Source organism: Salvelinus alpinus, chromosome 2 (assembly GCF_045679555.1).
Source record: "Salvelinus alpinus chromosome 2, SLU_Salpinus.1, whole genome shotgun sequence".
Taxonomy (NCBI): domain Eukaryota; kingdom Metazoa; phylum Chordata; class Actinopteri; order Salmoniformes; family Salmonidae; genus Salvelinus; species Salvelinus alpinus.
Window position 1 is genome coordinate 125,596,564 of NC_092087.1, and position 105,484 is coordinate 125,702,047.

The 105,484-nt window shown below is 42.7% G+C and overlaps 10 protein-coding genes across 12 annotated transcripts; 5 read left to right on the forward strand and 5 right to left on the reverse strand.

Moving 5' to 3' along the window:
* The first annotated feature begins 588 nt into the window (after positions 1-588).
* LOC139568616 (protein AF-17-like) lies at positions 589-26,358 on the forward strand. Of its 2 annotated transcripts, XM_071390562.1 has the most exons (20): positions 590-1,022; positions 2,242-2,321; positions 2,511-2,565; positions 2,840-2,949; positions 4,421-4,524; positions 4,636-4,729; positions 5,080-5,199; positions 5,323-5,409; positions 5,761-5,911; positions 6,146-6,991; positions 7,572-7,738; positions 8,789-8,909; positions 10,617-10,683; positions 13,180-13,328; positions 13,888-14,100; positions 14,311-14,387; positions 15,661-16,016; positions 16,347-16,404; positions 22,893-23,081; positions 23,297-26,358. In XM_071390562.1, the coding sequence occupies exons 1-20, from the start codon at positions 914-916 to the stop codon at positions 23,330-23,332; spliced, it is 3,189 nt and encodes a 1,062-aa protein (XP_071246663.1). In that variant the 5' UTR covers positions 590-913; the 3' UTR covers positions 23,333-26,358. The 2 variants fall into 2 exon arrangements, with proteins under 2 accessions (XP_071246662.1, XP_071246663.1); XM_071390561.1 differs by lacking the exon at positions 23,297-26,358 and having other exon boundaries at positions 589-1,022; positions 22,893-23,290.
* Positions 26,359-28,784: 2,426 nt separating this feature from the next.
* On the forward strand, positions 28,785-30,702 carry LOC139568617 (CDGSH iron-sulfur domain-containing protein 3, mitochondrial-like). Its single transcript, XM_071390564.1, has 3 exons — positions 28,785-29,165; positions 29,844-29,960; positions 30,340-30,702. The coding sequence occupies exons 1-3, from the start codon at positions 29,079-29,081 to the stop codon at positions 30,550-30,552; spliced, it is 417 nt and encodes a 138-aa protein (XP_071246665.1). The 5' UTR covers positions 28,785-29,078; the 3' UTR covers positions 30,553-30,702.
* Positions 30,703-31,434: 732 nt separating this feature from the next.
* LOC139568620 (polycomb complex protein BMI-1-like) lies at positions 31,435-40,962 on the reverse strand. Of its 2 annotated transcripts, none has more exons than XM_071390567.1 (9): positions 39,150-39,262; positions 38,324-38,451; positions 37,614-37,710; positions 37,427-37,482; positions 35,471-35,609; positions 35,234-35,270; positions 34,890-34,988; positions 34,602-34,682; positions 31,435-34,431 (listed from the first exon to the last, which is right to left on the reverse strand). In XM_071390567.1, the coding sequence occupies exons 2-9, from the start codon at positions 38,439-38,441 to the stop codon at positions 34,066-34,068; spliced, it is 993 nt and encodes a 330-aa protein (XP_071246668.1). In that variant the 5' UTR covers positions 38,442-38,451; positions 39,150-39,262; the 3' UTR covers positions 31,435-34,065. The 2 variants fall into 2 exon arrangements, with proteins under 2 accessions (XP_071246668.1, XP_071246669.1); XM_071390568.1 differs by lacking the exon at positions 39,150-39,262 and adding an exon at positions 40,816-40,962 and having other exon boundaries at positions 33,661-34,431.
* On the forward strand, positions 39,841-50,615 carry LOC139568619 (phosphatidylinositol 5-phosphate 4-kinase type-2 beta-like). The gene is made up of 10 exons (XM_071390566.1): positions 39,841-40,500; positions 43,258-43,355; positions 44,558-44,654; positions 45,343-45,495; positions 45,798-45,944; positions 46,779-46,817; positions 47,554-47,667; positions 47,924-48,182; positions 49,271-49,374; positions 49,553-50,615. Exons 1-10 carry the CDS (start codon positions 40,357-40,359, stop codon positions 49,631-49,633), a joined length of 1,236 nt encoding a protein of 411 aa, XP_071246667.1. The 5' UTR covers positions 39,841-40,356; the 3' UTR covers positions 49,634-50,615.
* Positions 50,616-50,956: 341 nt separating this feature from the next.
* LOC139568621 (proteasome subunit beta type-3) lies at positions 50,957-52,982 on the reverse strand. The gene is made up of 6 exons (XM_071390569.1): positions 52,758-52,982; positions 52,022-52,206; positions 51,797-51,904; positions 51,515-51,692; positions 51,320-51,414; positions 50,957-51,145 (listed from the first exon to the last, which is right to left on the reverse strand). Exons 1-6 carry the CDS (start codon positions 52,758-52,760, stop codon positions 51,097-51,099), a joined length of 618 nt encoding a protein of 205 aa, XP_071246670.1. The 5' UTR covers positions 52,761-52,982; the 3' UTR covers positions 50,957-51,096.
* Positions 52,983-53,099: 117 nt separating this feature from the next.
* LOC139568618 (pre-mRNA-splicing factor CWC25 homolog) lies at positions 53,100-57,272 on the reverse strand. Its single transcript, XM_071390565.1, has 9 exons — positions 56,999-57,272; positions 56,366-56,538; positions 55,927-56,163; positions 55,734-55,803; positions 55,466-55,614; positions 54,503-54,584; positions 54,103-54,368; positions 53,797-53,970; positions 53,100-53,705 (listed from the first exon to the last, which is right to left on the reverse strand). Exons 1-9 carry the CDS (start codon positions 57,014-57,016, stop codon positions 53,591-53,593), a joined length of 1,284 nt encoding a protein of 427 aa, XP_071246666.1. The 5' UTR covers positions 57,017-57,272; the 3' UTR covers positions 53,100-53,590.
* A 1,807-nt stretch (positions 57,273-59,079) lies between these two features.
* Positions 59,080-73,835, reverse strand: LOC139568622 (transcription factor Sp6-like). The gene is made up of 2 exons (XM_071390570.1): positions 73,606-73,835; positions 59,080-64,750 (listed from the first exon to the last, which is right to left on the reverse strand). The coding sequence occupies exon 2, from the start codon at positions 64,578-64,580 to the stop codon at positions 63,663-63,665; it is 918 nt and encodes a 305-aa protein (XP_071246671.1). The 5' UTR covers positions 64,581-64,750; positions 73,606-73,835; the 3' UTR covers positions 59,080-63,662.
* A 6,532-nt stretch (positions 73,836-80,367) lies between these two features.
* LOC139568625 (gamma-crystallin M2-like) lies at positions 80,368-81,407 on the reverse strand. The gene is made up of 3 exons (XM_071390572.1): positions 81,320-81,407; positions 80,855-81,097; positions 80,368-80,714 (listed from the first exon to the last, which is right to left on the reverse strand). Exons 1-3 carry the CDS (start codon positions 81,347-81,349, stop codon positions 80,415-80,417), a joined length of 573 nt encoding a protein of 190 aa, XP_071246673.1. The 5' UTR covers positions 81,350-81,407; the 3' UTR covers positions 80,368-80,414.
* Positions 81,408-83,399: 1,992 nt separating this feature from the next.
* LOC139568623 (secernin-2-like) lies at positions 83,400-96,121 on the forward strand. The gene is made up of 9 exons (XM_071390571.1): positions 83,400-83,508; positions 89,178-89,346; positions 89,915-90,096; positions 91,324-91,523; positions 92,315-92,530; positions 92,838-93,003; positions 93,465-93,645; positions 93,947-94,106; positions 94,227-96,121. The coding sequence occupies exons 2-8, from the start codon at positions 89,179-89,181 to the stop codon at positions 94,100-94,102; spliced, it is 1,269 nt and encodes a 422-aa protein (XP_071246672.1). The 5' UTR covers positions 83,400-83,508; position 89,178; the 3' UTR covers positions 94,103-94,106; positions 94,227-96,121.
* Positions 96,122-97,024: 903 nt separating this feature from the next.
* On the forward strand, positions 97,025-103,805 carry LOC139568626 (uncharacterized). Its single transcript, XM_071390573.1, has 4 exons — positions 97,025-97,284; positions 100,021-102,807; positions 102,977-103,051; positions 103,265-103,805. Exons 1-3 carry the CDS (start codon positions 97,219-97,221, stop codon positions 103,031-103,033), a joined length of 2,910 nt encoding a protein of 969 aa, XP_071246674.1. The 5' UTR covers positions 97,025-97,218; the 3' UTR covers positions 103,034-103,051; positions 103,265-103,805.
* Positions 103,806-105,484: the final 1,679 nt, after the last annotated feature.

Below are 105,484 nucleotides of genomic sequence, written 5' to 3' on the forward strand. Positions count from 1 at the left end.
CAGACATTCTTATATTGTATTGTATTTTGCACATGTTTATGCATTCATCTCTAAAATAGTTCGCTTCACTTTCTGAGAAAGATCATGTAATAAGTAATGTAAGGCTTTGCAGTCTAAGGTTTTACAACAACGCTTTACATTACATATCACACAAGTGCCTAATAAAACGCATTATTATCCTACAATTGTATTTTGTTGACCTCTGATTAAGCAACCATCATTATGAGACTTTATAATGCCACTAGTACAACATACGTTACCTGATTCTGTTTTATGGACTATTGTTATGATAATACTTTTTAATATGCCTACATATTGGATATAGTTGTTATATAGTCTCTAAATACATCGGCAAAGTAGTTGACCTGGACTACATATTGTTGAATGATATTAACAGTTTCCCCAAACTATGTCTGGGTATTCAATTTAGGCTAGCAGGCCTAGACATTTCTGTTTTGTCTGATCCCTAAAGATGGCGCTATGCATTTAAAGTGCTTTTATCCACAGTTCAAAGAGAAGAGGCATGCTTTTGTCTACACTTGTCATTACTGCTTTTCGACAGCAGGAGATTGGGCTGTTTTGTCATTATAATGTAGAACGGGAGCATATATGTTGTCATTGAGCATGGACAACTGAGGACATACAACTTCAAGGGATGGAAATATTGTCATCGTCACACAGTGAGATTATTCTGCAGATGTGGGCATGCGCACTGCATCGGTTCTACGGGGGACGGGAAGACATCACGGAAAAAACTCGCTGTACCCGAACCCCACGCTGAAATTCATTCTTGGTTGCAGTGTAGCACGACTACCGACTACCATGTTTGATACACTGTTGAAGTCAGGGACTACTTGACACCCTGGCGATTTAAGTCGCCGCAAAACCGTATAAAATACCGTATGGGAACAGTATGCGGGAAATGGTTGGAGGTTGCTGCGTGTGTTCCGATGAGCGAGGCTGGGCTGAAAATCCTCTTGTATACTGTGATGGGCACGGGTGCAGCGTCGCTGTTCACCAGGGTAACTAGCTTGCTATACTACAATGTAATTACGGTATTGGGGCAAGGATGGGGTGGTGCGTACCTACGTGGGTGCGTGTCTGTCTGTGTTTATGTGGGAGGGGGTGTTTTCCTTTAACACGCGTTGCCGTGGTGCGAGAGGGGACATATAACATTACATCGAGCCCTTATGGCGCCGACTATTGCGGTTTTGGTAGAATGGCTATTATTCGATACAAAGTTACGCATCGTTAGGAAGCATTTGCTACTACTGGAGCAGCAGACTTGCTGGCCTATCGGGCCTTGCGGATGAATTGTTTCCTCAACGATGCATCCACATTCTTTGTTGACATCTTTGTATCTCAGCCATGCAGCAATGGATCCACTCAATGTGTCCATCAGTTTTGATTCGAATAAGAGCCATGAATTATGATTTAATGTGTACACCTTTACGGTTGTAAGGCTATAAGAGTTGTGCACACCGTCGCAGTATATCCCCCGTGGCTTTTATTTATTGTGCTACGTAGGAAACATCAATAACAATATCGTCTGTAGCCGACACACAATACAATCTGAGTTTACAAACTGTGATTCACCTCATGGTATTATAAATCAGCCTATGTCTTGCAAAGTAAAACCACTGTGGTTGCATCCAACCCATCACCACTTCTGAAAAAGGTGACCTACATCAATAGCCTATCAATATTGGGATCATCTCGGGAATATCTTTGACAAGAAATATATAAATCATTGTCACACTTAACTTTATGCCCTGGCTATGCCTTCTCTCAATTCAGTTGCCTTGTGGTAAGAGTGTCTGTCCTGAAAAGGTTGGGAGTTTGATTCCCGGCTGAGTCATACCAAAGACTGTAAAATGGGTCCTGCTGCATCTCTGCTTGGCACTCAGCATTAATGAGATAGATTGGGGGTAAAGCCCAGTGATAGACTAGCATCCTGTCCAGGGGGTGTACTTGTACATCAAGCTGCTTCACGCTACAGAAACAGGAGATTGGCTCTTGCTCCTATGAGTCGTTCTGGCTCGTACAAGGCTACTTACTCTATGCTTGCTCTCAACAGTAAAACTAAAATATTAATTAAAAGTTGAAGGTATACCAAGAAGTGAGTTAGTTACATAACTAATAAGTAATGGAACTTGTTTGTGTCTCAGTCATTTGAGTGGTAGACTAAAGATTTGTCTGTCTTTGTGTCTTTATTTATGTGTGTTTGTGTGTGTGTCACAGCGTGCTATGGTATTGTCCAGGTGCCCACTGGCCCGTGGTTCTGTCGAAAATGTGAGTCTCAGGAGAGAGCTGCCAGAGTGGTGAGTACATATATCCCATATATCAATATATTATCCGTACACTCCTTCAAATCAATGTAATGTACTGCATGTCTATCAATGTACAGCATATCCCCTGCCTGTTGTAGTAATAACACTGGTAGTAGAGTGTGCTATTGAAGCTACTGTGCGTAGTTGGTTATTGTGAGGTGTGCTCTCATTTCTCATCAGAGATGTGAGCTGTGCCCTCACAAAGATGGCGCCCTCAAGAGGACAGACAGTGGAGGTAATCTACTGGAGGCGGACTTTCTTTCCTTTTATTCTTCATCCTCCACTTTCCATCAATTCCGCCTCCCTCCACCTTTCCCTTGTCTTACAAATATATAATGTGTTTGTGTCAATGTGTGCGTATGCACGTCAGAGGGTGTGTGTGCGTGTGTGCGTGTGTGTGTGTGTGTGTGTGTGTGTGTGTGTGTGTGTGTGTGTGTGTGTGTGTGTGTGTGTGTGTGTGTGTGTGTGCGTGTGTGTGTGTGTACTAATGTGAGCTGTTCTCTCTCCAGGCTGGGCCCATGTGGTTTGTGCACTCTATATTCCCGAGGTGCAGTTCGCCAACGTTCTCACCATGGAGCCTATCGTACTACAGTACGTCCCTCACGACAGATACATCAAGGTATTCTTCACTGTTCCCTGTCAACTTTTGATAACCTTGTTTGTCTTTCGCGAAGGATGTTCTGCCCGTCATTTGAAATGCATTTTTATTGGCCTGTAAAGATTGAATGACATTGGAGATATTGTTTCTTTAGCCAGAGTAAATGGTTGTCCATCTATGTGCCTATCTTCAAAATTCCACACAAACTATATTTTTGCACAGGCAAAGCTTTCATGAGATCATCCAGAGTTTTTCCTAAGCCCTCTCTTTCAAGTCCTCTCTGCAAGTTAGCCTTTAGTGTTGGCATCTGGACGGTCATGTGCCATGTATCCCGCCACCGTCTGCATGCTTTTAGGCCTAATGGTCTTGAGTGATCGCTAGTGTGGAAAAATCTATATTCAGCATATGCCCACCAGACAGATTTTTTGAATGAAAGCTTTTATATGATTGGATTACAGTTCTATTCGAGTCAATGGGAAGCTAGTAAGACTCTTGCTGCTGAACGATAGTGAGTGCTTGTCTTGTAGTGGTCTCGTGTTACCATGTCAGGGGCAGCTACAGTAAATCGCTTGCACCTCTCTGGTCTGGGTTGTCAGAGCCATTCATCCGGATTTGCTGCCCTGCATTCTTAGAGAGCGTTTGAGTGGACAATGGGTCGTGTCCCAAATAGTACACTATCCCAAATGGGCCCTGGTCAAAAGTGACTTTGCTACACAGAGAATAGGGTGCCTTTTGGGACGCAGACAATGAGTGAAGGCTCAATAAGCCCACCACCTTCCCCCCTCCTTTACAGTAGCTCCAGATGCCGTTCCTCTGTTTCCCTTTGGCTCACAAGGGGAGAGGAGGGGTAGATGAAGGGAAGGAGGGTGTAGATGAAGGGAAGGAGGGTGTAGATGAGAAGAAAGGTAAGGAGCCCGCTGTTCTTTTGTCCAGCACCTGTTGCTAGGCAGACAGCCAGCCCCCTCTGTCTGGGTAATAGCCGTAGGGGAGCGAGGTGTGAAGAGGGGGGGGGGGGGGTAGAATGTTTCATAACAGGCTGCTATCAATGACAGGCTAGGGTTGGACTCTGGGCACTGGTGAGGCCCATACAGTTGAACAGTATCACACTGACAGTGTCCCAAATGGAACCCTATTCTCTATGTCGTGCACTACTTTTGACCAGAGCCCAGAGTACAGTGCACTACTTTTTAGCCATATGGGCCCTGGTCAAAGGTAGTGCGCTCTACAGGGAATGGGATGCCATTTGGCATAGATACACCTACAGACATCTAGATTTGGGTCGTTCCACCAATTAGGTACCCTTTGAGTAGTCTTCACTTTTTATTTAATGCAAAAAAAGCACTCATTTCATGGAACGACCCGATTTCCCTTCCATAGCTAAGTCTGCCCGTTAGATCTGTGAGTGATTTCAGGTGGACATGACATCTGATGTTGATAAGAGGAGATATGTTCTGGTTCCTTCTTGTTCATCTTTCTCCTCCCCTCTCTCTAGACGTGTTATATCTGTGAGGACCATGGGCGAGAGAGCAAGGCTGCTTGTGGCGCCTGCATGACGTGCAACCACCAGGGCTGTCGACAAGCCTTCCACGTCACCTGGTGAGTGGTCTGTGTGTGTGTGTGTGTGTGTGTGTGTGTGTGTGTGTGTGTGTGTGTGTGTGTGTGTGTGTGTGTCCTCTCCCATCTGTCTGACTGTCTGACCCTGTGCAGTGCTCAGATGGCTGGCCTGCTGTGTGAGGAGGAGGGCCCTGAGGCTGACAACGTCAAGTACTGTGGCTACTGCAAGCACCATTACATCAAGATGGTAAGAGACTGGCAAATCTATTCGAGTCTGTTTTCAGCTTTCTAGGAGAGCTCCAGTTCTTCTTCATTTAAATGGAATGAAATCTGTTGTGTTGGGTAATAAGAAGGCTTTGGAAAGGACGTACAACTTCCACTTGGTTGTGTAACTTCCATTCACATGCTGCGTTGAGGAAGGCTAAGGAGACATCGCTTTTCAAACCGGCGTGGAGGAATAGCTTCCGCCCCCTAGTTGCCCCTGTAGCTCTAGCTATTGCCCGTCTAGCTATTGCCCCTATAGCTGTACTTGCCCCCTGCGACCGTTGCGGTTGGCAGCGGTGTGACTCTCTGCCTCTCCTCTGTGGGGTCCTGTAGCAGAGGAAGATGCGCTCCAGTGGAGAGAACACAGAACGCAGCTCCTTCGGCCACTCCAGGGGGCGCTCCACGTCCCCCGCCCAGGACAAACACGGCTCCCACCACCACAGGCTCAGGAAGGTGAGTGTCTGTGTATTGTGTGTACGTACCGAACGTGCATTTGACTATTGCCTGGTGTGGCTTGTATTGGTGTATTTGCATGAATGCTCAAATCCTCAGCCTCTCCCTTTTGGTTTCATTCAGAGTCACAAGGACAAGGTGAGGCTAAAGGAGCGGCATAAAAAGTCCTCTGATGGTCTGGGGTCCTCACTGACCAGCAGCATGGACAAGGTGAAGCCAATCCCAATATTTACACCCCTAAATGCCCTCAGTCTCTAACCTCTCTTAACTCTCTCTTTCTCTCTCTATCTAGTCTTTCCCCACATCCACCAATCCTCTTCCTTCATTGTTCTAGTATAACCATTTGGTTTCCTAAATAGTTTGAACTATTGTGTATTTCTAAATGGACACATTTGAGAAAATGGTTTTATTCCGGTGAGGTCCTTGGTTGAACTCTCTAACAGGACCGTCTCACAATACTTTCTAACGAGCGTAAATGGCTTTAATCTATGACATCAAACCGCTTCTCAATCTAATGACACATTTCTTCCCCCCCGTGACCTCTCTGTGTTGTTGATTTAGTTGTCGTCGGGTCACCACAGCAACAGGGACAGCGAGGGGAATTCGAAGAGGTTGAGCTCTCACGGCCAGCTGGGACATCGCAGTAAGAAGACAGGAAGCATTGGCAAGAGCTGCTCCTCTTCCTCTTGCTCCTCCAGTCCCTTCAACACTGGTACAAAGCTAATCCTTTATGGGCCAAATAACCGGCCATTTTGTGTCCAAGCAACTTCTCAGTCAGTTCTGTTTGTGAATAACCAACTCTCTAGTGCAGAACTCTTTGTTTTGGTATAACTTCACTGTGTTTAGTCTGAACGTGTGTTTTATAATGGTTTAGGTATAACTGCACCGTATATTGTTGTCTGGTTATTGTGCTGTGTTTAGGAATAACTATGGTGTGTATTCCCAGGTGGCGGCTCCCAAGACTTCCTCCCGTTCTCCTCTACCTCTCGTTTGGAGCGCGACCCCGACCGAGGAGCAGACGAGCACGGCGCCGAGGAGCCCCGGGACGAGCGGACCAGACGGACAGCGCCTGAGGAAGATGACGAGGAAGAGGAGGAGGAAAAGGAAGAAGAGAAAGAAGAGGAGGAGGAATTAGACAATAGTAAATACCACAACAAGGCCTCTCTGCAGCCCCCGGCCCTGACCCCGGTTGACGGACCTCACGGAGGGTCGTCGCAGGGTCCCGAGAGGTCAGAGGGCGAGGCCAACTCTTTCGAGACCAAGGTCACCATCTCCACCTTCGGCTCCATCATGCGCATCACTTCCTCCTCGGGTGGGCTAGGCGGCGGCAGCAGCAAGCTCCGCAAAATCACTTCCTCCTCCTCGGGGGACTACAAGCTTTCCAAGTCGCTTCTCAAGTCCCCGCACCTAGCCACGCCCCCTATACTGGAGGAGGCCAACCTAGAGGAGGACAAGGCCACGCCCCCACCACCGCTGCCAACACACCGGGAGAGGAGGCACCGTGGCAACAAGAAGAGCCGGCACGGACCGGGGCGCCCGCGGGGGAGCAAGAACCGGGAGCGGACGGAGAGGCGAGAGGAGGAGTACCGTCAGCACCATCACCACACGGCTCCTGCTCCACCTCCTTCCCTAACCTCCTCGTCCTCCTCGCTCTTCCCCAGCTCCTCCTCCCTCCCCCACACAGCGTACTCCTCCACCCTGCCCACCTCCTCCCTCTCCTCCTCCTCCTTCCCCTCCACTTCCTCTAGCGTCAGTTTCTCCACAGGCCGCGGCAATACGCTGCTCGGCTCCGGTGAGTCTCTCACCAGATCCGTCTGAGTGGGCGTAGTCTCTGTGTGGTAGCCCTCTAGCTTCCTGTGTGCACTTGCATGTGAAAATAATACACAGCATTTCTATGTATTGTGGCTGTGGATGATGAACGTACACATTATAAGTATGTGTATTTAGAAGCAAGATACCTCGTTTAGAAAATGGCGGCCAGATTTAAGCTTGTACATATTTGCACGACAGAGAAAGAAAAGGATGAAGAAGTGTAACAGATTGAGTAAAAATAAGAGGAAAGAACCCTTGTATGTGTAAAGCTTTTTGCTTGTGACTTTTTGAGCAGAACTAGAAGTGCAGACTTTACCCGTACGTAGTAAATCTTAGGTAGTTAGTGATCTGTGCTTCGTAAAGAGATTTGTTAGATTGTGGTTTTGTGTGTAGTGTCAACAGAGAGAGCATGTGCGTCAATGGCAGGGTTGACTTCCTGCTTTTGCTCTACTCTGACAAGATATGACCTCAACAGTTTTAGGTGTGCGGTTGTGTGCATGTGTGTGTTCTATAAATTAATTGCATTTATGAATTAAGTCTGATATTATTCTCTTGGTTAGGAATCTACACCAGTCACGAGGGCCCTCTGTCTTTGAGTGGGGGTGTCTGTAACACCCCTCTGTCGTTGGGCGGAGGCATATGTAGCACCGCTCTCTCATCAGGACTCCTGCCATCTCACGTCTCCACACTGTCACTTCAACCAGTCAACTCTGCCCTCAACACACAGGTACTCCAGAAATCAACGTCATGTCTGCGTTAGAGCCTTACCCATACCGGCGACATTCAGGCCCTACCCTACCCAGGTCCGATTGCTTCTGCCAAATTTAAGGCCCGGCCCTGGCCAAAACCAGAAATAACTTCCTGCGTTAGTCAATCCATTAGCTGCTCCTCTCTGTCTGTCACGAGCGCCCTGCTCTTTGAGTCTGTGAGTATCCATGGCAACGGCTACGCTTGGGCTACTCTGCTCAATGAAGAGACATGAGAGAGCAGTTAGCTGTTGGATACTTTTCGTCACTCGAAACTCTGTGAAATAATCTCTCCTGTCTTATATTTGATGAGGTTGAAACACTTGTGACGTCATGTTGCGAGCTTAGCCAGATATGACTGTACTGTGCAGCAGAGCACGAGCAAATGGCTCAGCTTCAACATTTTTGTGATCAATTTAGTGATACCCGGGCCCTGCCCGTACCCTAGTTATTGATGACAAAACAGGCCCCACCCGGCCCTAACCCGATGTATAATGTCAGAGGCGGTCGAGCTCGGGTCAGGTAGCAGAGCTTTCGTCTTCTTTCCTAGTTGCACACTATTACCTATATACAGATGTATGATCTTCATTTGAGCCAGTTTGCTACAGCAGAAAAATTATCCTGCTTCTGCAGGAAATATGAATTATTATGTGGATTTTAATTCATGGACACTTTTGTAGGGGTTGATACATTTTTTCATAAAGGAGTCTGACATTTCAAGGTGGAAAATACAAACTTCGGGCGCCTTTTTAAACCTCAAATACACTACAAGTTAAAAATGTCCTGCATTGCAGGAAAGTTCTCCTGCAACAGGGTGATCAAATTAAGATCCTACATCTGTAGTGCACTACTTTTGAGGGCCCTGGTCAAAGTAGTGCACTATGCAGGGGATATATAGTTCCATTTGAAACGCAGCCCATGACTGAGCTTATCAACGATATCACGTTACAACTAAAATAGTCTCCCACATGTATTCAGTTGCCAGGTAAATGAGATCCTAACTTTGTTCTGTGTGTGTTAAACCCTCGTAGGTGGACCCATGTTCCAGCTCTTCCTACAGCCTCAGCTCCTCTCAGCCGTTTGGCAGGATCCCTTCTACTGCCCGTAGTACACTGCCCTCACTACTGAGCCAAGCCCAGACCTCACTTCAAGGTAACACACACACACTCGTTAGTGAGATACTTATGTTTGCTATGAAGTTACATAGGGGAGAGTGGGGTAAATTGAGACAAAGGGGTAAGTTGAGCCACCCTTGTTTCTAGGAAACCATACATAATAATCATTTGACCAAATATTTAGGAAGAGGTCTTCATTTCAGTCTGTGACGGAAGAAATCACGTGGGAAAAGTGGTTAGCAAGTTAGGTAGAAATACATTTAAGTCAAATGAATTGATTGTGTCAGAGGTTTCATGATGCTTGTATCTGAACCAAAGTAGATCATTTTAAGATTGTTCTTTACATCAGTTGGGGTCTCTATAAGCTACAATATGAGGTCCTAAACCAGCAGGAAAGTGCATCATTGTGTGTGTGGGATAATATAGTCCAAATGTTTCCATGGGGTAAGTTGAGCCAATGGTCATGGGGTAAGTTGAGCCAATGGTCATGGGGTAAGTTGAGCCAATGGTCATGGGGTAAGTTGAGCCAATGGTCATGGGGTAAGTTGAGCCAATGGTCATGGGGTAAGTTGAGCCAATGGTCATGGGGTAAGTTGAGCCAATGGTCATGGGGTAAGTTGAGCCAATGGTCATGGGGTAAGTTGAGCCAATGGTCATGGGGTAAGTTGAGCCAATGGTCATGGAGTAAGTTGAGCCAATGGTCATGGGGTAAGTTGAGCCAATGGTCATGGGGTAAGTTGAGCCAATGGTCATGGGGTAAGTTGAGCCAATGGTCATGGGGTAAGTTGAGCCAATGGTCATGGGGTAAGTTGAGCCAATGGTCATGGGGTAAGTTGAGCCAATGGTCATGGGGTAAGTTGAGCCAATGGTCATGGGGTAAGTTGAGCCAATGGTCATGGAGTAAGTTGAGCCAATGGTCATGGGGTAAGTTGAGCCAATGGTCATGGAGTAAGTTGAGCCAATGGTCATGGAGTAAGTTGAGCCAATGGTCATGGGGTAAGTTGAGCCAATGGTCATGGGGTAAGTTGAGCCAATGGTCATGGAGTAAGTTGAGCCAATGGTCATGGTGTAAGTTGAGCCAATGGTCATGGAGTAAGTTGAGCCAATGGTCATGGGGTAAGTTGAGCCAATGGTCATGGAGTAAGTTGAGCCAATGGTCATGGGGTAAGTTGAGCCAATGGTCATGGAGTAAGTTGAGCCAATGGTCATGGGGTAAGTTGAGCCAATGGTCATGGGGTAAGTTGAGCCAATGGTCATGGGGTAAGTTGAGCCAATGGTCATGGGGTAAGTTGAGCCAATGGTTGAGCCAATGGCAAGTTGAGCAAATTGAAGGGTTTTCTTCCCAGGCAGAAAAAATCAAGGTGTTATCTCAGGGATATGAGGTAACAACAGGGCCTTAGGTGTCAAGCCTCTGTTAAAAGATGCTTAAAATTATTAAAAGACAAAAAGCGATTGTTTTGAATTGTGTTTGGGAAATGAAGATAGACATGGTTTTAAAAAGGTAGTGGTAATATTTAATTTAGTACAGAAATGTGTATGCGGCTTAACTTACCCTGTCCCACAGCTCAGCTAAGTTGTGCCAAGAGACCACTTTTTTTTTGGACAAGCTATGTTTTCCAAACAGAAAGACATACTGTATTTCCCTTGACAGAGTGATGCTGAATGTAAAAACGGCTCAACTTACCCCAGTCTCCCCTACTGTAGCTACCTGCTAGTTTATCGGCATTGCTCTCTCTCCTCTCAGAGTCCGAGATGGACGACTGTCGCTTCCCATGTCACGACAACTCGCCACGAGAGAGCCTTTCCTCACAGTAAGTTTCTGTATGACTCTACTCTCACTGTTATCAACACTGTTCTCTCTCACTGTCACTATCAACACTGTTCCCTCACTGTCACTATCAACACTGTTCTCTCTCACTGTCACTATCAACACTGTTCTCTCTTACTGTCACTATCAACACTGTTCTCTCTCACTGTCACTATCAACACTGATCTCTCTCACTGTCACTATCAACACTGTTCACTCTCACAGTCACGATTAACACTGTATTCTCTCACTGTCACTATCAACACTGTTCTCTCTCACTGTCACTATCAACACTGTTCTCTCTCACTGTCACGATTAACACTGGTCTCTCTCACTGTCACTATCAACACTGATCTCTCTCACTGTCACTATCAACACTGTTCACTCTCACAGTCACGATTAACACTGTTCTCTCTCACTGTCACTATCAACACTGTTCACTCTCACAGTCGCGATTAACACTGTTCTCTCTCACTGTCACTATCAACACTGTTCACTCTCACAGTCACTATTAACACTGTTCTCTCTCACTGTCACTATCAACACTGTTCCCTCACTGTCACTATTAACACTGTTCTCTCTCACTGTCAATATCAACACTGTTCTCTCTCACTGTCACTATCAACGCTGTTTCTCTCTCACTGTCACTATCAACACTGTTCTCTCTCACTGTCACTATCAACACTGTTCTCTCTCACTGTCACTATCAACACTGTTCTCTCTCACTGTCACGATCAGTACTATTCTCTCTCACTGTCACTATCAATACTATTCTCTCTCACTGTCATGATCAGTACTATTCTCTCTCACTGTCACTATCAATACTATTCTCTCTCACTGTCACGATCAGTACTATTCTCTCTCACTGTCCGGATCAATACTATTATCTCTCACTGTCACGATCAGTACTATTCTCTCTCACTGTCACTATCAATACTATTCTCTCTCACTGTCCGGATCAATACTATTCTATCTCACTGTCATGATCAGTACTATTCTCTCTCACTGTCATGATCAGTACTATTCTCTCTTACTGTCACTATCAATACTATTCTCTCTCACTGTCATGATCAGTACTATTCTCTCTTACTGTCACTATCAATACTATTATCTCTCACTGTCACTATCAATACTATTCTCTCTCACTGTCATGATCAGTACTATTCTCTCTTACTGTCACTATCAATACTATTCTCTCTCACTGTCACTATCAACACTGTTCTCTCTCACTGTCACTATCAACACTGTTCTCTCTCACTGTCACTATCAACACTGTTCTCTCTCACTGTCACGATCAGTACTATTCTCTCTCACTGTCACTATCAATACTATTCTCTCTCACTGTCATGATCAGTACTATTCTCTCTCACTGTCACTATCAATACTATTCTCTCTCACTGTCACGATCAGTACTATTCTCTCTCACTGTCACGATCAATACTATTATCTCTCACTGTCACGATCAGTACTATTCTCTCTCACTGTCACTATCAATACTATTCTCTCTCACTGTCACTATCAATACTATTCTCTCTCACTGTCATGATCAGTACAATTCTCTCTCACTGTCATGATCAGTACTATTCTCTCTTACTGTCACTATCAATACTATTCTCTCTCACTGTCATGATCAGTACTATTCTCTCTTACTGTCACTATCAATACTATTCTCTCTCACTGTCACTATCAATACTATTCTCTCTCACTGTCACTATCAATACTATTCTCTCTCACTGTCATGATCAGTACTATTCTCTCTCACTGTCATGATCAGTACTATTCTCTCTCACTGTCACTATCAACACTGTTCTCTCTCACTGTCACTATCAACACTGTTCTCTCTCACTGTCACTATCAACACTGTTCTCTCTCACTGTCACGATCAGTACTATCCTCTCTCACTGTCACTATCAATACTATTCTCTCTCACTGTCATGATCAGTACTATTCTCTCTCACTGTCACTATCAATACTATTCTCTCTCACTGTCACGATCAGTACTATTCTCTCTCACTGTCACGATCAATACTATTATCTCTCACTGTCACGATCAGTACTATTCTCTCTCACTGTCACTATCAATACTATTCTCTCTCACTGTCACTATCAATACTATTCTCTCTCACTGTCATGATCAGTACAATTCTCTCTCACTGTCATGATCAGTACTATTCTCTCTTACTGTCACTATCAATACTATTATCTCTCACTGTCATGATCAGTACTATTCTCTCTTACTGTCACTATCAATACTATTCTCTCTCACTGTCACTATCAATACTATTCTCTCTCACTGTCACTATCAATACTATTCTCTCTCACTGTCATGATCAGTACTATTCTCTCTCACTGTCATGATCAGTACTATTCTCTCATACTGTCACTTTTACTTTTGTATACTTTATTATTCTGTCTCTTGTGTACCAATGTTATTCCATTTCAATCTGTCTCTGTTCTCTGTAGCCATATCCCCGGTCATTTACCACTGTTATTCTCTCAGGTCTCCTATGAGCTGTCTGCCTCTACTGTTTGACCAGAGGGAGGGTGTGGGCCCTGGGGTCAGAGGTCGTCCTGAAAACGTCCCTCCATCCAGCTCCCACATAGAGCTCCTCCTGGAGAAGCATGGCAACGGAGAGATGGGTGCCAACAGTAAGTACACGGGGATGCTTTGTGGCAGTCTATAATATATCTTCATTCACTGAGGATTTGTCTTTTTGGGGCGATGTGTCTGCCTTTATGACACAGTCTGTCATACGCACCCGGTGTCAAATGTATTTTTGGACTCTTTGAAGAGGAAGTGGATTCTTATCAACCCGTGTCAGTCTGATACACTTGCTTTCAGAGCCTTTAAAATGCGCTGTGCTGTTCAGCGATGATCATTAGTGTTTCACAGCCGGTAGCGGCAGGTAGCCTAGTGGTTAGAGCGTTGGGCCAGTAACTGAAAGGTTGCAAGTTCAAATCCCCGAGCTGACCAGGTAATCTGTCGTTCTGCCCCTGAACAAGGCAGTTAACCCACTGTTCCTAGGCTGTCATTGTAGATAAGAATTTGTTCTTAACTGACTTGCCTAGTTTAAAAAATATATTTTAAATAAAATGGCTTAGTATGGAAACTGTAACAAAAAACACATTTGACTCTAATATAGTGCTCTACTCTCACTTTCTTCCCCCCTCTCCCGTCTCCCTCCCCCTTTCCGTCTCTCTCCTCCAGTTGTAGAGATGCTCCAGTCCCTCCACTCGCTGCAGCAGGAGAACCAGCGTCTCCAGGACCAGATTCTCAGCCTGACGGCCAAGAAGGAGCGGCTGCAGCTGCTCAACGTGGAGCTGGCCTGTCCCTTCCCCCCGCAGGTCCACCACTCCCACCACTCCGCCCAGGGCCTAGTGCCCACCACCACCCACATCAGCTTCCTCTCCTCCGCACACGGTCAGATTCAGGAAACCCTCCTCTCAGAAGCTTCCCATCCTCCTTCCCTCATTCGTTGTTAGTTTGCTAGTCTGGAAAGAGTGTCACCATCCCCAAACACGAACCTTGTTTTTGTCATTATATTCTAGACAGTTGTGTGTTGTGTTTTTGTAGTTGGTTCCCTGTCCCTGTATCTATATCCCTGTGTGTGTACCTCTCTTGTCCCTATAGACCCCCTCAGCACCAATAAGAGTCACCTGTCTAAAAGCTGCTTCCTGAATGACACCTCCTTCATCATCTCATCCGAGGTGAGAACCCCTTTGTGCCCAACATACCTTACTTAGTACCGGCCAACACCTGAACCCACTGTGTAGTTAGTTATCCAATACTCTTGCCCTTTATCCCAAACTGTAGCGTTAAAGGTGACATCTGAGTTTCGTTTCCAATCAAAGGTGCTGCCTCTACTTGTTTGTGCATTGAGTAGCAACGGTCATCTAAAATTGTTAAAAATATAACAGAACGACAATGGATGAAGATACTCATCTTAATGGCACGGACGAATAATGAGTTTAGGGATTTTGGTAGGAATTCAGTTATTCGATTTATTGTAAAATTTCACCTTTTTTATTAGAATGCACTCATATATAAATGTTCTTATTGTATTGGGTATTTTTGGGGGTGTTTTGTGTTAAAATAAAGACAATTCTATATGTGTCGTTTGCATAAATACAGCAGGTTTTATTTGCATATACGAATAAATTAACATAAAGGGGTGGCACAGGGCTGCAACCCCCAAACACTACCTCTGTCCACCCTACCTGCACTCACCTGCGCTGACTTAACTGCCCCATTAATTACTGTTCTCACGTCCCCTTGCATAATTCAACAAGTGTGTCAATAGCAGGATACCCTCAGAGTAAAAATCAACACGCTTGGCTCTAGATTACACCTACAGTATCTAAACATACTTTACATTTGCGAGATCAGACATAATATCACTATAATCCGAGTCTTCATTTTCGGAAGATGCTTTCATTTCAGAGCCTCTAATTTGTAAACATTTCAACTGTATTAAATTATTACTTTTTCAAATTCCGCAAAAAAATGAACGCCCATTAAAATAAAGTTATCCTTCTTGTGATGGAAGTGTCAAGATGGTGCGTTAAATCCCTAACGAAGCTTTAGCGTTTTTTACAGAATCAATGTAAAGACGATGTATTCCATTGAGCCCATTTTAGCCATTACCAGAGTGTGCTTGACAGGTCATTACGAACGTTTCCACGGTCGTAACGTTAACGGGGGAAAATGACAGGCACAAGCAAGAGTATGAAAGAGTCACAGGAGTAAAATGAAAGCAATTAATCCACCGAAATTTAAGTGACAAGTGAATTTTCACCCCTCAAACACAGGAAATAGATGGGTGAAAAAGACAGATCCTCAGGTGGGCGGGGCATGCGTGTTATTACATTGAGGGAATGTTAATATATGAAATATGGGGAAATGAAACTCACAGATTTCACCTTTAAATGAACCATAACTGTCCTATTAGTTTTACCCTGTGTTTTTCTCTTCCGACTCTAGGAGCTCCACTCTGGTAGTCCCTCCCGCAGTAGCTCCTCCCTCTCCTTCCAGAGCACTCCGCCCCCACAGCAGAGTCCTGCCTCCTTCGGCCAGCCCTTGCTGAACGGGCTGGGTGGGCGGGGTTTGACTGACAGCCTGGGGGGCCTCAGTCAGGCCAGCAGTTCCATGGTGGGCGGGCTCATGGCCTCCCTAGCAGGAAGTCCCCAGCTGAACATGAACGGCGTGCTGGGCAGCCTGAACGGGGTGATCCAGTCACCTGTCCAGAACGGCCCCCTGCCGGCCCTGCGGCCCCAGCCTCCTCCTTTGGGCCCCCAGGCACTGGCACAGGGCCTGCAGCTCCCCAAGAGCATGAGTCCGTGAGTACCTCCTCTCTGTCTGATCACCAGAAAAGTATAATGGTTGGTGATAGTGTTGGTTGATTGTTTTGTGAGGATATTGTTTGTTGATTGCTGTTGATCAGTTGTTGTTGTTGTGATAGCCACAGCCATTCTTTTTGTGACCGTGATACATTTTTATATAGTCTGACACTGACAGACAGTTGATTTCTTGTTGTGACTGGCTGTGCTGACTGATTCTGGTCTAGACTGTTACTGTAAATGATTTGTGTTGTGACTAATGGGTTGGTAAGTGTTGTTTGGACTGGAAGTGTCCCATGATGAGTAATATTTAACATGGTTGTGTTTCAGGTCTTCCCTCCTGTCTGAACAGCAGAAGCAGCTCCTTCTCCAGCAGCACTTCACTCCAGTAATGACTCTACCAGGCCTTACAAACACACTCAGACATGCAAACACTTGCAGTACATGCTCTTGATGTTTGGTAACGCGATACAACACAACCATGATGATAAGATGGGGTCGTCATAAGAAGTTAAAATAAAACTGAAACCGTATTAATGGATGAATTTTCAGGACCGAAATAAGAGATACAGTTGAAGTCGGAAGTTTACATACACTTAGGTTGGAGTCATTAAAACTCGTTTTTTCAACCACTCCACAAAATTCTTGTTAACAAATTATAGTTTTGGCAAGTCGGTTAGGACATCTTCTTTGTGCATGACACAAGTAATTTTCCCAACAATTGTTTACAGGCAGATTATTTCACTTATAATTCACCGTATCACAATTCCAGTGGGTCAGAAGTTTACATACACTAAGTTGACTGTGCCTTTAAACAGCTTGGAAAATTCCAGAAAATTATGTCATGGCTTTAGAAGCTTCTGATAGGCTAACTGACATAATTTGAGTCAATTGGAGGTGTACCTGTGGATGTATTTCAAGGCCTACCTTCATACACAGTGTCTCTTTGCTTGACATCATGGGAAAATCAATCTGTTTCCTAGAGATGAACGTACTTTGGTGTGAAAAGTGCAAATCAATCCCAGAACAACAGCAAAGGACCTTGTGAAGATGCTGGAGGAAACAGGTACAAAAGTATCTGTATCCACAGTAAAACGAGTCCTATATCGGCATAACCTGAAAGGCCGCTCAGCAAGGAAGAAGCCACTGCTCCAAAACTGCCATAAAAAGCCAGACTACAGTTTGCAACTGCACATGGGGACAAAGATTGTACTTTTTGGAGAAATGTCCTCTGGTCTGATGTAACAAAAATAGAACTGTTTGGCCATAATGGCCATCGTTATGTTTGGAGGAAAAAGTGGGAAGCTTGCAAGCCGAAGAACACAATCCCAACCGTGAAGCACGGGGGGTGGCAGCATCATGTTGTGGGGGTGCTTTGCTGCGGGAGGGAGGGACTGGTGCACTTCACAAAATAGATGGCATCATGAGTGAGGAAGATAATGTGGATATATTGAAGCAACATCTCAAGACATCAGTCAGGAAGTTAAAGCTTGGTCGCAAATGGGTCTTCCAAATGGACAACGACACCAAACAAACTTCCAAAGTTGTGGCAAAATGGCTTAAGGACAACCAGGTCAAGGTATTGGAGTGGCCATCACAAAGCCCTGACCTCAATCCTATGGAAAATGTGTGGGCAGAACTGAAAAAAACATGTGCGAGCAAGGAGGCCTACAAACCTGACTCAGTTACACCAGCTCTGTCAGGAGGAATGGGCCAAAATTCATACATCTTATTGTGGGAACCTTGTGGAAGGCTACCTGAAACGTTTGACCCAAGTTAAACAATTTAAAGGCAATGCTATCAAATACTAATTGAGTGTATGTAAACTTCTGACCCAGTGGGAATGTGATGAAAGAAATAAAAGCTGAAATAAATCATTCTCTCTACTATTATTCTGACATTTCACACTCTTAAAATAAAGTGGTGATCCTAACTGACCTAAGACAGGGAATTTTTACTAGGATTAAATGTCAGGAATTGTGAAAAACTGAGTTTAAATGTATTTGGCTATGGTGTGTGTAAACTTCCGACTTCAACTGTACATGATTAAAATATAGCTGTAAGCAGCAATGAACGGGGTTCACAGGATGACAAAAAGGACACAAGATCACTCGATCATGTAGGAACTATCTTCCTTTATGTGCAATCATGATTCTAAATACAACATCTGTAGTGAATCTGACATGTGGTTCATGAGATGATTTTGAGCATTAGTGTTACATATGCAAAGAATTAGTTATTAATAGTTTCCTTGTTTTTTTAATATATTACCAAATTCAGTGTGGTTTGTCTTAGGGATGTCTATGATAGTGATGACAAGTTTCAAGTTGATAGGCCACTGTGGATTGGATTTACAGTGTTTTAAATGGACGTGTAATATCATATTTTTTATTTGGAGCTAGGCTTGTTAGGGGGCGCTACAGGCTGGAGCTGTATAGGTTGAGGTTGGATAGGATGAGTCTGGAGGTGAGGTGGCAGAGGTGATTGGTAGGGGGCGGCTGCAGCCCTGGAATGGCAGCCCACTGCTGGTGGTTCAGGTGTTGCATGAGCTTGATCAGGTGTAGCTAATGCCAACACTGGGAGCTGCGTTGGTGTATTGTTTTGGACTGGAATTTGTGCTAGAAGGTGCCATCTGAAACCTCAGCTTCTCCAAAATTACTCCATGATTTTCGACAGTTGTCTTTAAAGCTTGCATCATAGCCAGGAGCTGTTCGATTTGGATTGTCCTGACCTATGATGGACGAGGTCATGAGTTGTCCGGTTATGAGGGTTGGACCTGGATGAGGGTTGAACTTTGAAGTCTCCCTCTTGTTCCTCTTTAGATTCTTTGTACTTCTGTGCAGGGGTGAAAGTGGAATTATTTTCTTCCCGGTACAGGACGTCCTGTAGTGCATTTTTTTTTAAATAACATATAGAATCCCTATTAATTCAATAGGATCTCTGTGGGCCTAGTTGTAAAGAATTGTAATTGAACTTTTAAAATGTATGACCTTTAATTTGGTATTTTATTAGCATCCCCATTAGCTGTTGCTAAAGCAGTAGCTAGCCTTCCCGTTGTCCACGCCAAACATGAAGTAATACAGTAGATTAATAAACAAGGACAGAATGTCAATTTATTGTGGTATAAACACAACCAGTCATGATGTTTTCATCTGATTGTCAAATAATCACTTCAAAGGGCTCCGTTACTTGCCTACCCGCGCACGTTCATCCACTTGCAACATATTCCCAGCCTCCAAATAAATGGTGAATGGAAAGAGACATCTGTTACACAAAATACCAAAAAGTGTAATGACATTTGGCGATTGTCGTTAGGACAGAATTTATGCGTCCACTGCTGTCCGCGCACGTCTCGGTGTCAGCCGCTCATCTCTGCCTTGTCAAAATGTCAGGGTTTTCGTCAAACCACATCGCATTTGAAGCACATGCTATATGATCCGTTTTCAAGTCCATTTGCTACTTTTTCATGCCTCTGACTTGCGGTAATGATAAAAAAGTGATGTAATAGCCTACAGTTCTTTTGACATTTTGTTCAAATTATTTTTACAGGCTCATGTTTTACCAATAAGGCGTACCCCCCACCATTTCGTTTTCCCGGGACGCCGTATCTGTCACGTTCCTGACCTGTTTTCTGTTGTTTTGTATGTGTTAGTCGGTCAGGGCGTGAGTGTGGGTGGGCATTTCTATGTTATGTGTTTCTATGTTGGGTTTAATGTGCCTGATATGGTTCTCAATTAGAGGCAGGTGTTTGACGTTCCTCTGATTGAGAACCATATTTAAGGTAGGCTGTTCTCACTGTTTGTTTGTGGGTGATTGTCGCTGTGTCTGTGTTGATTGCACCACACGGTACTGTCTCGTCTAGTTCATTCATTCATTCATTTCGTTCGTTCTTTCCTTCCTGTTCGTGCGTTCATTGTTTTTTATGTTCACAAGTTCAGGTCTGTTTAACGTCGTTTGTTGTTTTGTAGTTTATGCAAGTGTTCTTCGTGTTCGTCTTCTTTAAATAAATCATTATTTCTACATACCTCGCTGCGTGTTGGTCCGACCCATGCTCCTCCTCGTCTGAGGAGGAGAACGAATATGACTGTCGTTACAGTATCTTTTCCGTACCACCTTACTTTCACTCCTGGCAGTGTGTTTTTGGGAATGGCTTCTGCGCCTCTGGTTGTTCCATATAGCAAAGGTGGACTGAAGGAGGTTTCGACTGGTTCAGGGTTCAAGATGCCCCTATGGCGCATCGATAAGGCGGCAGATGAAATAAGGAGCTGAAGCAGGTATCCAAATAGGGGGGGGGGGGGGGGGGGGGTTATTTGCACACACACGACACAGGAGCACATGGGGGAAGGTTGCAGGGTTAGGTTGTGGTTTACTAGGGAAATACAAGAGGGTGATATATACACGTTAAAATACAAGCATGACTGACAAGTGCAGAAGGGATAAATAAATAACTGAAATGCATCTCACATACCGGACTGACAGGAAATTGTATTAAGTCATTTGGCAGCAGTATATAAACTTTAACATCAACTAAAAAGGATCTTAATATTAACATTTATACATCCTCAATAATATAAAGTACTCACTTGTCAGTCATGCACAACATGGACAGGAAAACATAAGATGGCCACCCCATGCATTCACCAACAAGAATAAGAAAGACTGGAGGGAGAAACTGCTGCTTAAATAGTCAAGGGTGCTAATGAGCAGAGTGGAGCAGGTGAGGTGAGTGGCAAGCGAGGGGCGTGGCCAGAGTAGAGGGGAAACCTGGTTTCTGCCATGAGCCTTTGTAACAACTATAGTTTGACCATCTTTGAATGCATCAATGATATTTTCTCAAACTCTTTAGGGACTATTGTCCAAAACCAAATTTGGACTGAATCTGACTTTTAGTCCATGAGAATAAATGTTTTTATGACAATTTTAAGCATTAGCGTAGTCAAAAAGGGAATTGTTAATAGTTTCCATATTGTTTTAAGATATCAATGCCAAACTTATGGTTCTTCATGGTAATGTCTTTGATGACCTAAAACGTTTCAAGTTGATATGCCATTGAGAAGTGGATTTACAAGGGATTTCAATTGACATGTAAAATTGATTTCCTGATTTATCAAAAACTTAGCCATCTCTTAACCAATCCCTTAGCTTTTCTCAAATTAAGTTAAAAGATGGGTCTACATACCAAATTGATATTGGATTTATGGTTCATGAGAATAAGTTTTTCAAAAATTTCCAAGATTGATGAAAATCTGTCCTGACGGACATTATGGGTCTTTGAGGCAAATTTGTTCAGCATGAGGAAAGACACCTACATTGCCTTCAGAGAGTATTCATACCCCTTGATTTATTCCACATTTTGTTGTATTACAGCCTGAATTCAAAATGTATTAAATATTTGTTTTTTTCACTCATCTACACACAATACCCCATAATGATGAAGTGAAAACATGTTTTTGGACATGTTTGCAAATGTATTGAAAATGAAATACAGAAATATCTCATTTACATAAGTATTCACACCCCTGAGTCAATACATGTTAGAATCACCTTTGGCAGCGATTATAGCTGTGAGTCTTTCTGGGTAAGTTTCTAAGAGCTTTGCACACCTGGATTGTACAATAGTTGCACATTATTATTTTAAAGCCAATTTAAGTCAAAACTGTAACTAGGCAACTCAGGAACATTCAATGTCATCTTGGTAACCAACTCCAGTATATATTTGGCCTTGTGTTTTAGGTTATCCAGCTGAAAGGTCAATTTGTCTCACAGTTTCTGTTGGAAAGCAGACTGGTACTCAGTGATGTGTTGGATTTGCCAAAACATAATGCTTTGTATTCAAGACATAAAGTTAATTTCTTTTCAGTTTTACTTTAGTGTCTTAGTGCAAACAGGATGCATGTTTTGGAATATGTTTACTCTGTACAGGCTTTCTTCTTTTCCCTGTGCGGTTTCCTTTCTCTCCGGCAACTGAGTTAGGAAGGACGCCTGTATCTTTGTAGTGACAGGGTGTATTGATACACCATCCAAAGTGTAATTAATATCTTCACCATACTCAAAGGGATATTCAATGTCTGTTTTTTTGGGGGGGCTCATCTACCAATAGGTGGCACTTCTTTGCCAAGCATTGGAAAATCTCCCTAGTGTTTGTGGTGTTTGAAATTCACTGCTCAACTGAGGGACCTTACAAATAGTTGTATGTGTGGGGTACAGAGATGAGGTAGTCCTTCAAAAATCATCATAAACACTATTATTAGTCCATGTAATGTATTATGTGACTTGTTGAGCAACTTTTTACTACTGAACTTATATAGGCTTAACAAAGGGGGTTAAATACTTGACTCAAGACATTTCAGCGTTTCATTTTTAATTAATTTGTAAACATTTCTAAAAACATAATTCCACTTCCACATTGTGGGGTATTGTGTGACACAAAATTTAATAAATTGTAAATTTGGGCTGTAACACAACAAAATGTTGAAAAAGTCAAGGGGTGGGAATACTTACTGAAGGAACTGTACATACAAACTTTCAAGTCTCTAGGTCAAACAGGGCGGTGGATATGACAGTTTAAGTGAGACTGCTTATAACAGTGTCACCTATAGTCCAATCAGTGCCATTCTTTTTGCTCAAGTTATTCATGGCCTCTAGTTTCTCTGTTCCAAATGATTAAAAACGTTACCAATCTGATTGACTGTTAAACCCTGATTATTCAATGAGTGTGACCATGGCCAGGTTTATTTTGGTCCCAAAAAATAAATGGAGAAAAAAAACAGTATATGCTGCAGTCTTTTTTTGGCCCAGCACCGGTAGATTCATTTTGGATGAGCATATCACTACCCATTTTCAAGTCCCTTATCTCTTGGGCTGTGTGTGTCTCAGGAGCAGCAGTTGGTGGTCTATCAGATGCTGCAGCAGCAGCGGCAGAGGGAGCTACAGCGCCTCACACTGACCGGGGCCCTCACCTCCACCCCCACTGCCCAGTCCCCCAACCTGGGGGCCTCGCCCCTGCAGGGTGGCCAGGGAAACCCCCTCTTCAGCCTGCAGGAGAATGCACTTCACAAGTCCGGGGTGAGTGCCGATATGCAGTTGTTCGAGACTCCTTATTTGAATAGGCCATTGTATATGTCAATTCTTGATCAACTGAAGCTTTAAAGAATAAACTTCTTTCTAGGAGGTTGACTTGCTTTGTAATGCTGTCAAACCTGAGGATATAATGTGGATAAATGTATGTGTGGGCCAAACATCTAAACTCACAGGTCAGTTTTAAATGTGTTTAATTTCAGGGGGTGGGAGAGAAGGGCGGAGACAAGAATGGCTGATATGTTACCTTCGTGTCTGAACTGTTGCGGCTATAACAGCAGCTATAACAGGGGAAAGGAAAGTAATCAAGCTGTTCCATCAGAAACTAATGTCACCTTTAATCTCCATCTGAAAGACTCTTGAACTCTTTGTCTTCTATCATATCTATCTTTCCCCCTCTTTTATGAATGTATAATGGGATCGATTTAAACGGTTATGTTTTATTTTTTATGCATTGAATTACTTTTATTTGAGGATGTTCTTTTCTTCTAGGTCTGTATGTGTGTAGGCAGCTTTCAGAGAGCATGAATACAGTGGTCTGTAATTGAATTGCACTAATCTGTTAACTAGACCAATTGGGTTCGCTCTTGTAGCAAGAGCCAGAGATTCTGGTGTCCTGACGGTAAATGTGGAGAGTATTGGGGTCCAGCATAGAAATTGGACTCTGGTGATCAATTCCAAATCAACCCCTAGCCGCTACTCTCAAGGCACTTCCTGAGATCTGAAATGATTAGATGGGCGTAAACAATATGATGACTATTCCACCTAGCCAATCAGAAGACATGGTAAACTTTAAACCTATCCAATCCTTTTAGATTTCCTGGAGTGGCTATGGGTAGGGCTAAGTGTCGACTTGGAATTTGGGTGTGAGTGTTTTGGGCCAAAGTGTCCTTAGGCCATAACTTTACTGAAGCACTGACCCTCCACTTAAGCAATTATACCCCTGTGGAACCAATGTATCCCTCCAAACATCCTTGTTGAGGACAATCTGTCTGACACCTCTCTAAACATCAACTGTCTTCCTCAAGGTCTGTCTTCCTTTCATTGTCTTCCCTCCCATATATTGTACAACTATGATATTCCTATTTTATCCTATTAAATGTCACGGCTACAGGCTGGCATCAAATGATCTGGGGACTGGCATCGACTGTGTAGAGTGCAAACTATGCCTCAGTCCACCCGTGAGAATTTAGAGAGAATGTATGATGTTCAATATGTGTGCCGCTGCCAAGATTAATCAAACGAAACCAAACATTTGAAAATTGTCCCAAGTAAATATGTAAGAAATTCATATTTTTGTTTCCTCAACCCATGTGTACTCTGCTGATATAGAACCCAATAAGGGACATTTGGATACTTGGAACTGATAAGTTAGTGATTGATTATTTTGCACTCTATCCTGAAGTGTTAGTGTTTTCTTATTTGTTTCTGTTGTACATATTGTTCTGTTGATGCCCGGAAAACTAGTTGTTCTTTTAGCAATACTGTATAGTTGTCAATGCCTTAAAATAACGCTAGAATTACTGAGGAAAATTAACTGACACTTAACAGCCAAAAGGCAGCTTCTTTTGTCTTATTCATTTCTTAATCTAGTTTTTGTTCTGGTTACAATTACCGTTATTTCAGATTTAGGCGAAAGCACTCTTTTCAATCTTACCATTTATACTATTGATAGGCAACGGTGATCATGTCAACAATTGTAAAATGAAAATATGTTTATCGGTAGGTCTCAAATCATCTGTAATTGTGTCTTAAGATGCTGCTCGTTGTTCTGTTTCTTAGAAGAACTAACAAGCAACATCCCATGTTAGATGGTATCACTTTACTTGGTCGTAAGATCTATAAAAGGCTGTCATAGTAATGACATAGCAGTCATGGTATTTGTGACTATGTTCTTATACAATTGTGACTCAAACTCTTATTGGTTTCATCAGGTCAGTGTTGATTCAATTGTCATCAGGTGACTTCATCTGTTATGATACGACTGCCTATGACATGTGTTACGTCATTCTAATAACACTACTATGTACAGGATGTCTTACTACTGAGATCATGATGTCAAGTTAGAAATGTTAGCATTCAGAACACATAGGCAACTCGGGAACTCTGATATGTAATTTCTTTTTTTTTTACTGCCTGCTGCATCTACTTTCTTGTGTGGCACATAATAACAGGTCCTTCTGTGCTGGGATCAAGCTAATCTATTAACATTGCCCATTCTCCCAGGTCTTTTAACTCACTGTTCGACTGGAATAATATTTTTCCTTTGTGGTGTTCGTTACTCATCTTATTTGATCATTTCCTCATTTAGCTAAGGTCAAAGATCATTTCCAAATGTGTGTTAGTTTTTTGTTTGCAACCTCGATATTGACCTCCCGTACATGTGATATCGGTAAGTATTAGATCTGTTCTGTTTTTGTTGTTAGTTGTCAGTGAGGAACTTTCAAGCGACTATGTTAGTTGGCAAAATACTGTAGCAACAAGACTATAGGAGAATGTTAACGTTGATAACACATGAGCCTATTCCTCCATATTGACAGGACTTCCAAAGGAGGTCTGCGGTTGAACAAGTACGTCCTTATGAGTTGTTGTACGATTAAGGTAAAAATCTAGGAAAGAACATGTCGAAGAGGTTGTTTTGACTGAAAGAGTACCGCGAAGGAATCTTGAAAGGGAATCTTTCCCATTTTGCACTGGGGCGATTTGGCCCAATAAATGTACATCTTTTTTTTATATATATATACTTTTGTTGTTTTTTTATTGTTTGAGTGCAAATTGTATACTTAAATGTGTTTGTGTATAGACACATTCATTTTCTAAGCTTTGAAGTTTGGGTAACCAAGATAATCCATGGTATTATGTACGTATACTGTTATGTGTATCTGTTATGTATTACATCATATTTAAGCACCTCTCTCAATGAAGTTTGATGAAAATGGAACTAACTTCTTGGGACATAAAATGCATGAAATGCAGTTAAGTCTCGCAAATCAGTAGCTAAATACCAAGTTTGACTACGCATAGTTTTTAAATGCATTGTTCTCAAAAAATGTTTTATGAATTTTAAATTGAGCACTGCATTTAATAAAAGACAAGCATTGTTGTCAATGTACAGTGTATTTGTTAGAGAGAATTAATCAACAATGAATTTGCCAATATTCAGATTTAATGCCCTGTAAAGTATTTTGATATTTTTGTGTAAAAATTAAAAAGGCGACAATTAAGACGACTGAACTTTTACTGTCAATAAATGTATTTTACTGAGTTGATTTGCATGTTGTCTTGGTTTCAAAGCTTTATTAACAGACTGCAGCATTGTGTGCATCACTTACTTGAAGCAGCCTCTCATAATGCCTTCATGAACCAGTCATAACAGTGTTATGAACAGTCATAACAGTGAAAGAGAGCGGTTCTCCAGTTGGGCTGGTCTGTGACTCACTGCTACATTTTCCAGTCAGAGGAATAAGGCAACCTCACAGAGAGTTGCACACAATAGAAAACGTTATTTCTAGAGGACATACGTAGGAGATGGATATGGTTCTGAGTAATAGCAAAAGAGCAATTATAATATTGACTGTATAAGGCAGGGATCTCAAACATAAGGCCTGAGGGGGTCCAATCCGGGCCACAGGTGGTTTGAGTAATAAAACACCTGCGGCTGAATTCTTTGGGGAGGGGGGGGGTCTAACTCAATATACTTTAAAATGACTAAAACCAAATGGAAACTGTAGAAATGATAATAGACCTATATTTATACAGTTTCTTGACTGTCCAGCTCGCTAACAATCACTAGACAGTCAGGGAGCATCGGAAACACACAAAAAAAACAATGAATAGAGGACTATGTTTAGCAAATTTTGATGGCAAGGAAATACAGTATAACCAATTTTCAGTGTGGACCTCCGGACCTTGTTGAAAACAGAATGCGGCCTCCGGGGTAAAATGAGTTCGACACCCATGGTATAAGGAGATAGTGACATAAGCAAAGGACTGCATACCACATAGATGGCATCAACTACTATTAACAACTGGCAATCGTAACAACCAACTGTAAATGCATAAGTTTCAATAACAACATCGCTCACTTCCATCCACACACTCCATCACTCTTGTCCACCTGGAGAGAGACTGGAGAGGCTCTGACCTAAGCCGGCAGAAGGACTGTCGGGTCTTCTTCCCCCTGGCAACCTCCCTAGCCACCTATCTGTGGCTTGCCAGGCCTGGTAGCAGAAGACACCAGGAGTTTTGGGAGACAGTTTATGATCCCCCTAGTCCAGGGATGGGCCATTTTGATGGGAGTGGGAGACACAACAAAAGTCTGAATTCATCATTAGGGGCTCCACTTGCTCACGGGTCTGCGTACCCACATGTCCCTGCCCTAGTCTCTCTGGCGCCGTCAGGTGATGGGTGGAGTGAGCTGCATGAAGTTATAAAACTCAAAGGCGGGGGAATCCGTAACAATAACAGTGTCATGAATCAGTCAAAACACTGTAGAAGCAAAGGTGTTGTCTAGCTTGATCATGTTGGAATTCTATTGGATACCTGTTGATTTATAAGAACCCTGTGATTTGATTGCACAGAACATTTTATTCTGAGGAAGAAAAAACTGCAATGATGATTGATCTCTGAAAGTGAAACCTATCTGTGCTCACCCTGTAGGAGAACAAACTGCATTCTCGAGGTTATTTAAATGTTGTAGTACAATACATTTTATGGTCTGTAGAATTTGTTATAATGCAGCTCTTGCCAACATGGCCAGGTGGCTCAGGAGCACCTCTACAAGAAGACATGTAGGATTGGTGACATAGAGATAGATAGAGACAGAGGTGAAAGTTAAGGCGGTATGGTCCTGGCAAAATAAATAGTGGGGGTAGGCTATATCGGTAAAACATGAGCAAAAAAATATTAATCTATGCTAATACACCACTTTGTATAATTACCGCATGTCAGAGCCATGAAAAGTTAGTGAATGGACTTGAAAACAGGTGGTATAGCCTACGATCCGAAATGCGATGTGGTTAGATGAGAATACTGACATTTTTGCCAAGGCAGAGATGAGTGGCTGACACTGAGACACTCACGGACAGCAGTGGACGCACCAATTCTGGCCTAATGGAATCCAAAAACGTCATTAGACTTTATGGTGTTTTGTGTAACAGATGTCTCTTTCCATTCAACACTGTTGGAGGCTGGAAATATTTTGCAAGTGGATGAACGTGTGCAGGTAGTCTAGTTAAAGGAGCATTTTGAAGTGATTATTTGACAATCAGATGAAAATATCATGACTGCTTGTGTTTATGCCACAATAAAAGGTCATACTTTAAAAAAAATTCAATGACAAATCTTTACGACTAAGCCCACAGAGATCCTATTGAATTAATAAGGATTCTATATGTAATTATATGATTAGGCCCATAAACATGTTTGCACATATAGGAGGTCCCATACAGTGAATAAATGTATTCTACTTTCACCCCTAGATAGAGGATTCCTCTTTATATCTGTACATTATAGCGTCTGTGACAGCATAGGAAGCGCCATTGAGGCTACAACCCATAGGAAAACCCACCCAGTTGACTAATTTGACGACTTTAAAATGGCGTAAGTATGACGGAAACCCTCAATGGCGCAGCCCATGCCAAAACTGCCTTTTGGCCACTAGAGGCCTCTTTCATTCTCTATGATTGGTGATGACTTGTATGGTAGTGAACTTCGCCCTAGGGGCGTCTGTTGACATTTACATGCCAATAGCTTACCTGTCTGTGCTACAATCATTGTCATTGGCGGTATAAGCCCATTTGGAAGTTAATACTTGTTGTGCGTGGTCTAATTTGTCTTTTTAATGTTGTTTTTTGTGTGAAAAGGGTGGAGTGAAAGCTACTGGAGATTGTTTTCTCTGACTTTTCTTAGGAGGCAGCTTTACTAAAAAGGCTAAACCGTCTACAGGGAAATGTACTAAGACGTTCGCGTGCATTTTCAGGAAGAATGAACGTGATCTTAGGAACAATGCGTAATGGGACCACGGCAACTTTGAGGCAATCTCGGCTATTTGCGGCTGTTGCCAGTTCAAGGGTAAGTATAAAGTCAAGGAAAATCAATGTTTGTATATAGGTCGCTTGTGAGTATTGACTGCAAGTGCAATAGTTACAGAATAACACCTTTTGGCAGCTTTCTGTGGCGATCTGGATTCCAGCCTCTCTATAAAGCCTCACTAAAATAGTTCAAATAGACGATATGATTATCAAAGTATTACTGTTGACATGTGCATTTGAATAAAATATATATATAAATCTAGATTCTAGCGTTTAAAGACAAATTGTAAGGCATTGTATGAAATAGCAACATGTTGTTCATAGTAGATAAAGGAAGGGAAGTTGTTCAAAGAAAACCTGCATAGTCATTAGAGAACACCTTATTCACCTATGGCACAGATATGCCATTCGTAAGGCAGTGAAGCAGCATTGTGCCATTCAATCTCAATCTTTAATGAAATAATTGATCTAAAGCAAAGTTCAACAGTAATTTGGCAGGTCCACTGAATAGGCTACCAAATTCCAAGTTACATTCAGATAGTAAACTCTCCTATTGCTGGGTTGGAACAAAAAAATATTTTTAACTCAGGCCCCCCTTCCAGCATTGGGGAACCACTGCACCATGAGTTCTCAGTGCCAGGATCAACACTGCTGTCATATGACAAGACTAAGCAATGCACTATTATTGTGTGACTAATCTAAACTACTACTTCCTCAGATGCAGTGCTCCACTCAGACCAATAAGCCTGTTGTCGCTGCCAAGATGCCTTTCAGGGTGAAAGTGACTGGAGGCAAACGCTACGTCTGGTGTGCCTGTGGACATAGCAAGAAACAGGTGGGTGTTAGGTATTGAATGTTAAAATTCATGCCCATGCAGGGCTCTAGCCTGTACCCTAGATATCGAGGGAAAAAAACAGGCCCGACCCTAACCCGATGTATGTCGGGCTCGGGTCAGGTAGCAGAGTTCTAGTTCAAAGCATTGAATGTAAAAAAATAATAATAAAGGATTAGGACTGATGAGCCAAAATTTACGCAATATTAACCCTTTCCTTTTCCAGCAGTAGTGATGTAGAGTATGCTCTTTTTAGGTCTTCTACATGAGAATAATGTCTCAGATTGTAATCTGTGCTATAATTAACTCATTTAAATCAGTGAAACAATAGCACTGACAGTCTTTCTCTCGCTCTCTCTCGCTCTCGCCCTTTCTCTGGCAGCCCTTCTGTGACGGTGCTCACAAGACTAAAGCACCCAGCATCTCTCCACGACACTTCACTCCCGAGAAGGACAGCACCCTTATGCTGTGTGCCTGTAAGCAAACCAAAAATGCACCTTACTGCGATGGCACACATTTCAAGGTCATCTTCCGGCATCTAGTCAGCTCAGTGAAAAAAGTGTTTAAAATGAATAACTTTAAAAAAATGGCATGACGCAGCTAATTTCCTTATAACTGTACTGCCTATATTCATTGTTCATAAATCACTTGTTGACAAAAACATTTTTTTTGATAAATGGACAGAGGCATTTATGTTTTGTCACTGTCCATAAGGGAATAAATAATGGCATACTATTTCAATACACATTTTGTCATTCTTATTTTTTTTTCTTAAACCATGCATTCTTTTGAGAAACATGCTGGCGTCTGGCAAGTTCATATAGCTGATATATGATGATCGTTTTTAAACTAAGTTAATTAATGAGTAAAAAAATATAACCGCTTTCATCCCAACCCCTCCGAAAGACACACATACAGGTTTTGGAGAGTTGCTGGGCACTCGGGGAGCTGTTGTTGTGAGGGTTAAGTGCCTTTCTCAAGGGCACAACACCAGGCAAATGGCATCTAGGAATTTGATACCAGCAACCAATGGTTGCCAGCTCACTTCCCGCCAGATCTTTCCAGTATGACCCGATATTCAAACTCGCAACCCTCCGGCCACTGTCTCACCTCTCTAACCACCAGGCTACCTGCTGCTTGGTCATGTTGTCAACAAGGCAGTATGACATCCTCTGCCTTGAAGTCAGTACGACATCCTCTGCCTTAAAGTCATGAAAATCCACAGATTCTTTGGAGAGCATATAGTTGCCGTGGATCCCAACTTAAAATCAAGTTAAACATTCCTAAATAGCAGCATAATGATAATACATGATTTAAAGCTCTGCTACTCATGAATTGCTGTTGATAGCAATGTAACAGATTTATGTATTAAAGGTCCAAATGGAGACTTATCACAGGAGCACTGGCAAGTTCTGATATTTGAACTACTCAAGAATATAACTCAAAAATGTATCAGAATGGGACACCGTACTCAAAACCAAGCAAGTAAACATTTTAATGACCTAAACATGCACATATGGCTGATATTTTAGAATAATATCATTGAATGGTCAAAATATACATCGAGGGAATGTCAAAAGTGTATGAAAATACAACATGGTGTACATGGTCAGATATACAATTCCCTTTGAACTAATTTCTCTTCATGTGAGTAGAACAGGTACCGGTATGTAATGCTGACAAACGTACGGTAAGCTACGTTTTTCAGACGATTGTAGTGCTGCTTGAGGCTTGATAAATATAATGGCTTTTCTAATGTCAAAGCACAGGGAAGTTTAGTACTCGCATACTGTGATCTGCATTTCAAAGAAAGTGCATCAAACGTTTCGTACATACTGTATCTATTGTCCTTGGTGATTGGGGCCATTACCAGTTGAAAGTACTGCATCTATCTACATACACCAGAGTTATTATATACAGTATGACTGATGGCAAGAAGACAGATCTTGCCTTTATATTTCTAGTTATATATATACACACACACACATATATACAGTTGAAGTCGGAAGTTTACATACACTTAGGTTGGAGTCATTAAAACTCGTTTTTCAACCACTCCACAAATTTCTTGTTAACAAACTATCATTTTGGCAAGTCGGTTAGGACATCTACTTTGTGCATGACAAAAGTAATTTTCCCAACAATTGTTTACAGACAGATTATTTCACTTATAATTCACTGCATCACAATTCCAGTGGGTCATACACCAAGTTGACTGTGCCTTTAAACAGCTTGGGAAATTCCAGAAAATGATGTCATGGCTTTAGAAGCTTCCGATAGGCTAATTGACATCATTTGAGTCAATTGGAGGTGTACCTGTGGATGTACCTGTGGATGTATTTCAAGGCCTACCTTCAAACTCACTGCCTCTTTGCTTGACATCATTGGAAAATCAAAAGAAAATCAGCCAAGACCTCAGAAAAAAAATTGTAGACCTCCACAAGTCTGGTTCATCCTTGGGGACAGTTTCCAAACGCCTGAAGATACCACGTTCATCTATACAAACAATTGTACGCAAGTAGAAACACCATGGGATCATGCAGCCGTCATACCTCTCAGGAAGGAGACGCGTTCTGTCTCCTAGATATGAACAGACTTTGGTGCGAAAAGTGCAAATCAATCCCAGAACAACAGCAAAGAACCTTGTGAAGATGCTGGAGGAAACAGTTACAAAAGTATCTATATCCACAGTAAAACGAGTCCTATATCGGCATAACCGGAAAGGCCACTCAGCAAGGAAGAAGCCGCTGCTCCAAAACCGCCATAAAAAAGCAAGACTACGGTTTGCAACTGCACACTGGGACAAAGATTGTACTTTTTGGAGAAATGTCCTCTGGTCTGATGAAACAAAAATAGAACTGGTTGGCCATAATGACCATCGTTATGTTAGGAGAAAAAAAGGGGGGATGCTTGCAAGCCGAAGAACACCATCCCAACCGTGAAGCACGGGGGTTGCAGCATCATGTTGTGGGGGTGCTTTGCTGCAGGAGGGACTGGTGCACTTCACAAAATAGATGGCATCATGAGTGAGGGAAATTCTGTGGTAATATTGAAGCAACATCTCAAAACATCAGTCAGGAAGTTAAAAGCTTGGTCGCAAATGGGTCTTCCAAATGGACAATGACCCCAAGCATACTTCCAAAGTTGTGGCAAATAGCTTAAGGACAACAAAGTCAAGGTATTGGAGTGGCCATCATAAAGACCTGACCTCAATCCCATAGAATATCTGTGGGCAGAACTGAAAAAGTGTGTGCGAGCAAGGAGGCCTACAAAAATGACTCAGTTACACCAGCTCTGTTAGGAGGAATGGGCCAAAATTCACCCAACTTATTGTGGGAAGCTTGTGGAAGGCTACCTTGAAATGTTTGACCCAATTTAAACAATTTAAAGGCAATGCTACCAAATACTAATTGAGTGTATGTAAACTTCTGACCCACTGGGAATGTGATGAAAGAAATAAAAGCTGAAATAAATCATTCTCTCTACTATTATTCTGACATTTCACATTCTTAAAATAAAGTGGTGATCCTAACTGACCTAGGACAGGACATTTTTACTCGGATTAAATGTCAGGAATTGTGAAAAACTGAGTTTAAATATATTTGGCTAAGGTGTATGTAAACTTCTGACTTCAACTGTGTCGGAGTATTTGTGTATATGTGTATATATTACATACCCATACAGACAGACAATCGCATCGCAATGCCATTCAGCATTTTGTCAATTGATATTTTAAAGCCAAATTAATTGTGAAGACTTGGGGGAAGGAATAGTTGAACCGACTGCATATTATACAGTTACAAAACAATTACAATATCCTGTATAAAAGATACTCTATATACATGACCAGGTATGTACGAATGCTCACATTGGATACATATTGTACATTTTGTATGTATGTTTTACTCTAACACACAGACACACACACATTGAAATGAAATGTCTATTTGGCTGCACTTGACAGTCTTTTTACTGATCACAATCGCCCTCTCCCTCAGTACTCTCTTGGCAGATTTTCTCCTTGTCTGTCCATTGGTCCATTGAGGGGCTACTCTGACATTTTGGGGCAATTCCGTTCCACTCTCCATGTTTCTGGGATGTATCAGATTTAGGTTGGGGGTGATACCGCCCCTTTGTCCCCTCCCCTAGTCTCAGTCGCTGCTCCATTGCTTTTGCCGTTGACGTTCACCTTGCGGGCGTTGCTCCCTGACTTGGAGGCTAGAGGGAGCCGTTGAGTACCGTTGGGTCCTGTGGTACCGCTGGGGATCTGAAGGGTAGAGGGTTGGCCTCGGAGGGCAGGGCTGGGCAGGGTGGAGGCCTGACCAGCCGGGCTCAGGGCCTTGTCGCTGTGGGAGTCGCTCTCAGAGGTGGGGCTTGTGTTGACACCGTCGGAGTGGGCCTGGGCGGCACCTTGGGACAGCCTTCGACGCTTCCGGGTGGGCTTGACCCAGTACTGCAGGGGGAGGGGGCCATTCTGCAAAGAGTCACAGAGAGAAGATGAGAACTCTCCAGACACGTGAAAGACCACTCAGATCCTAGGACCTAGCAACGTAGATGTTTAGTGAAGTTGGGATTAGGGTTGGAAGTGACAACTGAAGCTTGGTCAGTGTTGTTGTTATAGCCAGTGTGTCAGTTGGCACTTACACGTCGCCAAGAATACATGTAGGCAATATCCATCAGCGTGTAGTAGTCCTTTAAGGGCTCATCAGCGTACAGCACTTCAATCTGTCAAGGTAGAGAGCATTATTACACATTAATAGCACACAGGTCCAAGAGAAGGGCGTGAAGTATGGGAATAGTAGGGCTAGTCCACCTAAGCGAAAGCATGCATAATCTACTGTATAGGAATGCAGCTTGTCACTAAAATACAGTATTGAGACAAAGTGGTTGTTAGTGTATACTATGGCTTTCTATGGAGCCTGTAGCAATTACCCGTAAGGTGTTTGGAATGTCCATCTTGCTACGCAGGAACTTGGCTAAGTGCAGGACTGTCATGGCTGCCGGGCATTGCAGGAAGCGTTTGCTGTTGGTCTGAAAATGAAGAGAACAGTACGTGTGGTTAAAACAGATTTATAACTAGAGGTTAAGGGCAGGACATAATATGAAAGGTCCTGTATGGCTCAGTTGGTAGAGCATGGCGCTTGCAATGTATGCGCGCATGACAGTCGCTTTTAAAAGCGTATGCTAAATGGCATTTATTATCATTTAGAGAGTGTGGATGACAAATTGACATTAGCATGTATATTGGGTTAGCATTTTATGGTTGAATCACTCACATTGTCTCCTTCTGTATCCACAGGTTGTGTGTCACTTCTATAAGCAAATTGAAAAACAGCATGGGTTAAGATGAGCATAGCTTTGTTTTGACCCAGCTTCATGTTAAAACGTATTAGCACATAGAGATACAGCCCTACTGTAACACATTTGGTCTGTTCTATACTATAGGAAACAGAAACATCCTATCTAATTGGTTGCATGAAAAAGATTAAGAGATCACACATTCTAGAACTTACTTGTTCTTCTCATGGAACTGAATGGAGAGACTGATGATTTCATCTTCTGCAATAATAGTCGGCTCCTCCACCACTTCTCCTGGCTCCAGGTGTTGGTTTTCCTGGTTTGTGTAGAAGTCCCGCCTTCGTTTCATCTCATCTGAAGTAAACAAAACAATAAAGTCATTAGAGTGAAAAAGACATTGGCACGTGTTCGCTTTTAATTAATTATTAAAGGGGGCAACTTTAATAAAACAGGCTTATTACACTGTAATTATCACTAAATATGCTTGTTGTAAAATACTGCAATGTACACTGAACACAAATATAAATGCAACATGTAAAGTGTTGGTCCCATTTTTCATGAGCTGAAATACAATATCTCAAATTTTCCATACGCACAAAAAACGTACTTCTCTCAAATTTTGTGCAAACATTTGTTTACATCCCTGTTAGTGAGCATTTCTCCTTTGCCAAGATACTCCATCCACCTAACAGGTGTGGCATATCAAGAAGCAGATTAAACAGCATGACCATTACACAGGTGCACTTTGTGCTTGGGGACAATAAAAGGCCACAACACAATTCCACATATGTCTCAAGTTTTGATGGAGCATACAATTGGCATGCTGACTGCAGGAATGTTGCCAAAGAATTGAATGTTAATTTCGCTACCATAAGCCACCTCATACGTTGTTTTAGAGAATTTGGCAGTACATCTAACAGATTACAACCTCTCACCTTCGGTTATTTGCTATTTTTTATTATAGTTATTTGCTATAGTCTTAAAGTTGGTTGCAATTTCAGTTTAATCCACCAGAAAAGACTGAACAAATATTACAAAAAATATTATGTTAAACTCAAATAAACATTTTTGGAGAGAAAAAAATAAAAACAGTATAATCTTTGTAAATTATATCATAAATAGGACTGGTGGAGTTACACTAGCAGCTAACAAAAATATATGGAAATGTCTGCTCTATCCAAAATTACAACCAACTAATTGCAGCATTACCACAAAAAAATGGAAGAGGCAAGTAGAAGGGGGAGAAAGGAACCTGTCTGTCGGCCCTGCATTGAAGACCAAAATTGGTTAAAGAAAATTGCGATAAAAAAGTATACCAGTTTCATTTAAGGACCAAAAAATGTACAGCTGTGCCATTCAGATTGCAAAATAGTTGGGAAGAGATTAGCGATGCACTGATTCCATTGCACATGGTTTATGAACTGATGCACAAAATGACAGCGAAAGTTTAATAAAAATTATTATACACAATTCTAGCAACCAATAGTATGAGATATATATATACACATACAGTACCAGTCAAAAGTTTGGACACACCTACTCATTCCAGGGTTTTTCTTTATTTGTACTATTTTCTACATTGTAGAACAATAGTGAAGACATCAAAACTATGAATTAACACATATGTAATCATGTAGTAACCAAAAAAGTGTTTAAAAAAATCTAAATATATTTTATATTTGAAATTCTTCAAAGTAGCCACCTTTTGCCTTGATGACAGCTATATATATATTTTTTTTAAATGGGGTATTGGAAATGATGCAGACAATTAGTGATAGAAGCCACAATCTATCTTCAATATTAAAACTGATCTACCCCATAAAAAAGGTCTTACAACCACAGACCATGAGTAACCACGCCAGCCCAAGACCTTCATATCCGACTTCTTCAACCTCTGAGGGGGAGGGGGTGCTGAGGAGTATTTCTGGCTTTAATAAAGTGCTTTTTGGGGGAAAAACTCATTCGGATTGGCTTGGCGTGGCTCCCCAGTGGCTGTGCCCCTGCCCAGTCATGTGAAATCCATAGATTAGGGCCTAATACATTTATTTAAATTGACCGACTTCCTTCTATGAACTGTAACTCAGTAAAATCTTTGATATAGTTGCGTTTTATATTTTTGTTCAGTATTTGTATAGAAAACCCACCCCCTTACTCAAGAGATATAGTCTTACCTTTGAATAATCCAGGCACCAACTTGTATACAATGTCCTGTAGAGTTTTGTCTGACCTGGGAAAGGATATGCAAATGATAAAGCCACTTACTAAAGATAAAAGCATGTTGGTTGCACTTATAGATGCATAATAACATAGGTACACCGAGAGAGAAGTGCGCACACACACACATGCAATGTGACTAACCTGATGCTGAGCTGTGGACACGTCTTGTGTACTTGCACATCACATCTGGGGCAGAACTTGTTTGTTTCCAGGAAGGCAACAATGCACGTCTTGCAGACTGGAGTAAGAAGACAGACTTAATGCAAGTGACTTACTGTATGACATTTTATGAAAAGAAAATGCATTGTAAATCTACATTCCTTTTCTACGTCAGTTTATAGGCCATATACTCTAGCCCATATACTAATAATGTTATTATTGGTTCATATTCATTAATTTATTTTATTTATCCGTTATTTTACCAGGTAAGTTGACTGAGAACACGTTCTCATTTACAGCAACGACCTGGGGAATAGTTACAGGGGAGAGGAGGGGGATGAATGAGCCAATTGTAAACTGGGGATTATTAGGTGACCGTGATGGTTTGAGGGCCAGATTGGGAATTTAGCCAGGACACCGGGGTTAACACCCCTACTCTTACGACAAGTGCCATGGGATCTTTAATGACCTCAGAGAGTCAGGACACCCGTTTAACGTCCCATCTGAAAGACGGCACCCTACACAGGGCAGTGTCCCCAATCACTGCCCTGGGGCATTGGGATATTTTTTAGACCAGAGGAAAGAGTGCCTCCTACTGGCCCTCCAACACCACTTCCAGCAGCACCTGGTCTCCCATCCAGGGACTGACCAGGACCAAATTTTGAATAATGCAGTGGACTTAGGAATCTTACATGAGTGCAAGCACTCCACGATGGTTGTGGCATCGATGAAGTAGCCCACACACAGTGGGCATACCAGGTTAGGATTCAGCTCTGTGATTTTTAGCCGACTGGGTTGCATTTTATCCATCTGGAAGGATCTGCAAAAAAAACAACCATCAGACAAAGAATTACTTAGATCATTTATTGGGTAGCAAGATTTGAACCACTAAAGTACATGACACATTTAGTGACCTTTTCTGCTGTTGTTGAATTGTTTTCCAACACAAGGCCTATACATACAAAATGTGTACTGACATATTGACGTGGTCCACTGACATTGTCTATAATAATATGGATCACTTGTTTTTGCTAGAAGCAGTTATGCTTCTTGTAGTGTACCAGTGTCATAGCTACTACACAGAATGGCTACTAGTATATGACCATTTATTTAGTAATTATTTCCAGCCTGGTTGTTTTTTAGATATTTCCCCATCCACCAATGTAACAAAATACGTTTGGAACTGCTCTAGTCTAGACCCGAATACCCCAGTGGGGCCTGTGCACGGGGAGGCACGTACCCCAAACCCCGAGAAGACCCACAATGAGCCCCCTCCTATACCAGTTGGTTCTTATGCATTATAGACATTCTTTATAAAAACTATGTAAAGACAGACGAAAAATAAGCTTAGATGGAGAGTGGAAAACAAAGCAGCCATCTTAAATTCTGTGACAGGACTGGATATGAGAAACGAACAAGAGAGAATCCAAACATAACACCGAGTACCTCAGTTTGTGTGTTGATGTACCTGTGCATCGCGATATGCGAATAAAAACAATTGATGCCTTTGCTTCCTACCTGATTTGACATGAAAAGCGCCCGTACCTCCCGACGTGGATACAGGTAAATTATTTTGAGTTGGTTAACGTTAGATCTTGCAGCAGCGCCAGAAAATGGCTTTTTTTCCCCCACATAGTCAGAGGACCGCCCATTATGGTCACGTGATATTATTTTCAGTCCCTGCCGCTTGCCATATACATTGTATTTGCAACATTTTATTTAAAAAAAATACAACTCTCGCGGATAAGTCACTAAAACACCCTCCTCTCTATACATTAACCACACTCATGAAGGAGTGTGTATTGCATACATTGCATACATTTTCTATTTTGACAACCAGTCCTAGACGGAAAACCACGCCCCCCTAGACAATGCTCCCCTAGAGACAATGCTGAAGTTTTTACTACAGACCATTGATAACTATATTATTGGATTTATTGTAGGATTTTGCGGGTCAACTTGACTGTAAAATGTGTAAGCTTTATAGCATAGGCCTACACATGAAATGTATGCCTTTTCTGCTTCATCACCATTCAGTATGAATGACACATTTACTCTATGAGAAATCCTGATATCTGATTCATTGTATTCATTTTGCCATCAGCAGCTTTTACAAATACAGAGATATACTGATTTTCTCACCAAAATGTCGCTGCCTCACACTTTCAAGGTACCAACTACAGTACGCGCGCTTCTACTCTCTGCCTCTTGGGGGCGCACTTCGCTTTGCGACGTTCAGTCTAGACGCCATCTTGAGGAGACCCCAAAACTGGTGACAACAATCTCAGGCGCATCATAATGGGATTACTAACCTCTAAATAAAATCACCTCAAATCGTTGTGGGTAGCAGACGACACCAGAAAGGAGAGGAGTCGTCCACCAAGAGTGTATTACTTCTCAAAGAAGACTGCGGCTTAGCTAAAGGCAACCTTGCCTGTAGCTAGATGGCTGGCTAGCTATCTATGCCAACAGCTGGTCTGTGTGCCGCTCCGGAGTGAACCGTGTGGCCTGCTCGGGAGGAAGGGTGGCGACCGCGCAACATGCAATCACGTTAATTTACTACAGAATCAAATTTGATTCAAAGACCCTGCAAATTGGATGCGACAATGCACTTATAGATATCACGCTCTTAATGTAAATTTCGTTGTCTGGAGTGATACGACCCAGCTAGCCTGCTTGATTACAGTGCTGTCTTGCGTTTCCTAAATTATTCCCAACAGGAGACATGTCATCCAACTGTACCAGCGTTGCGCCGGTGAGCGCTAGCAAAACGAAGACGAAAAAGAAACATTTTATAGGACAGAAAGTGAAATTATTCCGTGCAAGTGAGCCTATTCTCAGCGTTTTAATGTGGGGTGTCAACCATACGGTAAATGCATTTTTGTTCATGTTCACAAGCTAGCTTGTTTGTCTATGTGGTGTTTTGAATAGCTAACGGTAACGCGATAGCTAGCCAGCTGCTTGATTGACCAGAGTCAATTTTAGAGCTCATCCATCGTCTAGTAGTCTGTAGTCAGGTACTTAGTCTGATGCTTAGGTGAAAGCTGTTAACCCTTCATTCACCATTCTCCCTAGGCAGGAATATCAATGTAGTATCATTCTAGCTATTTGGTGTGCCAGTCGCGGACGCTTTAAAAATGTGCAGCAAATAGCTGCGACGTTGAACATAATCATTTGACATTACCCCGCGCACGATGCAGGAATTATTCGGCACAAGCTGCATAACGTCTTCTGTTCTGTAGAACGTGGGATGTGTGGTGGTCTGAAGTGAGCTAGTTGGTTGGTTTGGAGAGGAGGTCGTGAGCACTGCTCCAACCTTAAGCATTCATTCTGTCTAGAGCAGGCCAGAGAGGGGTGTGACTGTTGGAGAGCAGCAGGTTGCATTGAGCCCCAACCGCAGCCTGCCTGCCTATTGTTTTACAGGCATCAATGAATAAGAAAGCGGCAAATCTAACATTTGCAGATTCTAGCCTGATTTAATGTGGTTTAGTGTGAAGTACACATTTGAACACTCAACCATAAAAAGAATAGGTTCACAGTTAGTCTAATTTGAGTGGGAAAAGGATGGACAGTGTCTTCAACACATCCTAAAATATACTTTATTGAGACTGTTTTTCACCAAATGGATCAAGTTTCTCACTCACATGAATGCAGCGATCACCAAATGCATTGCAGAGAGCTTCAAGGCTCCATTTTTGTGGCCAGCAGTAGTAGGCGAACACACCCCCTTCCCTGCTTGACTGACACCTCCAGATCAATGTCTCTGGCATGAATATGATGCCCCAGTTTTGGATTCGCTTCACTCACAATTTGAATAACAGTGCTAATGCATAATTTCACTTCCAATGTTTGCATGCATTTCAATATGTTGCCTTCTCACTAACATGTACATTACATCTTGTATGTACGATTGTCTGTAATTATTCTTTCTCAATTGATTTCCCCCTCTCCTTGCTGTGTTTTTGTTGAGCCTATTTTATGTATATTTCAGTACCTTATGTAAGGATAAATATAGACCATAGTCAAATAGGCAGTTCTTGTAGACCAGGCAAAGAATACATGCTTCAAATGGAGAAAACAATGTCATTAATGAACCAATTAGCATATTTAGTGAAGCTGCAATAATCATCCTGTGATGCATTCTGCAATAATCATCATGGACAAGTTCAGTGTGTGGTGGATGCTGGGTGTAGATTCAAGGTGTAGGCGGCAGGCTAATTTAGGCTAATACAAGAAAGACGTCAAAGAGCCTTCTCCTCAAAGCTCTCATAACCAGAATATATTTCATCTTGGTAGTCAGTCGTAACATCGTTCTGCTAGTCACAAAGCGGGATGAATTCGGTTCCAAGCTAAGCTTTTGCTCTGAGAAGACCTTTGTCAGTTGGAGCATATAGCCAAACACAGATTTAATTGAAGCTCCCTTCAAAAACATAGATTCAGTCTTGATGGTAGATAATGCCAGCCTTACAGGCTTTCCAACACCGGGAATAACCTACATCTTCAAATCTGATACGAGCCTTCATCAAACTTATAATAAAATCTGCCATTTAGCAGACACTTTTATCTAACGCAACTTACAGTCATGCAGATGGGTGGTCCCGGGAATCGAACCCACTACTCTGGCTTTACAAACGCCATGCTCTACCAACTGAGCCACAAAGGACCACCTTCATCAAACTTTGTGTGTAAGTTGATTAGACATAATCCAACATATAGTCAGGATATCGATTGTGTCTGCCTGCTGAAGGCATTAAGCTATGCCTCTAATGACAAAATAAATATGATGATACTTTTGAAGGACACACTAATTTGGGCTCCCGGGTGGCACAGCGGTCTATGGCACTGCATCTCAGTGCTTGAGGCATCACTGCAGACACGCTGGTTCAAATCCAGGCTGTATCACAATCGGCTGTGATCGGGCGTCCCATAGGGTGGCGCACAATTGGCCCAGCGGTGTTTGGCCGGTGTAGGCCGTCATTGTAAATAATCATTTGTTCTTAACTGACTTCTCTAGTTAAATTAAAGGTTAAAATAAAAAAAATTGACCTGTTGGCATGCTAGATGGTGATTTTTCATAGCATGTCAGGCAGTTGAATGAGAGTCTATCCCTTGAAGTAGTCTCAGAGAGAGCCTGATATAACTCAAACCCCCAGCTCTAGGAGAGGCTACTTGGCTATGTCCTGCATATTCCATACAACTCAATGTGTTTGTGCTCCGTATGCTATTATTTTTCTACCTCAAGGTAACTTTCCCATTTCTCTCCTATTTTAGCAGCGTCTGTGTCTCCTGGATGCATTCTTGTCTCCTTTTTTTCTTTGAAGCATTTATTCACGTTCCCTCCCTGCCACTCCTCTTACTGTCTGGAGTTCATAAATCTATGGAGAGGGCTCTCTCTGGGAATCAGTCTGTTCCTTACAGTGAATCTGTCTCGGTAGATAAGATCAACAGTGTGACAAGGGACTCAGCCAGAGAGCACTGCTGTCAGTTCGCTTTGGTCCAAAGTGAATGATTGTCAGTAAATAGACACTGGTTCACTGCAGTTTGGTCTGGTGTGGGGATTAGTGTGTTGACCTGCTCTAGCGTTCTATTCTGATCTCCTGCTCTTTCTATCTCCCCACTATTTCAGATCAACGAGTTGAGTAACGTGCCTGTACCAGTAATGCTGATGCCTGATGATTTTAAAGCCTACAGTAAGATCAAAGTGGACAACCACCTATTTAACAAGTAGGTATCCCGTGTACTAACTTTGCAACCTGCCATACCATATTACTGCACACCATATTACTGCCCATATAAACTCAAACAAGAGGCCAATTTAGCTGCATTGTCTAAAATATACAGTACGGTACTACCTGAAATCTGCTGATACTATGTTATGCTACTGATTAGGAGAGAGAAGGTCTTGGCTTGGTTGGCCCAATTGTCTATGACGTGGTGTGCTTTTAAATCACTAGCAAGATCAAGTTCCTCTATCGCCTGTAATATAACTCACCATGGGTCTAGCGATCCCCACTACACTGGAGTTGTAGTCAAAACATTAACTGAACACTTCACTGAGCAGCTTTGCAATGGAAATTATCCTCATAGTGATGCACCTCTAGTATGCTGGTCAAGAGCTTCTCATATTTCCTTTATCTATTCCAGTGAGTTCCTCAGACACTCTGACTCTGCTCATGGACTAACTATAGAATTAGAATAATAGAATGGACATGAGCCTTCATATGATGGGATAACAGTCAGCCATTTTGGTCAGGGAGTTGGTCAACCATGATTTGCCAGTGCTGTGATAAGATATTGTGTAAAGTAATGCATTTGAAGAATTTAGCTAGCCAGACAGTTTAAGAGGAATGACTCCATACATTTGTCAAGTGAACTGCCAATATGCCAACATTCCATTCAAACAATGCAATCAATCCACAGCCATAAACTGGCTGAAATCAGTTGATAGGACTTAGACAAGTTGTAATGTAACAAGTACTGATATTGTGTCATGTAATAGCACTCACAGCTTTCCAAGAAAACTCAAATTGAGACAATAATGATCTGTTAATGAGTTTAAAACCCGGATAAACTGTATGATTATATGACTGTTTTAGGTTGGTAATAAGCCTATTACACATCTTCTGATATATCACATGCCTTTTATTTTCCTGCATCAGTCAAATCAGGATTATGCCTCTGGCGATCTCCACTACACTACACTAGAGTTCTAGTCAAAACATTCATTGAACACTTAACTGAGCATCTTTGCATTGCAAATCATCCTCATAGTGAAGCACCTCTAGTGTAGTATGCTGGTCAATTGCTTCTCACATTTCCGTGATCTGTTCCAATGATTCCTCAGATGACATCAACACTCTGACTGCTAATGGACTAACACACTCTTCATTTATATTAACACTCTTCAACACACTTGTATCTCTCAGAGAGAACCTGCCCAGCCGCTTTAAATTCAAAGAGTACTGCCCTATGGTGTTCCGCAACCTGAGGGAGAGGTTCTGCATCGATGACCAGGATTACCAGGTAAAACATGGTCTCCTGTGTGGAGATGTCTAAGGGGAAGAATGCAGGATGGGTTAACTGAAGAGAAAGACCAGTGAGGATGGGTTCACAGTAGTGAACTGAAAGACAGATTGAGGATAGACGTTTGCTTGGCACGGCTCGGTAATGTCAAAAGGGTAGAGGACAGTTAAGGAGAGAGCAGATCAGAGTACCAGAGGGAACCCCCTGTTGTTCCCTGCCCAGTTTGATTCATTGCAGATTCCAATTCTTCCCTCAACCCAATGTAGTAAGTCTTTCTCTGGATTTCATCCTTCAACCCAATGTAGTAAGTCTTTATCAGCATTTCATCCTTCAACCCAATGTAGTAAGTCTTTATCAGCATTTGTTGATAAAGTACTAAAATACTTTTTACTGAGTTATCACATGTAAACAATGGGTGTTTTTAGTGTTTAGAGAATCATACCAAGCATAGTTTGTTACATTAAGTTCAACTATCTTGGTAGCCTTGCTAAATGGATCCCTATGTGAAGGTTTTTTTGAGCTTGGAATAGCTCAATGTAAATGAAATCCATTGATCCATTACTAACTCGTGAAGTAATTATGAAGCATTTTCTTTATAGAGGGCTTTTCATTCATGTCAAAGCCTCAATTTTCTGCTCTGTATGTCTCTCCCTCCCCCGGGCTCCCTCCTGTGGTGGATCGTCATCAGAACTCTCTGACGAGGAGCGCCCCGCTCAACAGCGACTCCCAGGGGCGCTTTGGCAACCGCTTCCTGTCCAGCTACGACCACCGCTTCGTCATCAAGACGGTGTCCAGCGAAGACATCGCCGAGATGCACAACATCCTCAAGAAGTACCACCAGGTGGGAGAGTTACCACATGCACAAGTATAACACGTTAAAATAAAAATCTGTACAAACATACATGTAGTACATGTTGAAGGGAGCATGTTGGCTTCGAATATTGAGGACCTTTCAATGTGGTGCTGAAGAAATATCTGAATTGTCCGATTTGATGGGACTATCCTTTTGTAATAGCTAACAATTATGCCGACTTCATTACTGGAGCTCTCCCACTGTTTCCTTTGCATTACTCATTCCCCTTCCTCCTCTCTCTCTCCTTTCCTCTCCCTATATTTCCATCCTCCTCCTCTGGGTCTCCTCAGTTCATAGTGGAGTGTCATGGCAGCACTCTGCTCCCCCAGTTCCTGGGCATGTACCGGCTAACAGTGGACGGGGTTGAGACGTACATGGTGGTGACCCGTAATGTATTCAGCTACCGTCTGACCGTGCACCGCAAGTACGACCTGAAGGTAGGTGTCGATATGCACACTAGCTTGGAGGGAACTAACTGGGAGAACACTTACTGGTAGTACCCTAACTCCAGTAGGGCACTAGGAGCACACTTACAGCTGTAACACTGTTAGCGCTCATTGGGGTAAGGGCATTTATAATAAGCTCAATGCATAGGGTGCTTGCAGAGTATTCCGGTTCCCAGTAGAACTTGAGGCTCCAGAAACTTACTTAAGGCTAGATTTACAGACTATTTTCTGGTTATGTGATGTATTCTTTTTTATTATTCTTTTTTGAACCTTTATTTAACTAGGCAAGTCGGTTAAGAACAAATTCTTATTTACAATGACGGCCTACCCCCGGCCAAACCCGAACGACGTTGGGCCAATTGTGCTCCCCCTATGGGGCTCCCAATCACGGCTGGATGTGAGCCTGGAATCGAACCAGAGACTGTAGTGACGCATCTTGCACTGAGATGCAGTGCCTTAGACCGCTGAGCCACTCGGGAGCTCATTATTTAGAAGGGGAAATGGTTAAGAATTCTGCTCTTGTGGAAAAGCTCAATAAATCTGTCTCTTTGTGCATGGGCAACAACACTGAGAATAGAGGTGTGACGGCATACCTCTGTGCCTATTGGCTCTCAGAACATCGTTTCCCTTCACAACAAACACCTCTGTGGCTGACAGGCGTTCTCTGGGGGAAACAATTCTGCTTTCTGAAATATGACAATGTTATAACGATACTGTCAAGTCCAAGAGAAACAAAGGGGGAACAAAGATGCACAGAATGTCTGTCTCTAACTCTGAATTCCGTGACATCTCTGTGAATTATCTTCTTTTTTTTTTTTCATTCAGGGTTCCACGGTCTCAAGGGAAGCCAGTGACAAAGAGAAGGTGAGTTCATTTACGTTTATACGACGATGAGAGGAGTGTTGGGGTACAATGACAGGAATCCCAAAATAATTGTGTGGATCATGCTAATAAAAAAAAGAATCAAACTAACCAGCTAAAAACAAAACAAATTTACAGCCCAAAATACCTTTAGAAAAGTGCAGAAGTAATGATTTTTCCATCTAATGATAATGAAGCACAAATGAAATAACACATCCACAGTTGGGCCATGTCCGACTGCTGTCCATGCTGCGCAGAAGGGGAAGTCAAAAGGGGGTGAGTGTAGTCCATGTGGAATAGTTAGCTGTGTGCGCTAGTAGTATCCACCATGCGAGTTACATTACCCGCTCTGAAACCTAGAAGTAGTTATTTCCCTTCCTGGCTACGTCTTTTGTAGAGCAGTGCGTAATACTGCTTTGTGACTGCTGAGTTGTTGTTGGGAACAGAAGGTTGCTGGTTCACGCCCAGTGAGGGACGGACAGAACCTGGTGAGGCCAATGTCACTGGTCGGATTCGTACTGCGGACCTATCGCTCGAGAAACACACCGTCTTAACCATTACACCAAGAGGAAATAACTGAAATAGTTGTTCTCCCTAAAAAGTCAATCCGAGGACAATGAGTGGAAACTAAATCAAATGACCCTACTTGTCATGCATCAAAATTAACAGCAAGAAAGACCTCTGTCATTTTGTGGCAATCTCAGAATATTTTGATTCTAATTTCTATCACTCTGCTCAGGCCAAGGAACTCCCCACCTTTAAAGACAACGACTTTCTGAACGAGGGCCAGAAGCTGCAGATAGGAGATGACAACAAGAAGTACTTCTTGGAGAAACTAAAGCGCGACGTAGAGGTAGGAGACGTCTCACGGCTGCTCGATTTGATGTCGTTTTTATTATCATTACAGTCGTCATTGTTAAAATACCCGGGTAAATGGACATTGTGTTTTGTTTCTAGTCCTTTCAACCAGTTTCAACTAAGTACCTGTGAACAAAGACATGACTTTAGGTTGACAAATAGAAGAATAGTGAGTTTAATGTCCTCTAGGGAAATTTCCCAAAATAACATGTGTTGCAATATCTGACATCTCTCCCGTTTGTGTACATCAGTTCCTGGCCACTCTGAAGATCATGGACTACAGTCTGCTGGTGGGGATCCATGATGTGGACCGGGCAGAGCAGGAGGAGATGGAGGTGGAGGCAGGAGGAGAGGAGGAGGAGTACGAGAACGATGGGATGGGAGGAGCACTCACCGGCTCCTTCGGCACCCCTCCAGACAGCCCTGGGAACCCCCTCAATTTTGGCGGGTTCTTCAGCCCTGGCGAGTTTGACCCCTCCGTGGACGTCTACGCAATCAAGAGCAACGACAGTAAGAGACACTCTTTCTTGAGTTTTGTCAAGTGATTTTTCCATGCAATTTTGCTATATTTGTGCAACTCTCTATCTATAGTGATTCAGAAAGTATTGACACTTTAGCTTTTGCCACATTTTGTTGTGTTACAGCCTGAATTTAAAATTGATTAAATTTGAGATTTTTTGTCACTGGCCTAGACACAATAAATAGCCCATAATGTCGAAGTGGAATTATGTTTTATTTTTCGAAATGTTTACATATTAATAAAAAAAATAAAGCTGAAATGCCTCGCAAAGAAGGGCACCTATTGATAGATGGGTAAAACAAAATTCAGACATTGAATATCCCTTTGAGCAATGGTGAAGTTATTAATTGCACTTTGGATGCTGTATCAATACACCCAGTCACTACAAAGATACAGGAGTCCTTCCAAACTGGAGAGGAAGGAAACCACTCGGGGATTTCACCATGAGGCCAATGGTGACTTTAAAACAGTTACAGGGTTTAATGGCTGTGATAGAACACTGAGGATGGATCAACAACATTGTAGTTATTCCACAATACTAACCTAAATGACAGAGTGAAAAGGAAGCCTGTACAGAATAAAACATATTCCAAAACATGCATCCTTTTTGCAACAAGTCACTTAAATAATACTGCAAAAAAGGACCTGAAAACGGTTGTCTAGCAGTGATTAACAACCAATTTGACAGAGCTTGGAGAATTTTTTTAATAACAATGGGCAAGTGTACAAACCAGGTGTGGAAAGCTCTTAGAGACTTACCCAGAAAAGCTCACAGCTGTAATTGCTGCCAACGGTACTTCTACAAAGTATTGACTCAGGGGTGTGAATACTAATGTAAATGAGCTATTTCTGTATTTCATTTTCAATACATTTGCAAAAATGTCTAAACACGTTTTCACTTTGTCATTATGGGCTATTGTGTGTAGATGGGTAAGCAACCAGGAAATGTTGGAGCAATTTCTGTATAGTGCATCTTTAATTAACATTTGAAAATGAAACTAATTTTAGAACAGACATCATGGGACAGCCCAGTGAAAAGTAATACTTGCTATTTATACTCCTTTGCTCCTTGTGGTAGGTGCTGTGAAGAAAGAAGTGTACTTCATGGCTATCATCGACATCCTCACGCACTACGACGCTAAGAAAAAAGCTGCACATGCTGCCAAAACTGTGAAACATGGGGTGAGTAATGGACTAGATCTGACCAAACATGAAGCCAAGTGTTTAGGCCACAAAGATGCTAGATCATATAGTAGTTTCAAGTAGAAGATCATCTTGTGAGATGTGTTATGACAGAAATTGTAGTTGTATGTTTCTAATGTGCATATGTTTACACTGAACTCTGTTGTCCCTCCCTCAGGCCGGGGCAGAGATCTCCACCGTAAACCCAGAGCAGTACTCCAAAAGATTCTTTGAGTTTATGTCCAACATCCTGTCATAGAATCATCTCTCCTACCCCAGCCAATCACATCCTGTCATAGAGCCATCAGCCACACCCACCCCTCTCTCGCTCCTCCTGCCACTCCCACCTGACTTAGCCCCACCCCTTACCCTCCCACCCAGGGGACGACAGACTGAAAGGATGCACAGACGACAAGCCTGTTCCATTGACCCACAGAGAGGGGGCGCCGGACTCTTTCAAAAAAAAAAGCAACGCGTCTCTTCTCCTCCCACGTCCTACTCCCTCTGCCTCCTCAGTCTGAGTGCTCAACAAGGAAGGCTAGTGAAACAGAGTTCTATAGGATATTTGAGACCCTCCCCCCGCCACCTTATACTAGTCCTCACGCCAGCACGGGAACTGTCTCACTAATGCCTTGAGTCTGCTTCAGCAGTAGGAGTCTGTTTAGTACCGTCTGTTCTTTATTATTTTGACACACATACACACCTCTCACAGACACAGAAGCGGTCAGATCGCATTCATCTTTTGACCGAGTGGCCAACAGGCGTTTACAAACTCTGCCTCCTTGACTTGTCAGGAGATCCGCAGCCGACAGTAACAAAATTGGAAATGCAGGAGATGAATTAATATATAAGGGTTTTACGTAAATGAATGCAATACCAAAATGCATGGCTAAAATGTACATGACTTCGCCAGTTAGTTGAAACGGCAAACCACTGAACTTAGCATCTGAGCATTATGACTAAAAAAGAAAAAACATGTCTGAATGTTACGTTGCCATATTGTTCTGAAAACTTATGACATTTTTACCATGAACTTGGAGGTTGGTAAAAGAAAATCCACATAAAAAGGGGAGTACTAAAGCAAATGCTTTTTTATTACCATAAGAATCATTTTTTATATCTTGTTTACATTAATGTAGCATTTGTGTTTGTATAGTTGTTTTGTTACCGACATTAGATCAGAAAAGTTACTTGAAAAGGATTCATTACATATTAAAGGGAGTTTTTTCTTCTTTCCTGAATCTAGTTTAATTCATTTTCTCACCTTTGACTAACAAAAATCATTCCTTCGTGCCTTGTAGCGGTGGTTTTAAATTAGGTTATTATAATGACCTATTCTGTCTGTATCGAGAGCGCAGCAAAATTTCCGCGTGAGACAAGTGTCAACAGACAATAGCCGTTTAGCCGCTCAATTCATTCAGATTATTCCCTGGAGACTATTCTTCTCATGAGATTACTGAATTTGGCTGCAGACTATCCTGTCTATCTTTCCCTGTTTTATTAATCCACACAATTATCATAATCTGATAATGTTAAGCCCTCATCTTTCATTAATTGCTCTGAAATAACACACCAGGCAAACCAGAGTCATTAACACGAATAGTCATTAATTTTATTGAACAGTATTTTAAGAAAAACAGTACACGCAGTGTTTATCATTTTCATACAAAATAGTGGGAGTTGGTAGAGATGAGGGGTTGAAGCAGCAGAGGGAGAGGAGCTTTAATCCATTCGGGCCTTCAGGGTACGTGTGGTGATCTTGTCCTTCTCACTGTCAAAATAAGTCAAATCAAGGTACTGTCACTACAACATTGACCAGAGCGTTACTAAAGACCACCATCTAAATGTCATGTCATTTGTATGAATCCTCAGATTAATTACAAATTTAGCAAGTATTTAATTCAAAATGTAGGCAGTGGAAAAGGAAACGTATGACTGTGCTTACATGACTTGCACAATGACACCCATGCCTGAAACGGCATCCCTGTCCACTGCATTCAGCATGGCTTGGGAGATGGTCTCAAACAGGTCCTCTGGTTCCTGCAGGTGTCAAAAATAACCATTGTAAATAAAGACAGTCAGACATAGTCAACTATCGCACTCAATGTATTATCTTACAATACAGTACACAATAACCTACCATGTCTGGCTCCCAGAGAGATTCACACATGCCGTACATCTGCTCTGAGCAAGTGCCGCTCACAACAAAGTCCTCTGTCACCATGGGGCAGCCAATCAGGTCCAGGGAGCAGATGAATGGCTCAAAGGTCTTGGGGTCCAGACCAGCGATCACAGGCTCAATGTAGTATGGCCCAAATCTGAGACAAAGGGATTCACGTTTGATCAATCACAGACTTGCCACCAAGGAGGAAGTGTAGACTTGTATATGAAATACCGTGCTTCTTCACATCAGTAAACTCACCTCCTCTCATAGAGCAGGTTGGAGACCATGCTCATGAATGTCTTGGGTTTGATCTGACGCCCCTCCTTCAGCTCATAGAGGTTCAATCTGAATTTGAGCCTCTGGGAACTGTTAAATAGAGTGGATAATTAATATCACCTGCAAAGTCAATCTGTTGCACTGACCATCCAAATATTCGAAAACTTGGGAGAGAAGAGGTGCACTGATGGACCAAGGCACACTTACACTGTCTGTACGTCAGTAGCCAGACCAGCCAGGCCAATGTAGAGTCTGTCTCCCATGGGAAAGATCTTCTGGAAGTCTGTGGTCACCATCTGAGCCTGTACACCGAATCTCCGATCTGCTGCAATGGCTACACATTGCTTACCCTTCATCGCCATGACGGCGCCACCATTATAGGACATAATAGACTGGAGATGGAAGACAAGGAAGGAGACGAGGGATAGAAGTTAAGTAGCAATCGTGACTGGGACAATTTCAAAACCCAAACATTGTTTCCATCACAAACTATTGAGTTAATAACTTTGACGGGTGACCTTCATTACTTGAAACATTGGCATAACTATTAGCTAGGAACGTCAAGATTATAAACTTCCATCAACAGACTCAAGTTGCATGATGTTGTTGCATCCCTCTTCACACAGCTAGTACTAACATTAGCTAGTCAGCTCATTCATAGACTAGCGTTAGCGACAATAATCCAGTTTATAGCTAACTAGGTTGCGAGTTAATGTGGTAGTTACGTTTGGAAAATGCCTAACGCTAGTTATATTTTCGTTGAACAAGTTAGTTACCATTGCAGGTGACTTTTGGCATGGCTAGCTAACGTTAGCAAGCTAAATGCTAGCTACCAAACTGATTAGGCAGCCGGTTGCTAACGTTAGCTGAGCTAGTTTTACAAACCAATCTACGGAACCACAAGTACTAGCTACATGAATACATTATTTATTGACAATCTTACCATTGTGAATACGTTGAGGTGTCTTCCCTAGCCCTTGAAATATCTTGTAAATGTTCACTATTTTTAATGACTGCGGATAATAATCCCACAGTGACTACACGATTTGGAACAGCCGGAAATCAGTCAACCTTGCTGTTTGATACGTCATTCGGTACTACACGATGATTGGGTCTGTAAAAAGTTCCGGGTGGCCACCGTTGTTATCATTGACGGTTGGGTTAGGGGAGTGTGCAAATGTTCCTAGTTTGTTTGAAGCGTGCGAAAGTGAAACAATAATGGAAATAAAGATTAATTACAATACTGTAAGCTATGAGCCTGTGACTAAAACACCAAACCACTGGAGATGGGCTACCCTTAGTCCCCAACTCAAAGAGCTTTCGGGAACTATTTTTTATTAAGATACACAATTCTTCTCCTTTACAGCAATACACTAAAGATATCCAAGGAACATCGTTTACAAAAGGGTTGTGTGTGTGATAAAAGTTGTAATAATTCTAACCATTGTAGAGAACACAATATACAATTTCCACTTAAAATAAATCCAAGGTTGCTCATTCTATGAAGGTGAGTATGGCTTGTTGTTGCTGGTGAATGGCACAGGTGAGTTTTGCCATTACAGAGGAAGTCAAATTCTTTGCATTGCTTTAGTCAGGGCAATGGCTAAGGGGCAGTTTCACAGGGCCTGAGTGCAAATGCATGGTGCCTCTGCAGTTTTTGTTTATTAAAATAAATGAGTTGGCTGTCCTGGCAAACCGGTGCACATATTTCAGTGTGGTAGCTGGTGCATATTTTTACTCTCTCCTCCATCAACCCATTCCTGCTTCTTCTAGTTCTCATCTCCTCATGAAATTCTTCTCCAGGGATGCGGGGGTCCTCTGTATGGAGTTGATGTTTCTCTTGACTCGGTCCTCCAAGGATGAGGTGGAGGCACTCTCCAGCTTCATGTTACTGCAGGGAAGGACGCAAGAGTTTTAGAGGACCAGACAACAGCCATAGGAAGTATGCAATACGTGCACATGTCAGTCAGCAAGATACTTACTGGATAAAGCCAGCGTTGCGGTCATGCTTGCCGCCTTTCTCTTTCTCCCGCTCCTTCTCCTGTTCATCCCGTCGTTTGTAACTTCTAACGTTGATTTCACGCTCTTTATCTCTCTGTTTGGCAAAGTCCATCATCTCTCTCCTCTTCTTCTCCAGCTCATCAGCAGAGAGACATCTAAGAGAATATCACACAGATAAATATAGGGATAAGAAAACACTTTAGGATGGGGTTGTGGGATTACCATTAATTCACCGATGATTGAACACAAGTGTGATAATTGTATAAACAGGTGCTGTGGACTCTTACTTGGTGGTACTGCTCTGACGCCTTTGGTAGCGATCTTTCTGGGGGCTGGGGGCTTTGGGACGCTGGAACTGTGGAACTTTGAACTGGTCTGTCCTGTGGGATGAGTGGTTCTCTGATTTGTGAGAGGAGTGGTTGTCTGTCCTGTGAGAGGAATGATGGCCGTTCCCGTCTGTCCTTTGAGGCGATCGAGAGCAGCTCCTCTCCTGAGAACGGTGCCTCGAGTGGTTGGGGGGCTTTGAGGACTGATGATGCCTCCCAGCTGGAAACTGAGGAGAGAAATTAGGCGATGAGCGGTACACATCTCTCTCAGGAGGATTGAAGTAACTTTGGATTGATTGGACTAAGATATAACAACGTTCGTGGTGTCACTGTCAATGTATAAAGATTGAGCCGTACTGACCTGTAGGCCATAGCCAGCTGGGACATTGCGGTGGTGGGAATGTGAGTGGGTTGTTTCTTTGGATTCCTCTTTAGAATGGTGCCTAAGTAAAGATACATCACTCAGTTAACCCAATGAGTCCCAGCGCAACGCTGGAACGTTTTGTCCTTCCAACCCCTTTTAAACATTGTGTGTTTGAGTTACATACTTATGGGTTGTACCATTGGATTCATCCATTTCCTCTGCATCCGTAGGTACTAACCATTAGTCTGTGTGATTATTAACGGCGGCTGAGCTAGAGCGGTGTTTGTGCGACAAGGGCGAATGTCTGTAGAGTCCGAATGGTTTCAGCTACCCATCTATGAAAAGCTCATGAACACGCACATGTAATATGTTTTGTTCTATGACGCTCACAAGCTGCAAAGGAGTCATTAGAAGGTAAGAGGTTCTTCTACATGTCCTAGGAAATCCCAGGACATAGTGTCTATAATACTGTAATAAGCTCACAGTTGTCACGGACTAGTTGGATATCCATTTCCCAGTGAGCAAACAATTTCTGTACTTACAGCATTAATATAAATTCATTTTTCTCAGGTTTTTGCTTTGGCAAACCTTATTTCTTTATGGACATTTGTCAATTAAAGCAACTACTTATGACAAATTGTTTTGTGTTCTACTTGTAGCCCTGGTTGTCCTGAAAATAAAATAGTAAAACACTTCACTGAGGCGCTAAATATAAGGGCTAGACATGCAGATAAATGAAATTCAGATAAATCCTAATTAAAAGCTGAATTTTGCTGGGGTCTAAGGACTGATAGGATTAAACAAACAATCTACCCCATCCAGAAGTTGCCGTCAACAATAGAAGCTAGATTTGTAAACTATCACAAAATGCTCATAAGATCCAAACAGTTAAACTGAACATCTGATCATATTGGCATCTGTTTACTGCTCCTGAGAAACCTCTATTGAAGTTAGGTGCACCTGTGTTTTTTGTTTTCATCCTCAGAGCTTGAGCTCAAGCTCCTTCTCTTATGCTTCTTCTCCTTTCTCCTCTCTTTCTCTTCCCTTTTCTCCTTCTTGTCCTTCTTCCTCTTCTTTTTCTTGTCTTTCTTTTCAAGATTCTGACGCAGCTGAAAGAAAATAAAAAGTGAAAAACTGTTGCTGCTTTAGAACCCAGTTCAACTGAAACTATTACTACAACAGGCTGAAACTGATTTCATTCCAGTTTTATTGGAGCCATCCAACTTACCATTTCTTTGATCTTCTTCATTTTCACTGGGTTTGTCAAGACCTCCCTCCTCTTCTCCTCCTCTCGTTTCCTTGAAAAATAAGACATGTGTCATTATAATCAGCTCTTGGCTAACAGCAGAACATCAATGTATGGCATAACAGTTGCTAGCTGGACACATTAAATGGTAAAGAAAGAGACAAGAGTGACTGACTTGATATCAAACAACGGGTCCTCTCTGATCTTGGCGGCCATGTCGAGGTTGGATGCAGGGGTGGAGGGTTTGAAGATTGAGCCAGGCAGGAGTCCGGTTTGTTCGGATGGACCGCTCTCTGGCTCCTCAAACTGCTGGGTAATCTGCTTGTCGATAGGGCGGCCCAGCAGGTACTCATCACGGGACACCTGACCACCTGGCCCCTGGTACATCCAGTCCAACCGGTCATCTTTTTTCCTGGAGTACAACAACAACAACAAAAAGCAGTTGAGTGTTAATGACTGCATCCAAGGAGAGTATCTCTGTCCATTTGTCTGTGGTGAGAGGGCACATTTAAATTGCTCTCATTTGATTTTTAAACCTAGACAGGACAGTGGTTTCTCTATCAAGGTGAGACCTATTACTTCCTCATCACAAGGGTCGGTGAGGTGAGCATTACTTTAGAGCCCCAGTCTGCTGAGCGAATCTGGTTATATCTTCTCGAGCTCGTTCCTCTTTCAGCTCCTTCTGAAGCTCCTCGATCTTCTTCGCCTCAGCCTCGTGCTTCTGTTCAGCCTTCCATACCCGCTCTATGTTTTTCATAGTCTGGGGATGCCAGCTCTTCTTCAAGTTCTGACAGAGATAAGGGAAAGTGATATTCGATATAATTAAATAAAACAGGGAAAGATAGCTACAATTGATTAATACAACCATAATTTCTGAATTCCAATTGTTCTTCTGGGAAGGTAAGGAATTACTACGTCTGAGTAACGTTAACTAGCTAAGTAGTTGTGTAACAACATAACATAACTGGGAAAATATAAAATAAACACACCGTCAAAACTTAAATGTAGTTAGGGGGTCAACTTAGTTAACTAGGTACGCCAACTAGCCATCGTTGGCTAGTGGCAGTGATGGCGTTTCGCTTCACTAAACACTAGTTCAGAAGTTGGCAGTAGTTGAATTAAGTGGTTTTGTGATTAGTTAGTTAGCTTGCTAGACATAAACAAAACAAACATGCGAAGCTAGCTAAATTAGTTAGCAAGTTAAGCGCTAACGTTAGCGTTGTAAGCTAATATTTGCTCATACTTACGAGGTCACCTCCTCCCATCTTGACTTAGATCGTCCACTCGGTCCGATTGAGAAATAAGATGTGAATAAACGTGTCCTCTACCTATGTGGTTATCGTACCTGACAAAACAAATGTATGTTATTATCTATATGACATTTGCATGCTAGGCTAGCGTGTTGTGTTTTTCATAGTACTTCCGGCCTTTCTGATTCCCCCCCCCCCGGTTGTTTAAGAGTGCGTTATTCTTCTTCTTCGGCTTCTTCTTCTTCTTGGCGGATCGCATCCAACTTTCAAGGAGCATACACCGCCACTTACTGTACTGAAGTGTAAGGCCAGTCACGGCCTAACTATATTAAATTCCCTACGTTAGTCCTGTTCCTCTAAGAAAGTGAAATAGACCCCTAGACATCCCTTTCCTCCCCCACTACACCACCCAAACCCCAACCCCGTCCAACCTCTCTGACCCTTTCACACAATCTCTCCCTATCTACATCATACAATTCTCAAAATATCAACACAGGCTCCACCGTTTCTTCAACTAAACACTCATCACACAGACCTATTATCCACAAAATGGCATTCAAACCTGTGTTCCCAAATCTTAGTCTACTCCACACAACTTACTCTGTCCTACATCCCATACTCCCCACCTCTTCCTTTACTGACCGATACACGCAACAAAATGGCCTCCCCTTACTACTAGCATCCCATTCCCTTTGCCAAAAATGGAGCCCTTTTGCACGGATCAAGGACTTGACTTCCCAGCGGCCCAGTGGGACCTGAATATCTACCCCCTCTCTCCTCACAGCACTCTTAGTCACCACATCGGCCTTCTCTTTACCCTCCACACCCACATGGGCAGGACAAAAGCTTGCCACCACTCCCATCCTTTCCAGTCTCATTAACAGCACCAAGTCTCCCCTATCCGACCTGCCCATCTTCCTTCCTTCCGTCTTTCTTCTCCCTGTCCCACCTCCTTAAATCTGTCATCTATCATCAGGGTGAACAACATCGGACTAACCACACTTCCCTGAGGAGTACCATTGTCCACTTCAAACCGCATTGACAATTCTAACTCCACCCTCACCCGTATGACTCGATCAAACAGGAAATCCATGATCCAGTTTTACAGACATCCCAAAATTCCCAATGAACTCAACTGGATCAACAACCCTTCCCTCCACATGATATTGTAAGCCTTTTCAATGTCAAAATACACAACACTCATCATCTCTTTTATTTTCAGGGCCTTGGTTATCTGTGTACTAACTGTCACCAGGGCATCCATGGCAGACCTCCCTCTCCTGAATGAGAGGAGGCTGGTGGGAGGAGCTATAGGAGGACAGGCTCATTGTAATGGCTGATATGGAATTAATGGAACGGTATCAAACACATGGTAACCATGTTTGACTCCGTTCCATTTATCCAATTCCATTCATTACAATGAACCTGTGCTCCTATATCTCCTCCCACCAGCCTCCACTGTCCTGAACCCACTCTGTGCTAAGCTCATCAAACCCATAAATCCCAAGAAATACATTATCCTACTTACTATCATCTTTTCCATCAATTTACACATGTTGGTTGTCAGTGTGGTAGGCCTATAACTGCCCGCCCTAGTGGGATCTTTACCTGGTTATACAAACGGCAATATCACCGCACATATCCACCCAGCAGGTAGCACCCCAGTCTTCCACACCTTATTATACCACCCTAACACTGTTTCCAACACACTGTCCAGTGCATGCTTAAACATCATATAACACACTTTATCTTCTCCACAGCCCTCCAACGCCCTTGTCATCTCAAACATAGAAAACTCTGCATCCATTGCTTCTCCTGACTCCCCTTTTCTCTTTAAGACATCTCCATGTCTCTTACTCCCAGAATGCGTCCAACAGTGCAGCATTGTGGAACTTTTTTGAAAAAAGTTGCCATGAAAATGCTCTCTGATCTGTTTAACTCTCTCTCTCTCTCTCTCTCTCTCTCACACTCACACTCACACTCACACTCACACTCTCACACTCACAAGCTGGTTCTAGCAGTGCATCTTATAATAAATGATGATGAAGTACTGAATAAATAAACAACATACTACTTAGTGATATGTCTCTTTTTATTTCCATAAAGAACATTTCTCTATTAAAATTACAAGCAAGTCTTAAAACCAGGCAATAGTACAGCAGTACTTAAATTATTACAAAATATTGTTTCAATTCATATCTACTGCAACAACATACTACTGTAATCAATAAAATAAGATCATTTTAATAATCTTGAATCTGCTCCTATCTAACACATACAACTCTATTATCATCATAAATGCTATTATTGAGATAACCAGTAGGCCTATTTAATACATGTATCAAGTGTTCCTAGGTAGGCCTATTGGAAACACAAAGCTACAAGGGGGAAATTCCGACCCGATTTAAACGCGTGTAGAAGGGAATTTAATTCCCTTTTTATGCACTTTTCTCTCTACACGTATTCTGACCTTGAACTTAGGCATGAGAATCACTTGCTATTTGTTTAGGTAGACATTTAAAAAATGAAGGTGTAGTGGCCCCATACCCCATATTCTTTTTATTTTTGTATTCTTTTTTGTATTTTTTTTCTCCCCAATTTCAATCTTGTCTCATCGCTGAAACTCACCAACGGGCTCAGGAGGCAAAGGTCGAGTCATGCGTCCTCCGAAACATGACCCGCCAAACCGCACTTCTTAACCCGGAAGCCAGCCACACCAATGTGTCAGAGAAAACACTGTTCAACTGACAACCGAGGGCAGCCTGCGCGATGAGCCCACCAATATATTTATTGAGTGGAGGCTCTCCAAACCTATTTTTTTATTATTATCCACAGTGGTGTAAAGTACATAAGTAAAAATACTTTACTTCTTTACTTTACTATTTATATTTTTGACTACTTTTACTTTTACTTCCATACACTTTCCCTGACACCCAAAAGTACTCATTACATTTTGAATGAAAGAAAACGAATATGGTCCAATTTACGCACCTATCAAGAGAACATCCCTGCTCATCTCTACTGGCTCTGACCTGGCGGACTCAAATTCTTCATATGTGTGATGTTGGAGTGTGTCCCTAGCTATCTTTAAATAAAAAAAACATGAAAATTGTGCCACCTGGTTTGCTTAATATTAGGAATTTGAAATTATTTACACTTTAACTTTAACTTTTGATACTTAAGTATATTTTAATAATTAAATTGACTTTTAATTCTTAAGTAAATTTCAAACCCAATACTTTTAGAATTTTACTCAAGTAGTATTTTACTGGGTGACTTTTACCTGAGTCATTTTCTATTAAGGTATCTTTACTTTTACTCAAGTATGACAACTGGATATTATTTCCACCACTGATTATTCATAAATACTTTCCTAACCCTAAATATTATACAAGCTCCACCAATTGGTGCTGAAAAGGAGATGAATACATGGCTTTCTTTCGTTGGTCCCTAATATTCTGAACTGTTCTATCCATTTATTCTAATGATTCTGTCGAGAAAATTCTAATTTAAAGGTACACCAAATTTAAATGGGAGCTTTAGATAAATGTACTGGAAAACCTATTGAAAACTCCATAACAAAATGTATTGGCCAGCAAGTGGCAGGGTTTTCAGCGGTTTAATTAAATGTATTCAGCACGCGCAAGGGAACAGCACCTGCATAAGGTAAGACTGAATACCAACTACTGTGAAGTGCGTAGTAAAGGTGTGTGTAGGAAAGGCGTACATTTCCTAAGTCTGAATCGGGCCCCAAGTGATTTGCAATAGATGAGTCTCAAGGTGATGTCCTTTCATCACATTTGATTAAGCTGTATGTCGTACTAAAGTTATTTAAAAAAATCTAACACAGCGGTTGCATTAAGAACTAGTGTATCTTTCATTTGCTGTACAAAATGTATTTTTTAGTAAAGTTTATGATGAGTTATTTGATTAGATTAGGTGACTGTCCAAGATATCTCCGGAGAATTTTGTGCATTTTGACTACGTATTCACATTGTAAAACCACGATTTGTACTGCTAAATATGCACATTTTCGAACAAAACATATATGTATTGTGTAACATGATGTTATAGGACTGTCATCTGATGAAGTTTGTCAAGGTTAGTGAATAATTTTATATCTTTTGCTGTTTTTTTGCGATCGCTACCTTTGCGGTGAATGAATGCGGTTGTGTGTTTGGCTGTTGTAGTAAGCTAATATAATGCTATATTGTGTTTTCGCTGTAAAACACTTAAAAAATCTGAAATATTGGCTGGATTCACAAGATGTTTATCTTTCATTTGCTGTACACCATGTATTTTTCATAAATGTTTTATGATGAGTATTTAGGTATTACACGTTGCTCTCTGTAATTATTCCGGCTGCTTTGGTGATATTTTTTATGGTAGCTGCAATGTAAAACTATGATTTATACCTCAAATATGCACATTTTCGAACAAAACATAGATTTATTGTATAACATGCTAGAAGACTGTCATCTGATGAAGTTGTTTCTTGGTTAGTGACTAATTATATCTCTATTTGGTCGGTTTTGTGATAGCTACCTATGCGGTAAAAAAATGGTGAAAATATGCTGTTGAGTCTTTTGCTATTGTGGTTAGCTAATAGAAATACATATTGTGTTTTCGCTGTAAAATGGAAATGATGGCTGGATTCACAAGATGTGTATCTTTCATTTGGTGTCTTGGACTTGTGATTTCATGATATTTATATGCTAGTATTTACTTGTGGCGCTATGCTAGGCTATGCTAGTCAGCTTTTTACTGATGAGGATGCTCCCGGATCCGGGATGGTGACCCAGTAGAAGTTGATTAACAAAATGCAAGTAAACCATCAAAAACCATTATATTTTATTTTATTTAGGGATATGTCTAATGGGGGCTACAATAAACACCTCAGTGAGAGATTTCTAAGCTAAACCTCAGCTTAGACCCTTTTAAGCACATTTTGACTAAGTCACTACTCAAAATACAACAATGCTTTCCTAACAAGGCTAATTTGTTTTACAGTGAGCACAATAAGCTAAGAAGCCTAAACCACGACACACAGGCCTAAGCCTATTTAGAAAGGTCTAGACTGGATTCCTAAAACTTTATCGAAGTGCATCTTCTATCAATATATAAATTATTATTTCTGACTATTAATATCAAAATGGTTTCCAAACAATTCCACTCTATCTGTTTTTGGCGTTATGCTTGAACAACTTTGGAGGAGGAATTGTTGCTTGTCCTGGAAGTTGTTGGTGTCACAAAATATGGTTTACCTAAGTTCCTCTCAACGAGGGATTTCAGTTCAGCTCACATTTCAGTCTAGCGTACATTTCATGAGTAGTGATGTATCCAGCCTGTCTTTTGTCCGAGGAAATCCTTATCAAGTGCTACTACAGTAGGTTCTGTGAAGTGTGAACTTGGTATTGTGTGGATCGGATCATACACTATCAGGGACAAGACCATGGAATTACACATTTCCTGTGAATGAGATATGCTGCCATCACGTAACATTCACACCTGCATAGCCGAGATAAGGAGTGTCAAAAGATGAGCAACGGTGCTTTTCAGTCACAGTTGAGGGACATTTAAACATGATGATACATACGGTGCATTTAAGTGAAATACATTGATAACACAAATCATGTCTTCTTACTGTACATTAAACAGAAAATATATTTTTGACATAAAACATGGGGTATGAATTCCATGCCATAATGTGCTGTAGTGGGACATCTCTGCACCTCTAGTGCCATACTTTTAATTAATTTGCCATCTACAGAGCAAATGCAGTCATTTTTATTTGCACCGCCCACATACTGCACCAAACGGAATTATAGTGGTGCTTACTGTGGTGCTCTTTGGCAAAAGGTTGACGCCAACATTGTGCGTGGTCAAAACCAAAAATACAGTGTGGAATTTTCCAGTGACATGTTCATACACTCACATACAGTATATTATACACAGCAAGTCAAGGGGTAGGTTAAAGGGTGGGGAAAGGAAGTCAACACAACATACCAACATATTCTAACCCTCTACTTCCATTGCCTTAAATTCAGTTAGATTTGTGCAGTGGAGACTGGAGAGATTGATGGCTTCCTGGAAATAAATCTCTCTCCAAGTAGCTAGTAGTTTTACTGTAAACACATCAAGCACCATCTTCAGTTTAACTCGTTCCCAAAGTCTCTGTGGATGGATGGTATAATAGTAGTAGCAGCAATGGAAGTCCTAGCAGCTAGCAAGCTTTGGCTCTGGCTTGGTTGCCACTTGGTTGCCATTTAAATGGAAGAGAACATCTAAATATTTTTCCTTGATTCCTTAGATGGATATCCTTCCACCAAGGCACTTGACAGCTTGTCCTCTGTTGGTGATGTAACATATGGGTAATCGCTTTGGACTCTTTGGTTTTATGTCTGTCTATGCTGTATGGTGCTGTTATATGTGATATGATGCATTCTGAAAATCAGATGGGCCTTTGTTGCCTTATGTTGTTCAATGCATCTGGTAGAAATAAACTATCAATTTATAATATAAAACCCCCTATGATTCTACCTCCACTGGACTACATGTATTATAAACTATGGATTGATTCTCTGTCTGATAGAAAGGGGCTAAAAGTAGCCTACTGACTATACATTATCGGTATAGCATTCCAGATGTGGACGGGATACAGTTAGCTGGACTGTCCTGTCCCAGAGGGGTCTTTCTCACATTTCGGCTGCTTAAGGGGTGCCTCTGTGTCAGAGGCAGTGGCGTGGGAGGGCTGAGGAGAAGGTGTGTCAAAGCTCTTCCCCATCCTGCCCCCCTCTCCATACACCCTCTCCTCCCCTGGCCCGGAGGGAGACTCGTGCGTGCGCATGTGCTTAGCCAGGTGGTCGTTGCGCATGAACACGCGGGGGCACATGGTGCAGCTGAACTTCTTGGCGCCGGTGTGCGTCTGCAGGTGTCGCTGAAGTTCGTCGGAGCGTGTGAAGCGCTTGCCGCAGAAGAGCCAGTTGCAGACGAAGGGCCGGTCCCCGCTGTGCCAGCGCAGGTGGGCCTTCAGGTGGGAGGTCTTGGCGTAGGCCTTGCCACAGCCCGGGATGTGGCAGTTGTGCATGTGTTTCCTCCGGTCGTCGTCAGTGCTCTGGCCCATCTGCTCGGCGTGGACACAGTTGGGGCACCGGCACACAGACTGGCCCGAGCCCCTGGAGGCAGAGCGGCGCTGGGGCTTGGGCCGGACCGAGGCGGCACCCTCCTGTGGCTCCTCCAGGGAATACGTCTCCTGCTGCAGGAGCTCAGGTCCTCCCAGTGGCTCCATCTTGAAGCCATCCTGGGGGAAGTGGTGTGAGTGAGCTGAGTGTGAGGCTGGGGCCAGCTGGGCTAGCTGAGCAGGAGTACACAGCTGGGGCTCAGAGCTGTAAGGCCCCAGGGAGGACTGCAGTCCCATGGAGCTCTGACCAACTGCCTGTAAGCCCACACCCTGGCCCGCCTGCAGGTCCATCCAGCTCCCTGGCCCGGTGTGGAGGTCCCACCATGACGGAACGTTCATCTCGTCTGAGCTGCCACCAGGGGGGGCTGTCCGTAACCAGGGTTCATAGGGGTGGGCCATGAGACCAGCTGCTGTCTGTGGGATACTGGTGTTGAGGCTGAGTCGGGTGAGGAGTGAGCGGTGGCCGGGTGGGTCCGGGGTGTGGTGTGCTAATTGATAACTGGGTAAAGATGTGTAGACTACCACATGGCTGGATGGAGAGCTTGAGGATCCTATTCACGATTACTGACCTGTTGGCAAAAAAACGGATTGTCAAATTGTAAAATGGATTAGTAAATTCTTGTAAGATGACTACTGCTTCTAGCCAAATGACTTGAAATACTGTACTAAAGATACTAAAGACACTAAAGATACTAAAGACACGCCCCCGTCTCCATGGACACCCCACCCCAGTTCTCACGCTGCGTGGCCGAGGAGAGAGCTGACAGAATGCGGGGAAGGAGACGAGGGGAAACGTGTCCGGACAGAAACCTGCCAAATGCATCTGATGCCAGGTACTTCCCATGGTGGAGGACAGTCAAAGAGAAAACTAAAGAAAACAAATTCAGCAGACCTATGAAGAGGCAGAGTGGAGACAAATACGAAAGGTGGCAGAGGAAGGAGGAGGAGAGCGAGAAAGAGAGAGAGGAGTGTTGACAGGAACAGCCCCGTGCAGAGACGGAGGTAAAAAGGAAGAAGATCCAGGGAGGTAATGGCTGCGGGCCAAGATCTACAGTGTCTGTACGTCTCTGAGATTTTCGGAGATGAAGCGTAGCAGACAGAATAACCTGTTTTTTTTTTATGAATCAGACATGATTTACAGCAACATCCCTTCGAGGCGACTAACAAAAAAAGAGAAGTTGCGATAAAGAAAACGCCCCGCCTCCTACACACTGGCGGCAGCATGCGTCAACAGTTGCTGACTGACGGCTTTCAGGAGCCTGCGAACACAAGTCCAACAATAACACAAGAACAATGACTTTATCCATATAATTAGGGCAGCATGCTCTAAGAAAGTCAGCATCTTGTCCCCATTGCTCTGCAGTGCGTAAACTCCAATAGACCAGAACAATGCTAAAATATACACCCCACAAATTAGGTTACCTTGGAATTTTGAGAGGTGACGGAATGCATCTGTTCAAACTATAGGAGTCGAGAGACATTTTTGTCAAAAAGCTGTAACTCAATCTACAGGAGACGCTTACTTTCTTCAAAACACAAAAATGATTTTCCAAAAATGTTCGGGCCCAAAATGATAAGTTGGCAAATATATGCCATTATTTTTACTGCAGGAAACAGTAAAGCAGTCTGGGTCTGAAGAGGTTACTATCTTGTTCGTCTGAAGATCCTAGGTCGTGATACCATATCTGGGAGAGAGAGACCATACAGCATTAGCCACCCAGACAATCAAGCTTCAATAGAAGGGTCAAGGTTCAATGGTAGACCTGTCTCCTGTCCCTTGTCCACAAAACCATTAAAGCCAGGGTGAGCAAGCTATTAACACAACATACAGAAACTTTGCAAAGATAGCCTACAACTTGTGAGATTTAGATTCACTCTCATCCCTTCCCGTGCTTGAAATGGAATAGAAAAGGTATCAATACAAGGTCCACTACCGTTCAAAAGTTTGGGGTCACTTAGAATGTCCTTGCTTTTGAAAGAAAAGTATGTTTTTTTGTCAATTAAAATAACATCAAATTGAAGGTCAGCATCCCGGAGTCGCCTCTTCACTGTTGACGTTGAGACTGGTGTTTTACGGGTACTATTTAATGAAGGTGCCAGTTGAGGACTTGTGAGGCGTCTGTTTCTCAAACTAGACACTCTAATGTACTTGTCCACTTGCTCAGTTGTGCACCGGGGCCTCCCACTCCAGTTTGCGCTGTTCTGTGAAGGGAGTAGTACACAGCGTTGTACGAGATCTTCAGTTTCTTGGCAATTTCTCGCATGGAATAGCCTTCATTTCTCAGAACAAGAATAGACTGACAAGTTTCAGAAGAAAGGTCTTTGTTTCTGGCCATTTTGAGCCTGTAATCGAACCCACAAATGCTAATGCTCCAGATACTCAACTAGTCTAAAGAAGGCCAGTTTTATTGCTTCTTTAATCAGAACAACTGTTTTCAGCTGTGCTAACATAATTGCAAAAGGGTTTTGTAATGATCAATTAGCCTTTTAAAATGATAAACTTGGATTAGCTAGCACAACGTGCCATTGGAACACAGGAGTGATGGTTGCTGATAATGGGCCTCTACGCCTATGTAGATATTCCATTAAAAATCAGCCGTTTCCAGCTACAATAGTCATTTACAACATTAACAATGCCTACACTGTATTTATGATCAATTTGATGTTATTTGAATGGACAAAAAATGTGCTTGTCTTTCAAAAACAAGGACATTTCTAAGTGACCCCAAACTTTTGAACGGTAGTGTAGGTACTGGTACTCAAGCAATAGAACATTTAGGGTGCGGGTACTCCCTACCAATGAGCACGGGCCAAACTCAAGCGCTGATCCCTTCAATTGATTTTCAATTTGCTGAGACAACAAACAATGCCTTGAAGGCCAACAGGATTACGAGCTATGCTTTGGACTGGTCTTCCCATGGCCCTCTTCAGACACTAGAGAGGAGATGCTCTTGAGTTGGAATGAAATCGTAAAGCAATTAGTGTGGAATTCCAGAATTAGAGGTCTGGTGTTAAAGGTCAAGCTGATTTATTTTACGTTGCCCCGGAGCCAGAGCTCCGCCGCTGCTCTGTAATTTTGGGGGAATGTGAGTCAGATGCACCGTGGCGTGAAGCGTCCCCCTCTTTCTCTCTCTCTTCCCCCTCCTCTAGTTCGCTCTCTGATATAATAGCCCTGTAAACAAATAAGAGAGTGGCCGATCCTCCTCCATTCACAAAAGTGGCTGGCTGGAACACTAGAGAGTATCCTGAGGGTAACAGCTGGCATGGGGCTCCTGGGGAAGGGGAGCCGGGGAGGAGGAAGGTGCAGGACGACAGGGCTGCATCGTAAAACCTGCCCGACCAAGACCTAACACAGTCCCTGGTTTACTAGTCTGCCAGAGACAGAGGAGGCTCTGCCCTGCCAAGACCCAGCACAGCCCCCCCCCCCCCCCCCCCTGGTTTACTAGTCTGCCAGAGAGGAGAAGATGCTCCGGGGGAGGAACGCATCACGGTAGATGACGAACTGACTTTGGGGTTATTCCATGTAGGTTATCATTTCCGATTCAGCCAGTAAAGGGAAAAGTACAAATACAATATAATAGCAGAATAAGATTCCCAATGTTTACTGTCACACCCATGAATAAACACTGATACTGGACCGGAGCTTGTGGATTCTCCATACTTTTCTTTTTACCATCCAAAATGTGTTTCTATCAAACACAGACATTTGTAATTGTCAGTACAGTATGAAGTATCTGTACTACTACTTCTAAATATCTGTGTTTGTGTTTGAATGGTGTAAATCTTGTGGTTTAGTCTGATATGTGATGTAACGTCACAGGTTCCAAGACGTTCTAGAAGACTAAGATGGGAAAAGGGACAACAAGCAATCTCATACACAGACGGAAATATATTCCCTTCTACGTTGGTGTCCCTGTAGGATAGTGACTGTCTGACAGTTGTTTGTCTACTAGTATCACCGACAAATGCAACAACCTTGATTTGTTGTATGTTCATGTGGTTTTACATCAAATGTGGTAAATGTTACGCATTATGTGTCCAAATTTGAGCAGATTTGTAAACACTCTTGCACAGACATGAAATTCCAATTCAAATACTCAATCAAAATGTGAAGATGGAGTAGAGGAAGTGTCTCAACTAGCGTGTCAATAAATCATCATGACTCATATCGAGACAGGTCTACACAGAGGAGCACAACCCATGTGTTGACAGTTGGACATAGAGTACACAAGTGATATGACACCTCCTGTCTCATTGTATTAGACTACGACATAAACTTAGAATACATCTTTACATTTCTATGGTCATTGAATGGGAAAACTCCCTAGCCACTGTGACAACCGTGAGGCTCAGGGTCCTCTGAGGCATATTGCCTGTCAACTTTGACATTTAAATGTCCTTTAGAAATTCAAGTGCTCTGGTTGAGTTAGCCCCCAACGTCCCATTCACGTAATAACAAATTAGGGCATCCTTCTTAAACATCTACGTTTGAGGTAAGTATTTAGCTGTTTAACAATAAGCTCTAAATTGATCTCCAAGGTTGAGCTTACACAAGTAGGGCTAGTATAGCGATTATAGTGTAGGCCTATCATACACTGATTGATCAGTAATCTACTCAAAACCCACCAGTAGCTATGTAACGTGTACTGAGGAGTATTTTTTTTGTTCGCTCATACAGGAGTAGTAAAGCCCTAGTTCACACAAGAGTAGTATCATTTTGTGATTTATACAATGTTTTATTTGTTTTCTATTTATCAAAGGGGTGCTGTAGCACCCTCGGCACCCCTACTTCGAAGAACAGGAAGTGGTTTTAAGGAGCTTTATAGTTAAGTGATGATAATAAACAATTATTTGTCAATCATCATTCAGTTGAAAATCACAGTTTCCATCATCATTTGTCACAATAAAGAAAGTTAGACTAAATAAATATCCACCCGTCGAATGGATAAAAATGTAGTCAATCTTTAGAAAAAATGTGCTTATTACTGACGTTTCTATTACACATGTCGCAATGATTTACTCAACATTGTTTTCGTCAAATAAACCTGGTTCAATGGAAACCTGCCTAGACAGTGTACAGGGAGGAGGTTAGAGCCTGGCGGAGTGATGCCAGGAAAATAGCCTCTCCTTCAACGGAAAAAAAAAACAGGAGTTGATCGTGGACTACAGGAGACGGGGCCACAGTGAAGAGGGTCAAAAGCTTCAAGTTCCTTGGCGTGCACATCACTGAGGACCTGAAATGATCCCACCACACCGACACCGTGGTGAAGGCGCAACAGCGTCTATACAACCTCAGATGGCTGAAATAAATCAGCATGGCCCCTAAGACCCTCACAAACTTTTACAGATGCCCCATTGAGAGCATTCTGTCGGGCTGCATCACCGCTTAGTACGGCAACTGCACCGCCCTCAACCGAATCGCTCTCTAGGGTGGTGCGGTCAGCAACATATCACCGGGGCACCCGAGTCACAGTCTGTTCACTCTGCTACCATCTAGCAGACAGAGACAGTACAGGTGCATCAAAGCTGGGACAGAAGGACTGAAAAACAGCTTCTATCTCCAGGCCATCAGATTGTTCAACAGCCATCGAGCCATCTTCTGTAGTAAAAGACAAAGATAGACTCACTCACACAAAACACACAAACTTACACACACACACACACACACCTCATAAACACGCAGACTCCTGTACTCACAAATAGACTCACACACGCATACACCCATACTCACAAACACACACACACATACACACACACACACTCACACACACACACAGCCAATGCTGCTGTCCCATGTATATAGAGACATTGGACCATTTATTTTATACTTTTGTTTACTCTGTGTATTCATATACTGTGTTCTTCATATAGCTCATTGTAATATACAGTGCCTTCAGAAAGTATTCACACCCCTTGACTTATTTCACATTTTGTTGTGTTACAGCCTGAATTCAAAATTGATTAAATATTTCATTTTCTCACCCATCTACACACAATACTCCATAATGACAAAGTGAAAAAATGTTTTTAGAAATCTATAGAAAATGTATTGAAAATGAAATACAGAAATATCTAATTTACATAAGCTTTCACATCCCTGAGTCAATACATGTTAGAATCACCTTTGGCAGCGATTACAGCTGTGAATATTTCTGGGTAAGTCTCTAAGAGCTTTAAACACCTGGATTGTACGATATTAGCACATTATTCTTTTTAAAATTCTTCAAGCTCTGTCAAGTTGGTTGTTGATCATTGCTAGACAGACATTTTCAAGTCTTGCCATAGATTTTCAAGTCGATTTAGGTCAAAACTGTAGCTAGGCTACTCAGGAACATTCAATGTCGTCTTGGTAAGTATATTTGGCCATGTGTTTTAGGTTACTGTCTAAAAGGTTAATTTGTCTCCCAGTGTCTGTTGGAAAGCACACTAAACCAGGTTTTCCTCAAGGATTTTGTCTGTGCTTAGTTATATTCTGTTTATTTTTATCCTAAAAAACTCCCTAGTCCTTGCCCATGACAAGCATACCCATAACATGATGCAGCCACCACCTTGCTTGAAAATATAAAGAGTGGTACTTAGTGATGTGTTGTGTTGGATTTGCCACAAACATAATCAAATCAAATCAAATCAAAGTTTATTTGTCACGTGCGCTGAATACAACAGGTGTGGAGCTTACAATGAAGTGCTTACTTACAGGCCCTAACCAACAGTGCAATTTTTAAATGCAGATAGTCCGGGTAGCCAATGTGCGGGGGCACCGATTAGTCAGGCTAATTGAGGTAGTATGTAGATGAATGTATAGTTAAAGTTACTATGCATATATGATAAACAGAGAGTAGCAGCAGCATAAAAGGGGGGTTGGGGGGGGGACACAATGCAAATAGTCCGGGTAGCCATTTGATTACCTGTTCAGAAATCTTATGGCTTTATATTCAGGACATAACGTTTTTGGCCACATTTCTTGCAGTTTTACTTTCGTGCCTTATTTGCAAATAGGATGCATGTTTTGGAATATTTTTATTCTGTCATTTAAGTTAGTAATGTGGAGTAACTACAATGTTGTTGATACATCCAAATGTTTTTCCTATCACAGCCATTAAACTCTGTAACTGTTTTAAAGTCACCATTGGACTCATGGTGAAATCCCTGAGCGGTTTCCTTCCTCTCCAGCAACTGCGTTAGGAAGGACGGCTGTATCTTTGTAGTAACTGGGTGTATTGACACACCATCCAAAGTGAAATTAATAACTTCACCATTCTCAAAGAGATATTCAGTGTCTGCTTTTTTAAATGTTTACCCTTCTACCAATAGGTGCCCTTCTTTGCGAGGCATTGGAAACCTCCCTGGTCTTTGTGGTTGAATTTGTGTTCGAAATTCACTGCTCGACTGAGGGACCTTAAAGATAATTGTATGTGGGGTACAGAGATGAGGTAGTCATTCAAAAATCATGTTAAACACTATTATTGCACATAGAGTGAATCCCTGCAAGTTATTATGTGACTTGTTAAGCACAATTTTACCCCTGAACTTATTTAGGCTTGCCATAATATACTTATTGACACAAGACATTTCAGCTTATCATTTTCTATTTAAAAAAATTACATTTCTAAAAACATAATTCCACTTTGACATTATGGGGTATTGTGTATAGGCCAGTGAAACAAAATCTAAATTGAATAAATGTTAAATGCAGGCTGTAACATAACAATAATGTGGAGAAAGTCAAGGGGTGTGAATACTTTCTGAAGGCACAGTATCTACTACTGTACATTGCATTTTGTTACACTGTTTATTTATATACTGGATTCTCGATCTACTGCTATATATTGTTTTTGGTGTATATATGCATATATTGCATTTGGATTTCTGATACAGTGTTATTTGGGTTGTCAACTGGATTCGTTCTAACATTTGGATTTCTGATACAGTGTTATTTGGGTTGTCAACTGGATTCGTTCTAACATTTGGATTTCTGATACAGTGTTATTTGGGTTGTCAACTGGATGAGTTCTAACATTTGGATTTCTGATACAGTGTTATTTGGGTTGTCAACTGGATTCGTTCTAACATTTGGATTTCTGATACAGTGTTATTTGGGTTGTCAACTGGATTCGTTCTAACATTTGGATTTCTGATACAGTGTTATTTGGGTTGTCAACTGGATTCGTTCTAACATTTGGATTTCTTGTTTCTTGTTTTTGTACTTAAAATCATCTAGGATTATATAATTCCCTTTCACTGAATGGGTTGTTCCCTGCCCCTGTTGATTACACATACATTATCAAGGTCCTGAATGTCTTGGATCAATCTGGCTTGAAGAGAATCAGCTTGCACTCATAGGCCTACACAGGTCTATATGAGGCATGATGTAATGTTGTCTTATTTTTGTCAACTAAAAGTCACTTCTTTATGCATTTCAGTCACCATAACAATCATACTGTAGTTTTGTAGTCTACTACAGCATTGGAATATATTGTATGAGAGAGTGCAAATAGGCTACTCCCCTATAAAAATGTGTCAAAAAATTCACTATAACATATTCTAACGACTGGAATACCATTCATTGTAAAAAATAAATTATTATTAAAAGAAGTACCTAAAATGCTTTTTTGTTTATTTTGATTGTTGGTTTTGATGGTGATGATGGTTCACCATCATCCTCAGTGTGTTTTTCAACATTGGAAGGCACAAATACAAATTACTGGTACTAATTGTTTCCCTCAATCATAATGAATACCCCTGTGTGGGATAACCAATTTCTAAATCGAGGTCTTTGGGGTGGTGAAAACACATAAAAATATGAGACATTCAACAACCTTTTAGGGACTCTTTACCTCCTGCTTTATGTTTCATCTGTGACCAGGAAACATCCCCCTAAATATTAACTCAAACTGGAAAGGAGATTTATTCAAATTTCTACTTTATTCTACTTTATTTTGATGCAAATTGTACAAATTATACTATTTTCAAATATGGTATCAAATGCACAACCTGTCACTCAAACCCAATCCTTTCCATGAGTAGGGAATGAATTTGAATTAGGCTTACAATAAAATATATACATATATATATATTCATGACTCCATGACTCATTACAAATTATGAATTGAAATATGTCTTTCCAAATCTAAATTAAAATACACATTGAAGATAATAAATACTTATACAGATATTTCCAATATTTTTTTCTTACTTTTTCTTAAAAACAAATACTTAAATATTTGCCATATTCCTTTATTTCAAGTGGTTCTAGATATTCCAGGTACAGTCCTCTGTTTCATTGTTCATGCAACTGTCAAAAGGATGTACCCGTCACTTCGATATTGTTCCACTACACAAAAAATACAATGCAACGGTTACCTCGTTGGTTAACAATGCGATGCTTATGAATCAAAAACGTTTATATTGAAACGTATATAGCTACCTGTTTATCCAATGGTGCCCGTAGTTCTATTCCCGACGCGATGTAGGAATAGCTTTTTGTAGCCTATTATATTCACTGGTATGAAAATAAATAAATCACCTTGGCAGAAGTCAAGTAAAAGCCTTTGGTAAAAAAAAAAAATCGAATAAATAAATAGATATCCTCGTATATCATACAGTTCCCTCCATCTCGGGCTGTTCAGGTGAGACGAGACAACGCTTCCACGTACAGGTAAGCGTACTCAGTGGTGGCAAAGTTTACAATAGGTTATTTATCTTTTTATATTCGCAGGCTCCGCCCTCTTTCGGTGTGTGTTTTTCCTTTGAAGATGCGCTCGCGCGGCTGGAGGTCAGGAAGTGTACATGGGCATGGCTCACTTACGTTACAACATTCGGCCCCATGAGAAAGTTGACAACTCTTTGAACCCTCTTGTTACATCATTTGGGGTTGTCTCAGTGCCTAATACTTGCATTTCAAATGGCTCTAATGTTTGCCCACCGCAACTTACTCTCAGGAAAACTTTATTCAAAGCGTTTGACCTGTCAAATAAAAAAAACACTCTTATGAATTATGTCGCAATGCACTGATGCATTACTAGTAGCTGGTCACTTACAATACAGTAGCCTACTTGTTTATTAGATTGCTTGTTAAAAATAAATGTCACCCATCTTATTGACCCCACGGTGACACAGTGGCATCTGGTACCATTGCAATGGTCATTATTGTCACTGGTCTGGTCACCATGTAGGCTCCAATGTCATCCTATGTAAACTACTGGCAACAGGTCTCTATAGCACAGATTGTATCTCTTAATTGTTATGCATACTTGATCTACTGTAACCTGTTTATATCTAACCTTCAGTGTCAGTTCAATTCTCAATTGTCAAGAGACCACAATTTACAAAACAGTATCATATCCTTTCATCTACTGCATGTTACAGGCAGTGTAGGTGCCTTATCAAAGCTCAGTTGTGCCCAAATACATAGCTGGTCCTCTTACTTTTGCCAAATGAAAGGAAACACTTGTTAACTGTTGTCTGTCATACCAATGAAAATACTGATTAAATCCAATCCAACATCACTGCTCTTCACAGTTTTATCAGCCTCTTCTTCTAAAGGTTTTATTTTTTCCCTCTCTCAGTTAATTCCTTTCCCGTCACAGCATGTTGGTGGAGTGACTTCAAATCAACTGACAAACAGAGACCACAGACAGACCGGCGGGAAGTGGTTTACTTACTTAATGCCATCTTCTTCTCTTTCTCTGAAGCAGCAGTTTTTAAAATGCTGAGTTTGTAGCAATGATGCATGTACAATGTGTCTATGATTTGGACTGCAACATAATAGGATACAGATGTATTTTGTTTTGAATCAAATTATTAAATATTGACTCTGATTCACGTTTTCACAACCATGAATGAATGATACAGTGCCTACAGAAATTATTCATACCCCTTAACTTATTCCACTTTTTTTTCGTGCTACAACCTGAATTCAAAATGGATCAAATGTATGTTTTTTTCCCCACACCCATCTACACACAATACCCCATAATGACAAATTGAAAACATGCTTTTCCAAAATTTTGCAAATTTACAGACATTTTCAAGTTTTGCCACTGGTAATCAGTGTAGATTTGGCCTTGTGTTTTAGGTTATTGTTCTGCTGAAAGGTGAATTAATCTCCCAGTGTCTGGTGGAAAGCAGACTGAACCAGGTTTTCCTCTAGGATTTTTCCTGTGCTTAGCTCCATTCTATTTATTTTTCATCCTGAATAACACCCCAACAATTACAAGCATACCCATAACATGATGCAGCCACCACATTGCTTGAAAATATGGAGAGTGGTACTTCAGTGATGTCTTGCATTGGATTTGTCCCAAACATTACACTTTGTATTAAGGACAAAAAGTAAATTACTTTGTCACATTTTTTTCAGTATTACATTAGTGTCTTGTTGCAAACAGGATGCATGTTTTGGAATATTTGTATTCTGTACAGGCTTCCTTCTTTTCACTGTGTCATTTAGGTTAGTATTGTGGAGTAACTATAATGTTGTTGATCCATCCTCAATTTTCTCCTATCACAGCCATTAAACTCTGCAACTCTTTTAAAGTTCACCATTTGCCTCATGCTGAAATCCCAAAGGGTTTCCCTTCCTCTCCTGCAACTGAGTTAGTGTAATGAAGTGTAATGAATAACTTCACCGTGCTCAAAGGGATATGTCTGATTTATTTTATTTTCTACCAATAGGTGCCCTTCTTTGTGAGGCAATGGAACACCTCCCTGGTCTTTGTGGTTGAATCTGTGTTTGAAATTCACTGCTCGACTGAGGGACCTTACAGATAATTGTATGTGTGGGGTACAGAGATGAGGTAGTCATTCAAATATCATGTTAAACACTATTATTGCACACAGAGTGAGACACAAAATCTCAATTTAATCCATTTTAAATTCAGGCTGTAACACAACAAAATGTGGAGAGAGTTAAGGGGTGTGAATACTTTCTGAAGGCACTGTATGTGCGTAGCGTGTTTCAATAAAACAGACTGACTGTGTATTACAACAGAAAACTGTAGCCTACATGCACTGTGCTATACAAGTGCTTCCTCGATAAGGGATGTAGGCTTTTCTTCATTACTTATTAGCTTTCCAAACCTGTATTGAAAAGTTCACACAGAAAGAATTCCTTTCAATAGGGGATTGATCTTGTGTGCGTTCTCACTAGTGAAATTAATCTGGATACGCATGTACACAGAGAGGGATCAAGTTGCTGAATTGGGGACCACACACAATGCCTAAATTATGTTTACCAATGTCTTTCAATAGTCAGACATATTTCCTTGTGAATAAAATTCTTCCAACTCCAAAAGAGACTGTTTAATAACATTTAATTACAGTGCATTTAAGATCAATTACAAGGGGCTTACAAATTCTCTTAAGGTTTTGAATCTGTTTAGATGGCATGTTGCCCCCTTTTCTGTCAGTGGCTGCATTCTTTTAAGCGTCTTTCATAAGGTTGTGTGTGTTTCTAAATTGTCTGTGTATGTTCGTGGATTTCACCTTCAACCCCTTAAACTGACGTCAAAGACCATTTGATAGGGCTTGTACTTAAACTGTAGTCTGTTCAGATGTCAAAGGTGGTTTACCTAAAATTAGGTCCGCTCTCTTCCAGGCGTAGAGCTGCTAGTAGGCCTATACACTGTTCACAGCTGGAGTTGAACCTCTAGCAGTTGGTTGGAGATGCTTGGTCATATACTGTAAATATATAGTATATCGTATGTACTGACAGTACACTGTCTCACAGACTCCATTTCAGGACAGGACACACCATCATTTTGGACCTTAAATCCTTCAGCTATAACCCGGGTGCCAAGGACCCACTATAGACCTCATCCACCCGATGTGTAAACTCATATAAATCCATTCACACTCTCCGAGGTTTATATAGCGCTCTAGTCCTGAGGCACATTCTGTATAGCTGAATCTCTCTCGTCGAATGCAGCAGAAAAATCCCACAAATCCCTATGAAATGAATCATCTATCACGGATAGTGAACAAAGTACATTTTGTCACATTGTTGGCCATTCTCCTTGGATTGAAGCTGTTTCATTGAGGTATCCAAAGATAAACAATTCAAGGAACTTATCTTTTGTAGTTTTCTGTTCCACGCTTGCTTTCGTCATCAAGTATCATTAAGAGGCTTCTAGATGGATGAAAAATTATTTTTTTTAAGATAAAAGAAGAAAATTATTATCATAATCGTACACATAGTTGATGTGTTCATGTCTATGGTGTACTAATTTATTTTCGTCTAAGTCTATAGCTTATTTAACTTTAATTTGTACAGATTTGTCTCATAGAGACAAAAATCTAATTTGCAAGGGAGACCTGTTGTAAGTCGCCTAACATTGACTAACCAACCATAAAGCATGTTTTGTGTGTGTCCCACTACAATGGTGTCTCAGCTAAAGCCTAATATCACCGTTGGAGCCTCCAGAGGGATTGGCCAGGTAAAGCCTCATTTCCCCTCTGAGGGTGGAAAAAAAGTCAACTAGAGTAAACAGTAAGTGTACAGTGGTAGACTTCCTATATCCTTGTTTACTATTCAAAATCCCATAAGAGGAGGTACCGGCTGCCAGGGGTTCTGAGTCTGACTGAGTCACGTTTTTTTTCTTCCCTTCTTCATGCAAACACACCTAGACACTCACTCACCACAGCAGCCCCCTCTCCCTCGCTCTCTGCCTCCCCTTTCAACTTCAAACCCAGTCATTTCTGCAAGCTGCTACTTTGATTGTACCAAACACCTGTATTTTTGGGGAGAGACTTCCTCAGTAGCCCCCGCCTCCCATCTTTGATTGTTAAACAGCAGTGGCGCCGCCATTACTGTCTGAGAGACTGATGCCGCCCTGCTTCCCCTCCTCCTCCACTTAAGTTCCTTTTAAACCAGAATTTGAATTGGTCTCGGAGTATGGCGAGTTCCATTTTATTTTATCCACGTTCCACCATTCCAAAGTATCTCAGTTGTAGATGAAGACTTTGAATCTCATATTCCTGTGTGCGACAGCTGCGTAAATCAGAAAGAATTATCACAGAATCATCATGCCAGGAAGCAGAGCCATAACATTCTAGCTCTAAATCAACTAGATTATGACTATTCTCCTGAATGCGCGGAAAGTGAGAATCAGAGGTAACTTTAGTAGAAAATGCTGTCAGAGTTGATTGCTCTGTCTTAGGTCGTATCAACAGAGCAGACGCACAGACACACACACACACACACACACACACACACACACACACACACACACACACACACACACACACACACACACACACACACACACACACACACACACACACACACACACACACACACACACACACACACGGCCCTCTTCCCTTCGCCCTTAATACCAGGCTTTATTATCCAACCTCTCATCCCTGCCATCCTGTCTTCCCCTCCAGATTAATGTCCTCTCCGATCTCCACCAGCTGTTTCCGTGCCAGAACACCCCTCATCTTCCCGGGCCACTGGCCTCTTGGTTCAGGTGGCAGATGGTAGTCTGTCTTTGGGGCTGGGCCATAGGGCCGCATTGTCGCAGTGCCTGCGTGTCTATGAGAGAATAGAAGTGTGTGTCCTCACGCCCATTATCAGGAGTGTCAGTGTGTTCACATCGCCACATGCCAGACCGCCCTTGTAAATAAGAATTTGGTCATAACTGAGTTATATGAAATGTATAACCTGTATGGACAGCTTTAAGGGAAGAGCCTTGTGTCACATAGCTCAAAACTTTGGAGTGCACCCACCTTTTGTTGATGAAATAAAATAAAATGACAGCCTTTCACTTTATTCATTTGGATTAAATCAGAAAATGTTACATTTTAGATTACAATACTATTTTGTTCATCATAATGCAACTTAAATATAACATTTGTAAAATGTAATGTTAACTTACGTAAATATGCTGTGTACGTAGGCAACCGGTGTTTATTTTGAGTGACTTGGGGGGGGGGTGTACGCCCACAGTTTGTTTGATATAAAGTGTGTCTGTTTAGTTTAGTCTGTGTGTGGTATGCATGAGTACGTAAGTGTGTGTCTGACTGTGTGTGTTTGACTGTGTGTGTGTGTGTGTATGTGTGTGTCAGTTTGAGTGATGTTAACTGGGTGTGGCTGTCTGTGCCTGAGGTGGGCGTTTTACTTTTCAGGGCTGTTAGTGTTTGTGTCTTAGCACAGACAGGATGTGCAAAGGTTGTCAGCACGGTTCATGAGATGAAAGAACGGGGGGGGGATAGTCGTGCCGGTCAGATAACAGGTTGTCTACCTGAAAGAATCCGAGCCTGCTTCCTCCACCTCCACCTCCACCTCTACATACATTCCAAGTGTGCTGCACAGTGCCACAAGGAAACAAATCTCACCACCTTAGTGCTTTGACATCCTTTTTCCTAGACACTCAACACCCAAACAAAGCTGGGCATAGCTGAGCACTGATATGGCCAAGTGTTCAACGACAACTGGAATCAAAAGCCAAAAACCTAAAGGTTAAAGGTGTTTGTGTTTATACTTCACTTCCCAAGTATCCTTTCGTATGTGTGGACGACACCCTATTAGGCTTAGACAACAAAGGGAAATGCTTTAGCTATTGATCAAAAGCGCGAAGAGACTTGTAGACTTGGAATGGACTCAACCTCTTTACTGGAGCCAAACATATTAGTAACAGAGGGTAATAACAATGTCCTAAACTTAATTTTGACAGCTATTTCAGAAATGCTGTTTGGCTGGTTTATATCGTTTCCTTTTGTATTGCCAAGTTACTTCCGTGGAGTATCATTGTCAAAACAAATAAACTCACAGACAGGATCAGAGTCCTGAGGCTGACAGTCTAGTCCAGCTACAAGACCACCAACTGTGATGTAACATTGAGAGTTATAGCACTGAAACAATTTGTATAGAAGGCCTGGTGCATGTTTTGCACCACAATGAGTGACAACTAGATGCATAGATATGTCATATCTTAATTTGATCACTCTGTTGTTGCTGCGAATCTTCCTGCGCTAAATGAAAATGCCATCAAATAAAAGTTGGCATTATGTCCTGTCGCATCATATGAAACATTTGATCTCAAATCCAAAATACTCAAAATTGTAATTCTTAGCTTCACTGTCCAAATACATATGTAAGGGACTGTATATGACAAGGGATGCAGGTGTGAGGACAACAAATCAGCAGGCATATTTTTTTGTCACACATAAAAAGGGAAAGATTTAATAGGTTTGTGAATTATTTTATTCAATGGCTTTACTTGCTACGGGTATTTAATACCAGGAGTCCATGATACGCCTCATGCTCATGAACCTCATACCACTCATGCCGCCCATGGCTCCCATTCCCATGCCCATGCTGAAGTTGCTGTACTCTCCAGGCCTCATGTACATCATCCTGCCTCTGAAGTGGGGCTGCTCGTACATCAGCCAGTGGCCTTCCATCACGTTGCAGGACTGGCATTTGGACATGCGGTAATGATCCATGATGTTGTCACAGTCGTCCATCATCTCGTGCATCTGACCTCCAAAGTTCTCTCTGTCGTAGATCCTCATCCTGTAGTTTCCTCTGTGCTGTTAGGATAAAAGTACAGGTTTCATAGATGAGATAATTATTTAGAACATTGCTTAATATGAGAGTGTGACCATTATAAATATGTTTTCCCGTCAATGACAAGAGGTGACTATTTTAAGATGAGATATTTTCGACCTACCATGGCGATCATGCGGCAGGACTTGATGCAGTCACTCATTCCAAAGTGCTGCATGTAGTCAGGGTACTCGCCCCTCCTCATGAAGTACTGGTTTCCCATGTAGTTGTTGCGGTTGTACAGCATCCAACAGCCACTCTCAACCCTGCAGGAGTGGCACCTGCTCAGGTAGGAGCTCATGTCACTGCAGTCACTGCTGCACTCATAGGAACGACCCTGGAAGTTCCTGTCCTCGTAGAAGACGATCTGAAAATATAATGGAATAATTTCTATGAATTAAACAATTGTATGAAAGAAACATTTTATAGAAATGTGGGATAGTCTACTATTCAGTCACAATGGCAACCAGGATATTGGGATGAGTCAAACGTTCATGTTTTAGTTTGTGGTGCTAGAGCGCTAGATCCCTTTTGTATACCAATCTAGAAAAATGTTGGTATGTATTTTCAAAACCTTCCCAGTGCTTACCTTGCCCCTGTTCATGTTGGTGGTGGACATGTTTGCTAACTGTGCTGCTGGTTGCTGCTCCTGAACTGACTTCCTACCTGGATTAACCCTTTCTTTTATACCTGACCAAACCCAAAGAATCGCTAGCTCCATTGTTCAAATCCCTGACCCAGCAACATGCTATAGAGGCCTATTGAGGCCACTGAGGTTATGTCCACATTTCCAGAAAGGCTGCTTTTCAATTGGTTGTTTCTCTTACAAAGTAACATAAAGCCTTTTGAGAGTTTACTCTCAAATTTGAAAGTTCTTCATACATAAGTTTTCAAATCTTACTTGCAGGATAACTTTTATTAATTAGAAAATGACATATCCTGAAGTAAATGTGTGTGCTTGAAAGTCTTGAAGTATTTATGGTTGTGAAATAGTAGTATAGTGGTAGTGGTAGCAACAGGTGTAGTAATGGTAGAAGTAGTATTGGTAGTAATAGGGTTTTCATAGGCTATGGTTTAGTTATAGTTACCTATTTTGGGGTGGTTTGTTGGTTTGGAGTTATTATAGTGGATTATAGTGGGCTAGTACAGTAAGATAGAGTGAGTACTATAGCATCATTAGCCATATTATGTGTTTTTAAGCTCTCTAAGGTCTTTAGTTTGAACATTCTGAATGTTTTGTGGCAGTTTAGAATGTTGAAACCTGCATTCTGCCTTTAAAATGGAATATAAAAAGCTATAGTTTATGAAGTATGAATGGTAGCAACAAACTGTGTTAAAGCAATCTAAGTTGATTCAGTCTGCACATGCACATACCACCCTGCATACCACTGCTGGCTTGCTTCTGAAGCTAAGCAGGGTTGGTCCTGGTCAGTCCCTGGATGGGAGACCAGGTGCTGCTGGAAGTGGTGTTGGAGGGCCAGTAGGAGGCACTCTTTCCTCTGGTCTAAACAAAGATCCCAATGCCCCAGGGCAGTGATTGGGGACACTGCTCTGTGTAGGGTGCCGTCTTTCGGATGGGACGTTAAACGGGTGTCCTGACTCTCTGAGGTCATTAAAGATCCCATGGCACTTATTGTAAGAGTAGGGGTGTTAACCCCGGTGTCCTGGCTAAATTCCCAATCTGGCCCTCAACCATCACGGTCACCTAACAATCCCCAGTTTACAATTGGCTCATTCATCCCCCTCCTCTCCCCTGTAACTATTCCCCAGGTCGTTGCTGCAAATGAGAACGTGTTCTCAGTCAACTTACCTGGTAAAATAACGGTAAAATAAAATAAAAATGCCAACTTTGGATTGGGGTTTGTAGCTGGGACAGTTCAAGAGCAGGTGGTAAATCCACATTTTGCCTTTAAATCTATGGAAATGTATGCACATTTCAAACAGTTTTTTTCAAAAGGTATACATAGTATCAAAAAGCTGTATACAAGCACACCATTCTAAACCGGTCTGCACGTTTTAAAGATTGAATTGAGTTTTTTGCTTTAACGGTTCTGGAGGAGTAGTGGCTCCATTTTTTACCTGTCCTCTCCATTTAAACCTATGGCCATTAAAATGCATTGGGATATATGCAAAAGTGTTTGTCGTGTGAAAGGTAAGCTATAAGTAGTATCAAAAATGATTGATCATACAACCTGAAGACAGCAAGTCTGCACGTTTTAAAGTTGTTTTGGTGTTGGTTGCTTTTACAGTTTTGGGCTACAGGTGGCAGCAGAAGGAGAGTAATAAGTATGTCGGGTTTTCCAAGTTGTTCTTGCTTTCAGCAGGCGCATCTAATGATTTGACATGTTAGCACAAACCGGTCTGGGACCAGGCTATTAGTGCACTGAGAATAAAAACATACTGGTTATTAATCATTACAGTGTAGCCTACATGCCATGGATGGGATGGATATGCTCTTTTTGAGCAATTCAATTATCTATTTGATAATAGAATATAGAGGGCCCAAATCTAAAAAGTTGTGATGATGTATTCATGAATCATGCGGAAATGTTCCCAATTACTTTATTTGGAACAATCTCATTGTGCGCTTGTTACAGCAACATTTGTTGGCTAATTGTTGAATAGGGCTATACACTTGTTTTTCAGTTATGTATTTGCAACAAGTAATCAACGAGACTAGACCTTTAAATACAACCTTTGGATACGATCACGTGGTACAGTAGCTCAACTACAATCTGCCTTCTCGTAGCTACCACGTCTGGTTTTGCGATTAAAAAGGTAACATTTTTCCTGTAGGAATTTGCAACATATCAGTAGCTACAGTAGCCCTATTACTCAACAGATTATAACGACAGCCAACCCTTGGATTGAGATGAAATGACAGTCGTTTATTTGTGCATTTTAGCGTGATATCTCCTGAAACCGGGAAGTGACAGCAAGGGCACATCGCTAACGATACCGTTTATATAGGCCCTATCTTAAATAAACATTTGACTAAAGCCCATTTTAGGCTATCACGTCTCCACAAGACTTCAATCACATTGTTTAAAATGTTTCCGCATTTTAGCGTTACTAAATAGCCATGTTGGTAAGAAGAAGGAGACGGCAAGGACCATTCGGATTTGTAAAGATTACCGAGAAGTGCAGTGCACAAGACAGCCTCCTTATCGCTCTGTTTGAGAAGGGATGGGCAATGCACTAGTTGACAGGAAGAACATATTATACCTGAGACTTCCCCTAATATACTGTATAGGGGATGGATGCCTTATGTCACGTGTGCCCATTCTATATGTGTGCCCATTCTATAGGCTTCTTAGGCTATATACAATAGGCATAGTGTGAAATGAAATAGAAATGGTAAAAACATGACTAACTGATAGTGACAGTGATATACAGTATGTGTATATTTTTGAGTTTGCTTAAACAGGCAGTTAACCCACTGTTCCTAGGCCGTCATTGAAAATAAGAATTTTTTCTTAACTGACTTGCCTAGTTAAATAAAGATAAAAACATTTTTTTTATTGACCAACATAACTATGAGTGTTCCTGATTTTACCGATGTATTTTTATTTTTTTATTTCACCTTTATTTAACCAGGTAGGCTAGTTGAGAACAAGTTCTCATTTGCAACTGCGACCTGGCCAAGATAAAGCATAGCAGTGTGAACAGACAACAACACAGAGTTACACATGGAGTAAACAATAAACAAGTCAATAACATGGTAGAAAAAAAGAGAATCTATATACAATGTGTGCAAAAGGCATGAGGAGGTAGGCAATAAATCAGATAATTACAATTTAGCAGATTAACACTGGAGTGGTAAATCATCAGATGATCATGTGCAAGTAGAGATACTGGTGTGCAAAAAAAGCAGAAAAGGAAATAAAAGCAGTATGGGGAGGGTGAGGTAGGTAAATTGGGTGGGCTATATACCGATGGACTATGTACAGCTGCAGCGATCGGTTAGCTGCTCGGATAGCAGATGTTTAAAGTTGTTGAGGGAGATAAAAGTCTCCAACTTCAGAGATTTTTGCAATTCGTTCCAGTCGCAGGCAGCAGAGAACTGGAAGGAAAGGCGTCCAAATGAGGTTTTGGCTTTAGGGATGATCAGTGAGATACACCTGCTAGAGCGCGTGCTACGGGTGGGTGTAGCCATCGTGACCAGTGAACTGAGATAAGGCGGCACTTTACCTAGCATAGCCTTGTAGATGACCTGGAGCCAGTGGGTCTGACGGCGAACATGTAGCGAGGGCCAGCCGACTAGGGCATACAGGTCGCAGTGGTGGGTCGAATAAGGTGCTTTAGTAACCAAACGGATGGCACTGTGATAAACTGCATCCAGTTTGCTGAGTAGAGTATTGGAAGCCATTTTGTAGATGACATCGCCGAAGTCGAGGATCGGTAGGATAGTCAGTTTCACTAGGGTGAGTTTGGCGGCGTGAGTGAAGGAGGCTCTGTTGCGAAATAGAAAGCCGACTCTAGATCTGATTTTGGATTGGAGATGTGTGATATGAGTCTGGAAGGAGAGTTTGCAGTCTAGCCAGACACCTAGGTACTTATAGATGTCCACATATTCTAGGTCAGAACCGTCCAGGGTGGTGATGCTAGTCGGGCGTGCGGGTGCAGGCAGCGAACGGTTGAAGAGCATGCATTTGGTTTTACTAGCGTTTAAGAGCAGTTGGAGGCCACGGAAGGAGTGTTGAATGGCATTGAAGCTCGTTTGGAGGTTGGTTATCACAGTGTCCAAAGAAGGGCCAGAAGTATACAGAATGGTGTCGTCTGCGTAGAGGTGGATCAGGGAATCGCCCGCAGCAAGAGCAACATCATTGATATATACAGAGAAAAGAGTCGGCCCGAGAATTGAACCCTGTGGTACCCCCATAGAGACTGCCAGAGGACCGGACAGCATGCCTTCCGATTTGACGCACTGAACTCTGTCTGCAAAGTAGTTGGTGAACCAGGCAAGGCAGTCATTAGAAAAACCGAGGCTACTGAGTCTGCCGATAAGAATATGGTGATTGACAGAGTCGAAAGCCTTTGCCAGGTCGATGAAGACGGCAGCACAGTACTGTCTTTTATCGATGCCGGTTATGATATCATTTAGTACCTTGAGCGTGGCTGAAGTGCACCCGTGACCGGCTCGGAAACCGGATTGCACAGCGGAGAAGGTACGGTGGGATTCGAGATGGTCAGTGATCTGTTTGTTGACTTGGCTTTCGAAGACCTTAGATAGGCAGGGCAGGATGGATATAGGTCTGTAACAGTTTGGGTCCAGGGTGTCTCCCCCTTTGAAGAGGGGGATGACCGCGGCAGCTTTCCAATCCTTGGGGATCTCAGATGATACGAAGGAGAGGTTGAACAGGCTGGTAATAGGGGGTGCGACAATGGCGGCGGACAGTTTCAGAAATAGGGGGTCCAGATTGTCAAGCCCAGCTGATTTGTATGGGTCCAGGTTTTCCAGCTCTTTCAGAACATCTGCTATCTGGATTTGGGTAAAGGAGAAGCTGGGGAGGCTTGGGCGAGTAGCAGCGGGGGGGGGGGCTGTTGGCCAAGGTTGGAGTCGCCAGAAGGAAGGCATGGCCAGCCATTGAGAAATGCTTGTTGAAGTCTTCGATCATCACGGATTTATCGGTGGTGACCGTGTTACCTAGCCTCAGTGCAGTGGGCAGCTGGGAGGAGGTGCTCTTGTTCTCCATGGACTTTACAGTATCCCAGAACTTTTTGGAGTTAGAGCTACAGGATGCAAATTTCTGCTTGAAAAAGCTGGCCTTTGCTTTCCTGACTGACTGCGTGTATTGGTTCCTGACTTCCCTGAACAGTTGCATATCGCGTGGGCTCTTCGATGCTATTGCAGTTCGCCACAGGATGTTTTTGTGCTGGTCGAGGGCAGTCAGGTCTGGAGTGAACCAAGGGCTATATCTGTTCTTAGTTCTGCATTTTTTGAACGGAGCATGCTTGTCTAATATGGTGAGGAAGTAACTTTTAAAGAATGACCAGGCATCCTCAACTGACGGGATGAGGTCAATATCCATCCAGGGTACCCGGGCCAGGTCGATTAGAAAGGCCTGCTCGCAGAAGTGTTTTAGGGAGCGTTTGATAGTGATGAGGGGTGGTCGTTTGACCGCGGACCCGCAGCGGATACAGGCAATGAGGCAGTGATCGCTGAGATCTTGATTGAAGACAGCAGCGGTGTATTTGGAGGGCAGGTTGGTCAGGATAATGTCTATTAGGGTGCCCATGCTGATGGATTTAGGGTTGTACCTGGTAGGTTCCTTGATGATTTGTGTGAGATTGAGGGCATCTAGCTTAGATTGTAGGACTGCCGGGGTGTTAAGCATATCCCAGTTTAGGTCACCTAACAGAACAAACTCTGAAGCTAGATGGGGAGCGATCAATTCACAGATGGTGTCCAGGGCACAGCTGGGAGCTGAGGGGGGTCGGTAGCAGGCGGCAACAGTGAGAGACTTATTTCTGGAGAGATTAATTTTTAAAATTAGAAGTTCGAACTGTTTGGGCATAGACCTGGAAAGTATGACAGAACTTTGCAGGCTATCTCTGCAGTAGATTGCAACTCCTCCCCCTTTGGCAGTTCTATCTTGACGGAAAGTGTTATAGTTGGGTATGGAAATCTCAGAATTTTTGGTGGCCTTCCTAAGCCAGGATTCAGACACGGCAAGGACATCAGGGTTGGCAGAGTGTGCTAAAGCGGTGAGTAAGACAAACTTAGGGAGGAGGCTTCTGATGTTGACATGCATGAGGCCAAGGCTTTTTCGATCACAGAAGTCAACAAATGAGGGTGCCTGGGGACATGCAGGGCCTGGGTTAACCTCCACATCACCCGAGGAACAGAGGAGTAGTAGGATGAGGGTGCGGCTAAAGGCTATCAAAACTGGTCGCCTAGAGCGTTGGAGACAAGGAATAAAAGGAGCAGATTTATGGCCGTGGTAGAATAGATTCTGGGCATAATGTGCAGACAGGGGTATGGTGGGGCACGGGTACAGCGGAGGCAAGCCCAGGCACTGGGTGATGATAAGAGAGGTTGTATCTCTGGACATGCTGGTCTCAATGGGTGAGGTCACCGCATGTGTGGGAGGTGGGACGAAGGGGGTATCAGAGGTACGGAGAGTGGAACTACGGGGTCCATTGCAAACCAAAACAATGATAACTATGATAACTAGCCTGAACAACAGTATACAAGGCATATTGATATTTGGCAGAGACATACAGTAAGGCATAAAGTGATTGCAGGTCTTGATTGGGAGAGCTAGCTAAAACAACAGGTGAGATAACAGCAGCTAGTCAGCTAACACAGCAACAGCAGGTAAAAATGGCGACGACTAGGCAGAGAGGGTCGGATTAACTACACACAGAGCCTGAGTTAAAACACAGAGCCGACAGATAAAACACAAGTAAACAGAATGGAGTACCCTAAATTAATGGACAGTCCGGCAGGCATCAGCTATGTAGCCAGGTGATCATAGTGTCCAGGGGGCAGCCGTAGATGGAGCAGGGAAGTCGCCGCTAAGCTAGCACGCGGTGTTTAAAGTTAGTAGCCCGGGGGGGTGAGTCTGCTCAGACGAAGGGGGTCTGCTCAGACGGAGGCCGGTTGAGGGTACAGCGGATGGGGTATTCGTCTGCAGACCAGATGTGGACGTGTCGACAGAGAATCCAGGCCGGATGGCGAGAGAGAGGTTGTGATTGTAGAATTGTGTTTGCTAACTGATGCTAGCTTCGTAGCAGTGGCACTAGCTGTGCTAGCTGCGTTAGCTGCAGGCTAGCTGTGAGGATCAGAAGTAGTGGCTCAGGGATTACGGCAGGGATCCGGCGTTGTTGTCGAGAGACAGTCCGATGCTGTTAAATTGGTGAGTAATATCCAGGCTAATAACAGGGCTGGTGTCTGTGCCGAAAGTAAAAGCTGCTAGCATCGGTTAAAAATGGCTAAGTAGCTTGTAGCTGGTAGCTTGTAGCTGGTTAGCTACTGGGGGTTCTTGAATGTGTTCCACAGTTCCAACGGTAAAAGCTGCTAGCATCGGTTAAAAATGGCTAAGTAGCTTGTAGCTGGTAGCTTGTAGCTGGTTAGCTACTGGGGGTTCGTGGATGTGTTCCAAAGATAAAAAATGATAGCGATTCCGTACCACATTGGGTGAGGTAGGTTACCGGAAGGTATAATCGAATTGAAAATCGAAAAGAGATAGAAAAAAAAATAATAAATATATACAAGAAGTACGAAAAAATACAATGTGCACGAGAGCACTAAAAAATACACGTCTACACTGCTACGCCATCTTGGATAGACTCCCGAGGGAGTCTGACTAAGGCTAGGATTTTTTTCCTGATAATTTGTCCTGACCAGGAAAAACTCCTGACCTCTGATATGATAGCAGTTTATTTCATGGTAATATATTTGTTATGGTGTTTGTTTGTCCTTTGTTTGTTTGTTCATGCAGGATGGCAGAGCCTGAGCCACCCCTCTCGTGTGACTGCTTTGTGTCCTTGCCCCCTGGCTCACAAGATGATCACGTGATCTTTGGGAAGAACTCAGACCGTCCTAGAGATGAGGTCCAGGAGGTTCTTTACTACCCAGCAACCAGTCACCCATCTGGGACCATGCTGGAGGTAAACTAGGCCTAGCTTCACTTCTCCCCATAGATTGACCCTGCTGCAAATTACAATCCTGCTGCCATCTTGGATCGGGGCTCTCTTGAAAAAGAGATTTGATCTCAATGAGATTAAACCTGGATAAAGCATGGTTAAAGAACTCAAATCCATCTGCCCTCTGAACATTGTATGTAGGCCTGTAGTCAGAGTGTAGGCATTTATGTTAAAAATGGTCACAACAGGTTTTTTGCACTGTGAACAACATCACTAATTGGATTAGAGTTGTTTTCACTGGTGAGCAGTCAGTCTGGGCAATATAACGGAGAAGGATTATCAAACCTCTAAAATACCCCTCCTTGGTATACACAATCAACATGTTCTAATTTACTATTCACTAAGTTTAAAGTTTGAATGATAGACTATCATTTATATGTATTTTCACGCCTTTATGTTACCAACGGTTTATACGACAGGTTTGAGGTATTGGCCGAGTATATGTTGGTATGGTTTGCCAGTAAAATGTATGTTACAATTACATTAAAAGAGAATTGAACAACAATGTAAGTCTCCATCTCTCCTCCTGCAGTGCACGTACATTCAGATCCCCCAAGCAGAACACACCCATGCTGTGGTCCTCAGCCGGCCTTCCTGGCTGTGGGGGGCCGAGATGGGGGCCAACGACAAGGGGGTTTGCATCGGGAATGAGGCTGTGTGGACCCGCGAAGCTATCGATCCAGGGGAAGCCCTGCTAGGAATGGACCTGGTCCGGTAAGCACGGCTAACCGTAGGCCAGCATACCAAACAGTAGTGTTGTTTTGGGGCCAAGTGAATCCTAACTTCTGAATCACCACCTGGTCCGAAAGATAGAGAGACGAGTTGAGCTGGCTGGGCTGGCTGTTGGGTCAGGTTCCTGACCGAGCGGTCTGATTGAATGACTGGCCGGTCTATTTCAGACAACATTGGATCCCAGGACCAGGAACGATAGAGAAGCGCTGCCCTTTAAGAATCAATTCACTAACTTCAGAATCACATCACTCAAAGTTTGGTGTGAATAATCAATGCATTAATGTCATTGGTAAATTTGTTGAATAGTAGGTATCCTAACTGGAGATGTGCAAGTATTTCAGCCCGTAGTCAGAAAAGCAAAATAGGGCTAGGCAGTAGCAGATGGGCTACTGTAAATGTACTAGGTAGACTTCCTTCATCACAGGTTAATACTTACATGTGTGCGTAGGGACTAGTCGTGTAAACAAAGATAGGCCAACTGCCAAAACATTTCTATGGGAGTTTTGATTGAATCCGGCCCAAGTGTGTTTTCACTTATGTCATAAAGCTGCCTTTACATTGTCATAAGCATAACATTTTAAAGGATTTTGTAACGCTCACGCACCATGGAGCCTATTCAAGTGTAATGCTGAACAAATCAATGTAACAGTTAGCAGTTTGCAATGGCAGCCGCAGGTTGGTCCTGTTGTACCACTGACTGCAGTGATATAGCAGCAGCAGGACTAACCTACTCCAGGGGTTGCTGCTCTGTGGCTGACCCTATGCTGCTCTGTGGCTAACCCTATGCTGCTACCAGCCTCACAGCTGTGTGTATGTACTGTGTCCGGGGAATAGTATAAGACAGAATGTTCTATTCTATTTGATTCTATTCTACTCATGATCTATTCTATTCTACCACTATTCTATTCCAGTGTTTCCCAACCCTAGTCCTCCAGTACCCCTAACAGTACACATTTTGATTGTAACCCTGGACAAGCACACCTGATTCAACTTGTCAACTAATCGTCAAGCCCTCAATGAGCTGAATGAGGTGGGTTTGTCAAGAGCTACAACAAAAAATGTGTACTGTTGGGGGTACTTGAGGACCAGGTTTGGGAAACACTGTTCTATTCTACCGGTATTCTACTCTATTCTACTCTACTCTACTTTATTCTACTCTACTCCACTCTACTGCTCTACTCTACTCTACTCTATTCTATTGCTTGACAGCTTGGGGCTTGAGCGTGCGGACAGTGCCTGGGGGGCGTTGAGTGTGATCACTGGTCTGCTGGAGCAGCACGGCCAGGGGGGGCCATGCAGGGAGGACCCGGCGCCCTTCAGCTACCACAACTCCTTCCTCCTGGTGGACCGCAACGAGGCCTGGGTCCTGGAGACCGCCGGCAAGCTCTGGGTGGCACAGAAAGTCACAGGTGAGGAAACTGCTGTAACACCGTGGGAGCTGTAGTGTGAATGAATGTTGGGGGGGGGGGGGGGACTGAGGGTGGCACAGGAAGTTACATGGTGAGGAAACTGCTGTAACACCGTGGGAGCTGTAGTGTGAATGGATGTTGGGTGCGGGACTGAGGGTGGCACAGGAAGTTACATGGTGAGGAAACTGCTGTAACACCGTGGGAGCTGTAGTGTGAATGGATGTTGGGGGGGGGGGGGGGGGACTGAGGGTGGCACAGGAAGTTACATGGTGCGGAAATTGCTCTAACGTCACTGGAGCTGTAGTGTGGACAGAAGTTTTGAAACAGGTTCGTTTCGGTGTAATCTCTGTTAAGGAGTAAAATCTCACGGAACTTGGTCAGCTGAGTGATTAATTTCTTTGTTCATACAGTCCGTGTTAGAAGTTGAGAGTGGCAAATATGAAGTCTCCACCCTCACATAAAGAAATCTCAGCCAAAGCCCCCCCCCCCCCCCCTTCCGATCTGTGTGGGCACACGTGCGAACCAAAGCAGTTTAAGCACCAGGAACCAGTGACGAAAACCCCAAAACCGGACCTAATGCTGCTCCTTATCTCACACATCCCATTCAGTCTCTGCAGATATTTCAGTCTCTTCGCAAAATCTGCCCACGGGAGATTAGTTTTGTGGTTTTACCCTTATGGTTGTGGTTAGGATAGTGGGAGGGTAAGCTGATCCTAGAACTGTGCATATCTGAGCAACTTATACCAGCAGCATACAACTATGCACCCCCCACCTGTCTTTGCTTCCCACAGAGGGGGTGAAGAACATCTCCAATGCGCTGACCATCGGGACGGATATCTCGGCGGAGCACCCAGAGCTGCGGAGTGTGGCCCAGGCCCAGGGTTGGTGGAGCGGCGAGGGAGAGTTCTGCTTCAACGAGGTGTTCAAGTCTGAAAACCCCCCCGCCAGGATGGAACTGGCCAAGAAGCGCTACAGTGGGGGCACACAGCTCCTCCAACAGCATGATGGTGAGGGAGACTATTCTTTCTATTCTAATCTAATTCAACACATTCAACTCCTTATAAGTGTAAAAGCTCCCAAAATAATGTTAAAGCAGGCTCTATTAACAACACTATACATGGTTGGTTTGGTTGCCGTATTGCTTATACAGCTATTTTTAATAAAGGCCTGGTATCCCCTCTTACCATAGAAAGTACGTTGAATGTAACTAGCTATGTCATTTCCTGTCTCCTGCCATTTCCTCTCCGGTCGGCTTGCCAATAAAAATAGACGACTAATAACCTACTTAGACGATACATTTTCTGGGTTCCCCAGGTTCTGTGACGGCCGAGGTGATGATGTCCATCCTGAGGGACAAGCCCAGTGGGATCTGCATGGACTCTGGGGGGTTCCGCACCACTGGCAGCATGGTGTCCATCCTGCCCCGCGACCCCAGCCTGCCCTGCATCCACTTCCTCACTGCCACCCCCGACCCCTCCAGGTGCGTCACCTCACCGGCCTGGTCCCAAACAAATCACTATGACCCTAACCCCATTGTTGTCTGCTCCTTGTGTTTAATCTAAATGAGCTGGATAAGTGTGTGACAAATGTTTAGGAAACTCCTCCTAGCTTACCAGATTGCTATGTGGTAATGTTACTATTTTGCTGATACCTTTCCAGTCCTTTCAGATTTGCAAGAGGGACTCAACAAGGGTGTAGGAGAGGTGGAAAGGGATTGGTTTGGAACCAGGCCCAGGAACCCCTCAGGCTATCTGGAAGTGCTTCTTAAGATTCAGACTCAGATACGCTCTTTGCCTTTTATCTCTGTATTGCTCTTTTTCATCTTCATAATTTCCCCCTTTGGCAAAACTGCGTCCTGATAGGAGTTTCTCTGTGTCTGTGTGTTTCATTTGGTCCTTACCACCTCCCCTCCTCCTACCGGGCTGTCCTCCGTCCTGCCAGGTCTGTTTTCAAGCCTTTTATCTTCTCTGAGTCTGTGACCCCAGTGTCGAGGGTGATCTCCCCACAGTACGGCCCAGACGACCCAGTCAGGAAGCAGCCGCGCTTCCAGAGCCAAGTGGACCGCAGGCACGACCTGTACAAGGCCCATGAGGGGGCCCTGCAGACTATGGAGACCAACCCGGTACGTGTAAGAGGGGTTAGAATCAAATATGGGTAGAATATGCCATGGCCGAATGTAATAGACAACACTTTCATCGTGTTTATATATATATATATATATATATATATATATATTTACATTGATGAGTGTGGGTATGGACTGATGGATATTATGTGACGTACGTCACCGACTATGAACTTTGATAATTTCCTATAAACTTCACAAATTGCTGTTTGTCAGGTCTTCTCTGCTTGTGCACGTGCTTGTGTGTGGGGGGGCATCAATGTGTGTATTTTTGCATGTGTGTGTTTCTGTCCCTCAGGACGCAGGGAATGCTCTGACGGAGACGTTGAGGATGTTGGAGGGCCAGTGTCTGACGGACATATCAGCCCTGCTCAGTGGAGAATCACCAGCAGAAGAGGAACTGGGGGACCTGTTCTTTGACTGTGTGGACACGGAGCTGAAGTTCTACCAGTGAGGAGGTAAGAACCGTGTGTGTGTGTGTGTGTGTGTGTGTGTGTGTGTAGTAGTGTGTCTCTGTTTCAGAAGTACAGTGACCTTCTCATTACGCCAATGCTGCCTCCAGTTGCTCTCTGTTACAGCGCCCTCATGTGGAGATCGCTAGTGCTTGCAGTTCGGCAGGAGATGGCCCTGGGACTGTTACATCCTGTGCTCCTGTTAGATTGGTTCCCTCCCGTCTCATGCATACGAACCCCCTTGATGCCATTCCATCCATCATTGACACAGAATATAAATGTCTTAACGTTCCATGGGATTGGAGCATCATTATCATTTGTATCACTTTAGGGAGCAATGCTCGCCCCACATTAGTGAGTATGTGATAGACCACTACAGGAGTGTACAGTACCAGTCAATAGTTTGGACACACCTACTCATTCAAGTGTTTTTCTTATTTTACTATTTTCTACATTGTAGAATAATAGTGAAGATGTCCAAACTATGAAACACATATGGAGTCATGTAGTAACCAAAAAAGTTTAAACCAATCAAAATACATTTGATATTCTTCAAAGTAGCCATCCTTTTCCTTGATGACAGATTTGCACACTCTTGGCATTCTCTCAACCAGCCTCACCTGGAATGCTTTTCCAACGGTCTTGAAGGAGTGCCTTGCACTTGTTGGCTGCTTTTCCTTTACTCTGCGGTCCAACTCATGAGATCGGGGGATTGTGGAGGCCAGGTCATCTGATGCAGCACTCCAGCACTCCATCACTCTCCTTCTTGGTCAAATAACCCTTATACAGCCTGGGGGTGTGTTGGGTCATTGTCCTGTTGATAAACAGAGTCCCGCTAAGCGCAAACCAGATGGGATGGCGTATCGCTGCAGAGTACAGTGGTAGCCATGCTGGTTAAGTGTTCCTTGAATTCTAAATAAATCACTTAGTGTCACCAGCAAAGCACCATCACACCTCCTCCTCCATGCTACACAGTGGGAACTACACATGCAGAGATCATCCGTTCACCCACTCTGCGTCTCACAAAGACACAGCGGTTGGAACCAAAAATCTCAAATTTGGACTCATCATCTAATGTAAAATTAATCATGTTTCTTGACCCAAGCAAGTCTCTTCTTATTGGTGTCCTTTAGTAGTTGTTTCTTTGCAGCAATTTGACCATGAGGGCCTGATTCACGCAGTCTCCTCTGAACAGGTGATGTTGAGATCTTGAGTGTCTTACTTGAATTCTCTGAAGCGTTAATTTGGGCTGCAATCTGAGGTGCAATTAACTCTAATGAACTTATCCTCTGTAGCAGAGGTAACTGTGGGTCTTCCTATCCTGTGGTGGTCCTCATGAGAGCCAGTTTCATCACAGCGCTTGATGGTTTTTGCGACTGCACTTGAAGAAACGTTCAAAGTTCTTGAAATGCTCCGGATGGACTGACCAGTAATGATGGACTGTCATTTTCTCTTTGCTTATGTGAGCTGTTCTTGCCATAATATGGACTTGGGCTTCTTCAGGGCTATCTTCTGTATACCACCCCAACCTTGTCACAACACAACCGATTGACTCAAATGCATTAAGAAGGAAAGAAATTCCATAAATTAACTTTTAACAAGGCACACCTGTTAATTGAAATGCATTCCAGGTGACTACCCCATGAAGCTGGTTGAGAGAATGCCAAGAGTGTGCAAAGTGTAGCTACTTTGAAGAATCTCAAATATAAAATATATTTTGATTTGTTTAACACATTTTTGGTTACTACATGATTCCAAATGTGTTATTTCATAGTTTGGATGTCTTCACTATTATCCTACAATGTGGAAAATAGTAAAAATAAAGAAAAGCCCTGGAATGAGTTGGTGTGTCCAAACTTTTGACTGGTACTGTATGTCTGTGACTGTGCAGATCTGTTTCACATTTAACACCTACTGTAAGTACGCCATTTGTAAAACGTGCTATTCATTGTTACAAGTGAATGGGGGTTAGTTGACTGACTGCCCCCATGAGAATGAACTAATAAAATCTTAGCTCTGTCTGCTGATGTGTCCTGTATTTATTAACACTGTAGTTTAAAACAAACACTGGTGTATTCAATTCAGTAATTCAGTATGTACTGACGTATTTAGTAAAGAATTAAACAAATGTTGTACAGTTTTGTTAAAGTTGGGGAAATTCTAAATCCTGCCACCAACAGGACGTGTTGCATTTCCAATCCTATAAAATATCCTAACTAGGTAATAACTTCGGAAGTAACCTAACCAAAGATTGTCTATTATATTGACAAGATTTTTGAGTGACCGATCTAACAGTGGAAATTGAAATTACATGTCCTCATAGATTGAAGCCAGGTTGGAGGAGGCGAGATCAGGTGGGACCATTCGTCCAATGAGAGGGCAGATACGCGTTTGAACAACAGCCGTAGAGATTGAAAGAAGACTCATCTTTCTATCGGAGCTATTATTGTATCAGTACATTTTCTTTTTCATTGTCTGATTTCTTCCAACTCATAGGAATACCCACCCAGTTGACTACTTTAAAATAGTGGAAGCCCTCAATTTCAATGTCCATGCTAAGACAAGTTATATCCATGATGTGTCCTCTATCTCCATGGCCCAACTCCAATATAAAGTCTTTCTTTTTTTTTAAATTGCCGAAATGCCACGTGCATCCACTTAAATCAGTGCATTCGTATCAACCTAGCCACTACGGAACTTATATTCGATCAAATAAGCCTGATGTAACAAATTAGCAATTACATTTTTTGTTGACCAAATTCGACACACTCTCATTGACCTCAATACAAAAATGCCTCTTTTCCTGGGTTTATTTTAATGGCTAGAGTTTGGGCGGAGTAAAACCTCACGCTTTGCCTCTTGCTCTCTGACCTTACGGAGTCCCCACATCCGTTTTTCAGTGGAAACGGAAGTTAGGTTGAAAATACTGTATCCGTGAAAACCGGAAACATCCGCTTTCTCCCAACCCCGCTGGAGAGGTATGACTGGAAAAGCTAACTAGCTGTAAAACCATAGTTTCTAAACCTTTTTATTTCTACACTATAATACTACAATTTGGTTTTCAAGTCAAAGAGCTCAGTGGTAGGGCGATCAAATATCTGAACCGTCAAAATCCAGAATGAGACGACACACAACATATAATGATGAAGACCTGCGCGATGCTACCAGGAGGAAAGGCGAGAAGGTAAATAATCAGTTTTGTCTGTTCTTGCACATGCATTTCTAGAAGTATTGGCAATGTGACTATTTACATTTGGTGATTTAATTTATTTGCCGGTACCTTCCTGACTGGCATATTTATGTTTAAATAGCCAGCCTGCTCTGAAAATGTCATTAGCTAACGTTAGCTAATCTGACGTAAGCTAGCTAGTTGCTAGGAAACTCTGATCTGCTTCTAAAATACGTGGACTGGATTTCTTTTATATCATGTTTTTACAAGTTTAATTCAATGTAACGGGTATGACGACCAACTAAACTGTCTGACCTACCACATGCATCCACATCCAAGCATTCCTTACAAATTCTCTCAATTACCAAACTTCAGGTTTTATTTTGACGATGCATATATTATACATTTTGTAAGTTAGGAAAATAGTGTGGTTTGCCAAGTGGATTCTTCTCTTCCATGCGTTGGCAGTCGAAATACAGACCAGAAATTGAGTGTAGGGTTGAATTCCCGACACACAAAACTCACGCACAGCTAACCCTCTCACTTACTATCTACTACTACAAACCCCAGTTTAGTATTTTATTAGGCACCCCGTTAGCTGTTGTCAAGGCAGCAGCTACTCTTCCTGGGGGAACACACAAAACATCACATCATGCAAAACATTGTGCATCATACAAATGCAGATTCCCACCACTACATCACAATTGTACATACAAATATACATTGCTCCACTACTACGTTACATTTTGGGAGAGATTTCCATGTAGTCATGGCTCTGTATAGTACTGTGCATTTCCTAGCCTCTGTTCTGGATCTGGGGACTGTGAAGAGAATCCTGGTAGCATACTAGCATGTCTTGTGGAGTATGTATGGGTGTCTGAGCTGTGTGTTAACTTATTGGACAGATAGTTTGATACTTTCAATACCTCAATACCCCCGGTGTAACACAGTTTCTTTGACCCCCCCCCCCCCCCCCCCTAAAATAAACGATGGCTGTCCATGGTGCTGAAATTGCGAAGGCATCTATAGCTTTGCTTTGGCTAATGGATAAATGTTTATTGGTAGGCGTAGTTGGTAGTCATTTTCTCATGTTAAGCCTAAGCCTAGCCTATTTTTTTAAAATAATATACAACTGTCCTGTATAGGCTACCTGAAACTGCATGTCATGAGCCGTCCTCGTGCTCTCGCCTAGCTTAGATGGAACGTTGTTGTGAGTAAAACCAGTCTATTAGTGCCAAATAAGTAGGTCCACCCTCAAAACACTAGTTTACTAGGGATTCTTTCATTATTCAGTGTACTATCTATAGCCATGTTCTGTATTTAGCTGCTATTTAGCTGATTTTTTATAAAGGTAGCAGGTAGCCTAGTGGTTAGAGCGTTGGACTCGTAATCGGTTGCTTGATCGAATCCCCGAGCTGACAAGGTAAAAATCTGTTCCTAGGCCGTCATTGTGAGTAAGAATTTGTTGTTAACTGACTTGCCTAGTTAAATAAAATAAAAAAACAGAGGAAAAGGTACTTGGCTTGAGGGTAAAATCAGCCACTATTTATTGTTGAACTCAGCGGGTTTTGTCTGGCTAATAGCCTACACAAATGGGCTGCAATATTCAAGGTAAATTAAATCTAACTTGAGAGAGTCTCCTGAAGTCCTCAATTTTTTTTGTGCAAATCTTTTCACAACGGCCTGTAAGTCCAGGTTGCGGACCCGACTGTTTTCTATACGGAGTATTGCCAACCCAGACAGTCTTTCCTGGGATGTTTCATTATAGGCCTATGTCCATTGCGCTGCACAAAAACTAGAAGCACAAGCATTTCGCTATACTCGCATTAACATCTGCTAACCATGTGTATGTGACAAATAAAAATTGATTTGATTTGTAAATGTATTCTTGAATAATGCATGCCAAGATATACCTGAGATAAGGGACTGTTGATATATGCAACCACACAACTCACGCACCGGTTCACCAGTATGAACGAAATCGCAAACCGCTTTTTTTGTCTGTCCAGTATCCAGGACGACCTGTCCCCAGAGCTTCCAATACATTCATTTCTTTCCATAACGTGTTGAAGGAGAATGAGAGGCCCAATTAAAGGTGTTGCAGAACTGCTGTATTTGAAGCACAACTCACTTCTGCCCAGTTTCCCGGATGTTGCTATGGCAATCAAGCTGTGTTTACAATCGTGTAACAGTCGCTTCTGCGGAGAGATCGTTTTCTAAACTAAAACTCATAAGGAACTAACTTTGACGCATTAGGTTCTCGGTCTGATATGAGCTATTGAACCCCTGAGTAAGCTCCACTCGTTGCACTGGCGCCGTCGTAGCCTTAACCACGGCATTTGTTCACCGATATCCCCTCAATCAGTGATTTATTTTTTTGAAGGCCCGAGACACTTTTTCATTCACATTCCCGAAGCCCAAGAAACAAACACTTAGCTTACCTATGGAAATTAAAAGCGTTAATATGAATTACTTTTTTGAGGGTTACTGTCAAAATTCTTGATAGACAGACTACTTTGAGCCAGGAGAGACTGACATACATGTTGCAGATGTTAGCCCTCCGTGTACATTTAAGGGCCAGACATTCTACTCGGTTCTGGGCCAACTGTACTTTGCCTATGTCCTTCTTTGCAGAACTTGACCATATAACTGGTATGAATCATGTCAACCTTCATCCATTTTTAAGCTATAAAGCAAGCAGCTGTCTTAGTGGATGGTTATCCATTGATATTCTCTCATGTCTCCTGTTAGGTCCCTGAGGATAAACAACACGAATCCACCATTTACTCATTCAGGACACAGGAGCAGGACACAGCAGCCACAGGCTTCCAGCGCTTCCTCAGTGTCCTCAACAAAGGGGTGGACATCAACAAGCTCTCAAAGATTGTCAACAACGTGAATGAGTTACCCCCTATTCAGGAGGGCCATCCCAAGACTGCCTACAGGAGTGAGTATAAGGAGGCCCCAGCTCAGAACTCTCAGGATTGCTTGGGGCCCCAGAGTAGAGCTCTGCCACAAGACAACAGTCACTCACACATTCGTGGAGAAAGGAGGCCGGATCTCCCACATGGCCAGCTCCAGAGCCTGCTGGAGTCCATCGGGCTAGACCTGGGGGTGGAGGAGTTGGGCCGACTGTCAGACCGGACCAAGGAGAAGCTATACGGAATGAAGAGAGACCAGGAGAGGAGTCCCTTGACGTCAGACAGGCACTCTAGTACTAGAGACTGGGACAGAGAACGAGACGAGGACACAGAGGGGGACGGATCTAAGAGAAATGGAGAAAGAGACCGGGACAGAGACTGGGCCAGTTCTGAGAGAGACCGAGAGAGAGACGGGGACAAATCTGAGAGAGACCGGGACAGGCGTTCTAATACCAGGGACAGGCGCTCTGGTCCCAGGGACAGGCACTCTAGTACCAGGGACAGAGACAGACACTCTGGTTCCAGAGACAGGGACAGGCACTCGGGTACCAGGGACAGCAACAGGGACAGACGCTCTAGTACCAGGGACAGCAACAGGGACAGGCGCTCTAGAACCAGGGACAGCGAGAGAGATAGGCACTCTGATACCAGGGACAGTGAGAGAGACAGGCCCTCTGGTACCAGTGACAGGGGCTCTAGTACCAGGGACAGAGACGAGGACAGACGCTCTAGTACCATGGACAGAGACGAGGACAGGCGCTCTAGTACCAGGGACAGAGACGAGGACAGGCGCTCTAGTACCAGGGACAGAGACGAGGACAGGCGCTCTAGTACCAGGGACAGAGACGAGGACAGGCGCTCTAGTACCAGGGACAGAGACGAGGACAGGCGCTCTAGTACCGGGGACAGGCGCTCTAGTACCAGGGACAGGCGCTCTAGTACCAGGGACAGGCGCTCTAGTACCAGGGACAGGCACTCTAGTACCAGAGACAGGGACAGGCGCTCTAGTACCAGGGACAGGGACAGGCGCTCTAGTAACAGGGACCGGGACAGGGACAGGCGCTCTAGTAACAGGGACCGAGCCAGGGACAGGCGCTCTAGTAACAGGGACAGAGACAGGGACAGGCGCTGTAGTACCAGGGACTGGGACAAAGAAAGTGACATGAATTGGTATAGGGACAAGTCCAAGGAAAGCTCTGCTGAGCTCAACACATACTCTAAGGACCCTATATATCCTCTTTCTCACCCTCCTAATGCATCTATGATGGCAACCTTCTCCACCACCCAGTTCTCTCTGTATACCAGCAGCCCCTACGCCAATGCCTTCCCTCCAGGTTGGGGTTATCCCCCTGGCACCATGCCCCCTGGCCTTATGCCCCCTGGCACCATGCCCCCTGGTACCATGCCCCCTGGTGCCATGCCCCCTGGCCTCATGCCTCCTAGTACCATGCCCCCTGGCCTTATGCCCCCTGGTAACATGCCCCCTGGTAACATGCCCCCTGGCTTTATGCCTCCTGGTACCATGCCTCCTGGTACCATGCCCCCTGGTAACATGCCCCCTGGCTTTATGCCTCCTGGTACCATGCCCCCTGGCCTTATGCCTCCTGGTACCATGCCCCCTGGCCTTATGCCCCCTGGCTTTATGCCCCCTGGCTTTATGCCCCCTGGTATTATGCCACCTGGTATTATGCCCCCTGGTATTATGCCCCCTAGTACCATGCCTCCCTTCCCATACCCCCCCCCTGGGTATCCACCCTACCCCAGCGCCCCACCAAATTACTCTAATAGCACAGCAGCCTTAAGCCAGACATACGCATACACACAGGCTTCTAGAAACCTCCAGCTCTCATCTACTCAGCCTGCCAGTAACCACCAGTTAGCATATATCCCACTCCCATACAACCAGCCCACTGGCACCCTCCAGCAGCTAAACACCAAGTCCACTGGCAACCTGCTCCAGCTCATGAACCTCCAACTCCCAAACAGCAAGCCCGCTAGCACCCGCCAGCTTACATACATCCAGCCAGCTAGCAACCCCCAGGTCAAATCTACCCAGCCTGGTGGGACCCGCCAGCGTACATACATCCAGTCCGCTAGCAACCCCCAGGTCACATCTACCAAGCCCGCTAGCACCCGCCAGCTTACATACATCCAGACTGCTAGCAACCCCCAGGTCACATCTACCCAGCCCAATAGCGAACTCAAGTTCACAAGCACGGCTCTACTGACGCCAGCACTGAAAGTGTTGACCCCAGGCCCCATCTCCTTGAGCAAGGTCCAACAACTGAAGGAGCCGTCACCCCCCCGCTGTCTGCATTACGTTAAGACGGTGGTGCCCAAGGGCAGCAAGCGCCGCATGAGACGGTCAAGAGTCACGAGAAACAGGCTTGAAGTAAGGTGTAATAAATACAGGAAAGAGGTTCTGAGAAAGAGGAGAATATATCGAGATCTCCAAGGGAAGAGAGATGGACTGATTGCAAGAGCTGCGGCGAAAGTGGCCGCTCAGTTGGCTGCAAAGTATCCCAGGGCCCTCTCTGAAGCGGAGGCAGAGAGCAATGTTGAAGGGGAGAAAAAAACAATGCCTGAAGAAGCGATTAAGGGGAAACTAAAGAAGAAGGTTTGTGTAATTACTTCTGGAAGTACAGTATTATCGTTGGTATGAAAGACCTTTGCTTACTTCTATGCTGTTCTCAGTTTTGTCATTATTGCTTGTGTCTTTTTACTAACGATATTATTCACCATTCAGTCATATTTTTGTTGACATGTGAGTGTTTACCCTTTCTCAGCTTGAAGAGTTCAACCTGAAGATGAAGCGGAAATCGACGCAACAAACACCAACATAAACTCAAAGGCAGTTTGTTGTAAGTAAAAGCAGTATAAATACTCCATCTATTCCGTCCATCTATTCACTCCACTTTGGAGAAATTTGGAAAATTGAGTTGTGTCTTAAGTTAATGACCCTGGAATATTTGATTTGGGTCAGTTATGCAATGATTCTCTTATCAAATCAAGAATGCATGATTGTTTTTCTGTCATAGCAAGTAATTCGTCTGAACTCTTTCTCTTTTCTGCAGATCTTCACTTTGGCATCATGAGCTCCTCCCACTAGAATAGAACCTGCTGCTGACCCATCCAGACCCTATGGACATCAGTTGGCTTACATTGTTACCTATCAACCATTTATAGATTTGTAATCTTTGAGCCACATCCTTTAAGGCTACATAGTGAAGATTTTTTTTCAGATTGGATTAATCTGTAGTAGCATGGGTACGGTCAGGGGATTTTCTTGACAACGTGATCTGACTAGCAAAAATGATTGCCTATATAGGCTTTTCGCTTTAATTAGGTCCTGGAGATTTTCCTAGGCTGGTCATTTGGTCAGGAAAAACTCTTAACCCATTTCTCTGGATCCTCTTTCACTGTGTATATATACAAATAAAGAGTTATTTTATTTCTTTTTCTCAAAAAGTTACTTCAGTGTGGAAGTCGTGCTGATGCTCTAAACTATGCTTCACACTCCGTCCTGTTGGCGGCAGTATTGGAATTTTAATCATAAGAAGGTGAAAAATCTACAGAAGCGGGTACAGCAGAAAAATAAAATACTTTTTGTCTTTGGCTAGCTAGATCGTTACTTTTGTGCTAGCTAATATATACATTTTTATGCAATTGTATTTCAAGTCAAACACTCTGTCAGTCTTTGGTAGCGTACGTGGAACTTGTTTGACGCCTCAAAATCTGAAATGACTGCGAACATAATGAGATGGAACCCTCTTTCAGGCCTAAGACGAAGAGCGCGGGTGAGGTTGCAGACAGGAGGTAAACAATCGTTTTATAGTTACTTCTTTCAAATTAAGAATAAGGTCATGTGTTTGGTTATGATAAAAGCAATTATTGGGCTATATGCTTCTGTCACGCTCACAGCATGTTCTGAAAATGACAGCTTGCAGCGTTAGCTACCTAGCTTAGTATTAGAGGTTCTGCATCAGATTCATGCAGGTTTAGTATTCTGAACATAGTTAGCATTTATGAGGCCAGCAATCACGTTCCTCACATGCTAGGAACGAATTTCCTCAAGTTATAATGAAATGGTGCCAGTCGGTCCCAAAACACAAGTTTTATGGAGACTTGTGGGAGGAGTGCTTATAACGTCGCCACCTGTATGCGCTTTCGGTAGCCTGATTGCATCCGGACTGAGGAGAAGTCCGCAATGCATTCCTGACCACGTCCTGAAGTGATCAGCAAGATCTGAACACAATCAGCACAAAGCCACTTCGCTGCGTCTAGACCCCTATGAAATCTTCATATTCTGAGAGCCAGGGCCGCAACTTTGGTTTTAGAAGTGAAGGGGGACGCCAGTCTCAAAGTCAACAGTGAAGAGGCGATTCTGGCGTTCTAGGCAGAGTTCCTCTGTCCAGTGTCTGTTCTTGTGCCCATCTTAATATTTTATTTTTATTGGCCAGTCTGAGATATGGCTTTTTCTTTGCAACTCTGCCTAGAAGGCCAGTATCCCGGAGTCGCCTCTTCACTGTTGACTTTGAGACTGGTGTTTTGCGGGTACTATTTAATGAAGCTGCCAGTTGAGGACTTGTGAGGCGTCTGTTTCTTAAGTTTCTTGGTAATTTCTCGCATGGAATAGCCTTCATTTCTCAGAACAAGAATAGACTGACGAGTTTCAGAAGAAAGTTCTTTGTTTCTGGCCATTTTGAGCCTGTAATCAAACCCCAAAATGCTGATGCTACAGATACTCAACTAGTCTAAAGAAAGTTGTATTGCTTCTTTAATCGGCACAACAGTTTTCAGCTGTGCTAACATAATTGCAAAAGGGTTTTCTAATGATCAATTAGCCTTTTTAAATGATACACTTGGATTAGCTAGCACAACGTACCATTGGAACACAAGAGTGATGGTTGCTGATAATGGGCCTCTGTACACCTATGTAGATATTCCATAAAAACAATCAGCCGTTTCCAGCTACAATAGTCATTTACAACATTAACAATGTCTACACTGTATTTCTGATCAATTTGATGTTATTTTAATGGACAAAAAAAAGTGATTTTCTTTTTACAAAACAATGACATTTCTAAGTGACCCCAAACCCCTGCTGAAACCATAAGTTGCATGTAGGTGTCAAGTGTAGACACGACCTGGTGTCTACACTTGATACTTACATGTGACTTCTGCTACAGTATCAGAATACGGACATCGTATTGAAAAGACTGGTCTAGATGCACAAAAGTCACTATGTCATCTGATTTGTGTTCAGATCTTGCCTGGTAGTAGGCCTGACCTCA

Bases quoted from the DNA above. Each gene is read 5' to 3' on its own strand.
- LOC139568616 (XM_071390561.1), top strand. From the start codon at position 914: ATGCGGGAAATGGTTGGAGGTTGCTGCGTGTGTTCCGATGAGCGAGGC. The intron at 13,329-13,887 runs GTAAGTACACGG...TCTCTCCTCCAG, and splicing joins CGGAGAGATGGGTGCCAACA to TTGTAGAGATGCTCCAGTCC. The intron at 16,017-16,346 runs GTGAGTACCTCC...GTTGTGTTTCAG, and splicing joins CTCCCCAAGAGCATGAGTCC to GTCTTCCCTCCTGTCTGAAC.
- LOC139568617 (XM_071390564.1), top strand. From the start codon at position 29,079: ATGAACGTGATCTTAGGAACAATGCGTAATGGGACCACGGCAACTTTG. The intron at 29,166-29,843 runs GTAAGTATAAAG...CTACTTCCTCAG, and splicing joins CGGCTGTTGCCAGTTCAAGG to ATGCAGTGCTCCACTCAGAC. The intron at 29,961-30,339 runs GTGGGTGTTAGG...TTTCTCTGGCAG, and splicing joins GTGGACATAGCAAGAAACAG to CCCTTCTGTGACGGTGCTCA.
- LOC139568620 (XM_071390567.1), bottom strand. From the start codon at position 38,441: ATGGATAAAATGCAACCCAGTCGGCTAAAAATCACAGAGCTGAATCCT. The intron at 37,711-38,323 runs GTAAGATTCCTA...TTCTTACTCCAG, and splicing joins CGTGGAGTGCTTGCACTCAT to TCTGCAAGACGTGCATTGTT. The intron at 37,483-37,613 runs GTTAGTCACATT...ATCCTTTCCCAG, and splicing joins TGTCCACAGCTCAGCATCAG to GTCAGACAAAACTCTACAGG.
- LOC139568619 (XM_071390566.1), top strand. From the start codon at position 40,357: ATGTCATCCAACTGTACCAGCGTTGCGCCGGTGAGCGCTAGCAAAACG. The intron at 43,356-44,557 runs GTAGGTATCCCG...TGTATCTCTCAG, and splicing joins GACAACCACCTATTTAACAA to AGAGAACCTGCCCAGCCGCT. The intron at 49,375-49,552 runs GTGAGTAATGGA...TCCCTCCCTCAG, and splicing joins CCAAAACTGTGAAACATGGG to GCCGGGGCAGAGATCTCCAC.
- LOC139568621 (XM_071390569.1), bottom strand. The intron at 51,905-52,021 runs GTAAGTGTGCCT...TCTATTTAACAG, and splicing joins GCTACTGACGTACAGACAGT to TTCCCAGAGGCTCAAATTCA. The intron at 51,693-51,796 runs GTGAGTTTACTG...CCTTTGTCTCAG, and splicing joins AACCTGCTCTATGAGAGGAG to ATTTGGGCCATACTACATTG.
- LOC139568618 (XM_071390565.1), bottom strand. The intron at 55,804-55,926 runs GTCAGTCACTCT...TTATTTTTCAAG, and splicing joins GACCCGTTGTTTGATATCAA to GAAACGAGAGGAGGAGAAGA. The intron at 53,971-54,102 runs GTAAGAGTCCAC...ATATTCTCTTAG, and splicing joins CGTCAGAGCAGTACCACCAA to ATGTCTCTCTGCTGATGAGC.
- LOC139568622 (XM_071390570.1), bottom strand. From the start codon at position 64,580: ATGGCCCACCCCTATGAACCCTGGTTACGGACAGCCCCCCCTGGTGGC.
- LOC139568625 (XM_071390572.1), bottom strand. From the start codon at position 81,349: ATGTCCACCACCAACATGAACAGGGGCAAG. The intron at 81,098-81,319 runs GTAAGCACTGGG...TTATATTTTCAG, and splicing joins CCAACATGAACAGGGGCAAG to ATCGTCTTCTACGAGGACAG. The intron at 80,715-80,854 runs GTAGGTCGAAAA...TTATCCTAACAG, and splicing joins CCTGCCGCATGATCGCCATG to CACAGAGGAAACTACAGGAT.
- LOC139568623 (XM_071390571.1), top strand. From the start codon at position 89,179: ATGGCAGAGCCTGAGCCACCCCTCTCGTGTGACTGCTTTGTGTCCTTG. The intron at 90,097-91,323 runs GTAAGCACGGCT...ATTGCTTGACAG, and splicing joins CTAGGAATGGACCTGGTCCG to CTTGGGGCTTGAGCGTGCGG. The intron at 93,004-93,464 runs GTGCGTCACCTC...CCGTCCTGCCAG, and splicing joins GCCACCCCCGACCCCTCCAG to GTCTGTTTTCAAGCCTTTTA.
- LOC139568626 (XM_071390573.1), top strand. From the start codon at position 97,219: ATGAGACGACACACAACATATAATGATGAAGACCTGCGCGATGCTACC. The intron at 97,285-100,020 runs GTAAATAATCAG...GTCTCCTGTTAG, and splicing joins CCAGGAGGAAAGGCGAGAAG to GTCCCTGAGGATAAACAACA. The intron at 102,808-102,976 runs GTTTGTGTAATT...ACCCTTTCTCAG, and splicing joins AGGGGAAACTAAAGAAGAAG to CTTGAAGAGTTCAACCTGAA.